The sequence below is a fragment of the Podarcis raffonei genome, chromosome 7, assembly GCF_027172205.1.
Source record: "Podarcis raffonei isolate rPodRaf1 chromosome 7, rPodRaf1.pri, whole genome shotgun sequence".
NCBI classification, from domain to species: Eukaryota; Metazoa; Chordata; class Lepidosauria; order Squamata; family Lacertidae; genus Podarcis; species Podarcis raffonei.
The window spans coordinates 29,781,314-29,916,429 of NC_070608.1; the positions used below are offsets into that span (position 1 = coordinate 29,781,314).

The window sequence follows — 135,116 nt, forward strand, 5'->3', positions numbered from 1 at the left end:
GGAAAAGAAAAAAGAAAGGGAGGGAGGGAGGGAATCAAATTGGCTCCAAGCCAAAGGCCAGGCGGAACAACTCTGTCTTACAGGCCCTGCGGAAAGAAATCAGATCCTGCAGGGCCCTGGTCTCATGAGGCAGAGCGTTCCACCTGGCCGGAGCCAGAGTTGAAAAGGCCCTGGCTCTGGTTGAAGCCAATCTAACTTCCTTAGGGCCTGGGACTACAAGGGTGTTGTTATTTATGGACCTTGAGGCTCTCCGTGAGGCATACCAGGAGAGGCGGTCCCATAGGTATGAGGGTCCTAGGCCGTGAAGGGCTTTAAAGGTCAAAAGCAGCACCTTAAATCTGACCCTGTACTCCACCGGGAGCCAGTGCAGCTTGAAAAGCACTGGGTGAATATGCTCCCATGGCAGAGACCCCGTGAGGAGCCTCGCTGCAGCATTCTGTACCCGCTGGAGTTTCTGGAGGTAGAGGTTGCTAGCCAGCAATATAATGTATTTCCTCTAGTAGGCTAACAAAGTTCATAATAATTTTATCCTCCTTAGCCTCTAGTCACTGTGACCACCAGTGTTCCTTCAAACATTGCATCCTAATCCTTGCTGAGATCTTTTCTTTGCCAGCTTGGAGATACATTAGATTAGAAAAAATATTGATAAATGTAAGAGCAATCATAGCCTATGCATTTGGGAGAGGCTCTAATGTAAGGCTAGGCTCATTATTCAGGCTGATCCTTAATAACATTTAATGGCTTGTGTTTCATGGGCTCTGATAGTGCACAACAATGCTTGCTGTATAAAAAAGTCCTCAAATTTCTCCTTGTAAGTTTAGAGCCTTACTACCACACAATTATTTATGCAAACTGGATCCTTTAAAGTATTTTATTTGCCATGCACACCAAAAATAGAATATTCTTCCAAAAAAATGTACAGCTTGCCAATATTTTTTTTCTTTCACAGGCTTATTCACTGGCAGGTGGCTAATTAGTACTAATTATTTCTCTATAGCATTTTCTGTTTTAATGTTTTGTAAGCTGCTTAGGCATGATGAGATGAGAAAGGATATACATTTTGAAATAAGCATATTAAGACATGCAAAGTGCTTTTCGGTCTTTTTAGTGCTGTTGCCTTCACAGCAAACTCATGTGGCAGATCACTTATATTATTCCCATACTGCAAATAGGGAGGGGAAGATTGAGAGTGCATGACTTGCTGAAGATCACACAGTGGCCTTTTGAGCAGTAAGCCGTGCTCAGAAATAAACCGTGACGTACTGTTAATGAGCAGTGTGTATGCTGCTCAATTGCTCCTGCTCTGCTAGGACCAGCCCTACCATTAGGCAAAGTGAGGTGACTGCACTACCGACCCAAAATGTCTCCTGAAGAAACGTAAGAAGAGCCTCCTGGACCAGGTCGATGGCCCATTTAGTCCAGCACTCTGCTCTCACAGTAGACAACAAGAAGCCTATAGGAAGCCTACAGTCAGGATCTGAGCACAATAGCACTCTCCCCTCCTATGTTTCCCATCAGCTGGTATTCAGAAGCATACAGCCTCTGACAGCATATAGCCACCAAACACAGCAGCCGCTGATCACCTGATCCATAAATTTGTCTAAACCTCTGTTAAAGCCATCCAACATGGTGGCCATCACTGCCTCTAGTGGCAGCAGGTCTACTGTATGAAGACGTGCTGTCTTTTGTCTGTCCTGTCTGCCACAATGCCAGATTTATCATCACGTGCAGAGCAGTCTTGGTGGCTTGTTCCTCCCAGACAACCACAAACAGTTAAAGCCAAGAACAAACCTTGCTGGCTTGCTCTTGTAGTTTGTTGAAGAGAGGAAGAAAGCATGAGCACCAGCTGACAGGTAACACTCGCCGTTCGTTTCTCCTGGAGGCAGGGCAGGGCAGTGGATCAATGTGCACCAATAGTGGGAAGTGACTGTTTATTTCTGACTGTGATTTATCTTTATGCACAAGCCAGGCCGAGGAGAGCAACGGCCGCACATTATGCAACAGACACATCTGCTGTCTTCCCAACAGTGGAGAAGTGTTTCTTGCAGCAAACACATAAAGTGTGACAAAGGGCATATGCATATGTAATATTAAGCACTCGTGTGTATGGAACTAAAGGTAAAGGTAAAGGTACCCCTGACCGTTGGGTCCAGTCGCAGACGACTCTGGGGTTGTGGCACTCATCTCACTCTATAGGCCAAGGGAGCCAGCATACAGCTTCTGGGTCATGTGGCCAGCATGACTAAGCCGCTTCTGGCAAACCAGAGCGCCACACGGAAACGCCGTTCACCTTCTGCCGGGGCGGTACCTATTTATCTACTTGCACTAGCGTGCTTTCGAACTGCTAGGTTGGCAGAAGCTGGGACCGAATAATGGGAGCCTACCCTGTCGCAGGGATTCGAACTGCCGACCTGCTGATCAACAAGCACTAGGCTCTGTCGTTTAGACCACAGCGCCACCCGCATCCCTGTGTATGGAACTAGGGACATGTTTATTTCTTTCATTCAAAGCCTGTGTTTCTTCGACAGAACTGAAGGGGGAATACATGGAGTGGCCAATTTGCCACCCTCAAGGCACTGAACAGACCCAGAACCTTCACAAGGGTGTGGTGTCACATGGCTAGAACCACACAGTTGCCATCTGAACATATTGCTGTGGAGCTGCCCTAAGGTTAGAGTCTACATAGTATTTGAACCCAGTGTGTTTCCACTGAGCCTGCTGAACATCACGGGCAATGCTTTATTCCACTGGATGACATTGGTCCTGGTTAGAAGTGTGTGACTACTACCCCTTTTAGGACATGGTCAGATAACATGCTGGGGTAACATGGAATTTCTGCCTAGTCACTAAAGAAGAATGTATCCTAAGTAGAGTGAGGTTTTGACAGACGTGCTGAAGTCACAAACCTTAACATCATGCCTGCCCTTGAGGCAAACTGATGCAGCTGCCTCGGGTGGCAGAATCCCATGGGCAACTCTCCTGCAGGCGCACTGTTTGCCCCTCCTCCTCCTCCTCCTCCTCCTCCTCCTCCTCCTCCTCCTCCTCCTCCTTCTTCTTCTTCTTCTTCTGCTGCTGCTGCTGCTGCTGCTGGAGGAAAAGCAGTGGTGGTGGCAGCTTCTGGTGATACCTTGTGAAAATGCAACAAGATCTCACAAGATCTTGCCGGAAAGATCACTTCACTTCAAAAAGTGAAGATCCAGACACAAAAGTTGTTGAGCTTTTCTTTCTCCCCCCCCCCCCCCAGTGATAGGCAAAACTAGTTTTTATTTATTTGAAGGGAAAGGTTGGCTAGGTGTTATACTTTTTAAAAAAACACAAATTAAAATTGTGTTTTCATAATTTGTTTTCATAGAGCTTTGCAAATCCATATAGACATTCTCAGTTTTAAAAGACTACCACTATCTTCTTCGCTTGGGATTCCAGCAGAAAGCCTTGACACTATTCCCCCTCCCCTTTAAAAGTCTTATTTTAATTCTTTCATTTCTGTGTTTCCAAAAAAGGAAATACATTCAATATGACTAATGAAAGTAAAAATCAGACAGCTTTGGGGTTGACTTGAGACTAAGTTATGATTAGAATTGCTGTTGGCATCCGTCTGTCTCAGGAGAGTGCACCTTCAGGGGTGAAGTCAAGCCATTGGGGAGTTACAGCACCTGCTGTGGCTGTAGAGACTGAAAATGCTGGGACAGGTGAAGGAGCATGGTTGTGCTGATGCAGATGTACCATGGCATTTCTTCTTTCTGAGCTTCTCCAGGTGGTCATTCCTCTGCTGATCATTGCTGAGGATACATAACCTGGCTGAGTAAACCCAGTAAATTTCAGTGGATTAACTAAGCATGACTAAGGCTGGACCTAACCTTTAAAATTCATTAGTAATGGCATCAAAACAATAAAACCCACAGTCAGACTGTTTTTAAGCAATCCAATCACCATATTTAGTGTCCCTGTTCCTTAGATACATTTAAATACTTTATTTCTATGAAAGAAGGTCATTATGTCATTGTGAACTTTGAAGCCGAGTGTGTATATGTAAGCTGAGCTGTGAAAATATGTAGACATACAGACCAGTAACATGCAATCCACTGAACTGGGTCGTTTTGGGGACAGGAACAGAGAGGGCAAGGTAATCCGGCTACATCCCCCTCATCTGTCTTGTCAAGCACTTAGACAAAAAGCCTTTTGTTACATGAAGGGATGGAGCCTTCAATTTAATCTGTAGGAAAGAATAGGTTGCAATGCCTTTCCCCACCTGTTGGGTTTTAAACAGCCATCCCATCTTGATGCCTTCCAGATGCAATTGTGCTACAGCTTCCATCATCCCTGACTATTGACCATGCTGGCTGAAGCTAAAGGGAGCTAGTCCACAATATCTCGAGGGCACCATAAAGCTGTTTTAAATAGTTGGGTGCAAATCCCTTTAGAACTATACCTAGTCTGTGATTAGACAGCACAGCAGGTGACTAGGAGCATTGGTAAGGTTGCTCCAGCATTTTTTTTACTGCTTGACGGATCAGATGTTTGTGAGCAGGCTGTCTGGTTTTAATGGATTACTATCATTCTCTGATAATAATAAAAAACCCCACTCTTACCCTGTCTGTAAGCAGGGTTGTGTCTTTCCATTGTTTGATAAGAACCAGCTCTTTAGGCTCAGCAAATGAGAGACCCAGGAGTGGGGTTGATGGCAGAATTACTGCTTTCTCCCCTTTTTAATGCTTTCTTTCTTTCTTTCTTTCTTGTCTTTCTCAGCAGAAAGCTACATCTGAACATTAATGGCCACAATCAGTTTGGGTTCATTTCACTTGGCAGGTGGGCCATTAATTGAAATATGAAATAGGAATTCTGAAGATCTATTTTTAATCTGCCCCTCAGGCAGACTTTGATGGGTTTCCAAGTATTCTGGCTAGACTGCTATAATGGACTCGCATCACAGCCATTTTCCTCTGTTCAAAGGCACACACAAACAAACACAAAAACCACACACACAAACAGACACAAAAACAAAACAGGCACACAACTTGTCAGCAATTCAGCATTCTCTACACAAGGTAATTCTGTGGTTTATTTTTAATTTGCCTTAAATGACAGCAGAAAATGTATAACTATAGATAGGATTAGTTTATTAGCCTATGCAACATCTCTGAAAAAAGGGTGTTGTCAAAAGAAGGAAACATTTGGAGGGATAAAGGAAAGGAACAAATGAAATCCTTCAGACAAAGTGGGGTGCCAGTGGTGGCTCCATAGAAAAATATTGAGGGAATTGAAGGCAAATGGGAAAAGAAACGTAGAGCTCATCCTCTCAGAATCTCTTATTTTAAAGCTTCTCAAATATTATCTCAATACGTCACAATAATATTCATATCCTTATATTCATTCCTTAGAAGTAACACTGATATCAGTAAGATTTTTATTCAGGTGAGTTTGTTATAGGATTATATCCTTGCAGCATGATCTTGTGTGGGTCTATGCAGAAGGAAGCTGCACCAAGTTGAATGGACTTATTCCTAAGTGTGTACAGAATTGTATCTTTCACTTAAATCCTAATTCAAGTTTCTAGGTTTTTCTGAGTAGTTTTATAAAATTTATTATGTTCTCACTGTACAGTGATACCTTGGGTTACATACACTTCAGGTTACATACGCTTCAGGTTACATACTCTGCTAACCCAGAAATAATGCTTCAGGTTAAGAACAGAAATCGGGCTCTGGTGGTGCAGCAGCAACAGGAGGCCCCATTAGCTAAAGTGGTGCATCAGGTTAAGAACAGTTTCAGGTTAAGAACGGACCTCCGGAATGAATTAAGTACTTAACCCGAGGTACCACTGTACTGCTAAAGATTGAGCCACTCACTCAGAAACACTGACCCTGAGTGGAGTAGTTTGGAACCCATTTTCCCCCAATTTTCTGGTTTATCTCTGTAATAGTTTAACCCAAATTTACAGTGGGAGAGAAGTGAAACTGGTGTTGTTTGAGAGTGATGTCATGTGGACCATGCAAGTTAAATAAGAAGGCAAACAGATACAATCACACACAAAAACTCCAGTCTGGACAAGCCTTCAGATAATTCAGCCTGCAGGTTAGGGCAGACTTTTACAGCTTGCATGCCCCATGCCACCACAAGGCAAGTGTGTTGGTCCACCAAACTTTAATAAAACTAATGTTTTTGCTTCCCTTCTGACAGTTTTAAAAACAAGGTGTTACCCAGAAACTGGTAGATCACAGGAGATAGTTGGTAGGCTGCTTTCAACTTAGAGGATCTGAATAGTTTATTACAGTATTTATTTTTAAAATTTATACCCTGCTTTTCCTCTCCAACAAAGGAGTTGGTCAAAGTGGCTTACAAACAGAAATAATCTAACCATTAAAGCACTAAATACAGCAGCAAAACACAAATAGTAGCACCTACATTCAATTCTTTATGAAATTGCTGGCAATATGAAATAAAGAGGAAGATGATCTAGTCTCTTGGGGAAGTGATATGAGGTGCCACCACCGAGAGGACCCTCTTGCCCATTGTCATCAAACCTTGCCTCAGAAGGTGCATATATATATATATATATATATATATATATATATATATATATATATATATATATAGTTATTAAGTTTTATAATTAGGAACAGTAAAGAATAATACAAACAATAATTTAAAATAAATGATATTAGTAAATAAGCACAGACAGTACATTCTGTATAGTTAGCATAAGAAGGAGTCACATCAAATCTGTAAAGAATTAAAAGACACTGCTAACACAAATACCCTTTATTCATTTTGCAGGGGAAGTGAGCTGTTCAGTCAACAGACAGAAGCTTATGGAGCTCCGTGAGTTTCTCCTTATTCTATTAACCACAACATTATAAAGGCTGTGGGAGGCAATCATTACCATATTCATAAGCAATAAAGTTGTCCTAGACTGACAGAAATTTGTCTTTACTCTTTTGACTTCCAGAAGATCTCAATTTATACGTTACTTTTTGTAGTGAGGCTGCTTCCCATACCTTTATATACCAGTAAAAAATAGTTGTCCCAACAGCTGATGTTTAATGAAAAGATGGGCTCTCATAACTTCAGGTAACTCGGTCCCAAGCTGCTTAGGGTATTCCATTCAATAGTGAGGCTTCTCTGAAACTTAACTTTGATGCTAGAAGCTCTCAAGATAAATCTTGACAGTTGAAGGGCTTGGCCTCAAGGCAGGCCAGTTTTCAAATGGAAATACTAAATTTAGCAATCCATAAGCACTTGGCATTAAAGAAGACAAAGAGCCAACAGTGATTGGTTCATTTAGATTGCCAGTCTTGCCTGGCAGAATTTATTTTGCACATATCAGCCATAATGCACTTTGTCATTGATTTGAGAAATGAATTGCCCTGCATGAAGCTATCCAGTTTTTCTGAGGTTCTTTTTCTTTTTTTAAGGCTGCAAGAAAGCTATACGGTATAAGATATATTTGCCAGTGGCAATTTCATTCTGGTACAATGAAGCAGGTGCCTCCTAACAACTTGTACATCTATGCCAAGGCCCATTGAATTCACCAATCACTTGTATGGATAAGCTTTAATAAAAATGGCCAAGAGTTTTCCCCTATTTCTCTAGCTCTAATCTTGCAGCAGTAGCATTATGGCATCAGCTGTCCAGACATAATAGATTAGGTGGGAACCTTGCTAGAGAAAGCAAAGGCCATTGACCTTTGAAAATATTTGTTGATTTTGGAAATAGCAAGATGCTCATGCTGGTCACTTTTAAAGGAGTATCTGAGCACTTATGTGTTAAAGACCAACCTTTAAAGCAGATGTGGGAGAACCTTTGACCTTCCAGTTGTTGCAGAACTACAACTCCATCAGCCCTGGCAAGCATGGCCCATGGCCAGAGATGATGAGATTTATAGTTCAGCAACATCCAAAATGCCAAAGGATTTCCACACCTGCTTTAAAGAGTTTTTAAAAATAATAGAACTCCATGGTTTTGGTGATGATGGAAAACTGCATCCAGATACAACAACGTCATCATGGATATTATTAATAAATAATCAATTACCAATCATGCAGCCACATTTAGTCACAGTGTATAAACCTCAGTAAGATAAAGTAGTTGCAGACTTTATGTTGGATGGAAGGTTTTTTATTCTGGAAGGAATCTAACATTGTGCAAGTTGACTTTTGCTTGCACAATGGGGCTCCACCTTCCTCTCCCTCCCAAAAAATGCACCCCCAAAATCTGTTTAAAGGGGTCCCTCAAGCCTCTGGAGATTTTAAGGGCATGTGTGTGTAGGTGGGTGCCCTGTGTTTTATTAACTGAATTCCATTCTGTACATGCACAGAGTGCCTTGTTCTAAGTACGCTTATACAATTCTGTCCTTAGCAAGCTGCAGAAAAGGGATGTCTCTTCCCCAATGCTTCCTGTCAGGAGTTCTGTTAGGGACCATGAGCCCTTGGTCTTTTGTCCTAAGCCCCAGATCTCCTATTCCTTTATCTCTTTTTTATTTTTAAAAAAATGCATAGGAAACCATTCCATCCTGTATCACTTCACTAAGCCACAAAGGTTTAAAAATCTTAAGGCCTATGAACACACTTAAATAAGACCTTAAGACATTTAAGCCATAAGCTGAAAAAACACTCATGGTTTGGTCTTTCAGTAAACTCCTTAATTGTGATCATGGGACTTTTGACAGATAGAATTCTATTGCTCTGCTAGACCCATACTTTGATAGAAAATTTCATAACCCTTCACCACATACCAGTTTCCAGCTCTGTGATTAACCCTTCTTCTGCAGAGGAACATTGGACATCTCCTTGTGTGTAAACAAAAATGTGATCAAAATGTGCACCCTTGCTCCCCAGATTAGAGCCCTTCATGCAAAGGGATGTGAAAATCTTTTGGTTCCTCACAGAACTGATTTACCATTAGCTGTAAACCACAGGACAGATCTTGGCTACAGCCCATGGCTATCCTGGAGAGAGCTAAACCACAAAACCAGGTATGAATGACAGGCTAAACCAAACTATGGCTTAGATCAGCTCAACAGCAGAACAACTAGGGAGGGGGGAAAGTGGCTGCAACTTCCTCTCCAGGAGCCTACATGTTGATGCTAAGCAATGGATTTGGCTTAGCGTGATGTGCAAACCAGGCCACAACTCTGAAAAGAATCCTTAATCTGATGTCCCAGTCCTTGATATGTTTCACAACAACCACAGAAGAACAGCTAAAACAGAAGACTGCTCTGGAATAAGCCTCTGCAGCATAGACAGACGCACACGTGCTACTTCATTGTTGTGCTAGCAAGTCGTTTGGGAATTAACCACAAATTGAGAATAGCTGGGCTGCTAGAATATTCATAAGAACATTGAACAGCTTTTATGCAAGATGGGCCATATGGTAGGCTTCTGCACCTTCTACAGATATAAACACACACTTCCAACCTCATAAGCAAGCACGTGTTGTCGGTCGCTTTCCAGCAAAAGAACCTCAGAGAACTGCACAAATCTGTCCCTGCACTGTGTCATTTGGTAGCTTGTAGGTGGGAGTCAACTAAGGGTAGACCCACTCAGGGTAGACCCACTGAATTTAATGAATATGACTAAGGTCCATTCATTTCATTGTGTCTACTCTGAATGGAACTTAGTTGACTACCACCCTTGCCATTGTGCTATCTTCTAGATGTCGGTGTAGTCTAATACCCATTAGAGTATGTTGGAGATGGTAGCTGTCATCCTGCAACATCTGGGAGACACAATGGTGGTGACCCTTGATGGATGGTGTAAAAACAACAACACACACACACACACCTCCAAGTAGTGTTTATTTTAGCCCTAAGTTGTCCACGGAACTAAGAACTGGGAAGCAAAGATTTCTCCTTCCCTCATAGGGAGGCTTTTTGTTTTTGTTTATTTTGGCAAGGGTGAGGTGCTGGCCAAGTGCTTGCAAAGCCTTACATAGCACAATAGTATGTGAGCTAATGCCATACAAGGGAACTTTGCCACTTCAGGCATGTTTCTGGCGCACTGATTGTCACAGAGAGCCTTGAGCATCTGATGAGTGCAAGAAGCACATGCCCAATGGAACACACCAGCATGCAAATTTAATTTATCTTATCCACTGTATGCATATTATAATATTTATTTATTGCATCCATATACCACCTTTTTCCTCCAAGTTCAAGGTGGTGTACATGGTTCTCTCCCTCCTCAAGTTATCCGCACAACAACCCTGTGAGGTAGTTTAGGCTTAGAGGCAGTGACTAGCCCAAGGTCACCCAGTGAACTTCATGGCTGAGCGGGGATTTGAACCCTGGTCTCCCAAGTCAGAGACATCACCTTGCCAACAAAGGCCCGTATAGTTAAAGCTATGGTTTTCCCAGTAGTGATGTATGGAAGTGAGAGCTGGACCATAAAGAAGGCTGATCGCTGGAGAATTGATGCTTTTGAATTATGGTGCTGGAGGAGACTCTTGAGAGTCCCATGGACTGCAAGAAGATCAAACCTATCCATTCTTAAGGAAATCAGCCCTGAGTGCTCACTGGAAGGACAGATCCTGAAGCTGAGACTCCAATACTTTGGCCACCTCACGAGAAGAGAAGACTCCCTGGAAAAGACCCTGATGTTGGGAAAGATGGAGGGCACAAGGAGAAGGGGGCGACAGAGGACGAGATGGTTGGACAGTGTTCTCGAAGCTACCAGCATGAGTTTGACCAAACTGCGGGAGGCAGTGGAAGACAGAAGTGCCTGGTGTGCTCTGGGCCATAGGCTCACAAAGAGTCGGTCATGACTAAATGACTAAACAACAACAACTCCCAAGTCCTAGTCCAACCACTATGCCATACTGCCGGGAGATTGCTTATAAGCAATAATGATATAATTCAATGGTATGAAGTGAGTCAGGGTAAGCAGAGAGGACAGGCTGATCCCATATTTGCAGTTTAGTCTAACATTGCTATCCTTTGTTCACTGGAGCATCCAGACTACTCCATTGCCAATGAATTGCATTCCACAGCTTCTCCTCCCATGATTCAACCAATAGATCTGCCATTATTTATTTCAAAGAACCTCAAGAGCTTTTTATTTGTGCTGGCATTTGGTAGTTGTGTTGATCAAAAATGCAGGGCATTAGCAGCTATGTCTAACTTCTCTCTATGCCCGCAGAGAAGATATATTTTGCTTGCTTCTTAGTGCCCTGAGCCATTGACATCTAGAAACTTAAAAATAAATAAATACATACATTACACATTTTCTTGTCTGTTCAGATGTGACAAGGAAGTGGCATGTGGGACACCACCAACATCCTGTGTCTAAAAAAAAAAAAAAAGCACTGAGAAGCCAATAAGAAGCAACATAATTACACTAGAAGTGATAAAGATTTTCCTAACTTACAACATTGTTTGAAACGTGCATTTAAAACAGGACCTATCTTCTCCTTTAGGGTATTTCAATGATTGCTCCTTTCAGATTTGCCACATTAACTTTTCAGCATCATATAAGCCTGATAGGGTACATCTTTGTTTCCTTATTTCTTTTCTATTATTCGGTATCATTTATCACCCTGATAAAAACTTGTAACGGCTGTTTCTCTCCTGCTTTTCTTTGCGTTATAAAAGCCCTAGGGCTAATTAAGGCACTGATCCTGAAACAAAGCTCTTTAAACTTTATTGCCAGGAACAGTCAGATTGAATTGGCAGTATAATGAAGTGTGCATATACCTATTTACAAGGTCAGGTTGCTACCAAAACTTTCTATTCTTTGTTATATAATAACGCATTAATCTGGAGGGGGAAAGTATACCCCCAAGAGATAGATACAAAAAACCCTGCTCTTATTGCCCACCCCCATCCATCCCACCTCTCGCTGGGACTACCAGCTGCCATAGCACTGATATATCTTATGAATCTGATATCCTTTGGCCTTAAGGTGGAAGGCAAAGAATGGATTGTGATGGGTAGCTATCATCATTTCTGCTGGGGACGGGCCGTGGCTCAGTGGTAGAGCATCTGTTTTGCATGCAGAAGGTGCCAGGTTCAATCCCTGGCATCTCCAGGTAGGCTTGGGAGAGAATCCTGCCTGAAACCCTATAGAGCCATTCAGTGTAGACAATACTAAGCTAGATAGGCCAATGATCTCACTTGGTATAAGGCAGCTTCCTATGTTCCTGTGATTCACTGCCTTTGCTCCCCCCCCCCCCGGCCATGCAGGGCTCCCTTCTTACTCGGGAAGCAGCAGTGAGGAATGTGTGGGGCTGATTCCCAGACACCCAAGGGAAATGACAGCGGATATTCCCCCACAATGACACTATCTCAGGCAGCACAATCAACTCTCTGTCTTTAATTCTAAGTTAAAGGGCCAGGGGGTCTGAAGGCTGAAGATTAACCCAGAGAGCTGAGCCTACAACCTGTCATAGCCTCTCTCTCATGCATGAGCTGCCTCAGTACAGTGGTACCTTGGGTTACAAACACCTCAGGTTACAAACACTTCGGGTTACAGACTCTGCTAACCCGGAAGTAGTACCTCGGGTTAAGAACTTTACCTCAGGATGAGAACAGAAATCACGTGCTGGCGGAGCGGCAGCAGCGGGAGGCCCCATAAGCTAAAGTGGTACCTCAGATTAAGAATAGTTTCAGGTTAAGAACGGACCTCCGGAACGAATTAAGTTTGTAAACAGAGGTGCCACTGTATTGTGTAGTTTCTTCTCAGGCTTTCATCTAGGAGCAATGGGGAAACCCCCAAGGGAGTGGAATGACCAGTGTCCTGGAAGGCAAGGCACAGCAAGTGCTGCTCTGGGATGCTTTTCAGAGGAGACATGATGGTGTCAGCTGCTGAAGCATTGGGGTGATGATTGATCAGCCCTCCTTGATCTGGCAGATGAGGGAGGTGAAAATGAAGCTGAGAGCAGGAGTGGGGAACCTTTGGTCCTCCAGATGTTGCTAAACTACAACTCCCACCCATCCCAGCAAGCCTGGGCAATGGCCCAGGATAATGGGTGTTGTAGTTTAGCAAAACCTGGAGGCCAAAGCTTCCACACCCTGAGCACAGAGGAAACTGGAGAATGAGTAAGAAAAGCAAGCAGAGGCTGCATATGTCTTTTCTTTTAAGGCGTTCCTACTTTACGCTGTTTAAACGATAACACTTGCATTTGTTTTGTTTGCATTTGGTTGTTTGCATTTCTAATTAAAAAAATGAACTTGCATTTCATCTGGCTGAATATCTTTTGTTAAATCTCAGTATGTTTTGCAAGTTGAACCTATGCAGTCAATTCAAAAGTGAATTTATTTTGCTTGCTTGCTTCCAGGAAACTATATGCATAAGATTGCAGTCATGATGATCTTAATAAGTTGGGCATTATGCCACATGCTGCTGCTGTTGATGATATAATAATGGATCAACACAGACGTCTGCATTTTTGGATTCTCTTTGGGGGTATGACTGTGGGAGCTGTCACGATGAGTCCTGCACTTCAACATTTACTGTTACACCACTGGGAGTGACAAATTGCAGGCTGAGCTAAAGCTAGTTGGAGAAAAGCTTTGTGCATTTAAGTGAGTCCCAGTGCGGCCGCTGGTGTAGTTGCAGTGTCAGGCAAAAAAGTCATTAGATCTGCAACCCTATGGCTACTTAACAGAGGGAAGTGATCCACATTGAACTAAACCAGGCTTACTTCTGATGCTTGCAATGTATAGACTTGCAATGCTGGAGAGCATAGTGATGCAATTGCTTTAAGAAAACACATGTGGAAATTCAATAACCATTTTAATTGTGCATATGTGCATGCAGGATTAATTTTAGGGTACAGGATGGATGGATGGCTTCTTTAATTCCGTATAGTTGCTTGCATTTTATTGGAAATGTATTTAAAAATTGGAATGTAATAAACTTGAAACAAATTCTACCAAAGTGCATGTACTTTAGATAACTCATTATTTTTATTGAGGCAGAATTCCAAACATTTGACAGTTGGCTTGTGAAACAGGGCAGTTTTGCATTCAGTGTTGGGGGCTCATTTTCTCCCTGGTGGTGCTCTCTGCCATGCACAGAAGTGCCTAAGGGAAAGAAAATATCCAGTTCTATTTTTAGCCACACACCTTGGAATACCTTGCCAACAAAAAGCAGCCCAGTAGCATTTTCAAATCGTAGCCTCAGTTAAGCTAGAAAATAACAGGTCTCTTTCATTTTGCCGCCTGGCTTTTCTTCTGAATTAGAGCCAAAAGAGGTTTAACACAGAAATCCTTAGCATGATTACTCAGAATTACTAAGCCCCTCCGAGTTGTATGGCTGCTGATCCAACTGTCCATCCAGCTTTATTAAAATGTTACTTATTAAAGGCTATTAATTACACATTATTTATATGATTCATTTTGCAGGTCTGGGAATCACTCTCACATCTGCCTACAGATTGTATCTGTGCATAACTCTCTCACACCCTTGTGAATTCACTTTTGAGAAAGGCTCATGGCAAGTTCTTAAATCCACATCTGCTGTTTGATGGCTGCAAGATCAAGTAGCAAATATGCAGTGTAACATGGCTGGCGTAGTCCCATGGTACTATACTGGAGACCGAGAAGAAAAATGTACTAGAAGAAAGGGAAATCCGCTAGTGGCAGAGGCACATTTTTTTGCACATCAGTCTTCTGAACTCTGCTACTCTGAGCTGATGATTTTCTTATTTTCCAGCCTCACCTATCAATGATCAACAGGGACACCACCATGTTCCTCCTGTAGCTAGTTCTGAAACTCTGTAGTAATTACTCTGGGAGGATGCACCTTCTGCTTCCCATCATGGCAAGGGGATAGAGCAACATGGCCCCAAGCTATAGGCTATGGGAGGAACAACTGCTGTAATGCTTGCTTTCTTCTACTCTCCCTACTCGTTTTTAACATAGGTGCAACCCTTCCAAAATGGTAGGTGCTTTGTGATGACAATACGAATAAATGCGTCAGGAGGTTTGTCCATAACTATGAGAAAGCTTGCTGGGGACAGAGTTTGAACTTTTTCTTTTCACAGCGAGTTAAACCATCTCCCAGTTGGGGAACAGGGCCTCTCCACCGCTTGAGGAATGACAGGCAGTGTCTTTTCCATTTAGGTTGTTGTTGTTGTTTAGTCGTTTAGTCATGTCCAACTCTTTGTGACCCTATGGACCAGAGCACACCAGGCACTCCTGTCTTCCACTGCCCCCCGCAGTTTGGTCAAACTCATGCTGGTAGCTTCGAGAACACTGTCCAACCATCTCGTCCTCTGTCATCCCCTTCTCCTTGTGCCCTCGATTTTTCCCAATATCAGGGTCTTTTCCATCTCGTCCTCTGTCGTCCCCTTCTTCTTGTGCCCTCCATCTTTCCCAGCATCAGGGTCTTTTCCAGGGAGTCTTCTCTTCTCATGAGGTGGCCAAAGTATTGGAGCCTCAGCTTCAGGATCTGTCCTTCTAGCGAGCATTCAGGGCTGATTTCCTTAAGAATGGATAGGTTTGATCTTCTTGCAGTCCATGGGACTCTCAAGCGTCTCCTCCAGCACCATAATTCAAAAGCAATTTAGGTAGACTGCATTTAGGGAGACTGCAGTAATCCATATGTTCTCTCGAGGCACGGTGCAATCTAGATCTCCATTGACTTCACGTCACTCGGGGACGCAGCACTGCCCGGTTGGGCTCGCCCCCGCTCCATTTAATCACCTAAATGTACAGTATAAAGAGAATAATGCCTAAAAGCACGTGACCCTGGATTATCCCCAGGTCACCACGACGCCCCCGACGTCTCGCCCCACTGACCCACTAAATGCCGCCGCCGCTCTCGTCTGCCAGGCTGAGGACCTGGCAATCCCTTCGGTGTGCGTCCGTGTGTGTGCGTGTACCTGCCTCGCTCTCGTCAGACGAGCTCTATTTGCCCACCGCCCTCCCACAGCAACAGCAGCACGTCTCTGGAAAGCGTCGGGCATTGTGAACGTTGACCCGACTGAAAGTTGAGGAGAGGGTCAGCGCTCCTCCTCCTCCGCGCACGTCTGAACGCGGCGACTCGCGTTATCGAAGGCGACACGGTGCAGCGTGAGGGGGCCGGTGAGTGGAGAGGGAGAGGAAAGCAGGCAGGACACCAGCGAGAAAAAGAGAGAGAGCAGGGGCCGGCTAAGCTGCGGGCCGGGGAATCACACAGAATCCTCTGGGGGGGGGGGCAGAAAGGTGCCTGCAGCCTCGGCTGGAATGCCTCCTCCCTCGCCATTTGGCCGCCGCCAGCAGCGCCTGTGGTGTTGAGCCTCGCCGAGCTGGGCTCATGCGCATTGCCGGCGATGCTCGCGCGCTGCCCTCTCTGGCGCCACTTCTGCTCCTCCTCTCGCTGCTGCTGTTGCTGTTTCTCTCTCTCTCTCTCTCCTCCTCGCCTGTGTGAGGGACTCCCTGAACTAGAAGCTGCTCGCTCTGGGGCTGCCTCTTTCTCCCTCTGCGCCTCCCTTGCCACCGGGAAGCCTTTTTTGTGTTTGTTCTTTGCGACGTATTGCTTCCCCCCCCCTTCCTCCATTGCGCTTTCCCACGCGCACCACCTCCCTGTCTGCGCTCCCCATTCTTCTCTTCTCTTCTAAGCCAAGCTGAGGAGAAGGAAAGTGGGGCGCTGTGGGCTCGACGCTGCTGCCAGGACCGGCTCGTTTGGACTCGGCGCCTCAGCCGGCTGCCTTTCGGAGCGTGGGGTCCTCGCTCAGCCTTAGAGCTGCAGTGCGCGAAGCCGCCGGCGGGGGCGCGGCACCTGGAAGGATCAGAAAAAACTCCCCAGCTCCAAAGAGAGGGAAGACTCTGCCGCCACTGCCCGGGGGACCTGCCTCTCTGGTAAGTGGAGAAAAAAAGCGTCGCAGCCTTGACTGTGTGATGCGGGAGAAACTGCAACGCTGAACTCTTCGTGAAAAGCCGAAAGTGTAGGGGAGAGAGGAGGTGGTGCTGGTGCCTAGCTGCGGATAGCCAGCAGTGGGGACAATGCACTCTGCAGATGCTCAGAGGCACTGCTTTTTTCCCTTACGATGGTTTGGCAGACGTGACTCTGTCGGTGAATATAGGGACCCAGGAATGGATCTCTGCTGAAATTAAAGCCCTAAAACAGGTGGAAGGGGAGATAATGTCAACTTTCAAGGGTGGGCTGAGCTCCTAAATGGAGGGTGGAAGGGATAAAGAGCAGTACTCTGAGAGGCAGGAGGAGAGCACAAATAGCCTGGGAATAACAGACTGATAAAAGATCCACAGTGCACTTCATTCCTAAGGAATCTCACGGATTTGCCATTTCTGCTGCGTGATAATGTTTCTAAACCAGTGTTTAGGGGACTGCAGCTTTTAGGCTGTGATTCAAAGAGCAGGTGCAGCCTTATCCTAGTTATACTTTTTGAGAAGCATCTCCCACGATATTAAGTGGCATTTGCGGTCCCAAGTCAGCCTGCCTAGGGCTGCAGCAGCATTACTTGGACTGAAGAAAGTTCCATGGAAATAACTGCGACAGCTTGCAAGTTAGAAGTGTTTTAGGATTGTGGTGCTGGGTAATCGACATCAGCTAGCGTTTGTGGTAGCAGCAGGCTATGTGTGACTATGTGTAGTGGTTTTATGTTCCATCTCAGCTCGCTGGGTGGTCTAGGGAAAATCTCAGTTTAAATTAAAGTGAAGGAAGGGATAAATGAGATAAGAATTGTAAACATACTTGTGGCTGAGAGGCACTTTGGAATGTGGAATAATAATATTGCAGTGAGCAGGGCAGCTGTAGTCAAGGGGAGAGAAACAGGCTGCAAAGCTATTTTCATTTACCAGGAATTCAACTCAGGGAGGCTTACTTTTGAGTAGGCATGTACAGGATTCCACTGGATGAGAGGCATGCATGGCACAATATCTACAGAAACTAGCTGACCAACCTCAGATCGCTTGGTCTCATAGTCTCTGTTTTTGTTTAGGTGCCAAAAATTAGCATCAAAATTCTAAAATCAGATTGCATCCTTTAAGCTTTCCAAGTTTGCATTCTTACTTGGAAGTAGCAACATGAGAGGTCTAGCAGTAGTGGTTATGCACTGGGGTGTCAGCTGTTTGATAGCAGTTTTTGTCTGTGATCTCATGCAATGCAATCAGCTTCAATGGAACTATCTCTGAGTAGTTTGTCAGTTGCGATACAAGCAGCTGGGGTCTGTAGTGACATTTAAACTGGGAAGTTGGGATGGGGCGGAGACTTCATTAGTAAGGACGAAAATCCATACTGAAGCGAGAAAAGGAGCATGTGATGATAATAAGTGGGTGTACATAGCCAGCCTGTGCAATTTACTCTAGCACTGTGGGATTATTCACTTCCAGATTATCTGATCATAGATCATGTGGCACCTAATGGATTGCTGCCAAGTCTGAATAACCAGTTGCAAAGGAGCTCTCCTTGTTCGGGTGTTTTCTATACCAGTCTCTTCCATTTTACATTTTTGTTAACTAATCCCAAGTGTGCTCAGGATTTTGGGGTGGTGGAGAAATTTGATTCAGTTTGCATTCAAAGGCAAATTTGCCCAATTTCTAAAACAATATGCAAACTGAAACACAACAAGCCTTCCAAATTTGTGTCATTTGTGTTGTGGGCTGGCCGAGTTCGAATGATGCGGAATGGGGTGCAGAGTTTGCTGAGGACCCAGGGGAAGGCTCCAGCAGGGACCAGAGATCTGCTGGAATTGGAGCAACTTGATAGTGAGGATTTTTTTTTGGGGGGGGGAGAGTCCCTTCAACTTGGTCTCTCACCTTACCTGACTCCATGATGAGAGCCATGAACCCCACCTCCTTCTCCTTCTCCATCCCCATCTTCCTCTTCACAGCCTTCAGCATTTTGGTGCCTGTTGTGCCACCTGCCCTGGTGCTGTCAGATGCTCACCCATTTCTCAGGGGGCAGAGACACCAAGAGGTACCAGAGAAGGAGAGAACAGATGGTTCCACCTACTAGGCATAGTGAGAAATTGTAGTAAGACTTGCTGCACTAAGTTGAGCCTGCCCCATTTCTCTATATGGGATATCAAGGGTGTGTTTCAGTGCTGGATCAACATCTGAAACTCTGGGAGTTAGATATTTGTTGTTGAAATCAATTATGTGTGTTGCCTGAAGTGCCGTAAGCTAGTGATTTGCATATGTACTGCAGCAGTCTGAACATTACACAGAATCCTCCTTTGAGCCTTCATTCTTCAGCAAGGACAATTTGTACTTCTTTAAATTTTGCAGTGCATCTCTCCAGCCATATACACAAAAATGTGTATACTACAGTGTGCAAATAAATGCATTGTGAATTTGAGGGGTGGGGATAGGCTGTATGTCTGTCCAGTTTCTGGATCCAGCAGGGGTTCAAATTGCCAAGTAAGCTTATTGGTAATGGCCCAAGTATGGGTCATTAAGGTAACAAAGGAAGTGGCTCTGTGCCAAAGGACAAATGGGGGGACTCTAGTCCCTCAAACGTCTGTTAGTTAGAATGAAAGAACTGAGTTGTGTGTGTGAACTAGAAGCTGCAGGCTGGGCAGCTGAGAGACAGAGGCATGCCATGCCTGGTTTCTGCTTGAATCCAAGGTTGTGACTATGGGAGAAGTCTCTGCTGTCCCTCATTCTGAGGTAACCAAACCCTAGGTAAGTGCCTGGAACCTCTGGAATCTCACACCACTTGGAGATTGGGGCAGCATGCAACAATATATTAATGAAAAAAAATTTTAATGCATTATGTTAGGGAAAAATGTATATACAAATATAGTAAAAAAAAAGTTGCAAAAATGCAGAGAAATTTTCATTAAAAGTTTTTTTTTTAAAGCTAATGAGGAAATCTGGAGAACTGGACCTTAAGACTGGAAAAACGAGAATCTGAGAGAAACAGAAATTGACCTGTTTTCTCCCTCCCTAACTAGGATTTCCATTTCCTACTCAATCCAAATTAGTGTGCACACTTGGAATTTGACACAGATTAAAGCATCACATTGTGGCTTGCACTTCTAACCATGGTTGTGTGTGTTGTATGCACTGAGCCAGTGAGTTGATGGAAAGATACATTTGCCATGTATTGACCATCATCTGTTTGTATCTAACCAGCACATACAGTTGCTGCTAGGAAGCATTTCCACTTTCCCTCTCAGCTGCAATCCCTCACATGTTTCTTTCCAAGGTTAAGTTCCATGAGGCGCAGAGGATTGCCACTGGAAGAATGTTGCTCCTCTCTGTGTGCACACGAGTAGAACCACTTCCCCTTCTGATGTGGAGGCATATGTGTGCATGTGGAGGCCTCCATGGTAAATAATCCCACTGTTATTTGAGGGGCAAACCCTTAGCAACTCATGCAACAGAAAAGCTTTTCAGCTGCACAGCACTAATAGACCTAATTATCTATACACACAGCCAGTGATTTATAAGTGGTTGAACTGTAATGCTTTGAATAGTAGGGCTCTTTGACCTTTCATTCTGATCTGTCACCCAGGGATCTGGCTATAAGCACAGTAATATATCATCAGTGATGCTGAATACTTGAACTGATTAAATATGTAACACCGAGCAACTGCACAACAAAAGCAGGAAAACACTTGTTTCTTGTTATATATATATATTTAATTTAAAAAATACATTTTGTAGTTAATGCCATAGCATCATTTTGATCTGCTTGGGGTTTCTCTCTGTGTGTTTTTTTTCCATCTTACAGAATATTATTTGCTGTTTCCGCTTGATAATGGTGAAAGTCTTATGAGTACACCTTAATAACCTTGTATCACATTGGGATTCTGCCAATGCAAAGTGTTCTCAGGATAACAGCCCTGGGACCAAGCAAACATAGTGGTGAAGTAGTGGTATAATACTGTCACGAAACTGTACCTCTAAGGATGCACGAGGGCTCCTTTCATGTGTACCTCCTGCGGCCTAGTCTTTTGCAGCGACTTATGTGGTCAAGCAATTCAAAACATCACACTCAAAATACTGGCTTCATAGCATTGCAAGCAACTGTTCTTAGGATCAAGACAGTGTTCCCCTTTACTGTACAGTGGTACCTCTGGTTACGAACTTAATTCGTTCCAGAGGTCCGTTCTCAACTCGAAACTGTTCTTAACCTGAGGCGCGCTTTTGCTAATGGGGCCTCCCACTGTGCCCGTGCCTCTGGCACGCAATCCCAGGGCACAGTTCGCAACCAGGAGCATCTACTTCTGGGTTAGCGGAGCTCGTAAGCATTCGCAAGGAGGACGGTTCGTAACCAGAGGTATTACTGTACTCAGCCGTAGACATGCTGCATTTTTGTTGTTGCCATAGTGTTCTAGCAATACCTTTTAAAGCTTCTCTTGCCTAGGCAAGGATATATTTTGGAGAATGTCCAATGTCTTTAACAACTCTCCATTTTATTTATTAGTGTTTGTCATTACGATTAATATGTGTATTACAAAAAGCGGTCCCAGAAGATTTTTATTCTAGTGGTCTATAACCATACATACTTAGTTCTAGTCAGTAGTAAAATAGAACTAAAAATGGAGGAAAGAAAACATTTTCCATGTGAAGCCAATTATTCCTATGGTTTACAAGTCCACGCACTTCAGGAAAACACAATGTTAAACTGATAAAAGTCTTGGTTACTTTCAGCTCTGTAAGCAGAATTGGCTACACCTGAAGTTCTAGAATTTAAACACCTGAATCCTAAATGTTCCCTTCAGAACATTGCTGTGCAACCAGCTGTCAACAGATCTTGCAAAGAATGTGAGCCAAAGTAAGTCACAAGAACTGCTTGCATGACTAAAAAGCTAGAAAGATCTTTTTAATCCAAAAAATGCACATAAATGGTTTTCTCTAATTCCTTTTGTTAAAAAAAATCATATAATGAAAAATTAATCTGCAGCCTAGTTCTTAATGCATCTCAAAACCCAGTGCTCTGCATAAATCTAATTGCAAGGCGTTTTAATGACAATGTGGGGGCAGGGACAGGGTTAGTTCCTTCATCAGTTTCCCAAGGACTCCATTAAGTAACCTAAGCTCCACATTTAACCAGCCATTAAAATGATTTTAATTTGGTAGACGGCACCATCTGGAGTCTGCCTTTTAAAGGGAAAACAATTCATAATGTAAGGAGAAAATATTAAGAGAGTTGTGATTTTGTTTTGCTCAAACAAGAGGCTTCCACTGAAATCTCTTTATTGGCCGTGGGTGGTATTCAGGTGCTGTTTGTTCCCAGGAAATCACACCATTCACACATCAGAATGTTAAGAAAACCTGGACACTAGAACGATTGGAAAATTGCAAGGGGAAATTTTATTTCTTGAATTTTTCAGTTAGAAGTGGCAGACAACAGTTTCTTTAGGCCACATTTAAAAGAAGCCAGCGTATCATTTTGCTCATTTCAGGGGATGTTGGTTCAAAATAGGTGAATTTAGGACAATAGCTGATGATCAGTAGTCACGTTTCCTTGAAGCCTGCAGAGCTATCATTGCAGGCATTTTTTCTGAGTGTTCTTTTTACTTGGCAACATGTTTATAATATTTGGTGTATGCTTTATTTTAGTCAATAACAAAATAAAAGTTTGGAGAAGAGAGAGGAAAATATTTTCCATGTGAAGCCACAGAAATCTGTTTGTTTATGAGTCCATGCACTTCAGGACAACATGATAATAAACTGAGATAACTCTTGGTCACTTGTATCCCCCGTAAGCTTACATTAACTGAAAGTCATTGCCACAAGTGTTTCTTTTTAAATACATTGTTTAGAATTGAAATTCCTTCATTGACATATAGGAGTGCAGCCTGTAGAAAATGTGTTTGGTCTGTTGAGTAGCTTTTGGATGATAAATTAGTAAAATAAGTGCACACAATGCAAATTCTCAGTCAAGTTTTGTTTCTTGAGGATCTGAAAACAGGCACAAATAAAAAAGAGACTGCTGGATCAGGCCAATGAGCTATCTAGTCCAGCATCCTGTTCTCATAGCAGCCAACCAGATGCCTGTGGGAAACTTGCATTTTAAGCATAAGCAAATGTTACTGTCACGGTCCAGAGATTTCTCAGTATGGCTTCCTATACTTATCACCCTCAGAAGTCTGTGAATATGCAACAGGGCTAGGGAATATTTTTCACTCAGCAACCCAGACCTTCATCTCCCATCAACTCTGCAGGCCTGCTTTGATGGGTAGGCAGGGGTACACACTGGTCAATCATCTGATATTATGATGATGTCAGGTGATCGACACCTGTCAAAGCTAGTTGTGGGTGCTTGGGAAGTATTGCACAAGAGGCTTTGCTAGCCCTGTGCTTGGCACTTGGGAAGTGCTTTGAAGATAAAATCATTCATCTCTCTGCAGACCTTGATGTTTTGAGTGCAAATCCCACTTATAGGTGATGCAGACTGGTGGCAAGCTGGGCCAGAATGTTTCTGACCGTATGCCCTCTGGACCATAGCTGTCAACTGTTCCCTTTTTTAAAGGGAAATTCCCTTATTCCGAATAGGATTCCTCGCAAGAAAAAGGAAAAGTTGACAGCTATGTTCTGGACCCTTGCCCTTCTGGGCTGATTAAAGCTATCAGAGGTGGGGTTGGTGATTGACCAGACTGGTGGCCACTTCAGGTGAAAATCCATGAAGGCTAGAGGTTCAGGGTAAATATGGGTGTAATTATTGCTTTATTGTAAGAGCTTCCCTCCCTCTTGCCAACCGTGCAGAAGATGCTGCTTTAAAAGTTGCCCGGGATTTATATTGTTGTAACAGAATGATGCAGGAAAGCACATTGTTTGCCTTTCAGGCTATGTGTATATACTGGGAGAAAATCTGTTTGTTTTATTTTAAGCTTTCTCCACTTCTTCATTCTGTGTATTGCAGGGCCTGTGTGTTCTTCAAGAGTCTCAAGTCTCAGACCTTACTTGTAGTCAGCTCCACTGATTAATTGGGATGCAAATTTTAATCTGTGATTAAAACTTCAGTCAATTAATTAAACTGACTGAAGTTTGGAGGCCTGGTGATCTGTACTACAAGGCAGTTCGTGCAAACTCCTTGTTCCAAGTATAGATATTTTACAAACCACTCTTTCTATTCTTAACTCTAGGAATTGGTGCCTCAGATCAGGAGTGAATGGGGGTTACAAACTGATACTTAATCCAGACAAAATGGAGGTCCATACAAGAATGCTGTCGAGCTAGGTGAGGTAGTACATCTCCAAAAAAGCAGAAGAATACTCATTGATTCATCATGTTCCCCGAATGCTTAGATAGCTGTCGTGGTTAGGAGTGCATTTTATCAACTTTAGCTGATATGCCAGCTGCAGCCTTTGGAGAAGGCAGACTTTGCTTGAGCAAAGCATCCATGCTTTAGTTATATCCATGCTTGATCACTATAATGCACTCTATGTGGGTCTGCTTTCGAAGATGGCATGGAAGCTTCTGTTGGTCCCAAAGATAGCTGTTATACTTTTGTCTGGTGCTTGCAGGTCAGAGAATATAACTCCAATTTTATATCCAGTCATACATCAGCTCCACTATTTGCTTCCAGGCCCAGTTCAAAATGCTGATTTAAAGCCCTAAACAGTTTAGGAGGGCGTTACTTTTGAGACCTCTTTCTCCTATATAAATGTGAAGGACGAGCCCTTTATTTCTGGCAGCGGTGTGACACTGGAATGGTCTCCCAAATGAAATTTGCCAGGTTGCCTCTTTATGTGTCGTTCACCAGAAAGTAGCACACTTTTAATGAACTTTTATTCTTACTAGTTTTTTCTTACCCTTACTGCTGGAAGGATGTGTGTGTGTGTGTGTGTGTTTTAGTTGTATTATGTTCTTTGTTTTTAGAAGCTGGCTGCTGTACTTGCATTTTTATTGATGTTGCTGTATGCCAATCTGGGCATCTTTTTGATAGATGGGTGAGATATAACAAATTAATTTTATTTACTTCTTAATTTATTTTAAAAAATTAGAAGAATTTCATGCATAAAGGTTTTGCAAAAAAAACACCCCACACATCATAAAAATCTTTTACCATTACTGTAACAATTCTCGATGCCAAATTTGTTTTATTATAAAATAACTAGCAGCAGATGATTCTATCTTCTGATCAACTATCCTGAGTATTAACTAAGGAAGCTTCTTACGAAAGCTTGTTAAAAGTCTGTATGTGTCAGTAATTCCAATTATGCACACATTAGCCAGTTTAGAAATGGAGAAAGCACTTACAGCTCTATTCAGAATGTGAGCTTCTAAATTATGTATGGTCTATTATTTTTTCCCCCAAGGAAAAACTCAGGTTGCCTTGGGTGCTTTGCCTTGCCAGATAAGGGCTAGAAAAGACTTGGATCCCGATAACTTTGTGATACAGATAAGAATTTTTAGTGTCGGTGGCATTGTCAAATCCTATATAGGCTTTCCTGACAGCCTGAGACTGTATATAAAATGACACTTGTGTATGGTGATCCTTCAGCCTTTCATGTTTCTCTTTTGTGTAGATAAGCTTTCAAATCTCCATCCTCAGTGTCAGCCAATGATAGCTTTAAATATAATCTGACTTCCTGGAATAAAGATACAAACATGATTTAAAAACCCATTTGTTTGTGACAAAGGGAATACAGATATTTGTAACAAAATGCATAGACCGCAGCCTGCCATCCATTTAGTTTAAGTGCTTACTTGTAAGCGCCTTGGGTACCATTAATTTCAGTGGGACTATTTGGGCATAAATGCTTGTAGATGATGATGATGGCACTATAATGGTAATGGGAACATGTCACACTTCACAGTCAGTCAAGGCTTATAGTTGGACCATCGTAGTATGGGCAGTGGTTGCAGAACCTTCTTCCCTGACACCTATGATCCCCTAGCAAGTGGATTGTGGTGCATGTGTGTATGTCTGCAAAAGGCTGGAACTGGAGGGGAGGAGGAAACATGTATGTGTAAAAAAGGGGGTGTGAGTTAATGAGTTTAACCCCAAATGCAGCAGCATTTGAAAAGAACTCTAAGCTGGTAACTGGAATTGCCTCTAAAGTAAAATGTGCATTTAATAGAAATCTTTGGGAACACAGAAGAAAATAGAGACAACACCATAGGCTGTTTTTATGGGATACCCTTTATTTGATCTTGTTACATTTATATGACACCAATTCCATTGGCTCCCAGTTTGTTTCTGGAACCAGTTCTGATTCTCACCTTTTAAAGCTCTAAAAGATTTGCAATTTGGATACCTCCAGAACCACCTCCCGTCACATGAACCTGTACCCTCTTGTTATGGTCCTTGGGGATGGTCTTGCTCCATGTGCCTCCACTGTGTGAAGTGAGGAGCATAGAGACACATTGCCAGACCCTTTCATTGGTGGTGCTTGGACTACAGCATTCTCTGTCCCATGAGGTCTCACAGACTACTTCTCTAAACACATTTAAAGCATCAAAGAAGACATTGTTTAGAAAAGCTTTCTGAATTGAGTTATCTACAGGTTTAATGTCTGTTAACTTGGCTGCTTGTATTTATTACTATACTGCTGTCCTGCTGATTTGTTTTATGGTTTGCTGGTTTTTATTGCTTTAGAATCTTATTGATAGCTGCTGTAATCTAGCATCCCTATAGGATGTGAAGTATGGGGTATATAACCTTTTAAATAAAACTTTTTGCAAAACAACAAAGCATTCCCATTCTTTGATAAAAGAGAAATTTAGTACTTGGACAGATTCTCACATGCTTGCATCCAATATATATTCCACAGTTCATACATTTAGCAAGAAATGCTACTGTACTGAATGTGGATCTGCCTCTTTCTCTTCTGAGCCATATCTACTAGATGATCCATTTAGGACACGAATAACCCCTGAGTTATAACAGCGGCATTGGTTGCTAGTTTGCTTCTGTGCCCAGTTCAAGGTGCTCATGTTAGCGTTTACAGCTTTAGATAACCTAAGACTGTCTCCTTCTTTATGGACCCTCTAGGACAGAGGAGGCCTTCTTGATAGTTTCACTGCTCCTAGAAACTTGAGAGCTAACAGCTCAGGACAGAACATTCTTTGTGGCAGCCCCTAAACTATGAACATCTCTCCCCACAGAGAGAGAGAGAAGATGCATCTAGCATCTTCATCATGTAGTCTTCCTTGTATGCGGAAGGCACACTTCTTTACCTTGACCTTTGATATCAATGATATATAGTTATAATTTGGGGCCCACTTTATACTTTTGACCATAATCTGTTTTAACTGATTTTAATGCTGTAAAATCATTGTAAGCCACCTTGGCAAGGCATCTGTCTTATTCTCACCAACCTTCCTGAGAACTTCAGTTACAACATCAGCACAGAAGTGGGGGAAATAATTCAACTGAATTGGTGAAATCTTGTGAGGGATCCCAGAAGTGAATTTCCTTAAGAAACCCGCATCCCATACCATTTAGTGCTTTAAAGGCTAAAACCTGCCCAGAACTGAACCCAGAAAACCTATTGAAGCTTGCACAAAACTGGCATAATATGATCTGTCATATGTCATGGTTGCAGACAGCAGTCTGGTGGTTGCTGCAGTCTGACTTGAGTGATAGAGAGTGGTGGAAAAAATGGGAATTGCTCTTCTGGATATTTCATGATGGTATTTATAAAATATTCATGACTTTTGATTTGAGGCATGTTTCCTTCCTTCCCTATCTTGTGGAACTGAAGAGCGTGAGTTACCTTAAATTACCCATATGACTTGTCTCATGAGTCGCTGTGCAAATTCCTGTTTCTCTCCTTTGGTTTGGACCTTGCTGATAAATGTGATTGTTTGCAGAGACTTATTTTTGCAGACGCATATGTTCGAGCTGGGGGAAATAAATGTTATATCTTCTGGAAATGTTCCAGAGCAGGCATTCTGTCACGCTATTGATTATGGCACAGTTTTGTGGCATCTTCAAGAGTAGGACAGTTTTCTGCTTGCAATTGGTTCCAAATCTGGAAAGCCGTCTTATACAGTACCTACTTGGGATAATGAATAAATCCCCTATCATCTACATAAGCCTTCAAGACCAACAGATTTATTGTAACATAAACTTGTGTAGATCAGAGTTCAAGTGGACAAAAGCATGTGTAGAAATACCTATCTGTTGATCTTGGAGATGCTGCAATACTATGTTCTTTTTGTTTGTCTTTGTTTTCCTGTTGCAAGAGACTAATATAACTACCTCTCTGGAATGAACAGCTGTGGTATTTTCACCCTTTTAAACCCATTCTGTCCTTTAAAACTGCCACTAAAATGAACACTTCAGAAATCTTGACTTTAGGGTACACACTGTTCACCCACTATCTGTATTATAAATAATCATGTGAGAGCAAAGCAGCAGATGTTGATTAGAAAAGGCTATTTTCCACTAGCCCTCCTCTTCAAGATGACGATACCTAAGGAAAATTACTGTGATGAAATCCCATGTGTGTGCAGATTGGATTATTCCCTTTCTCTAAATGAAAATTTTAAAGAATGACAGAAATCTGTCCTAGGAATGAAATATCAGGCTGACAATCTAATCTAGGAACAAAATATCTTCATAGCTCCTAGAATAGTCGGAACTTTTGTATTTTCTCCCAAAGTGCTGGAAAGGTTACAGTGATTTTTCATTCTGTTATTTAAATAGGTATCACAGAAACTTTATCTTAGCATTCAGCATAGTGTTTTCAAGTGCAGTTTTTGTAAGATTTACATAGTTCTGTAAGTACTCAAGTGAGGGCTCCTCCTCCTCCTCCTCCTCCTCCACCTCCTCCTCCTCCTCCTCCTCTCTTCTCTCTCTCTCTCCTCATCTGTACTATACAGTGGTACCTCGGGTTACATACGCTTAAGGTTACAGACTCTGCTAACCCAGAAATAGTGCTTCAGGTTAAGAACTTTGCTTCAGGATGAGAACAGAAATCAGGCTCCGGCGGCGCAGCAGCAGCGGGAGGCCCCATTAGCTAAAGTGGTGCTTCAGGTTAAGAACAGTTTCAGGTTAAGTATGGACCTCCGGAATGAATTAAGTACTTAACCTGAGGTACCACTGTACATTTTTCTCTCTGTGTGCACATATGTAACTTAAACACTTTCACATTTAAGCATAATTTCCTCCCTCTCTTTAACCCTACCTTTGTTAGGTGAAATCCTAATTATAATTGTCAATGCTAACTTTTTTGGCCTTTCATGGTGATAGTATATTTACAGCAAACATAAGAGCAACACAAGTTTGTGCGACAGAACAACATTCAGTGGCAAAATGGCTGCTCTCAGTGCATGCCAAAAAATTCCACTGTGTCCTGGAATCCTGGAATCCTTATGTGTTCTATGTGATGGTGACAGTGTTTTGATGAGACACATCTTATACTGGTGATAAAATGCAAACATTCCTGGATTCCCGCCCCCCCCCCAACGATTGCTAAGTCAGCTATTTTAATGACTACTTTCTAGGTCTCAGAAAGACAGAAATTATAGAGTAGCTTTGTCTCTGTAAGAGTCTGTTCTAGTGATGCAAGTCAGATAAGCTGCATTGAGAAACATTTATAAAGCTATCGCTGCTCCTTTATAACAGATAATAATTCAAGCTAGCTTTACCTCAGCACAGCTGAGACAGCTATAGATAGCTTAGGAATGAAATGTTATCAATAATAGATGGTGTATTTTATGTTCCCTGACACATGGTAGTTGGGGTGCTCCATGTATCATTCCTGGATGAAATGTAAATATTCACTTACTGTCCAACTTCATTCCTTTTGCTGTTGCTGCATTCTTTTGCCATATTTGTCCATTTGCTTTTGCTAAGCTTTATGTAGCTGGGGATATAGTTCATTTTATTCTTGTGATGCCTTAAAGAAATTGCCTGTGAGCTAAGCAACTTGATTTTACTAAAGCAACTTTGTTTTGCTACTCTTTCTGGTTGATGATGCATTAATCTGTTACATTGTGGTGTTTTTCTTTCTTTCTTTCCTTTCTTAACATTCTAGCAACTGTTTTTATTATTTCTATACTATGAGAAACTAGAGCAATGGTATATTGCGTCCATCCCTGCTGATTACATGGGGTAGCTTATCTGTTAAATCCAAAACTGGTCTAATGGGAATATTGTGTGTTGCCACATTTCATTTTCAGAGAATTTTAATGCGGATTCTGTTTCACAATGCCAAACAGCTTTCCCTCATCCATTAGTTTGAGAAGGTATGGGGGAGGAATGGGGACTCTGTCAGGAGGATTAAAAAATAGTAACAACTACCAGTCTGAGGGTTGCAATATCTCCTAAATGTTGTGTCTTCTTGAGTTCATTCAGTTGATAAATATGAGGGGCATCATTCTTCCATTGTGCTCATTTGTAGTGCAGGTGTCTAGGGATCAGAGTTACATGTAGCTGACCCCCTAGCATATTATTTTAACAGAAAGTGGCTTTTGTAGCTGTGATTAGTAGTGGAGGAAGGGCAAATAAGAACAAACTGGCTGGTGCTGATGGGAAAACATTTGGAAGGCCCTACTTTGGTGAAAGCTGATATATAATGAAGTAATGGCACTTCTAAGGGATGCGGGTGATGTGGTGGTTTAAATCACTGTGCCACTTGGACTTGCTGAACTGAAGGTCGCGGTTCGAGGCCCCGCGACAGGGTGAGCTCCCGTTGTTCGGTCCCAGCTCCTGCCAACCTAGCAGTTCGAAAGCATGCAGTGCAAGTAGATAAATAGGTACCGGTCCGGCGGGAAGGTAAACGGCGTTTCCTGTGCTGCTCTGGCTTTGCCAGAAGTGGCTTAGTCATGCTGGCCACATGACCCAGAAAAACTGTCTGCAGAAGCACACAAACGCCTGCTCCCTCGGCCTGTAAAGTAAGATGAGCGCCGCAACCCCAGAGTCATTCACGACTGGACTTAACTGTCAGGGGCCCCTTTACCTAATGGCACTTCTACTGATGTGACAGTCAAAGTTCTAGGGTGTAGTTTCCCTGTAGCTGCCCAATGGATGTGGGATACTGTGAAAATATTTAATGATGTACTGTTCTTAATTCTGTCTGTAAGCTGGTGTATGGAAAGGAAAGGAAAGGAAAGGAAGTTATTTCTGACTCCAAGCAAGTTTTCCAAAAGAGAGTGGTGTACTTTCTGCGTTCAAATCATTCACGTATGATTTTCCTTAAAGGGGAGGTTTAAGAAAATCCTGTCATTTTCATGGAGGAATTGTTTTTCTCGAGCCAAAATATTGTAGAGCAAGGACACGTGAGTCCTACTGAAACAACACAAGTGATCTTTCATGTATGTCAGAAACTGCTTGTTAAGTTAAAAATTTGCAGTTATTTTTTTTTAGCTCTTTGAAATGTACTGGAACGACTTGTCTCCAATGCCTTGCCTTTTATATTTGCTGGAGGGAAAAGCACAAAATGGCAGTTTAATACGCATCTAAGATATGTGTTTGAACTACATCTAAGCAACAAACAGTAGAAGGGGAATGTTCATGGTGCTCCCATCTGGCTCAGGAGTTTTTATATTAGTTCTGTGTGATCTGTTTTGCAACAGATGGAGAGTCACACTAGGAGGAGTTATGAGACGCCTCTGAATGTAAAAGGCCTGAAATAATTACAGTGAGCTATTGCTCAAACACCTATTCCTTTCAGAATGGCAGGTGATGATGTTGATATGTGTGATACAGCTGACTTCCCCAGCTCTAATCAAAACACACATGCCAGGTTTTCTTTGCTGTTTAGATGTGATCCACCTTCCCCTGCCCCCAATATGATGATACAAAGGGGCAAAAGCAATCTGTGCTTCCTTAACAAAATAGCATAGCGTTTGTGTCACCTCCCCCCCAATATATGCACTTATGTGGTCTCACTCCATGCGAATAATTGTTACTAAGTATGGTTTTTTCAGCTATAAACAGAGAACTGATCTGTATATACAATATCACATGGTAAGGAAATATAAGGTAATCAGTTGCGGTGTTGGCAGTATTGCTCTATTTAAAATGCAATTCCTAGACCATAGAAACTAGATGTTGGAATAAAAGATTGATGCATGTCCTGTTGAGATGCTATTGTTTAGAAGGATTTACTGCTTCTGTACTTAAGTTATTTAAAATAATGGGGGGGAGTGTGTGGAAGAGATCCTGAAGGAAATGTTGATAGGAAAAGCATCTCAGTGAGTGATTAAAAAACATGGTTCTTTAAACCAGTGGTAATCTCAGAATAAAAGAGAGAATTGTTAAAATACAATATACACATGTAAGATGAGTCTAGCTGAAGAGCTGCTGTGCTTTCAAAGCTCACCGAAAGAGCAGAACCTGTATTTTCAAAGCCTCATCTTGATCAGATGCAGACTCCTTGGCTCCTGGAGAACTTGAATGCTTACCCACTATTGTGTTATATCTTGGTTAACCTAATAAAGGTATTGCCTTGATTTGGATTTTGGAAAAAAAAATGACTTGCTGTTTCTCCCCTTCTTCTTTCCCACTCCCACTTTCCCCATTTCTACTAATTTACGTGCCAAGGTTTGTAAGAACCTCCCACTCTCTTGCCAGGAAGAAACATTTTTCAATATTATAGATCACTTTCAACATCAGAGCAACTTACAGGGGACTGCTCTGTGATTATTTATATAATTGCTTTTTTACTTTCTCTGGAGGTCAACCTGGGGGTCTGTTATATAGATATTTACAATTTATGGAGGCTCCTATTCTGAGCAATTAAATGCAGCAACAAAATTACATGTGGCTTTATTGAACTTATCTTATGATTTAATATTCCTTCATGTGCTGTGTTAACTTACACTAAAAAAAGAAAGAAAGAAAACACTACTAAAGCTTAACATCAGCTTTTGAACACCACCACCAAGCCTTTTCACAAACACTTTAATCCTAAACATTTTGGCTGTAGTGCAGTGAAAATAATATATGTGCTTGCAAGCAATTGGACATAACACACACACCATAAATCAGGTCAAAAAGTCTGACCAGTTATAATCAAAAACGGTATGCAGTGCAGTACGGTACTGAGCAAAACGTTTTGGTGGAATAGCTCTACTGCCATGCAAAGTTGTTCCATAGTTGTCTTGATCTTCACAAGTATTACATGGTGTCCCATTGGAAACAATAGAACACATTTCCACAAAAAAGCTTAAATTGAAAGAATCAAGCAAGTATTAACATGGGTGAGAGGGAATTTCAGACTATAATTTCTTGTACATTTGCTCTGACACTCCTCTCCTTCCAATGTTCTGGACGGTGTCAGGTTAGCCACCCTTGGTATAAGAGTTAGAGGTGACCAGGGTAAGGATATGTGGATGTGGTAAGGATATGAGCTTGTAGGGCAGCGGCTTGTAGGGCAGCGGCTGAAGAAGGAACAAAAAGGGTTTTCTTGTGTGAGTTTCTTGTGGCTGATTAGCTGCTTTCTCTGTGCAAAGGTCAGAGGGGGCAGGGCTTCTGTTGAGGTAGGGGATTAGCTGTGGGAGGAGCTTGTCAGAGCTTGTAGGGGATTAGCTGTGGGAGGAGCTTGTCAGAGCTTGTAGGGCAGCGGCTGAAGAAGGAACAAAAAGGGTTTTCTTGTGTGAGTTTCTTGTGGCTGATTAGCTGCTTTCTCTGTGCAAAGGTCAGAGGGGGCAGGGCTTCTGTTGAGGTAGGGGATTAGCTGTGGGAGGAGCTTGTCAGAGCTTGTAGGGCAGCGGCGCGTGCCTAGCGGCGCGCGCAGTTTGATCCATCTTTTAGATTTAGGGGAGCTAGTCTCAAACGTTTGTTGGGGGAGATATAGGTTTATTTGGGGGGATTTATTTGTCCTGTCTTCACACTTTTTATGATGGAGGACCGCTGTAGTCACCCCCAACGACACCTTCTCAAGATGGAGGGTGAGGGAACAGCTGCAGTCGCCTGTGGTTCCTGCGCAATGTTTGCCATCTTGCCAAAGGTTGCAGGCAGCTTTACCTGCAGCAATTGCATGTTGATTGCCCTCTTAAAAGACAAAGTCCAGCAACTGGAGGAACGTGTAGCTACGCTCCAAAGAATTAGAGAGCTGGAGCTCTTCTTGGAAGCAACAGAGCACACCGTCTCCACCAAGGAGGAGACAGGGGACTCCCCTGAGAAGGAGGCTAGTTCACCAACACAGGAGCCAGATATATGGAGAAACGTGACTCAAAGAAGTAGGAGGCCCAGGGTTCGCTCTGATTGTTTAGAAATACGCAATCGCTTTGAGGTCCTTTCCCCTAGCATGGAAGACGAAGAGCAGACTCCATTTGAGGATCTCTCCCTCATTACAGTCGATCAGGTATATGAAGACGAGCAGCAAAGGCAGTCTTCAGGGAATGTGCAGGCGACCTTGGAACGGACAGCTCACGGAAGAACCCCGACCAGACCTAAGAGGAGGCGTGTAGTGGTGATAGGGGATTCCCTACTGAGGGGAACAGAAGCAGTGATCTGTGGGCCTGACAAGATGTCTCGGGAAGTGTGCTGTCTCCCCGGGGCTAAGATCCAAGATGTAACTGAACGACTGCAAGGAATCATAAAACCCACTGACAAATACCCCTTCCTCTTGGTTCATGTGGGAACCAATGACACTGCAAGCAATAGCCTCCAGAAGATCAAAAGAGATTACGAGGCTCTGGGCAGGAAATTGAAGCAATTAAATGCACAAATTGTCATCTCATCTGTCCTCCCAGTTGAACGACGTGGCCCAGGGAGAGAGGGAAAAATAGTGGAAGTGAACAACTGGCTTCGCAAATGGTGTAAACAGGAACGGTTTGGATTCTTAGATCACGGAATGCAGTTTCTTGAAGATGGACTTCTGGCAAGCGATGGGCTGCACCTCACAACGGTTGGTAGGAATGTTTTTGCAAAAAATCTCAGAAACCTCATCAGGAGGGCTTTAAACTGACTAATGTGGGGGAGGGAGACAGTGCTCCTGAAGGTAGGAGTCTATCAATTGATGAAGATGATCATCCAAATGTCATAGACCGAATGGAGCAAACAGCACGCAGACCTAGCGGTGGGAGGAAAAAATCCTTAAATAAGAGACACGGGGGAATGATTAATGGACTTCAATGTCTGTACACTAATGCGCAAAGTATGGGAAATAAACAAGATGAGCTTGAGCTCTTGGTACAGCAAACTAAATATGACATAATAGGCATCACTGAAACCTGGTGGGATAAGTCCCACGATTGGAATGTAATAATGGAGGGATACAATCTATTTCAGAGAAACAGACCAGACAAGAAAGGAGGAGGAGTGGCGTTATATGTCAGGGATGTGTATACCTGTGAAGAGATCCAAGATTTAGAACCTCAAAGCCAAAGTGAGAGCATTTGGGTCAAAATTAAGGGAGAGAAGAATAACAGTGACCTCATTGTGGGAGTTTACTATAGATCCCCAAGCCAAACGGAGGACATAGATGATGCCTTCCTGGAACAGATGGCCAAGCATGCAAAAGGAAGGGAGATAGTAGTAATGGGGGACTTCAATTACCCGGATATTTGTTGGATGTCAAACTCAGCCAAGAGCATAAGGTCAAACAGATTCCTCACTGGCCTTGCAGACAACTTCATTGTCCAGAAAGTGGGAGAAGCTACAAGAGGAACAGCCATTTTAGATCTGGTCCTAACCAATGTTGATGACCTGGTTAGTGGGGTAGAAGTGGAAGGATCATTAGGCGCGAGTGATCATGCTCTTCTGAAGTTTACTATACAGCGGAAAGGAGCAGCCAAGCATACTAGGACTCAATTTCTCGACTTTAAGAAAGCCGACTTCATAAAACTTAGGGAAGTGCTGGGTGAGATCCCATGGACAGTAATACTAAAAGGAAAGGGAGTTCATGATGGCTGGGAGTTTGTTAAGAGGGAGATAGTAAAAGCACAACTTCAGGCAATACCAATGAGACGGAAACATGGAAGGTGCCTAAAGAAGCCAGGGTGGCTATCTAAAGAACTTTTAACTGAGTTAAGATTAAAAAAGGATGTGTACAAAAAATGGAAAAGGGGGGAAACCACCAAAGAGGAATTCAAACAAATAGCCAGCACGTGTAGACACAAAGTCAGAAAAGCTAAAGCACAGAATGAACTCAGGCTTGCTAGAGAGGTTAAAAGCAACAAAAAAGGCTTTTATGGGTATGTTCGTAGCAAAAGGAAGAACAAAGAAACAGTGGGGCCACTCAGAGGAGAAGATGGTGAAATGCAAACAGGGGACACAGAAAGGGCTGAACTCCTCAATGCCTTCTTTGCCTCAGTCTTCTCCGATAAAGAAAACAATGCCCGACCTGAAGAATTTGGAGCAAATGATTCAGCAGAGGAAACACAGCCCAGAATAACTAAGGAGATAGTACAAGAATACTTGGCTAGTCTAGATGTATTCAAGTCTCCAGGGCCAGATGAACTGCATCCAAGAGTATTAAAAGAACTGGCAGATGTGATTTCAGAACCACTGGCAGTCATCTTTGAGAATTCCTGGAGAACAGGCGAAGTCCCGGCAGACTGGAGGAGGGCAAATGTTGTCCCTATTTTCAAAAAGGGGAAAAGAGAGGACCCAAATAATTACCGCCCAGTCAGTCTGACATCAATACCAGGGAAGATTCTGGAGCAGATCATTAAGCAAACAGTCTGTGAGCACCTGGAAAGGAATGCTGTGATCACCAATAGTCAGCATGGATTTCTGAAAAATAAGTCATGTCAGACTAACCTGATCTCGTTTTTTGACAGAATTACAAGCCTGGTAGATGAAGGGAACGCAGTGGATGTAGCCTACCTTGATTTCAGCAAGGCATTTGACAAGGTGCCCCATGATATTCTTGTAAAGAAGCTGGTAAAATGCGGTCTTGACTATGCTACCACTCAGTGGATTTGTAACTGGCTGACTGACCGAACCCAAAGGGTGCTCATCAATGGTTCCTCTTCATCCTGGAGAAGAGTGACTAGTGGGGTGCCACAGGGTTCTGTCTTGGGCCCGGTCTTATTCAACATCTTTATCAACGACTTGGATGATGGACTCAAGGGCATCCTGATCAAATTTGCAGATGACACCAAACTGGGAGGGGTGGCTAACACCCCAGAGGACAGGATCACACTTCAAAACGACCTTGACAGATTAGAGAACTGGGCCAAAACAAACAAGATGAATTTTAACAGGGAGAAATGTAAAGTATTGCACTTGGGCAAAAAAAATGAGAGGCACAAATACAAGATGGGTGACACCTGGCTTGAGAGCACTACATGTGAAAAGGATCTAGGAGTCTTGGTTGACCACAAACTTGACATGAGCCAACAGTGTGACGCGGCAGCTAAAAAAGCCAATGCAATTCTGGGCTGCATCAATAGGAGTATAGCATCTAGATCAAGGGAAGTAATAGTGCCACTGTATTCTGCTCTGGTCAGACCTCACCTGGAGTACTGTGTCCAGTTCTGGGCACCACAGTTCAAGAAGGACATTGACAAACTGGAACGTGTCCAGAGGAGGGCAACCAAAATGGTCAAAGGCCTGGAAACGATGCCTTATGAGGAACGGCTAAGGGAGCTGGGCATGTTTAGCCTGGAGAAGAGGAGGTTAAGGGGTGATATGATAGCCATGTTCAAATATATAAAAGGATGTCACATAGAGGAGGGAGAAAGGTTGTTTTCTGCTGCTCCAGAGAAGCGGACACGGAGCAATGGATCCAAACTACAAGAAAGAAGATTCCACCTAAACATTAGGAAGAACTTCCTGACAGTAAGAGCTGTTCGGCAGTGGAATTTGCTGCCAAGGAGTGTGGTGGAGTCTCCTTCTTTGGAGGTCTTTAAGCAGAGGCTTGACAACCATATGTCAGGAGTGCTCTGATGGTGTTTCCTGCTTGGCAGGGGGTTGGACTCGATGGCCCTTGTGGTCTCTTCCAACTCTATGATTCTATGATTCTATGATTCTATGATTCTATGAGGTCATTTCCTTACTACTCTGTATTCCTCAGTACTTTCACTATTTGTATCACATTTAAACAATTAACGTGTATAGCTAGCAAACATTGGTCCTAGGGGTATCAATATTCTGCATTTGCATTTTAATCATGTTACCCCCCTTCCTCTGGGGAGAAATATAGAAAGGTGTTGACCTCTACATTAGTACATCATTTACCCATGGAGGAGACCACGACCTACGCTTTTCTCTGGGTTTTGATCTGAGGCTCAAGTAAAGCTCTTGGTTTGCTAATTGAAAAAAAATGAAATTAGCGCATGGTTTTGTTATCAGAAACTAAAAAGCATTGTTGATGAAAGGAGCTTTTTTGTCTCCCACAAGGAGCTTAGCAGAAATCGCATTACAACCAAGAAGAAATGAATGCCTCTTATTTTCTGTTGAGATTTTGGGCAGGATTTCAGTGAAATGTGCTGAGTGTAAGAATGGCAAAGATCATTTCGTTTTGTGATATAGATATTGGGTTCTGACTTTGGAGCTGGTTGAAAACAGCCACCTTTATCAAAGTGACACATAGCTGTAGAGAAATTGCCTTGTACTTCACATCTTTCAATAAACGTGAAGGAGGAGTAAATAGCAAGGCCGGAAGGAAGTTGTTATGGGGCACAGCGGCAACAGCATCTGTCTGGAAGTGGTGAAAATAAGAAATGACCAGATTCTGAATAGGTGTGTGCACTTATTCAAAATATATGAAATGGCTGAAAATCAAAGTTGTTGGTACTTGGGTCTCTTATATACAGTGAGCACAGCATGACAGCCTCCCCTCCACACACGAAAGGTCAATGTGCATTGATTTTATTTTTACAGGTTTTGCCTTTAAGGTGGTGGCTGGGACTTAATAAAGAGGTTCTGAAGTTGGTTGAGAGAAGACAACAGGGATTGTTCTGTGCCTGTCCCTAAGATGTCGGGATGCCACATAGGTGAGGAATGATAGGGCATTGGAGGCAGGTTGGATTATGGACGTAGGCAGCTGCTGTCTTCTCCACCCACATCTTGATTATACATGCCAGGTTAGCTTCCACATCCTCAGTTAAATAATCAGTAAGAGATATGTTATTCTGCATTAACCTGGAATTCAAAAGCGGCACCCAGGGACTGGTAGGGCAGCCACCAAACCTGAGAGTGGGAGAAACTTTGAAACATGGCATATAGACATTAACCATCTGAGCCAGGGTCTCTTTCCTGGACTACTTTCTATCAATACTCCCCTATTCATGACCACACTAATTCAGACCCACCAGCTTTCCCCATTTGATCCCATATACCAGGCCTTCGGCTCTCCAGATGTTTTGGACTACAATTCCCATCATCCCTGACCATGGGATGTTAGCTAGGGATCATGGGAGTTGTAGGCAAAACATCTGTAGGGCTGCAGGTTGGGGATGCCTGCCATATACTCAATCAGAGCAGGGCATAACCTACCAAAGACTGTCTCCAGATATTCCATGCCCCCTTAATAAAACACAAATCCAGGCAAACCTCAAAACATCCAATCCCAGCAAAAATGTTGGAAGGGTGGCCTTTGAGTCAGCTTCCTGAAGTGGCTCCCCTTTGGTGCTGCCACTTTGGAGGCAGTACCTTCTGGACTGGGTCCAGCAGATCAGGATCCACCCCCTGGAAATAGGGTCCAGCCAGTCCCAGTTGTTAATCGGTCTGGGGGCAGGCTCTGGCTAATAACGTCAACATCTAAGTTCTGGACATGATGGAAAAGTTTGTCCCATTGTAATCATTCAGTTTTCTTTGTTTAGAAACAAGTCTCACGTGTTATCATATCAGTTGCCTGATCTTGCCAAGTAGATCTAAGCAATCATTGCCACATCAGCAGAACTGCTTCAGTAATGGAAAAAAATCTCCCCAATCTCTTACAGTCTGTTTGCTTGAGCTGCTGTAGCATGTCAGCGGCTGTTTTCTGCCTGCTTCTTGATAACACTTTTTTTCCAGGGTGTAAGGCTTTACATTAGAGGCGCTTGTCAGGGAGCTCTATGGCAGTACATATATTTTGGGATGGGAGTACTGTGACATGTTCTAGTTGTAATCATAGGACTGTTTCTGTGCTTTGTGTTTTACCTGTTCTTTGGAAAGATTGCACTTAGTGCAATCTTAGTGATCATGTTATATATCGTTCATTAGCCCCAGCCAGCATTGCTAACGGTCATGGATGATGGGAATTCTAGTCCAATATCTGTAGGGCCACTGTTCTCCACTCTTGCTCTAAAGAGTTGCTATGGTGTATGCATTAGAAAGAAAAGGTCTGCCACGTGTTCTCACAAGCACATCTCTCCCCCTCCCCCTTACCCATTACCATTGCCATATTCATTTACAATCTTGCTCCAGCTTTAGTTGCACACATGTGTGCTGCCTAGTTAAAGCCCCTCTCTTTATCCCTCTCTGCCAGAGTCGGTGCTTGTGCTGTTAGAATAGCCGTCGAGATTGGCAACAAGAGATGCATCTGGAAGGCTGTTCCAGGTGCTGCATCATTAACGCAACACCTGTATATGCACCATGTGGAAGGAAGGGAGAAAGATAATTGGGTAATTCATTTCCTAAGATGATGTTTGCAAGCATAATATAGTGGCATCCAGAGAGCCATCTTGCTGCTGGTGAATAATTTTAGAAACGCTGAAGTACATGTAAGTTTAAATATATATATTTTAAAAATATGAATCTGATACCCTTCACTTTCTGCCATCTCAGGTGGGCTTGTTTCACCTTATTGAAGGGACAGACCTTTCACTGAAAAATTACACCATTTTAGCATTAGCTGGCAGATTTAGTTTTCATCCGAGCCATATGCAGTGACAATCAGCTTATTACATTGATGTTCACTGAAACAAATCCAAGAGTCAAGAGAATTTACTATCCATTTACTATCACTTACTTTGTGCTAAGTATTAGAAATCTATCCACCAGTTATTCACAGACTACTCTGCAATCAGTGTACCTATTCACTTTGAAAATAATAATTATTCTAGCAGATAGTGCAGCCCCAGCAGCAGGCTTTTAAAGCATCCCTTTTAAAGTGTTGGGTTTTTTTCCTTGTTTTGTCATTAAAATTGGTCTATAAATTTTAGACAGACTTCAGCTGAATGAAAGTCTATCATATGCCAGACACACATTGATTTCCCCCATTAGATCAATGCTTTCCAGGGCACCATATTATTTATTCATAAGACAGAAAAGATGCCTGAGAGGCTTTTACAGAGGTGTAAATCTGTAATCCAGATAACATTGTAGAAGGTTTATTCCAGAACCCCAAGAAATCTGTGCAGGCAAACCTCCCTACCTGCTTCACTCTAAACATACACTCCTTTCTGCAATCATTCATTCATTTGGAGAAAGAACCAGCTATTATTAAAGCTTGAATTGTAACATTTTTAGCTCGTTTTTCTTATTGGTATTCAGGTGAAGCAAGAGTTTTCCATCCTCCTCTCAGTTTCTGAGACAGCTCCTCTTTTATTTCTAATAGGATAATCGTGTTCATGACCCCCTTGAGGGGGGAAATTGTTTTCTGCAAATCAAATTTTTAAACTTTCTCCGTCATCGTTCAGTCAGCCTAAACACATTTTCAGTATGCATGCTTTGTACTTCCCTTGACCGTAAGAATATTTCATTTCACGCTAATGTCTGTGCATATATCCACACTATTAGCACAATGACTACTGAGTGTACACCGTGTAAGCAGAAGTGTTTTTGAGTACTTGGTCATTCTGCAGGATGCATCAACATATGCAGAATATATTGTTAACCATCTTGAGTAGTTTCTTCAGAGTGCTATCATGGTGCCTGTTTTTACAAAATACCCACATATAGGTTTGCATGATTGTTACCCATCCATGTGCAATTAGATATACTAGTATCTGTGCTCTGATTAGTACATGTCTGAGGTCTCCTTTGAATGTTATCGCAGCGGCATGAGAGTTAGCAGAGTCCAGATACGCTGCTCCAGACATACCTTCACAGTCTCCACTGATGCTGGTTGATCTGTATAGCTAAGCCCTTGATAAAAGTCAGGACCTTAATTTTTCAGTCAACGAAACATGTTTCCGCTCACAAAATGTACTTTCAGCTTGTCATGTGTTATGCGGTAAAAGCAGCAGTTTGGTAGAAAATCTGTGGTAAAATAAAAAATTAGTAATAGCAAAAGGAATTTATTTAGAGATCATTTAATTTATAGCCAGTTACAGCATTAAGTGTATTTGCTTGCTGAGAATTAAGTATAATTCTTATTAACACGTGTATTTTCTGAACTGCTAAGCTGTACTTATCTGCGGCACTCATTTATTCGTTTAATACTCTGTGCTCTACTAATTGATGGAAACTGATGATTTCTGCATCCTTCCTCAAACGTATTCTCACTGATCACCCTGTGACTGCTATAAAGTATACAAATGCAGCTCTTTCAGCAGCAATTTTTCCTTACAAATAGAATCTTTCATGTGGAGAATGTGGAAATCTCTTTCCATTAGCACTTGAAAAATTGCCTTAATCCAAGTTTAGTTCAGACATTTGCCTACTTAAAACTTATATTCTAACCATTATCTCCTCTCTTCCTGATTACAGTAATTTTCTCTGCTCTATCCCCACTTAGAAATTTGAATACTGCTTTCTTGACTGTAGCAAGATAGTGACAGCCTTATTTCCTCTATAGTACTTGGTAACAAGAACACATCTTGCGCTGACATCTCCACTGCCCCCACTGATAGGTACATTTGCAATTGCAAAAGAAGGGGCTGCCTCTATCCTATGAATAAATCAGATTGTTTGGCAGCAGACCCACACATCATAGTTTACCTGTGTTGCCTCTACCCCAGACACACATTAGTTATGTTTATCTTATTATATTACTAATTACTGAGCTGAGCCTGGGTAAGCTGGGAGGATAATGTATAGGACTTGATTTTTGAAACTGGGAACCATTTCGCATCCCCCCTCCCCACAGTATGGTAGGAGGTGCTACTTAGACCCTCCTGCCTTTTCGTCTGTTTCCCAATATGCTTTCTCGCACATGGATGCAAAGATAAGGCATATCTTTTTGCCCTGGGGGTGGGAAATTAGCATTTGACACTGTATCTCCTCTCTACTTTCAAACAGGAATGCTAGAGGTGGGAGTTGGGAACAAGGTGTAAATAGCATTGTTCTCATCTTCCATTTTAACTTATTAGCTTCCCATGGCTACATCTCCCTGAACGCATGATCGCTGGAACTGGGGTGGCATCAACCATGTCCCTCCTTCCTCAAAACTCTTATAAAACGCAGTATGCAAACTACAGTGGTACCTTGGTTGTCGAACTTAATCCATTCCGTTCGACTTCCGGCATGGTTCGAAAACCAAGCACAGCTTCAAATTATCCTCAGGAGCTTGCTGCACTCAATCGGAAGCTGCGGAAGCTGCTTTGGATGTTTGGCTTCCAAAAAACATTCGCAAACTGGAACACTCACTTCTGGGTTTGCGGCGTTCGGGAGCCAAAACATCTAAGTACCAAGGCGTTCAACAACCAAGGTACGACTGTACATTGAATGGTCACACATTTTATTTGTCTTGCATTGTCACGCAGAAATCTTATATATGGCTTTGGATATACATGGGAAAATGTTAGGCTTCAGGGCAGGATACAGAGAAGAAGAAACAAAACTCGTATTCTAGCATGGTTGATAACGACTTTATCTATATTAGTCTTTTCTATTTCAAGCTTAATTTATTGTAAATACATGCTTGAAGAGTTATTAAAGAATAATTAGTTCATGAAAATGAACCACCGAGATAACAGTGCCCTGGGATTTGAAATTAAACACAGAAAGATGCCTTCATGCATTTCATTAAATAGATCTCTTCCTTTGGACAACACAGAGAAGAGGAGGAGAAGAGGATCATTAAGATATCTTGTGGATGTAAATGTTTCATGTGTGCATGCATAAAATGAGTGAAAACTTGTGTTATGCAGTAGGATTTTAGCGCAGCGTGCTTGTTGCATAGTTACTCCTGACAGAATGCATGGGTGATGACATTAGCATCACATTATTCATTTGAATGAGCAGGGAGCCCCAGCTCTTCAAATTATCCAACATTTCGATAACAATATTAGACTTCAGACTTGAAGATGCCACATCTCCTTAAGTAAGTGGTAACCAGTAGAAAATAGAATTAATATTCTAAAAGATTGGTGCAGAATATTTTCATATATTTGAGGTAGTTGGGGCTTTACAATGCTGGATCAAACATTCCACAAGGGGAGTAATGCAATCCGTGTTGATCTATTTGTACATCCTAGCCCCCTACCGTACTAAATTTGCTCTTAAAACAGCTGAATTTGAGGATCACAAGGCAATTTACAATATAAAAACACAAATATACATCCCATAACAACAAACAAAAGAACAACCCCCCTGCAACTAAGGATACGTAATGAAGGCATTAGGTGGGCCTCCCTGGGGAAAGCATTCCACAAATGGGGAGCCACAACAGAAAAGGCCTCTTGTCATGTTGCAACCCTCTGGAGCTCTTGTGGACGGGGGGACGGACAAAGAAGGGTATCAGATGATGTTTGCAGAGCTTGGATTAGTTCATATGGAGAGAGGTGAGTTAACAATGGCAACAACTGCAGTGATTGGATCCAGACATAGTCATGTTTAGAACAGACTAAGCATGACGAAGTCAGGATCCAAGCCAATGCTGTAAGCTGCCCGTTTGGTTCAAACAGCAGAATGGTGTGTGATACCTTGTTTGTAAATAGTATTAACTGATATAATCAGAGGGGTTCTAAAATTTTTAATCATAGCCTATCCATCACCCTGGATATTTTAAACACTATCTAAACTGTATTACTCTTGTTGACATTTGTTAAAAAATATTATTTAAAAAATGTAAACTGAAGCATAGTAACTCTTCAAGAATTTACTTATTTATGTTTGTCCAGTGTCATTGCAATGGTAACAGCACACTTTCACCCCTTATTTAAAACCATATAGGCATGATTACTTTCCACCACTGTTAGCTAGGCTGAAAACGTCTTCCTTATTTCTGTCTAATGGAATTTATCTGCACAGCTTTACATTTGATTGTTCGGAGAGCAGCCTTTGGAAAGTGCTATTCCAATGCTGTCACTACATGCATTTGTGAGTGTAAGTCTTTGATTATGGCTTAGAATTCCTGATGTGCCAACGATATCTGAAAGATATATAAATGACTACATATGTGGATACTACCTGTAGTAGAACAATTGATTGTTTATCTGTTGTAATGTAGTTATTTTCCAAGCGGGACGCGGGTGGCGCTGTGGTTTAAACCACTGTGCCACTTGGACTTGCAATCGGAAGGTCGGCGGTTCGAGGCCCCATGACGGGGTGATCTCCCTTTATTCGGTCCCAGCTCCTGCCAACCTAGCAGTTCGAAAGCACATCAGAGTGCAGGTAGATAAGTAGGTTCTGCTCTGGCGGGAAAGTAAACGGCGTTTCCGTGCACTGCTCTGGCTTCACCGGAAGCGGCTTAGTCGTGCTGGCCACATGACCCGGAAAAACTCTCTGTGGACAAACGCTGGCTCCCTTGGCCTGTAAAGTGAGATGAGCACTGCAACCCCAGAGTCGCTCGTGACTGGACTTAACTGTCGTGGTCCCTTTACCTTTACTAGTTATTTCCCACTTCAGCATATGTGGGTAGTATGGTACAGTAACAGTTATGACTTCATTTTAATTACATTGTTCATCTTATTACTATAAACTGTTCTTTGCAATGCAGTGGAAATGTCCACACATGTACTTTCTTTTCTTTTCTTCTTTTGAAAATGGGAAATTGCAAATACAGTCGTACCTTGGAAGTCGAATGGAATCTGTTCTGGAAGTCTGTTTGACTTCCAAAACATTAGGAAACCAATGCGTGACTTCTGATTGGCTGCATGAAGCTCCTGCAGCCAATCGGAAGCCCCGTCGGATGTTTGGCTTCCAAAAATAGTTTGCAAACCGGAACACTCACTTCTGGGTTTGCAGCGTTCGGGAGCCAAAACGTTTGAGAACTAAGCTGTTCGAAAACCAAGCTATGACTGTACTGTACAAGTTTTGGCTCTCTTGGAATTCAGTACATTTACAGTCCCACTGAACTACATTCCAAAGGGACATCCTGTAGATTTCACACCTTAAAAAAGAGAGCTTGCTCAGTTTACCTTTTGATTGTAGGCGGGTGCTGGAATGATTCTTTTCCAGCTGACCCTGGCATCAGGAAAAGAAATCTCTGAAAATACAACACAAACCCATGCAAAATAAAGAGAAGGAAATGAAAGCATACCCCCTTCTGTTCCTCCAAATATAATTGGAAGTATATAAGCTAATTAAATTTCCACCTTAATCCTATACATCACCCTTAATGTGATGATATATCCATTTCTTAAAGGCATTTTATTTAATTGTTCTATTTTTCATGGCCTATTTCTGTGTCTCTGTGGACTACTGTTAGTATGAATTCTAGTAGGACCTGGAGAATTAGTTAGCTTTGTGGCAGCTGGCACAATAGGATTTTTGATCAAATAATGAAATGCAGTTGATGGGTGGTCTCCTGGTTTTAAAGCATTTGTGATTCAATGCAACTCTTCCTTATTTACCTAAGAAAATGCACATAAATCACACAAAGATGAAAATGCTTAATGGAAGTGCAATGAAAATGAGGTGTAAGCCTAGAAAATTGCCATAGAAATAAAGAAAAAGCACTTCAAAATTATTGCATTCATATTCCTAATTTGCTACACTTTGCAGAAAATGACCTCTGATTTCTAGATGTGTTAATGATTGATTGTTGCAGATGCTGTCTATATTTTTGTACATTGTAGCTGCTGGGTTTTTTTTTAAAAAAATCATTATTAACTCTCTTCCGTTGTCACTAGCAACTGGAATTCCATTCCTGTTATATAATAATCTCTGTGCCCGCAACTGTACCTTGACAGTGGTGCTAAAACAAGATTAGATTAGAAATTAACTTGAAACACTCCTGCGGTCATAATTGTTTATAATTCTGAAGAATAACATTTCACTGTTTGAAATCCAATTGTGTAAGATGGTAATGATTTTCTGCATATGCAGCATCTTACTGACAGCTTCATTTTTGAAGCTTGGTTGCTTATTTTCTCAATATTTTCTAGTGTGGAAGTGGTGTGAGCAAGTAATTGTTGTGTACTTTGTAAATTCTTATTTTTATCTTTTAAGACACATTCTTATTCCTAACACCATTACAGAATAAGAAAGGAAGGTAGCAAGGATGTTGATTATATTCACCATAAAGCTATTAGATACTTCTGGTATTGACTATCTCTGGTTAGTATGTACCATTATGTCAAAGAGTCTTTCAGTGCCCATTAGTGAAAGCCAAGACAGCAATTCCCATTTTTTTGAAACAGCGGGAAGATTTCAGTGGCATATTCTTCTGACTGTTCCATTAGTTGAAGCATTCCCCTTGCTAAATGGAACAGTCCCACTCCCTTTGCTCCCCCCTGTGTACAGTTTCAAGGTTTCTCCTGACTCTCTGGAGCAGGTTTGGGGGAGGTATGTGGGGAGGAGACGGGAGAAAACCCTGTTGTGCTAATAGGATCCCTTGAGATGGCTTCTGCAAACACCAGGTTAGTTGAATCTGAGTCACTGGGTGGAATTCTACAAAGTTTTATTGAGAGCAGACCCATTGAAATTAATGAACATGATTACGTTACATCCATTAATTTCAGTGGGTCTATTGTGAGTAAAACATTGTTGGCTACCACCCAATATACTGGATTCAGTTTCTCCTAAGCTTATCCAGGGTTTCTTCTTTAATAAGAAAATCAGTAATGGCAGGAAAGGTCCCTTGCTTTATAATGCTCAGCCTCAAATGTGTGTTATTTAGAGATCCACAAATATCAGCTTAGCATACTAGCCACTCTCCTGTCCCATGTCTTCTAATGCACAGTGACTCTGGGTAGTGGCAATAGTCCAGGGAAGTGGTTGGATGACAAGGGACCCAAAGGTGTGCTAAAGGAGGAAAAAGAGATTACAGAGAAGCTGGAGAAATTCCTTGCATCTGTCTTCACAGCAGATGATATAAGGCAGATCCTAGTGCCTGAACTAACTTTGTCAGGAAAGGAGTCTGGGGAACTGAGACAGATAATGGTGACAATATTTTCACTATTTCTTACCTCAAAAGTGCTGTGTAAGTGAGGGAGAACATGAATATTTCCCCTTGGCATGCTAAAAATTGAAATTGTAGGTGCCTGGTGATCGAATGCAGGGACAGAAAACTTGCGGCCCTCCAGATTTTGCTGGACTCGCAGTTCTCACCAGCTCCATCCAATGTGAATAATGGTCAGGGATGATGGGAGTTGTAGCCCAACAACATCTGGAGGGCCATAAGTTCTACATCCCTGAAGTAGTGTCTGTGCACATGAGGAGAGATTGTGTGGTCTAAAAGCAAAGATGCTGATGTAGAAAACATTCCCTGAAAGGTGGAGGGTTTTGAAAACCACGTTAATGTATTACCACATTGTGGCCTGATTTAAAAACCTTCTTGAGGCATCTAGTGAAGAGTAACAGCTAAGCTAGATGGGCAACGTTTTCTCATTCAGCAGCAACAACAAAAAGTCTGTCAAGGCCTGAGGGCCACCTTCCCATGAGACTGGCTCTCATCTCCCCAATTAAGATATGCTTCAGATGACCTGCTCCAAGTTACATCAGTCAGGGAGGTCAAGACAGCCTCAGAAAGGATCATGGCCTCTCTGGTAATCAGCCCAGAATTGTTAAATGGCTTTATGAAGGATGTTCACTTTTGCGGGTGTCCTTGAGCACTGCCTGAAAGACTTAATTCCATCAGTTCCCAAATGCCTTCTTGGATAAAGTCCTATTGATGATGCTGGCTTGGGATGTTGTTGTTTTTTGTTATCGAAGTAAGTGTTAGCCTTGTTGCGGTTTTCATTATAGTTGTGAGCTGCTATGAGTGTAAGATGAAGCAGATATAAATGTTTTAAACAAGTAGTCAAGTAAGATAAGCTTGCTTTTTCTCTAATTTTTCTCTAATTTTGTAGATTCAAAGTCCACTCTCAACACCCATGTCCACAACATTATAAAGTCATTGTTTAGATAGAGATAGACAGAATGACAGATGATACAATAGATACAGAAACAATTTTATTCATAAGATTTCTTGCCTGCCCTTCCACCATAAGGTCTCAGGATGGGTTACAACAATATGCAATTTTAAAAAAGATAAACCCATTACAAGTATCAAGCAAGTAAATTGTTCCAAATGAAACAGAACAGTATAAAATTCAGTATTTACTTTTTTACATTTAGTACCCCCATTTGAGTTACCTGTTTTTTATTCCTTTTTATGAATAACTACATTTTTTGGAGAGGCAGCTGTTGTTCCTTATATAAAATGTGGGAAAGGAATCAGAACAGAGCAGAGCTTCTGCCAGCCTCATCAACATCTCAAAATTCCACCTAGGCAGCCTTCATGCATGCACCCCTTTGTGTGTCTAATGTCTTCTTGCTTCCTCCAATTTCATCTATCCTCCCAGCCTTGGTCTCAACTCCATGGAAGGGTGGTGGAAGTGGAGAAAATGAACCAGAGCCCAGGGCAGCTATGAGTGACATCCTTTGATCTACAAAGGAAACTAAATACACGGGGATACATTCAAACAGGCTGTGCAGAATGGAGTTCTTTTACTCCTTAGAAATAGCAGACTGGATTGTTTCAAAATAACTTAACCTTAAAAATGTAGCAATTTGCCAACAATTTGTGGTTTTAATATAGCTGGTTTAGAAAACAGATTTGTGTGTTTATCCTGAAATTCTCAGCTGTGCTGTACATTTAACGGGGAAGTTTTGCTGTTGTGAACTCTTGCGATCTTTGAGCAAGAATGAAAACAATCAGTTTGTGCCTTATGTGCTTTATCTGTGGGAGCTATGCAATTAAATGTGGTGAGAAGGTTGTAGTATAGGGTATGCACTGACATTCTGCTAACCCTTCAGGAGATACCCAACCATGAGAATGAGTTAATAAAGATATATCTTGGAACTACAAGTTTGTTTTCTGTCTTTGTGCTGTATCTATATACCCAGCATATATTAAGCAGGAAGATTTCAGGGACACTGAATAAATTGCACTATAGGGGAAGAATTTATTTGACAGGGTGATTGATTTAGGCTTGCAAAACTATTTTTAAATTATTAAAACATATGTTGGCTGCTTCACAACTGGGAGGCCCTCTTGCAGATGTACAAACTTCCAAGCTTGAACATTTTTCTAAAGCTTTCTGTAAAATGTTCCCATTTAGATCAGCTTTTAGCTGCTCTTGTTAAAACCGATGTGGTAATTTTACTTTTTGAATGCCCTTTATTTTATCCCATTGGGGCTCTTGGTTGTTTGTTTTAAACATTGTTATTCATCAGCTATCCAGAAGTTCTCAAGATGAGAGAGGCTAAAAATCTTAACATCAATTACATCATGAGTGCCAGGAGAAACAGCTGCTGTTATAATTCATAATAATTTCAAAACACACAACTGTTTCTCCAGAGCTCTTCCAATTCCATCAATAAAATCATTTTTCATCATTTCTCTGTAGTACTATTTTATTAGTGTGCATCTTAAATTTCTATAGTCTGTTAAAGAAAGTATATTGATGGCTACAACTTTAAATACTGAAAAGCTTTGAGGTATATTTACTTAAATTCCAGGTTCCCCCCCAAAAAAGGTTCACAATGTTGACTCTATTGGTGATACAGTTGCCAGGTCAGAAACTTCTCAGACCTTGATTTCAGGGCTGAAATCTGATACCTAGGGGCAGGCTCCTGAGAGCAAAGCACATTAAGCATTAACCACAGTCACTGAGGGCATGCCATTCAAATAAAAAACAAGGACAACATATGAATGAATATGGTACTGGTTGTAAATTAAGGAGGACACCTTAGGAAAAGGGTTTGTTACTATGCTCATTGTGAACTGCTCTTGTGAACAGCCAGGGTTAATGCTGCAATCACCAGTTAGTACTATATACATTTAATTTCCTTCTGACCTCGTTATCTACACTCCCCTCTCCAACACGTATGCTATTATACAATGTGTTACTCTTTATGGTGCCACAAGGCATCCTTCCTTGTTCAGAACACCCCACATACCCATATCTAATAGTGCATAGGAACACATAACATACATCACCACCCATATAGGTCTACCTGTCTGGCATATAAGGCAATTTGGCAGAAGTGGGGAGCAATCTGGCACGAGTGGGGCCACTAGCACAAAACAGATTCACTTTCCCAGCCTTTGTTTTTAACACACACACACACACACACACACACACACACACACACACACACTTTATTCCCCAAGTTCTTTGTTTAAGACACAGGATGTGATGGGATTTCTAGTCCACCAAGGATCCTCTTTTCACACCAAGAACAGGCCTTTTCAAACTTCTGTATTACACTCAAACATAACACTTATGCCCCAAGCTCTGTGTTTAATTCATGGGGCAGGGAGAGCGGAAGCCAAAAAATACTACTGGGCTAGCAGAGGCCCCTGTTGTGAATCAACATAGCTCTTGCCTCCAATTCAGGTTTTAGTTTGGAGAGTTTACTCCATAGCCATCACTCCATAGCCATCACTCCATAGCCATCACTCCATTCCTTTCCATATCCAGAGTGATTTCTTATGCCCGTTCCTAGGATTACCAGTTGGTTCCCCCACTTTTAGGGGAGAGCAGAGGGGGGACTGCTCTAAAAGTAGAAGGAAATAACACACCTGAAATGGGATTGGGAACGTCTCAATCTAGCATTTATTTTCTTCTGTCTCAGAAGCAGCCCTGCCACACTCCACCCACTTTCCCACTCCACTTCAAATGAAAATAATAAAACACCTCCTTTAGACTCTCCAGTCTCCATTCCTGTCTCTCAGCACTCCAGTCTCCTTCAATCCATTTTCCTCCTTGTCTCCTCAAGAAGATCAAAAGGCCATCCAGGACTTGGGTCCTCCTTCACATGTTCTGCTTGTTTCTGCAGCCCTACACCTTGTGCCAGGGGTGCATGCATACTCCTTGGGTTGCCATATTTCTAGAAGTAAAATTCAGGATACGGAAATTGTTGAGCTTTTTTTTTAGGCAATCAGCTTCAAATTCCAGGACATTTTGCCGACTTTCCAAACCCCGTCATAGTCCCATCCTCCTCCTTTTGAGCCCAGCCCAGTTCTTTTACTTACTCTGCGTTCCCTCCCACCACTCAGTCTTGGAGACAGAGGTTAATGGGGAGAGGAGAAGAGGGCAGATTATGCTGAAAGTCTATACAATAATTTGCAGTGATGGAGGTTAATTGGTAGATAGATGAAGGGAATAGAGAAGGGCAGGCCCTGCCTGAGTGTCTATGCAATAATTTACACCCGGCTCCTGCTGAGCTGAAGCTTGCAAGCTGCATACACAATATTCTTAATAAAAAATAGAAACACGTAAGGGTGCTTTCTCCTACCTGGAGACTCAAGCCCTCCACCTGCCACCTGGAGGGAATAGGCAAACTTGGGAACATGGTGGAAACATGAAAGCAAATTATATGAGTAATTCGTATTCTGATTCGAATCCAGTTCCTTTTTGTGCCTATCCATGGGTGTTTAATATGAAAAAGTCAAGGCTCTTTAAAAACATTGCTTGGTTCAGATAAGTCTGCAGGCTTGCATTTTGTAATATTTGCTATCTGCATCTTCTCAGATTTTATAAGGTAATTTCTGTTTGCTTATAAGGGTAATTTGACTTTTATTTCTGTTCAAGTAAGTGTGGTAGATTACATATGCATTTCTTCCACTTAATTGTTTTTCATTTGTTTATTTTAAAGAGGTGCTTTCATTTGGTAGTAGTGACCACCAAGTCCATTAAGGCTAGTTTTATGGTTCCATTATCTAACTCTAGATTGATTGTATAGCATGACTGTTAGCCACAAAACTGCTAGGAATTAAAGGTTGTTGTGCTAGTGCAGATAAACTTCAATAATCAAAATGAGCTCATTAGTGAGCTTTCTTTTCTTTTCTTTTTTAAAGCAGCTAATAGCAATTCCAACAGAAGTTGTGCATTCTTCCAAATTATTAATCTTGTTAAACCACTCTTGATGGCTATTTTTAGATCCTTTAAATCTCTTGGGGAAAGTGCAATATGGTTTGACATGGAATGTAACATTGCCACAGAGCAATTAAGCAAGCTGAAAGGCAATTAGAAACTGTGGTTTGTGGAAAGTTATTGAAGCCTTAATGAAAAATAAGTATAAAATGCTAATGGTAGGAAAAAAATACTCTAATCAGAAATCTGTTTGGACCTCAACTGAAAACGCTAAGATAAGAGATTTTATAGGTGAACTCCATTGATTTTAATGGGACTACTCTGAATAAAAAATGTAATAAGAATATTACTTGTTTGGATATTTGCCCTAAAACATTTTGGAGATTAATTAATAGTAGATGTGCAATGAACATGAATCTTGTCAAAACATGTATTGACAAATATATGGGAAGATTGTCACTGTCAATCCCCCAAATAGCTAGGATAGTAAAGAAATACTGATCTTAATTCTGCAGTTTATGGTTAATACTGTCCATAATCTAGCCCAGGGGTCGGCAAGGTTTACCGGCAATGGGCCAGATCACTCCCACGGAGATCGTCCGTCAGCCAGACTGGCGCAGCGTGATGCCGGAAATTGTATCTGTGCATGTCTGCGGCACCGGAAATCGCTTCTTTGCAAGCCCAGATGCTGAAAATCGCACCTGCGCAGAAGCGATTTTCGGCGTCTGGACATGCACAGGTGCGATTTCTGGTATCTGTGCATGTGCAGACACAAGTTCCAGCACCGCTTGGCGACTCCCCGCACCGCACTGTGCTGGTTTAGCGCAGCATGTGGGGGACTCACCAAGCAGGCAGCTCAGTTCATGGGCGGCTCATGGGCCCGCATCCAGCCCATGGGCCACACCTTGCCGACCCCTGATCTAGCCCCAGGAGAAGATGGGATCTAAATTGAATTATTCAAAAACAACATTCAATGACTGGTTCCTGCGAACTGGTTTCTGTGAATTATTCTGGATGCATACCAGATATTGTTCTTCATTTCAAGAAAGGTAAAAGAAACAGTCCAGCAACCATAATCCATAAATGGCTGAAATGAGATCTTTGCTAAGGTTTATGCCAAGCATAGGAGCCATTTCCTAAGCGTCAAAGTCGCTTCTCCCCGCCCCCTAAAATATTTGAGGGGGCTGGGCCTGTACTGTGTACCCTTAAGTAACCCCAGAAAAAAGCACTGCTACAAATAGTTGAGGCTGAATTATATCTGCAGATCCTTTTGTGACGGTGAAATTTGGTGGTTTCTGACACCATATTTAGGAATTGCACTGATTGCCGCGTGCTTGAAGGTACAATGTAATTTCAGCAACCAAGTTTAGAGAAACTGTTTGCTCAAGATCTGCTCACATGGGGGCAATACCTGTAATTGCCACACATAAATCAGTACTTTAAAAGTAGAACTGAAAAGTCTTGCCCAAGACCAATTTATTAGAATTTCATCACAGCTAAATATCAGTATAACTAGGGATCACTCCTATTTGCTCTTGCACACTTGGGAGGAAAATAAATTAAAGGTTCACAAACAGAAGTACAAAAACAACTTCCTAGAGTGGAAAAGGGTAGCAGAGTAATTGAGGAGAGTGGCTGAGGGCAAGGATAAAATGATGCAGCACAAACACTATATTCTGTTGAGAACTGCCCTCTGGCATAGATGGGAAGGTGAAGATGCCCTATGAAAAATTAAGATGAAAAGGATTGTGTGGACAGTTGTGTTCATATGAGGCAGGGGAGGGGGGATAATAAACAGCATAAAGCGCCCACCCAGAAGCATCCTAAATTAGTTCACAATCTCCTTCATCAGAATAAGTCCAAATGCAGACCTCAAGGTTTGGAGATCCAGCCTATTTTCCCCCTCCACCCCATCCTGCTTTACAGAACATTTCACTTGATACAGAGCTCTTGATAACTTGAAACACTATTTTGTGACATTTTGGTTGGACCTGAATGTTTTTTGTTCTTAAAGTAATTCAAGAATGAAGCAGTCTGTGAAAGTGGATTACCTCCGTAGAGAACCAAAGGATAATTGTGAAGCTGAAGGCTTTACACATGTATAGCTCATTGAAAGTCCACTCCACAGTCACTGAAATGTAAACACAGGCACCAAAGAGTAATAGATACTTAATCCATAGCAATGTTTGTATTTCTAATGAGGTGTGACATATTTCTTGATACTGGAGGGTGGGAGGCAAATTGTATTTACATGAGGATGTCTTTAATGGACCCATGATGTCTCTTTTTTAGAAAAAGAAAAAAGAAAAGCAGTTTCTGAAGGGAAAGGGAATAACTCTTCTCCTGTAAAACATTGCCACAAGCAGCTTCTCCCCATGGAAGGTTCAAAATTTGCATTTTGAATCCTGTATGGTGGGGGACTGAGGGATATTTTGAGAAGAAAAACACCCAAAATAACCCCCCTCCTCATTGCTTTAAAAATAGTGTTGGGATGTGTTTCTGTGCTTCTGAATATAATACAGTGGTACCTCTAGTTATGAATTTAATTCGTTCTGGAGGTCCGTTCTTAACCTGAAACTGTTCTTAAATAGAGGCGTGCTTTCGCTAATGGGGCCTCTTGCTGCCGCTGCACAGCTGTCACACGATTTCCGTTCTCATCCTGGGGCAAAGTTCTCAACTCGAAGTAACTCTTCCAGGTTAGCAGAGTTTGTAACCTGAAGCATTTGTAACTCGAGGTACCACTGTATGCAGTTAATTGTGCTGAATTCTACAGTAATTTGAGCATGTTTTCTGTCCCCTCGTTACTCCCCTACAAGATCAATGTTGCACTAGAAGAGTTAGGTCTAATTTGTTTGTGTTGTCTGCAATGCAACATTATTGGGTGCTAAGGAGAACTTGCAGAGCCATGAGGAATCAACTTGGTCAGAAATAATACTTTAGCCCAGTGGTTCCCAATTGATGGTCCGTGGACCCCAGGGGGTCCACATAACCCATCCAGGGGGTCTGTGCCACCACTCACGTAACAAAAACTACCATATATCTATCAAAATTTTCAAAAGTAGAGAGTCCATGGCTTGGCTTTTGAAAAATGGGGGGTTTTGCAGTACTTAGCTGTAAAGGGAATTGGGGGTTGCTCGTGCGTAAGGGGGCTGCTGCTCTAGGCAACGTTGTCTGGCTAAACCTTTCCCTGGCTGGACAGCCCTTTCTCCGTGGCTGTGTCAGTCACTGGCAGAATCTGTCAGTGGGCGTTTCCTGAACTTCTTCCAACATAAAAGCTCTTTGACGCCAAGTCTCCGCCTAGCCTCCCTGCGCGGAAATCTTCTGTGCAGAGTGGGCGTGGCCAGCGGAGGTCCTGGGCTCTCCCCGCTGTGGAAGAGTCTTGGAGCCATCTCTCCGAAGTCCTTCCCTGCTCCCCTTTCTTCCTGGTGTCACGCCGATTTCCTTCCCCAAAGGAAGTGTTCTCTCTCTCCCTGCTGGTCCCTTCTCCTGCATCATTGGGGAGCCTTACCTCCACTCTTGGCTCCGATGGCAGTTCCCTGACATTAGCTAATTGGGAACCACTGCTTTAGCCTTCTGCAAAGGCAGAAGGTAGTTTCACAACCGAAAGATGTGTAACAGAACACATGTATTAGATAAATGTGTGCATTAAAATGCATATGAAAATAGCATTCAACCGCATTTTGTTAGGAGAAATTGCTTCCTAAGATGTGCATATTAGGCAGGATTGCTTGCAAGCATGTGTGCGCACTATTTTTTAAAAAATAAACAGATGGAGAAATGTGACGAACTGATTTTAAGAGTGGAAGAATGAGAAACTGAGGGGAACCAAAACTGATTTGTCCATCCCTAGCTGTGAGGTAGGTTATGCCAGGAGATAGTGATTGGGTCCAGGGCCATCCGGTGAGTTTTATGGCAGCGAGACTTTGAATACAAGGCTGAAGAGTTATCTACAGAGCAGATTTTGGGGGCAAAGTGGAAGAAGAGAGAATGGGGAAGCTATATTGCACAGCTAAAAGTCATTGCTCTAATGTAACTATTTAGTTGGATACCACCCTAAAGTTCCCACTAGTTCCCACTTAACTATAGAGGGAACTAAGTGAACAGTTTGCCTAACCTTGCACCAATAAAAGTTAGTCCACTGAAATATATTTCTTTACCCATTTTGTAATTCATAATGCAGCAGCAGCAGCAGCTACACCTAAGCATTTGTTTTGAATTATGTAACTTGCTGTGAACTTCCTTTGCCAAAAATGAGAAGAAAGTCTTAAGAGCTTGCTTAGATATCACTTTTCACTAATTTAGCCACATTTATTCAGAACATCAAAAAGGAAACGATAAAGTTCTTTTCCTTTATTCATAAAGGCCAGGAAAACATTTTTCAGACATACTAATGTTTGATGGAGAGTGATGCTTATCCTTTTAAATTCAACTCATACTAAGAAGCAGCTAAATAAAAAGCTCAGTTCTCATTTTTTGGCAACTTTTTAATGGATTGTTAAATAAATGCTTCTTTTTTATTGCAGAAAATAATGGAATTTTTGCCCTTTCACATCAGAAGTTGAAAGAAGCTCTTGGATTGTGACACAGAGGCCATTCTTTATGATTAGGGCATAAGATACTAATACATTTTCTTCTTTTTAATGAGTTTGCGTTTATAACAGTTGCTTCAGGCCACAGTAATTTCAAACTCTTAATGGCCTTCAAAGGAGACTTGAATACTTACTTTCATATCGCTAAAGGCCTGTGTAAGCTGTCCAATATATTGATTTCAAAATAATCTAAGAGAATAAGGTTTGTAAGATAAAAGTCTGTTCTTTCACAACTTCAAGCAATGTCTACATCAATGTTTTATACAGAGACTAATTAGGAAAACAACACCATATAATCATAGCCAAGGCTGTTTTTTAGAGGTCAGTAGTTTGAGGGGGAAATATAATATGTAACCAGAAGCCATAAAACATATATCTTTTTATAAAAATATTTCAAAATTATTTAGTGTACTTAAACATATCCCACCTAGCCATTGTAGTGACTGTCCACTGATGGAAGGGAATTCTGATGGAATGAAATAGGGAGGGGGACAGTTTTCAGTTATCCTATTTTGTATCTGATCCAGAGGATTAGGGGACGCCACCCCAAGAGCTGATTCAAATATGGGAGATGTTGTGCAGAGGGTGCAGAAGAGAGTCATCAAAAGTTGCATTGCTCTGCGTTCTATTGATCGATTCTTTTTCATCAGCAGACAGTCACCACTGGATTATCACTCATTAATTTAGAATGCTGCATGTTCTGACCTCAGCAAACCACTTAGCGTTTTCCTAAGAAGAGAGTCCAGCCCATCGGTAGGCAAACTAGGGCCTGGGGGCTGGATCCGGCCCAATCGCCTTCTAAATCCGGCCCGCGGATAGTCCAGGAATCAGCGTGTTTTTACATGAGTAGAATGTGTGCTTTTATTTAAAATGCATCTCTGGGTTATTTGTGGGGCATAGGAATTCGTTAATTCCCCCCCCCAAAAAAAAATATAGTCCGGCCCCCCAGAAGGTCTGAGGGACAGTGGACCGGCCCCCTGCTGAAAAAGTTTGCAGACCCCAGCCACACATGATGTGTCCCCTAGAAGCTAGTAAACTAGAGTGTATATAATGTGACACGACCTACCCTGCAATCATATAGCTCCTTTAGATTCCCACTTTCTCAAGTCCACCATTCTGCCAAAGCAGCCAGGTCATGTAGCACTTGCCACTTCTGAATCACAGGGACTGAATCTCTGAGACCTCCTTTTGAATTCTGCTGCCTTGACAGGAAAGGCCAGGGAGTCTGCTTTGTAAATAACACCTTGATTGCCCCATCTTTTTGCTCCCAAATGGTGTTAACAAATGCTCTCCTGCTTATGATTTGCCAGTTAACCTGTCAATCAAAGCAACCTGGCTGAAAAGACCATAAATGTCAAGTGTGATTCCTATAGCCCTTGGTCCCCAGAACTGATAATCTAACACAGGCAAAGGCAACCTTTGGCCCTCCAGATGTTTTGGCCTACAATTCCCATGCTCCCTAGCTAACGACCAGTGGTCAGGGATGATGGGAATTGTAGTCCAAAACATCTGGAGGGCCGAAGGTTGCCGATGCCTGATCTAACAGTTGATCTCCAACAGTCTTGCATTGGTTAGCTAACTCTTTAAAAGGTGCACACACATTAAAGTACCATTCTGCTTTTTTTATGTCTCTTGGTCCTGGAATACTTGGTTTTTCAGATTTAGTTTTAACTCGAAATACTAGGGAATACCTTCAGCAACAGGAAAGGGCCTTTGCTGAAACTCTGGAGAGCTGCTGCCAGAGTTTGGGGCAGATAGACCAGTGGTCCAAACCATTATAAAGTGACTTTTTATCTCTGTAATTAATTTATTTAGACCATATGTTCACAAGCCAATCAATAAAAGTCCTCTGGGCAGTTCACACAGTTCAAACAATTAAAACATTAAAATACATAATTGGAACATTTACATTAATCAATCCATTTCCTGCCTAAGGACCAGAACAAGGAGCATTGAAACCACAGCATAAATAATGTATTTTAAGGGCAAACATTCTAAAAGGTCTAAGACTTTGCAAAGTCCTCACCAGGTGTGGAAAAGTTCTGGAATGTCTCACTGGGGAGGGCATTCTACCCTTCTTGTTAATAACCACACACCTGGTGGCAATACCAAGGGGTGGGAATCAGGGAGGGCACAGAAAGAGCAAAATACAGTGGTAGCTCGGGTTACAGACACTTCAGGTTACAGACGCTTCAGGTTACAGACTCCGCTAACCCAGAAATAGTATCTCAGGTTAAGAACTTTGCTTCAGGATGAGAACAGAAATTGCGCGGTGGTGGCGTGGCAGCAGCGGGAGGCCCCATTAGCTAGTGGTACCTCAGGTTAAGAACAGTTTCAGGTTAGGACCTCCAGAACGAATTAAGTTCTTAACCCGAGGTACCACTGGCGTGCTCTGGTCCATGGGGTCACGAAGAGTCGGACACGACTAAACGACTAAACAACAACAACAACACTGTATATTTATAGGTTGGTGAGAAAGAAAAGTAGCCTATGTTAATGGCAAGAGTTCAGAAATAGGAGGGGGCAAGGGGGTGCTTCCCCCCCCCCCAGCACCCACCTCACCTCTCTAGGCAGAAGAGCCTGGAGAAGGTCCTTCAGTCACGATCTCAAGGTTTGAGCAGGTATATAAAGCCAATAGATAATCTGTGTAAGGCAGCTAGATGATTTCACAGTTCAGAAGCAATTTGGTGGATTCAGCCCCTGAGGCAATAAGGGTTAAGAGAAGCATTGCTTACAGCTCTGTATCAAACTGCATTATGAGGGAGCATAATATTCAACTCGGATAGCTTTGGATATAATTCCTGTTCCTGAAGCCTTTCAGCTCTGTGTTCTTATGAGCTGGCACCAAGGAACGTGGGGGAGGGGGGAAATCAAAGCATGATTAAGCTGTGTATTTTGCTTAGAAATAACTGTGTTTTTTTTCCTTTTGTGAATTTACTTCCAGGCCTGTGTGTGCCTATTGTTAAGACCTGAGTCCTAATAACGGCAATATGGCAACTTTTGTTTTAAATGGAGAGGGAAATGCCACTGACAAAAGGCAAATCCTATAGGCATTGGGTTTTGTGTTTGTTTGTTTGCTCATCAATAACACTGTGTTAAAGAGCAAACTATGAGAAATGAAAACAAATACCGGTACATTATTGATACTGTCGTGGAAATGCTTCTTGGGCAACAGCAGTTACCAAAGCAGTATTACGGAAAGCACTAAAATTAAAATCTAATGAAGTCTCAGCTCAAACTTTAAAACATCCTATGACATGCTCTGTTGGGGTGGTAGCCGACTAACTCGTAATCATTGAAATCAATGGGCTTTATGATTGTGTTCAACTGACTGTTACTTAGGTCTGTTAATTTCAGTGAGCGAACCCTCAGAACAGCACACAAAGGAAGGGGGATCATTTCATCTGGCATAGCACAACTTTGAATTCCACCCAAAGGGTCTACTTTGAGTAAAAGTTAGTTGACTTACTATATGTATATTTGTAAGTAGTCTTGTGCTGACACTTAAATGCTTTTAGATTTATGCTAGTAAGAGATGGCCCTGTATAGTTATGACAACAGAGGTGTAGCTTTGCTAATGGTTTAGAAAAGCAGTATCAGCATTTTGGCCTTTCCCTAATGGAGGGCAAAACTGTGGCTCAGCTGAATCAGTTTAAAAGCCATTTTTCAAAAACCAGGGGTTTTTGCTAATGCATTCTCTCCCTTTTTTGATAGTTGGCAGAGGGGATTTATGCTGTTTTAATTCAGTGGTGCTTCAAACAGAGGAGATATGATCAGCTGATATGCATGGGTCATATTAACACTTCATTTACTGGGAACGTTGAATGAAAAAACGGGATCAGCTCTTGGAGAGGAAATGCTGGTGAGACGCAGCTGGAATATATATATAAATAAGAGGGTGAAGGGAGGAGGAAGTTGGATACAGAGCTGTAAATGGATGGGGGACCCAAGCAGTGAAGGGTGCTCATTCATGGGAGACGTTTATGAGGTCATAAATTATGTCTTGGGCTATTACTGAGTATGTTTGTTTGATGGTCCTAATATAGTGGTGGTGTTTGGAAGCTCTTGTATTGATTTAGTTTAGCCCATTAAAAAAAAAAGGCCTTTTATTTCCTGGCTTCTTCTCCACAGCTTCAGAATTAGTATGGCTTGAAAAGCACACAAAATAACTAGGAAGAGGCATGCATGGGCTCTGGTGCTTCCCATCTGCCACTGCTTTCCCCCCTCTACCCCAGTTCTTATTTTGCTCTGCCTGGCCCTTTTACTCTCTCTACATTTTCTCCTACAACTTCTACCATTTGCCATTGTAAGAGGAGGAGGAGGAGGAAGAATGAGTGTCCTGTACATGAGAGGTCTATTCTTCTCCCCCACAGCCTTGCTTGTAACCAACAGCTTGCAAATTCAGGTCTCTTGTAATAGTAAGGGTGCCAAAGAAAAACAAGTGGCCTTTTTAGCTCCTTAGGTTGACTGAGTCTTGCTGAAAAGAAACTTGACTGAACCAGCATGTTGCAGAATTCTATATTTGGAGTTCTATATTTTTAATCACTTAGGTTCTAATCCAATTTACTACCCCTATTTGCATGGAAAATGGGTGGTGGTGGTTTTCTTCTTAAATGTGGTACCTGAAATTGTCCTAACAGTTTAAAGTTGAGGGGGTTGTTTACCATGGCAGCTAGTAGTATTTTTATTTTATTTTATTCAAATACATGCATTAGTGAAAACAACATACACAAATGCATTATATAAAAAAATATTTTAAAATTGTCCAGTAGCACCTTAGAGACCAACTAAGTTTGTTCCTGCTATAAGCATGCACACGAAAAGCTTATACCAAGAACAAACTTAGTTGGTCTCTAAGGTGCTACTGGACAATTTTTTTATATGTTTCGACTGCGTCAGACCAACACGGCTACCTACCTGAGTCTAGAACAAATGCATTATATTAGAGGAAATTGCTTTGCAAAAATGACTATATTAAGCAAAATTGCCTACTAAAAATGTGTCTATTAGGAGAAATTCCCACCAAAATGCTGATGAATAAAATATATTTGCAATGAAGTAAGTAGACGCCAGAGCATTGCATATCATACTGCAAAGGTTCTGAAGATGTCTAGGTTTCTGTTGTTCCTGAAGACTGAAAATTCACTTTAGGTGTAAGTGCAGAATTGAATGCATTCCTTTTAATAGTGCTTGATGTCACAGCAAATCCTTCACCACAAATAATTATGAAACTTGATATATATTTAGGAACATTTCATAATATTCAGTATTTTATATTCATCTGCTTAATTGTTTGACTAGGAAGAAAGGATGAAGATGAAATGACTTTAACAAGGACCCATAGATTCTTTCGAGACTTTCCATTTCAAGAGCCAGAAATATTTTGCATAATTCATCTTATTTCCCTCCCCCCACATTGTTTCTAGTCAATTGCTTTCCCGATATTAATTTACACTCTTTGCATTGAATACATGTAATAGCAGTTTTGCTGCCTGAGTTCCCACAATACCAGCAAATGATCTTATTTCAGGGGTAGCTAAGTTCTTTTCACCCTCATCATAGAACTATCATTGATTTATCAGAAGCAGCTGCATGCCCCTTGGGAAAGTTCACAGCTGTCTGCAGCTGCTGCGGTAAATTTCTCTCATAAGGATCCAATGCGAGAAAGGAAAGAAACTTCAGGAAATAATGTTAACTCTGTGTTTTGTGCATGGCTGTAGTGATGAAAAGCATTACAGGCAACTGATTAAAATATTGGTCTCCTTCCCTCTCCCTCCCCCCGCCACTGCAATCTTCACTTTATTCATTACAGTAATATATTCCAACAAATGATCAAACTGCACCATACATGGAAATGAATACTGTATTAGTATTTATCCCTGAATAAGTGATATTTCTCTTCAGTCATAGTTTTAATTAAAGAGCAGAGGCAATTTGTGTTGAGCGTCCCAAATGATAAATAAAACCTCATTGTTTCAGTAAACAATCCAATTGCAAGATTAAGCATTCCTCATTTGTCCATATTTTATAGCAGGTCCTGTCTCTCAGCTCATACTGTTTACATATGTAACAAAGTCATACCAAGTTGTTGTTTTTTCAAAACTTAGATACATTTATTTTTTACCTACAGTGGTACCTGGGGTTAAGTACTTAATTCGTTCTGGAGGTCTGTTCTTAACCTGAAACTGTTCTTAACCTGAAGCACCACTTTAGCTAATTGGGCCTCCTCCTGCCACTGTGCTACCGGAGCACGATTTCTGTTCTCATCCTGAAGCAAAGTTCTTAACCCCAGGTAATATTTCTGGGTTAGCGGAGTCTGTAACCTGAAGCGTATGTAACCTGAAGCGTATGTAACCCGAGGTACCATTGTATAGCTTTGCTAGCCGCTAGCTGCATATAAGTCGTTCCACCCAAGTTGCTACATTATTTTACTAGTGCAACAGCCTGTCTGACCTCCATGGCCAAAAGTATTCCGCTTAATTCTCTTGCGTATCATAGGTGCTTTTCCCACTACCGTCCTGACCAAGAGAGAGGGGCTGGATCCCAGCACTAGGAGCAAATGTAACTGGAGCTTAATCCAAGATATCAGGAAGTTAGGAATGCTGATAGAAGTGGACCAAGAATAGTTCACAGCCTAAAATCAAAGAGCTGCTCATTATAGCTAACAAATGAAGATGTTAATTCAGGTGAGACTGGAGATTTCCCTCTTCAGCCCTTCCTTAAAATAGATAACAGGTTGATCCAAATGGGGATTGGTGCTCCTCATGCATGCATTTTTTTTCCAGTGCCTACATAACTTGCCAGCTCGTATTCCCCCCACCCAACTGAATCTGTAAGTACCTTTTGTGCGAGGGGGAATCTGGTATTATTATATATTCTTTTTTACCTGTTTCCATTGTCCCATTTATCATATCTCAATAACCCCCCATCTGTAGACCTCCAAGATGTTATCGAACTCCCAACTCCTATCAGCCCAGCCAGCATGACCAATGGTCCAGAAAACCTCTCCTCCTCCCAGAGGGGAGGTATTGTGAGTGGGAGCCATTCCCGCATTGGCAGGGGGGCATGTTCAGCCCCCTGCATCATCACCCTGCTGCCGCGCTGCCCTCCGGCTGGCCAGCCAATAGGGTTGGCCCGGGGGCGGGGCTTAGCCACATTCAAGCGGCTGCGGCAGCCACCGCGTCTCATTTGGAGGACGTCGGATCACCCGTCCACCCGCCCTCTAGGATAGGTTTATGCTCTTGACATTGCTATGGACTTTGGTTGGTTGCCCTGGTTGCCCAGGGGGCCTGGTAGTTTTTATCCATTTGGCAAATTGGCACCAGCCTCTTGGTTTTTTGCCTACCTCGTAGCAAATTGTCACAACTTTTCTGGTTTTGATGGTTAGGCATTGGAATTTGTGTTGTGTGCTGGTGGATGGGGTGTGGCCATCATCTACCCCGCCCCATGTTGGGTATTCCATTAAAGGAATCTGGCAGTTGTGGATCCTGTCCGATGCCCTGCTGGTGGCTAGGGCCATGGCACGACCCCTGGTGACATCAGGGGAAGCTTCCAGTTGTATTTGCATCAACAAGCTCCTCCCACTGGTTGTTAACCTTCATACGACCCCCTGCTGCGCGGTCGGGTACATGTACAGTGGTACCTCAGGTTAAGAACTTAATTCGTTCTGGAGGTCTGTTCTTAACCGGAAACTGTTCTTAACCTGAAGCACCACTTTAGCTAATGGGGCCTCCTGCTGCCGCTGCTCCGCCGCTGCACGATTTCTGTTCTTATCCTGAAGCAAAGTTCTTAACCTGAAGCACTATTTCTGGGTTAGCGGAGTGTGTAACCTGAAGTGTATGTAACCTGAAGCATATGTAACCCGAGGTACCACTGTGTAAGTTGTGTGATCCAATGCCTAAGCCAATACCACTCACATGCTGTAATCAATAAAAGTTGTGGCCTTTTCAGCCCATTAACCTAAATATTTGTGTCCTTATTCACCCACTACGCGGGTGCGGGTCCTCGACTTACAATAGAGGGAGTTGTGAGACAACAACATCTGGAGAGCCATAGGTTCCGCATCCCTAGTCTAATGCTGAATATTTCATTAATCAGTTCCGAAACAGATGTCAACACCTTTGAAGTTCAAGAGCTAAGGTTTTCTACAGCAAGCATATTTTGAAATTCAGCAGTTTCCAGACATTAATGGAACACAGGCCACTTTGAAAAGGTGGACAAAAAACAGTGCTGCTGTTTCACAAAAAGAACACCAGATTGGTGATTTTTTTTTAAAAAAGCTCTTTTTCCTAATTACTTTGCCTAGTGTTGTCACTGGAATGGCAACAAGATGTCAGTCTTTCCTCTTTGTATTTTTATAGGGGAAATCTTAAGATTAATTATCTGTTAATGTGCAGTCATATTGCATGGTTTCCCTTTCTGGTGGATGGGCATAATTTTAGTTTCATGAATATTTAATTTCCAAAGTCCTCCATTATGCTGACATCCAGTGACTTGGCATATTATTTGACATGCTTTTTAATCAGATTTGGCATGTCAGAAAAGTGTTTTTATTACGATTCCCTTGTGTTTTGAGAGCTTAGCAATTTCATTTAGCTAAATGAAATATTCTGCATAATTCAAACTATATCTAGGGATTTCTTATTACTCTGTCATGACAACATGGTAAAATGATTGGTTTTTGTCATTTTCCTAGCCATATTACTTTAAATGCATGTGAAAGTCACAAGTATGGAGGTGGGGGGAAGGCATGATTGGAAATCTAATTAAGAAATGAAAATAACAGCATGAAAGACCACTAAGCCTGTCAGTTATTTCATCTTCTTAAATGAGGCACAGAATAGTACTCATGAAATGGTATGACAGGCAGTTCAAGATGTCCAACAACTGAAATACTTACTAGAAATGTGCATATTTATTCTACTTTTCATTGCATTTCCCCCCATATGTAGACATTAACAAGTGGTGTGGGGTGAATACAGCTAGAGGAGCAATAGTCAGTGGTGCATCTAAGGCTCTGTTGCATTGCCACCTTTGGCTTCTATGGGAGGGAGGACATAAAATAAATTTAATAAATAATATGCAATTTATTTGTCCCTTTCATAAAAAAGGAAAACAAATGTTTAAAAGTCTATTTTCAATAAGTATGCACTTGGAATTTTTTATTCAGTGGCCTGCTAGGCTCCAGTTTTGAACCCTTCCTTCAAATGCCTATCCAGAATATGCACAAGCAATAGGATTTCATGTATGCTTCAGGTGGGCAGTGGGTGCCATAGGTGGGAATCCTCAATTTATCTTGGAGGAACTTGTGAGGGGTAATACTGAAATGAGTGTGGAGGACACACAATATTGCTATTAGGTTAATCAGACCTTGCTATCAATGAAACATCAAGTGTATTGTAAGATTTCCAATATTTTGCTGGCTATCATCACTGCAAGTCAAAACTTAACAATGGCTATCATTCTGTTGAGACTTTCATCAGCTACAAATTGCTCCATGCAAATCACAAGAGGGATGCATATCAAAGCAAAATAAAGGCCTAGGATTGAGGATATAATACTCTAATTTGGTTTCTGGGTTGACACTTTTTTGGTTGAGCTCCATGTATTCTTGTGTCCACATCGCAACACCTCTATATTCAACCAAAATATCTGGAAAAAAAATATTTGGGTTGAAAAGGCTGAGAGTCAACTTGGGTAAGACTTTTATTGCCACCTGGGCCTCCATGAACATTCCAGTAGTCATACCTCAGAAGTCGAATGCCTTGCGAGTTGAACGCTTTGGCTCCTGAATGCCGCAAACCCAGAAGTGAGTGTTCCGGTTTGTAAACGTTCTTTGGAACCCGAATGTCCGACGCAGGTTCTGCTTGGCTACAGGAGCTTCCTGCAGACAATCGGAAGCCACGCCTTGGTTTCCAAATGTTTTGGAAGTCGAACAGACTTCTGGAACGCATTCCGTTCTATTTCCGAGGTACGACTGTAATTGTTCCTAAACAGCATACTTCTTAGGCAGGGTAGCCCCCTACTAGATACAGGCAAAATCTCCAGTTCTCAGAACTAGGAGCTACTCGTCAGCAGTGTGTTTGTCTTAGGAGAATTCAGCTCCACTTTATTGTTCCTCATCTGGGCCACTTCTATGTCCATATGGATATATTCAATAATGCTTAGTTGAATTAAAGGTTATTCTGGGTCTGAACTCATGGTAGTTCACTGTACCTACGTGAAGTAAGATTTCATTTTGATAGGTAATCTTTCATTTTTATGTTATTAACTGCAATAAGATGGATCCAAAACAGCTGGTGTTCTGCAGTCTCCAAGACCACGTCAGCTGCTCTGGCACATTAAACCTTGAGCTACATTTGAGAATAAAGTGCTGCACTACCTTGATGCAGTTTGACCTTAAAAAAAGGAAAACTAGCTCTGCTTTGCCTCAAGCAATAAATGTTTTTAAAAACCTCCATAAGATTTATGTGTTATTTCCCTTTTGCCATTTATTGGATCGTACAAGTAGCATTACATGTACTGAATGTACATACGGTGCTGGCCTTGTAGCATTACTTGGTTTTATTCATTTTTAGAATAAATATTGAAGCAGGCTTTTAAAGGAGTAAAAAGACCCACAATCTTCTATCAGTCAGGCAGCACAGGCCATTTCCTCTAGGCCACAGCTCTTCATTTTTATATAGTTAATACGTTGTTATAATGAGTAGGAACATGACAAAATTTCATCATGGACATTGTCAGCCTCAATCTGTTCAAAACTCATTTGGGGAAAATAAAAGGGCCTCCATTTAGCTTGTGAGTGAGTTGCCATTTAATAAGTGTGCCAAACATAATTACTGCATTGGGACGCGTCATCTGGGAATTGTATTGACTGTGTCGTTGTGTCAGACTTGTGCAGTTGTGGGGATCCTGCAAAATTAATGTATATGGCACTCTCAACTCATCTGTTTCATATTAAGGGTGCATTCAGTTGTCTGAAGTTACACTTGGAAGAACTTTGGCTGATTTCCTGTGACCCTTGCTGGATACAGCCAATGGTCCACCTGATACAACATTCTGTCTATACAAGTGGCTAGCCAAATGCCCCTGGGAAACTCTCAAGTAGGGCATGATGGCGAATAGCCATCATCTATTTATCCGTAGCATCTGGTGACTCTCAATCAGCCTCTGGCAGTCTTTGAAGGAAAATGTAGGAGGATGTCCAGATATGGTCAAGTAGCCGCCACTGCATGGGTTTAATCAAATACATGTGCTACCAGACAGCATAAAGTCAGAATGGGCTATGTACAGAAAGGTTTGGTTTTTAAAAAACATTCCTTTCATTGGAAGACACACTGGTATCTTTCCAGCACTGTCTGGAAGGATATTTAATTTAATAGTGTACTATATGGTGAAATGTTATTGATAGCAGAGAAACTGCATAGCCTTTAAACCACAAGTTTATATCATTTTAATATTTAATATCATTTAGGTGCTCTAATGCATGAAAGATCATTGCACCAATATGATCACTGCACAGCAGGCATTCAGTGTCCGCAGAATCATTTTGCATTTTCTTGAAATTAGTCTCCTTGCTTTGAAGGAGCAAAGTGAGCCCCCCGTCACCCAAAGATTTATTCATCCGCTATCATCACACAAATCCCACTTCAGACTCTTGCTCTATCATTCATAATACAAGTTCTCCATTCCCGAAGCCTGGTCTCTGTTCAAAGACCAAATCTGTTTCAAAACAGAGAGTAGCTGGAAGATTTATCCACACTCAGCTGACAATCTGTGAGATTTTCTTCTTGCTCTTTTCTTTTGCTCTTGATGGCTTGAAGCAGACTTTCCATACCCAGAAAATGGATGTTCCAGATGTTTGCTTTCACATCCAGTCACTTAGAAAGTATAAAACCAGTTGATGCATTCCATTGTTAAATCTATGCTATTGAATAATAATTAAAAAATCATATTCTTTTGCTGTCATTTTAATAATGATGACTGGCACTGAGGAAGGGGACACACTAAAATATACTAGCGATTTCCTGTCATCCGTTCTCACCCTAGTTAGATTGCTTTGAAAGGAGGAGGAGGGAAAAGTCCAGAGCTGTACATGAGAGGAGTGTCTTTGTGATACTATTCATTCTCTGTTCTGACAGAGAAGGCATTGTTTGCTCACTGTAATAGGCTTGGCAGCCAAATAAGGTAGGGATCTGTGCTGCGCATACAGATTCAGAAAGTAGCAGAGCGGGCAAGAATCTGAAAATTCCAAGAACCAGATCACTGGGAAGGACTTCATAGCATGCTGTGCATATAGCGTGTTTGGTATTGCCTTTGCATGACAATCTGTACGGTTCTGAATGAAGAAGCATGTAAGAATAAAGGTAATTTTTTAAAAATTGTTTTGCTTTTATAGTGATTAATTAAAACTGCTAATAAGCCATCACCTTAACACAGAAATTTAAACATTGAACATCTGCAGCCTTATTTTGACTCTGAGGATCATTTAAGTTCAGCGCTGGTGCCTCCCCACTGTGCTTATGTCGACTGGATTAACAATTAATGAGGGAACTTGTGTGAAGAAGAAAAGGCCATTTAGGCTGCTTTAGCTGTTGCATTCTAGCCAGCAGCTAATGTTTATATGCAGTGTGGTTTGGGGATCTTGCTAATAGGAATGCATTTCTGCAAAGCCACAAGATGAGGTTAAATAGCTTTGCACACTTATATAGTTCCTTGCCTCTTGGTCACTTCCTGTAGCAAAAGCTGCTGTGAACAATATTGTGACGCTAATATTATTTCCACATCATACAACAAAATGGAAACAAGCATGCATTATTAAATATTATTAAGCAATATTTATTAAAGCATTATGAGTAATGGATTGCAAACTGTGTCAAAGCTGACATTTAAGTAGTAATTCGTGTGTTTGCCCTGGTCACCTCAGCAATTATTCCTTCATAACATCAATCTCCTCTATTTTGTCTCATTTCTTTTTTCTTTTCTTTTTTAAAAAGGAAAATCACGAATGTTTCACACATGCACAAACAGGCACACATTTGAGTGCTTATCAGTCTTCTGGCTGTTTTAATTGCTGCTGTGCTCTGAAAAATATTCAGGGTTCAACAGCCATCATTAGTGAACTATAAACAAGAGGGTTTTTTTCTGAGAAGTAGTCTAAAAATATCTAATCTTTTGAGGAGGGAGCTGAGTGGCTTTGCTTGTTTAACTTCTCCCAAGTTGTGGTTTGGGGGGGTGGGGCTGAAAATGGAACGTTTTAGAAACCATGCTCACAATTTACCTAAAGGGAAGCAGAAACTGGAGTGATACATAGCATCAAAGTAGCATCCAGGCTTTTATTCCAGAGAACCCTGCTCATGCTTCCTTTGGATCTGCTCACAAGTTCTGATCTTGTGGGGCTTTGCTACTTTGTACTCCTGAGGTGTCTTAATCCCCAGGGAGCAACTGCTCTAAGAAACAAAACACACGGTGTTGTGTATGTGACTCTGGAAACATGCTGCATGACAACAGCAGCTCTTGCCTATCTCATTTAAAAACTGCTATCTGATTAAGAGCAGCAGCAAGCTGTCCAGCTGCATTTCAACTGTCATTGTTGGTGAACAAGTAAAAGATGTTTCCTGGCCTAAATCAATCGGTTCAAATCTGTGTTATGGGCTGCTTAGAGATTACTTTGTGCCAGAAGACACTTAAAGCCTATTTACATGGTACCTTTGTAGTATTACATGAGATGTGCGTTGTTGTTTTTTAAATTCACCTAAATGCAAAAGCCTCCTGTTCTCACAGTGGCCAACCAGATGCCATGGGGAAGCCTGCAAGCTGGAGATGAGTTGCAGCAGTATTTCCCCAGCAACTGGTGTTCAGAGGCATAACAGTGGAGGCAGAACATAGCCATCATGGCTAATAGCCATGGATAGCCTTGGCCTCCATGAATTTGTCCGATCCTCTAAAAACCAACCAAGTTAGCAGCCATCACTGCCTTCTGTGGGAGCAAGCTTCTTTTATCTGTCCCAAATCTGCCAACATTCAGTTTCAATTGGATGTACACTAGTTCTAGTCTTACAAAAGAGGGAAGAAAATGTTTGCACCATTTTATTGTTTCACTTCTTAACTTGCCGTTTCTCTAAACTAAGAAGTCCCGAATTCTGTGAGGTTTCCTCACAGGACAGTTGATCCGTTCCCTTTATTATTTTCATTGCCCTTTTCTGAGCGTTTTCCAACTTGTTTGAGGTGACCAGAACTATACACAATATTCCAAATGTGGTTGCACCATAGATTTGTATACAATGGTGTTCTGATACCGGCAGTTTTATTTTCAATTCCTTTCCTACTGATCTCTAGGAACATGCCTTTTTCACAGCTGGGTCTACATCTTCATCGAGCTATCCAGTACAACCCCAAGGTCTTTTTCCAGGTCAGTCACCACCAATTCACACCCCATGGATATATATGTGAAAGTAAAAAAAAATGTTTCAGCATGCATCACTTTTTTAGAAGGCTAAGTTAGAGGCATTAAACCCACTGGCTTTATCCCATTCCCACCTGTGAATTCCAGAGCAGCAAATTCTAAATTGTATTAATTTCAGTCCCCTGTTAGCTCTCAAAACAGGGGAGGGGTATTATGGGGCATATACACAGTGGGACACATATGGCTTCTAAGCTATCTGAATTGTGTCTAATACAGCACCTTCATTTTGAATTAAAGCAAGAGCTTGTTGCCTTTTGAGAGCTGGTGAAGGTGAAATAGGAACCTCACCAAGACTTAATTGCCTTTGCATTCATATGGGGAGAGAAGTGATCAAAATATACTAATGTAAGTTGAGAGTAGCTGTGCACATGCCCTAGATATATGTTCAGCTAGTCAGCTTCTAGTAAACTCACTAAGCGCACATCTGATTATCTGAGATTACAAAACCACTTCCTTCTTGTATCTTTCTCTCTATGTTTACTTGAAATGTAATAAGAGTCTCACTGACTCAGTCAACTTCCCTGTGCTTAAGAAGATTTAAAAATGTGAGTTGTTAAGATGCTACGTGTGTTTCATGTAAGCTCTTGTACCCTAAGGGTGAGGTGTCCTGGAAATACCCCGAATGCCTGATTAAACATTCCCATAGATATGCTGCTTTATTTATTAAAACACATGGGCCGCAATTCGGCATACAGCTGTTTCCGCAGAAGCTCCACTGAAATTAATGTAACTTCTACAAGGGCAACTGTAGGAGGGATTGCAAGCCTTATGACCTACAGGATGTATTTTAGCTGTTAACAGTTGAACTACGCATGTTCTGATATCCAAAATCATTGGAAGAATTGGGCATGCAAATTGTGATGTAAAAGCAGAAATATATTATATGCAGCAGAAGTGGAATTCTAAAACCCTTCTTTGCTACTCAATACTAAAGTGGCGGGAGGAGCAATCAACTGCGGGGGGAGTCAGCAGGACATTTAGGGGATAAAAGACCATTGGGGGCAGTGATGTAATCACCCAGGATGGATGCCTAATTTGATCTTGCCCCTTAACCCATATAATTCTCCCACAACCACTCATTTTTATGTCTGCATTTGAACTCCGCCCCCTAACACTGAGTGGGATATGACCCAGAGCCCTCGTGGATTAAGAAAAGCTATCATTTAATAAATATTTTGACACCAGACAGTAACTTCAAACACTGGTGACAGCCATGAAGGGCCCACAATTTAGTTCTTAAACCATTTGGGCAAAAAATATGTTTGTTGGGCTGTTGCTGCACTAGCTTCTTCAAATTCCAATGAACTCTCAAATGGCATTACTTTCCATTTTTAGTGGAGAAGGACTTGAATTAACTCATAGGGATCTGCTTCTGTTTCTACTTACAGCTGTAAGATTGACTATTGCCAAGTTTTGGGAAGCCCCAACTTCTAATATGTTTGGAAACTGGTATCAAAAAATTGGTTCTTGGCACTAATGGGACAGTTGATTGCAGAAAATATATAATGCTCAAACAGACAATTTTAATGAGGTTTGGTATAGTTTTATTTTATAGAGAGCTACAAGGAACACAATTACCAATCTCCCTCCACACATGGATTTTTATGGCAGGGCACTGAGATACGATATTCTTCAGAACTGGTATTCTCATGTCAAATACAGAGTCTTGAAAAACAGACCTTTCCTCAGTTGCGTATTTCCCTTGTTGTTGCATTTGTTTTGTTACATATAAATATCAATAAAATACATATAATAAAAAGGCTATCAGGAACCTGGGTCAAGGTTAAGCTTGCTTCCTCCCACCTATGGTTCAGCTCTGCAAATGACTTCCAAATAGGTAAAGGTAAAGGACCCCTGACATTTAATCCAGTTGTGAACAACTCTGGGGTTGTGGCACTCATCTCGCTTTACTGGCCGAGGGAGCTGACATTTGTCCGCAGACAGTTTTTCCGGGTCATGTCGCCAGCATGACTAAGCCACTTCTGGCAAAACCAGAGCAGCACACAGAAACACTGTTTACCTTCCGGCCGGAGTGGTATCTATTTATCTACTTGCACTTTTGACATGCTTTTGAACTGCTAGGTTGGCAGGAGCTGGGACCGAACAATGGGAGCTCACCCCGTCATGGGGATTCAAACTGCTGACCTTCCAATCGGCAAGCCCAAGGCTCAGTGGTTTATACCACAGCGCAACCCGCATCCCATGACTTCCAAAAACCACACTACTACTTGCAAAGTAACATGTAGCTACAAAAAGTAACATGTAGCTTCTGCTTTGAAGTTACCAGGCTGCCTTTCTCATCACAAGGTCTGCTTAATTTTACCCTGCTTTCACATCTTCTTTGTATTTAAGGTACAACTGAGGTGGAAAGCGTGAAACCCTCTTGATCCTATTTCATTCATAAAATTGTTCCAACACATTGCTTCAATTTGGTCAATCAAATGCATATATACTTTTCTTTACTACTTTTTGGTAAATGGCATAGTTCGGTTTTAAAATGTGTTATGTTAAATCTAATTGCTAGATGCTGGATCTGCCACTTTCATATATGTTACATTAAATATAGAGTTTGATGAATTGTGCTTTCTGAGGTTATAAAATAGAGGGCATTTCCTTGTAAAAGTAGTGGTTTACGCTGATATATCAGGTGCAAAATGCGTGTCTCTGGCATTCTTTATGCTAGGAAGCACATGTTATTTGCCCATCGTCCATGTTCCCTTTTTAAAAATGCATGCATCTTTCTGCTTCCTCACTGAAACTGCATGACATCAGCTAATGGGTAAAGAAGAAAGCCTCTTTCACTATTTAAGTTTGCAATTAAATTATGGTGTGCAAAACAGTAGCTCCTAATTCCACATCATAGAATCATAGAATTGGAGGGGACCCTGAGGGTCATCTAGTACAACCCTCTGCAATGCAGGAATTCTGCTCCAACCACCAACTTTCTGGTTAACACCCAGCACAGGTATATAATATCTGTTCTGTTACTTTTCTTGAATGCTCACATGAAATGATGTTGTACTACAACTAGTATTGCCCATTAAATATTTCCTAATGAGTAATTAACTGATGCAGACTCTACACTCAAGATGCATCAATGACCACTCCTTTAGCTTTACAAAAGCGTAGATAAAGACTCAGCTAAATAAACGGAGTGGGATCTCTGGGTCAGCCTTGTAAATGTCTGTGAACAGTATTACCTGCAAAAGTGTTTCTTAGCCTCCTGAGGGCTGGCAGTGGAGCACAGCTGGCCATACAATGAAGTAGAGTGAGGGGAGCTATAATGCAACAGGTCCTTCTCCCTTTAAGCCAGCGGTTCTCAACCTGTGGGTCCCCAGATGTTGTTGGACTACAACTCCCATCATCCCTGAGCTCTGGCCTTGCTAGCTAGGGGTGATGGGAGTTGTAATTCAACAACATCTGGGGACCCACAGCTTGAGAAAGGCTGCTCTAAACTAACCCTCGAGTGCAATGGAAATCTCTCTTCCATTACCTGTGTCAAGGTAAGATTCAGATGGCAGTCTGGACACTTTTGTTCAGGGAGCTATCTTGTACTTCACCTCAGACAGCAAAATGTCTTGGGCCGACCATGCTGTAGAAAGACAAAGAGCTCTTTCCTCCCTGAAGCACCCTGCTGCATTTCTGTTCTGGATGTGGAGGAAGGTACTTATCTCCCCTGGGAACCAGCTTGTTTTCTGGTCAGGTATATCCATCTGTCTTCTGCAATCCCACTCATATGGAATTCCATGCACTCACCTGCATGCAGTCCCTTTTTGTCTATGGGTACCAGGCAAACGGTTACATCCAAAGCTGCTCTGTGTGCAAAAACAATGCAATTTTGATTTATAGAGAAGGACAAATCTGTCTGTTCCAGTTTCTCGATTTCCCATACACTTTCCACAGTTGCCACATCCTCTTGAAAATTCTTTTTGTACACATTTCTCATAATATACACATTTGGATGCAGTTTTGCATTTTGAAAGCAATTGACCCGTGCACCTGCCATTTGCATAGAATGTCACTTCTATGCATTTTCTCCCTAAACATTTCCATACAGTAGCATTGTCTATTGCTATTGTGACATCACTCTATTTTGGCAAGTAGCTATTAAAAAGAAAAGAAAAATAACTAAAGACCACAGGTGATGTTTTTGTGTTTCATCAACTGCTACATATGGCTGTGATCCAAAGGACTCCTTGCATAGGACTAACGTTCTTTTGTCCATTGATAGGCTCTGCTGATCTTTCCTTCTGGCTGCAGTGTATCATCCTGTATCAAATGCTGCTTGGGAAGGTTCCCTAACCTTCAAAGAGTTCTATTTTGGAAATGTCCCAGTCGGTGTGTTTGGATCCCATCAGTTTCTCACTAGCTTCTCTTTCTTCCACTTTGATGGATCTTTAAATTCTCAGCAGTGTTAATTGATTCTCCAGTTTTTCTGTCCTTTCATTTCCAAATAGATTGCTCCATCTTATTATTACAGTCTTGAAAGCAGGCGAACCCAAAACAAATAGCTTCCTGAAAATACTCTTTTGCTGTTCCTTTGACCTTGTTCTCTAATGCTGGTATATTTCGGCGCTCGGCGAACTGCAAGGCAACAGCATTAAATAACTTTTTTAGCTGCACTCATCATTCTTTTCCCCACTGTCCTCCAGCCAGTTGGCATGCTAGAATCTCTTCATTTGCAGAAAGAAGCATGGTTCAGATAGTGTAGTTTTCCTCCAAGTCCCCTGTTACCTGATCACCCACTTTGGCAGATTGTAAAGAACACTAAATATACTGTGGAATGTCTGCATTTCCCTTTTCCAACTTTCCTACTTAACTCCATTCGGAGTCATGAGAACTGCTAAGTCAATTCTTCTATACCACTTTTAAAGCAATTAACTTACAAAATGTTAGGGCTAAAATACACTCCCCAAAGACTCCAGGGGTTGCAAAGCTTTCATTTCTTTATTTAAACCATGCTTGCTCTGCCTAATTTTCAGTGTCATATCAGTGTAGCTCGAAGTGTTCACAGAGGATAATAAAATGTAAGAGAACATTCATTGCACCAGAATCAACATCTTGATTCCTCAGTTTGCTGGGCTCACAAATGAATGCTTAGAACTGGCCGCACCCTGACAGCTGCATTAGGACTGTGTGACAAATAAATATGCACGGTCTGTGATGCCATTGATACAAGTGGATATGCTACTGTGCATTTTTAGGATTAAATTATGTGACAATTTTTGAATTGTCAAAGCCAATGGGGATTTCTAAGTTGATTTTCTATTCACTATTACAATATGTACAAACACCTGAAACTTCTGCAGTAGTAGTTCTAGGCTGGGTGACTTCAAGTGCTCTAAATAAGAAAGCAAAGAAGGGGTTCAAAAACTTTGGGTTGTTTATTTCAGTGTCTGGTTAGTGAGAACACTCTTGGCTAAGACCCTCTGTCTCCCTACAAGGGCCTAAGATGACCCACACATCATGCTCATTATTATTAATCAATTTGTATAGACAACTATGCCATAACCGAAATAAATTTTTTAAAATGTCCAGTAGCACCTTAGAGACCAACTAAGTTTGTTCTGGGTATAAGCTTTCGTGTGCATGCACACTTCTTCAGAGCCGCATGAAATGGAAGTCCATCAACCTCACAATTTTTTAATTTATTTTGATTGTGTCAGACCAACACGGCTACCTACCTGAATCTATGCCATAACCATCACACTTACCCTGGGCTGAAAATCTAGGTAATCCAAAGGAATAACATATGACCCGAAACGTGTGTGTGTGTGTGTGTGATTGACTTGATTTGTATTCTGAAATTCATTGCCTTTGTATACTAGGTAGGCAGGCACTCTTTGTGTTTAGTTTTAGATGGCAGCTTAAAGCACTTCTGTTTACACAAGCTTACCCAAATTAATGTGGCTCTGATCATTGCCTTTTATGTGCACTGCTTTGAGAACGTTTTTCTTGATTTAGTAGTATAGAAATTGAAGTACAAAACAAATATGTTCAGATTAGTATTGATAGAATTGCAAGACTTGTGTCCCCTGCCCCCCCCCCATTACTAACAATTAGATTAAATATTTCACTATTCAGGTAATCTGCAAGAGACAGTGTGGGATAGTTGACAGTGTTGGACTTGGATCAGGGAAATCCAAGTTCAGATCAGTGGTCAGCCATATAATTTGCTGAGTGATCTTACATCAATTCCATCCTAGCTTCCCTCACATATTTGTTATAAAGATAAGATTGATGAGAGATAACAGACATGCCACTCTGAGCAACTTTGAAGATAAAAATTAAATAAATACATATTCCAAGATTATGTTAAGAACAAGAACTTTAAGGTGTTTACTATTAATCTCCTTGTTCCGAAGAAATTAAACTTACAAAGAAAGCCTATGAATGTTTCCTTGAAAGTCCCACTGTGTTCAGTGAGGCATAGTCTCTAGTAAATGTGCTTAGAGTTTTATTCATAGGGTGTTCTGGTTTTGCTGTGTTTGTGATTCCATTATACTTTAATGGAATTGCACCTCAGTTGTTGAAATTTATCCAGAGGTTACTGGAATATCTCTATCATCTGGTTAGAATTTCATTACAAAAGAGCAGGAATGGACAAACCTGTCAATTTCCCACTCTTAAGTTCAATTGTCCACAGCAGTTTGTAATTAAAAAAAAAATCATTATGAAATTTCTCCTAATTCTCTTGTATGTAGTTTTGCCTAATATACCTATTTTTGCAAAGCCATTTTTACACTTTGCCCTAGAATATACATTTTTATACACAATGTTATACCCATTGCTTGGAAACAGAACTGTACTGCAAAAGTCAAAGAGATACAAATTTCAAAGGATGGGTGTGTTTTCGTCCACCTATTGCTTTGGAAAATATTGAATAGGTAGGTCCATCTTTAAATGAAAACTTAATTGAAAATCTTCCCCATATATAAGTGGTAGTAAAGAAAATGGCATCGGGATATATCCTCCCCCCCCCCCCGGTTAATATATAAATAGAGCAATTTCATTTCTGCCATGCTTCTCAAATTTATTGCCAAGTACATATAACTTGGCTGAAATAACTAAGGGAAATCAGAATGGAGATCTTGCTCTTATTACCCAAGAGAGACACTGCCGTCTGCCTGGGTTTTGATAGCTGTAGTTGTTTGTATTCACTTAATCAAAAACAAGAAATTCCCAGGGAAAAGAAATACCAGGTTTTGTCATTCTCCTTGTAGGAGAAGGGAAGAGTTAAAATTGGTGAACATGGGACAAAAGAAAGATTAGTCTTCTTTGATAAATGTCAGGTTTTTCATACTTACAGCCAGTTTTAAAATGAATGATTTTATTTATTATATTTCTATGCCTTTTTTCATTCACACAAATTGCAAAGTGGATTACAAACAATAAATAACAATAACATAATAGAACATCACAAACACAACATACCGTATTTTTTGCACCATAACACTCACTTTTTTCCTCCTAGAAAGTAAGGGGAAATGTCTGTGCGTGTTATGGAGGGAATGCCTACGGGTAGCATGCCTACGGATTTTCCTCCTCTAAAAACTACGTACGTGTTATGGTCGGGTGCGTGTTATAGAGCGAAAAATACAGTAAATTGTATAGAATAATTAACAAATTATCAGGAAACAATTAAAGTCTACAAAACACTATTAACAAAACAAATAAGCTAAACAGCACAATTACAATTCACAAAGTCATAATTTATAAAGCAATACAGTGGTACCTCGGGTTAAGTACTTAATTCGTTCTGGAGGTCTGTACTTAACCTGAAACTGTTCTTAACCTGAAGCACCACTTTAGCTAATGGGGCCTCCTGCTGCCGCCGCACCGCCGGAGCACAATTTCTGTTCTTATCCTGAAGCAAAGTTCTTAACCCAAGGTACTAATTCTGGGTTAGCAGAGCCTGTAACCTGAAGCGTATGTAACCTGAAGCATATGTAACCCAAGGTACCACTGTATTAACAACATTAAAAAAATAACAACAAAAAAATAAACTAAGCACTGTTGAATTCATGTGCACATTCTCCCCATCCCCATGTCTTATGATCTTCTTTTAAATGAACATGATTGCTATCGCGGGGGGCGGGGGGAGAGCTACATTGAAGTAAAAGGATTGCTTAATGTATGATAATTCTGTGCCCTGGTTTACTCCCAAGTCTTATATACCCCAGGGGATAGTAATGTAAAGCAAAGATGGGGAAAAGGGAAACTTTTGAAACAATCCTTCCTCTATTTTACACAATGGAAAGTTTTAAAGGAAGTTTCAGAGAGATCTGATTCTAAAATAACATAAAATTGCACAATTGATGACACAATCTGTAAATTTAGCAGCTTTGAAATTCTATTAGTACATCATATAGGAAATACTGGGATAGATGGAGCAAGGCAGCCTGTGTAGTCAAAATGGTGCCATCCATGCACAAGAGAGGTATTAGCAGGCATGCTAGAGGAGAGTCCCAAGGTTTTCAGGAGTAACAAGCAATTCTAGGGTAGGAAAGCCCTCAGGTGAGGGGCAATACCCAAACCAGCCCAATGTGTACTAAGCATGCTCAGTGGGTATGGAATGACTTGGTGGGGCAGGGGGCAGGGACAGAAAAACAGAGATATAGGAGGAATGAGTTGGAGTATTCTGGAAGAAGGTACGGCTGGCTGGCTGGAACTTGAACAGGAACACTTAGCAGTGAGCACTTCATTATGGATCCCAGGGGTATTATATTAATCTTTAGAAAGGTTGCCAGGAAATATCACTGCAAAACAAATGTGATCCTTCCTTTCCTCTGAGAAACATGATTAGCTTCATGAAAACCCGTTTTGTCCAGTGTAATTCAGGTACAAATTTCAGCTGATAAATTTGGCCAAATTGGAAAGACGGTAAATTTTGTGATGCAAATAAGTGATCCAGAGGATAAATTCAGGTACATGTTGGAGTGTCCATGAACTCAGCTGAACTTGCACCATTTATTTGCTTATTGTTTTTTTTTACCCATGGAACAGCTGCTCCCTTATGTGCTGCATGAGCTGCTTTGGAATCTCTCTTGTGCTTCAAAGGTGACTTACAATCTAACATGACGCACTGCTGACTTGCAAGGGCCATAGCATCTGCTTTGCATGCAGAATGCCCCAAGTTCAATTCCTGGGCTGAAAAGGACTCTTTTCATGAACCCTGGCAAATCACTACCTGTGCTGGTCCCGTGGGCTAACCGAGAGGCGAGGTCCGAGTCCAGTCCGAGGCCGAAGGTGCAGTATGGAGGCAGTCTGTAAAAGTTGAAGCTGGATGCAGGGCAGGTAGTTGGGTGAGGTCAGGAGCTCCAGCAGGACAGGGTTCAGGCAGGAACTGTCAACCAACGAAGTTGCTCCCGTAACTTGGGACTGGGGCTGGCTGGCTTTTATCTGCCCCGAGTCACAGGGCAGCCCCGATCCTCAGGTGACTCGCCTCTCCTGGCCTGGAGGCGAGCACTCCTCCTGCGGGAACTTAGTTCCCTCCGCCTCTCTGCCCTGAGCCTCTGCAGCTCAGGAGAGGTTACCGGACCCAGAGGCAACCTCAGCTTCCTCTGCCGGGGCTGAGAGTGGAGCACCTGCAGGCAATGGTTCCTCCACCCCTTCAGGAGCCGGACAGACTCAGCTGGTGCCTGCACCTGAGGATTTGGCACAGGTGACGACCCTTCAGGCTCATGCCCCAGCCCCGGCTCAGCTGGTTCTGGAGGCGGGGAATCCTGTGCAGGCTGGGATTCTTCAGGTTCAGCATCTGAATCCAAATCCCAGGCCATCACACTACTAGTTAGTGCACACAGTACACAGACTAATCTTCTGACTTGGCATAAGACAGGTTCTCGTGTTTCTATGATTTGATGAAAGGAAACACAGCAGTGTAGCTAGCCGCTCGGGTGCCAGGTGCAGCGTGCATGTCCTGCAGCCGGGGTGGGGTGAGCTACCCATGGGCACAGGGCGCGCTGCGTGGAGCCTCCCCCTCAGCTGTAGGGCAGCTGAGGGAGAGGTGGAGAGCAGACGCAAGTCCCAGACTGCCGTTTTAGGCAGTGCGGAGCCTGCAGGCGCCCAAGCCACCACATCACTCCCAGGAGAAACGCGTGGTTCAGGCACGCTGCAGGTCACACACTAAGTGCTGGCCTCTGCAGTGTGGTGCCCAGTGCCAGCCGCATTTTGTTACATTTGTTGCCTGAACGAAAAGGTTTCGTGAGCCCATTTTTTAAAAAAACCTCATATTTTGGTCATTTTGTCAGCCCCCTCAGGGATGACACACAGGGTAGACCGCACCCCCCACTCCCCCTTCCTCCGCCACTGAGGAAACTTACCAATTTATTCACAGGGTCTTCTTTTCGTTTTGAAAGGCTTCAAACTTTGCAGTAAATAAATTACCGTATTTTTTGCACCATAACACTCACTTTTTTCCTCCTGGAAAGTAAGGGGAAATGTCTGTGTGTGTTATGGAGGAAATGCCTATGGGTGGCATGCCTACGGATTTTCCTCCTCTAAAAACTATGGGCGTGTTATGGTCGGGTGTGTGTTATAGAGCGAAAAATACGGTTGTACTTTACAGTCTCCTGTTCAAGAAAGAGATGCTGCTCAGTAGTGATGCAGGGAAGGTCCGGTCCCCCCCATCTTTTGACTACTCTTTCTTGTTTTGTTTCAGTCCAGAAACAATTGCGCATGCTTAAACTCTATTATGATCGCTGTGACTTAAGTGTATTGGATGGACTGTACTGTGTGTTTAAGAAGATTAATGGAAGATATTCCGTTCAGAAATTACGATAGAGGGTTTGGGGTTTTAAAAAAAATGCAACTGAAAGCAGGAAGGGTGGAGGAGGGTAGAAGTAGTAGCAAAATAACCACAAACAGATGTGAAGCCGCCACCCTGCATATTTTGCACACGGTTAAATGATGTGTGTTACGAGTCACATTGTGAGCTACTTGACAATAAGCAGACAGTCTTTATTATTTATTTTGTGTGTGTGCAGATATAGTTAATTACAAAGTCAGGGAATAGAACAGTTGGGGAGCTTTAAAAATAAACAAATAAATAAATAAAGCCACAAACTGAGACTCTAAAAGGATAATCCTCTTATTCCTGTGAGTTGCTTTTATTATACGTTACAGTGGAATAATAAAAATGGGATGGCAATCTCTCTAGATATTTGCTCTTGGAAGACTTAAAAACACTGTTGGTATTTTTATAGAGGCCTTTGACAGTGTTGTTCGGATTACTAACCACACATAAGTATTTTAAAGGCAGGAATCAAGTGTGCATTTTATATTTATTTTGTCCACTGTTAGGAGTACTGCTAGACTTCATTTAAATTCATAATCCATTTTATGCATGTCTGAGGCTCAAGACATGGTAATGGGAGGTCTAGACAGGGATTTAACAATATTTTGAATAACTGGCAGCATAGTTATAAGTGAAGAGATCTCTCTTTCTAAAATATCCATACTTCAAAGGCATTCTTCAATACACAGATCACAATAATGGTGAGATTTACAACCACAGAAGTATGGTTGTTATCTGTGAGGTTATTTAGGGATACGCAGAAACCTCTAGCTAAAGCAGCTGCCAGTGCCTCAGGCTTTGAAGTTAGTGCTTTGGGTTTGCTCATCCTGAAAAAGCAGCATTTGGAAGGCTGCTAGCTATCTCGTGCAAGTATACAGGGATGAGGTTTCTTAGGGTGAATGTTATCCGACAGAAACTTTACTGCAGGTCTTCTAGTGCCTTAGGAGTGCCTCAGTTCTAAGCCCCTAATCTTGAAGTAAGGGACTCCTGAATGAAGGCCTTTGACTAACCATATGTTTTTGCTTATGGAAGTGGATCAGTGGAGAGTGTTTGTTTCAGAGCTCCAGTGATGGAATTCAAACCCCGTAACAGCTATGACTGCAAGGCAGGTTCGCTTCCCCTTTTCACCCACTCCACAAATTGATTTATTCATATGACTGTGGATAGTAAAGCACTTTGCATGCAGGAGTTCTATTACAGTTCTATTAAAGTCAGACCATTGGGCCATCTAGTCATAGCTGTCAATGTTTCCCTTTTTAAAAGGGAAATTCCCTTATTCTGAATAGGATTCCTCGCAAGAAAAGGGAAAAATTGACAGCTATGCATCTAGCTGAGAATTGTCTACATTGACTGGCAGTGGCTCTCCAGGGTTTTTTGGGTAGGCATTTTCCCAGCCCTTCCTTGAGATCACTTCCTGGGGATCTTGCAAGGCAAATACTCTACCGCTGAGCCGTGACCCTTTCCAATATAATGGATCCATGTTTGTAAGCTTGGGTGTTCACTTTCGCCTTCAGAATGGTTTTACGGCTCTTGGTGGGAAAGGTACTCTCAAAGGTCAAGTGGTGGAGAGTCCAATAGCCTGATTTGGTCCATCTACAAGTTTTTCATCTAAGAAGCTCCACCAAGTGCTTCTTCCCCATGGGAACTCCTGAGGAGAAAAGCACAGCAAATTGCATGATGACTTAAGTGTTCACGAGCCATTAAGCCAGTCCTTGTACCTGATTACAACTTCCCCAGTTGACAAGCTGCTGCTGTGTATTACGTTCTGCTAAACAAAAAGGTTGCTTGGCAACCAGGTTGCTCTAATCTTAGTGCAAGTTACTTGAGTATGCTGCAGTCTTTGGCCAGTTTTGCAGCACTTGTAAAACCGCAAGCATTGGGGTGAAACATATATAGTAGGGTATATAACCAGTCCGAGTTGATGGGGCTGTCAGTGGCCTGTTGTGTCTCATCATTGCACAATGAGATCAGAACCTGAGCAGAATCACCAATTCTAACCACTAGAAAACCCCTTAGAGCTTTCAGGAATCCATCGGATTCCATTTGTTTCCAGGACCACCTGAATTCCCCACCACCATCTGCAGAGGTGAGTTGTTGTTGTGAGTCCAAAGCTCACCAGAAACTGGTATGTCATAGAACTGAATCAAAGAACTATACAGTTGGAGGCATCCCAAGGCTCATCTAGTCCAACAGTCTGCAATGCAGGAATCTCAGCTAAAGAATCCCTGACAGAGGACCATCTGACCTCTGTTTAAAAACCTCCAAGGTAGCGAACTGGATTGTACAACTCTTCCATCCCCCCCCCCATCAGAACACCCATCTCTGCTATTGGAACAAAGATGACAGCCTGGGTATGGCTTGCTGAATGTGGTGGACCAATAACCACTCGAGTTAGCCCCATGGAAACCACGATTTCCCAAGCCAGCTGTTCAGAGAGGCTCAGCATGAACATGGAAATCACCCAAGGCTATTTTCCTGGGTGACCTTCCTGGGGTGCAAGCCTGGGCAGTATGTATGGAAGTCCTAGGCTGCCTGCCCCAGACAACAAGACCTCCTCTCACCCTTGCTGAAGTGGTCCAAAGGAAAACAGAGCAATACATTTGACACCAGCTGTCTTAGGGACTCCACTCCGGATTTGTGTAGGGTTTCCTCCTTAGCCTATTCTTCTCCAGAAGATATCTCACAAGGCAGCAGAGGTTTAGGATCAGAAACTTAGCAGGAATCTAAGAACACTGGATGTTTCCTGACACTGAATCAAGCCACTGGTTCACCTAGCTTAACATTGTCTACATTGACTGGTAATGGCACTCCAGGGTTTCAGGCGGGATTCTTTCCCAGCCCTACCTAGAGGTGCCTGGGACTGAACCTGGGACCTTCTGCATGCAAAGCAGCTGTTCTACCGCTGAGCTGCATCCCTTCCCCTTAGGAAAGCCTGCCTTAGCATTATTCCTGGCAGAGTCTTCCTGACTGGGTTTCCACACATTCTGTAGCACCTACAAATAATAGCAATCATTTATTATTTATATCTGGGTTGCCCCAGCCACTCTGGGCGGCTTCCAGCATAATATAAAAACACAACAAGACATCAAACATTTAAAACTTCCCTATACAGGGTGCCTTCAGATGTCTTCTAAGTGTCTTATAGTAGTTTATCTGTTTTACATCTGACTGGAGGGTGTTCCACAGTGCAGGCTCCACTACCGAGAAGACCCTCACTGCCTGGTTCCCTGTAACTTCACTTCTCGCAGGAAACCTCCAGAAGGCCCTCAGAGGTGGACCTCAGTGTCCAGGCTCAACAATGGGGTTGAATACGCTTCTTCAGGTATACAGGGTCGATGCCGTTTAGGGCTTTAAAGGACAGCACTGACACTTTGAATTGTGCTCAGAAATGTACTGGGAGCCAGTGTAGATCCTTTAGGACTGGTGTCATATGGTTCCAGGGGTCACTCACAGCCAGCAGTCTAGCAACCGCATTCTAGATTAGTTGTAGTTTCTGAGTCACCTTAAAAGGTATCCCTATGAAGAACACATTACAGTAGTCCAAAGATGGGTGCAGCGATGTAGCAAGAGTTAGATGAGCATCTGAGGCAGATTTGACTCTGACAAGAAGTCAGCATGATTCTTCCTGAGTAATAGACGTTTGGCAAAGGGTTTCTCAGAAAGCAGATTTCTTGTCACTCAGTATTTGGAACAGGAACATTGTGTGGCTGCCAAGTTCTTCCCAGCTTTCTTCAGCAGACTGAAATGGACTAGGAGTGACAAATTCAGGTTGACCTCACCACGATGTAATGTGAAGCAGTCTACCTCAGGTGGCAAATTCTAAGCAATGTGTGTGTGTTTTTTTCTTTATATGGGATGTATGTGGGTGTAATTTGTAAAAAGAATTCCAGTCTAGAGCAGAGGAGTGTAATTTATATATATTTTTTGCTTGAGGTGTTAAAAAATAGAAAAGAAAACCCTTCAGGACCCACCTCTAATCCCAGTTTCATGTGTGCAACTAGTGTTGTCTCTGTTTCAACCTCATTCAGATCCAAAAAAAGATGCAGTCTTTTATTCTCCCAGCAAAATCATGGTGAACCTTAATTAGTCAGTATTTATACAGCACCATGTAAATATAAAATGCTTTTGACATCTCAATTATTATAATTACCATGTGAAATTTGTTTGAAGCTCAGATTTGGAAAAGAGCAAAGCTTTCAAACTGCATTTTCCTTGAAATGACTTGTGCGTTCAGAGCTTATCTCTTTTCTCCCTTGAAAATAGAAAATGTTAAGTTTCTGCCACCCTGCCCCGGAAAGGTCAAATCCAACTGTTTGGAGGAGTTCCTCCCCCACTCCCAAAAAAATCTTGAGTTCTGTGGGTGTGTTTAGTCACAGTGGGTAAATCTGCAAGCGAAGCAGGACACACAGACTCTGAGATCGATTCTGCCTGTTCAGCAGATGGCTTGACACAATATGCTGCACTGCACGCCTGCTGAGTCCTAAAGGCAAATGTGCCATAAGTAACCTTGCCATAAGCCTGTTAATGCAAAGGCAATTTTCTATTTTAAACTCTGTAAAGCTCCCCCTTTGTTTGCCGCCTGTCTGTTTACAGAAGCTGCTGTACAAGAGCATAGCAGATTGTTTGCTCTAATAATACAACTAAGCCCTAAGGTCAAACTGCACTTCTATTTATCCCACACAAAATAGTGATACTTGTTGCTTATCACATGACGAGTGTGCTGAGTTGTACTGAAAATGTCTGAAAGCAGCACATAAGCGCTCAGGCAAATGGGGGGGGGGGGAGACTACCGCCTGCCTTTTATTACAGGATGGGTTTGTGTGCCACTTAATGGCACAAGAGGCTTCTAAGTTGGTTAACAAAATTAAAAAGTCAGTTACACAAAGATTAAAACAGAAACATCCATAATTAAAACACTGCGAACAAGTCATGTCTCCAGGCACCTGCAGAAGCAACTAGTGATTCGGTCCTGAGCATCTTTGCCATACAGTTCAGGTTGCTGGACTGCTTTAGATAGCTAAAGTCACTACAGTGGAGCCAGCTTGCCATCCAATTAAAATACTTCAAGAGAAGCAAATGTACCATAAAGGTACCTTGCAAGTACCATAAAGTAAAATGGCCTTGAAACTAATCACAGCAGACAGAAGGGTATTTTAACTGTCAAGATGATGTTTGAAGTGTCGCTTGCAAAATGACAAGTAGTGTTCTAGCTATATAGTGTCAGTGTAGATTCCAAGCCTTGCATGCACATTATTTAATAAAGATGAGCCAAATTTCTGTAAGTTTCTAAGCTGGAGTAAACAGTAGCAGAAGTGCCGATTTGTGGAAGTTGCCTCCTAAACCTCTCCAACCTCTCCAACTTGTTAGTTTCTCCAGCAATTTACATCGGGGCTTGTGAGGTATCAGTCATTTAAAATGTTAGAAAATATTACTGGTCTTAAGCTTTCACACTGTGCCTTGTTTCGTTTAAAATTCAACTAGGTCTTTCTCCCTCATTCAACAGCCTCACGGCGTGACCAATAAAGTAGCTAGGCAGTATAACGAAGCAGAAGAAAAGAAAACAAAAGTCCCTTGGACCAGTTTCTGTCAGTAAGGGGGTCAAGCAAGGTTGCATCCTGGCCCCAGCTCTATTCAACATCTACATCAACGATATGGTTAACTGTTTGTCATCTCCGGACTTCCACGCCCCCAAACTGGCTGACAAAGCAATATCAGTGCTTTTGTACGCTGACGATGCGATACTCCTATCCCGAACAAGAATAGGCTTAAATAGGCTCATAGGTGAATTCTCAGCATACTGTAGGAGAGAGCAACTTGCAATAAACTATCAGAAAACCAAAACTATGGTTTTTGCAAGGAAACACAGACAGTATAGCTGGAGGATGGATAACCAGACAATTGAACAAGTCAAAGCCTTCAAATATCTGGGTATCGTTTTCCAGTCGACTGGGTCCTGGGATGTCCATCAAAAATGTGCCAAAGAAAAAGCAGCTCAAAGTATCAAGATGCTGTCCCGCTTCTTCTACACGAAGGGGGGCAGATACATCCCAGCAGCCCTTGAAGTTTATCAAGCAAAACCTCTGGCGCAGTTACTGTATGGGGCCCAAATCTGGACGGGGAACCACTGCTCCAGTCTTGAGTCTGTTCAGTCTAAATTTCTAAGGCAGATTCTCGGTGTCCCCCCCTGTGTTCCCAACGCAGCATTAAGACTCGAGGCCTGCCTTCCATCTGTGGAAACTCGGACTTGGCAGAGAACATTCAACTATTGGCTTCGTCTTAATCTGAATCCACCTGGTCTACTGCCTTTAGTAATGCAAGACTCTCACAAAAGCAAGTGGTTCAAAACCGTGCATCAAAAACTCCTTACATGCGGTCTGCACTCACAGTCCCTATTATCAATGGGCCTCATCAAAGCAAAGAGTCTAATAGGCCAGCGCCTGAAAGACATCGAACGACAAAACAACCTGACCATCTTAAAGAAACTGTGCCCATGGTATACCTACTTTCCCCCTTCTCATTTTGACTCTCCAGCTTCATACTTGTCTAAACTAACCATCCCGAAATACAGACGTGCCTTTACATTGGCTAGATGGGATGTTCTTCCCTCTGCTGTACTCGAAGGTCGTTACCAAAAGACTCCATTTGAAAAACGACTCTGCCCATGTGGAGATGGTAACACGGAAACAGTGTCTCACGTCCTTCTTTCTTGCCCCCTCTACAAAGACCTAAGGAATGAGATTATTACTCCACTCATTCTCTCCAACCCCGGCCGTTCATCAGACATTACACTGTATTTTCTATTATCTGATACGGAAAGTCAGATAACAGAGAAGGTCGCGAGGTACATCGAGAGAGCCGCGAAATTGAGGGCCACCATCTGAGTGACAGACTTGTTCATCCGACGGACCATCTTTTGCCTGTTCCTTTCCTCCTTTTATCTCTATTTTTACTTTTAACTCTTGTACAGCTGTGGCCTGTTGGCTTTGCTAATAAAGTTTTGTTGTTGTTTCTGTAAGTTTCCTGTTGCATCTCAGACTTTGGGCAGGATCTTCTGCTAGCAGGTTATGTGAGTTGTGATACACTTGAGAGAGTGTCCTCTAACTTTTGTCAAAATATTGGGTACTAGGCAGTCGAAAAAGATCTGTATAATGCAAGCTGTGCACTCCCTGAGCTAGTCTAAAAGGACCAAGCTTGGTAGAGCTTCTCAACCATACTGAGAAAAGGTTAACATAAGAAGGTAAGACCATAATAAGAACAGCCTGCTGAATCAGGCCAATGGCTCATCTCATCCAGCATTCTGTTTTCACAGTAGCCAATCAGACACACTTGGGAAGTCCGCAAGCAGGACATGAGCTAAGCAGCACTCTGCTCACCTATGATTCAACAACTGGTATAGTGGAGGTAGAACACAGCCACTATGCCTAGTAATTCAAGTAGTTCTTTATACATTCTGTGTAAACCAGCATCTTCCTTTTTCCTCCCTCAAGTTTTGTGGGGATATCTCTTAAATGTTTGATTGCAAAATTCCAGACCCTTCTCATCTTGGGCCATGTGAGTCTGACTGTGAGCTAGCATATGATATATTACTTGGTGATGTGCATACTTATCAGGAGACCTTATCCAAACAGAAGTCTTAAGTGCAGTTCCATGTAAGATTCGATCAGCTTCTAAGAAAGTATGACAGGATATGTGTGTGGCTGCTATTTTGGGTTTATCAGATTTGGAAACTCACTTGCCATGCAAAATGTTATGAAAAGTCTCTCCATGTCCCCTCTTCATAATTATTAAGAAAAGTTACCCCGTTATGTTTGGAAGGAGTGATGCTTTAGCTGTGAAGATTTCCAATATTATATTAGTAGCAGATTATTAGTAGTAGATTATTAGTAGCAGATTACAATTATATTTATCCTGCCAGATTAAAGGGAAAGGAAACCTACTAATTTAAAATGAGTCTCCGAGGGCCATGGGATAGCTCTCATTGCTTCAGTGCCTTGGGCAGAATATGTGATTTTATATTTCTGCTTGTGCAGGAGGAAGGAACATAGTGCAAATTTAAACAGTTTAACACAAATTCAGTTTGTGTTTTATTTATTATAAATGGGTGTTCCAGAAGAAAAACAAGTCATAATGTACCTGTGACATGCATATGCTAGCGGAAAGCAATGTGTTTCAAAATGCATCTGGAAGAATACCTGAAGTGATTGTAAACTGCTGCTTTCAGTTGTGCTGAGTTCATAAGAATTGAAATCTTCAGTTGTTTGTTTTTCTAAGTATTGGAATACTTAAACCCAGCCATTCTGGCCAACTATCAGGGATGAATGAAGCTGTAGTCCAGCAACATATGGAGGGATTAAATGCAATTTCTTAGTCTTTTGTTTCTTTAAATTCCATCTGTTTGTAATTCAGATGTTGTTGTTCAACATCTTTATAAACGGCTTTGATGAAGGAATTGAGGGGATGCTCATCACATTTGCAGAAGACACCAAAGTGGGAGGGATAGCTAATGCCACTAAAGACAGAATCGGGATTCAAGAGGACCTTAACAGATTGGAGAATTCTGCCCAAACTAACAAAATGAGTTTGAATAGGGACAAATATAAGGTTCTACACTTAGGCAGGAAGAACTAGATGCACAAATATAAGATGGAGGACACCTGATATACTAGTAGTACATGTGAAAACGATCTAGGGGTCTTAGTGGACCATAAGCTTAACATGAGTCAACAGTGTGATGCAGCAGCAAAAAAAGCTAATGCTATTCTAGGCTGCATCAACAGAAGTATAGTCTCCAGATCAGTACAGTGGTACCTTGGGTTAAGAACTTAATCTGTTCCGGAGGTCCGTTCTTAACCTGAAATTGTTCTTAACCTATAGCACCACTTTAGCTAATGGGGCCTCCTGCTGCCGCCGCGCACCTGCTGCGCGATTTCTGTTCTCATCCTGAAGCAAAGTTCTTAACCCAAGGTACCATTTCTGGGTTAGCGGAGTCTGTAACCTGAAGCGTCTGTAACCCGAGGTACCACTGTAATAGTAATAGTACTACTCTGTTCTGCTTTGGCCAGACCACACCTGGAATACTATGTCCAATTCTGGGCACCATAACTTAAGAAGCATGTTGACAAGATGGAATGTGTGCAGAGGAGGGCAACTAAGGTGATAAAGGGTCTGGAAGCCAAACCTTATGAAGAGCAGTTGAAGGAGCAGGGTATGTTTAGCCTAGAAAAGAGGAGTCTGAGAGGAGATATGATATCCATCTTCAAATATCTCAAGGGCTGTCACATGAAAGAGTGAACAAGCTGGAGGGGAGGACTTGAACCAATGGCTTCAAGTTACAAGAAAGGAGATTCTGACTAAACATCAGGAAGAACTTTCCGACAGTAAGAACTGTTCAACAGTGGATCAGACTCCTTCTAGAGGTTGTGGACTCTCCTTCCTTGGAGGTTTTTAAGCAGTGGTTGCATGGCCATCTGTCATAGGTGCTTTAGCTGCGATCCCTGCATTGGGGCTGGACTAAATGATCCTCAGGGTCCCTTCCAACTCTACAATTCTATTATTATTCTAAGACGCCTGGTGTGGTGAGTGTTTCAGTTGTTCTGCTCATATACAGACACTTTCCCCAAAAGTATTCTAACAGCTTAAGGAAGCTACAGGTATTACTCAGTTTCCTCTAGGAAACTGCCCAAGACTATGCTGTGTCTACTGGCATGAGATGTCCCAAGGGGGAAATGGGGAAATTGGTCAGAGAAACAGATGCAATCTTGAGAATGGATGGCATCTGTAGTCAAGATGAAGTGAAAAATATTGTCAAGGACAGCAAGGGCTGGAGCACTGACACATTAAAAGCCTTTTCAACTGCTTTAATTAGCAAGGTAAAATTATGTACAGTCAAAGTGCTTCTGCAAACAACGTTTTTAAAATTGAATTAGCTCTGCCTCTCTTGGAACTGTCAGCTGTCACAAATTTATGGTGTCACAACTGAAAAACGCATTTCATGAAGAGAGCTTTAATTTCTGGGCTTTTTATTGCTTCTCCACACATACATCAAGCTAAAAAGCTATCAGCGTGTATTTTCCCTGCCTAAGTGGCACTGGCCTTACACCGTGTGTCAAAAAATAAGTAAATGTGAGGGTGAAAAAAATGCTTCCAAATTCATTCTGCTTTTATGACTGGTTTGATTGCCGGACTCCAGAATACAGTTTACCTTCTTGCTAGGAAATCAATCCTCAGCTGTTTCTTTTCTTTTTCTTGTTTGAAACCATTTTAATTGAAATTTTGCCATATACCGCTTGCAGATACATTTTGGAATTACATCACTCCAATAAAAACAAACTAAAAAACCAAATATAGTATGTCAAAAGTCATTGCACGCAAATTCACAAAGTACATGACATATGCAATGTTAAAATTATTGTTATATGTTAAAAATTATATGGGTTTTTTTCTCTCTCTCTCTCTTTGACAGGCAGATGCCAAAGCTCACATATTCCAAGCTCGGATCACCCTTTTCTAATCCTGGTGGAGGTCTAAACAATTGAATTCTTTAAGTGTAAGTGATCATGGCTGTATATTATATCCAGGAAACCATTGAGAATTTGGAACTAGGGGAGGCAGGGATTGCATCAGTAAGCTCTTAATGCATAAGCACTGTAATTACATTCCTGAAACTCATGTGTGTGTGTGTGTGTGTGTGTGTGTGTGTGAGAGAGAGAGAGAGAGAGAGAGAGAGAGAATGATATACCATAATTAGGCAATAATGTATGCTGTGGTCATTTATTAGGTAAGGCTGCATTCCCTAAGTACCACAGTATAGACATTAATTAAGTAGTTAGTGAAGCCCATAGGAAACAACGCATCACCTTATTACTATTCATGAACACTTCCGTGATGCCTCTGCTATCAATTTTTAGGTTCCCTTGGCATGCAAGATAGGTGCTGTGCAATTTGAACTACTGTTCCATTTAATTTCCATCTGAAGCGTGGCTAACTCAGGCTGCAATCCAAGTTCGCCTTATGCCAGACTGTGGGGGGTTTCAATTGTGTGGGCACATCCCTCCACTCGCTTTGCAGCCTCCTCTTGGCTGCTGTCAGAGTAACACTTGCATCCCTCTGCTGGGATGTAGACCCCACCCTTCCACCCACCAAATGGGACATACCTGCCAGCAGAGCCTGATGAAAGTTCCCAAATTAGGTTGCTCCAAGGGTGGGGCTGAGCTGGCCAATGGTCTTCTGTATCCTGAGGTGCTCTCGCAGCCATCATCAGGCCTGAGTGGGGCTCAATTGTTTATTTCCTTATTTAAACTGCAGGTGTCCCAGGGATTGGGCCCAGTCTGTCTACCTCCAACTTTTTGCAACCACCTTTGTGGGTGGGCGGGCTGCAAATGGGGTGGTAGCTCTGCTGCTTCAGAGAGCCTCAGTTGGGGCAGCAAGCAGTTTGGATTTTTTCTGTCTACAGCTTTGCAGGTCAATAGTTTTGAAGTCATGATGAGCTCAGGATGAAACATAAGGTCTAGTTTTCAGAGCACAGGAGACCTTGCGTGGACCCATGGCCTTTCTTTTCTGTGTTGAAATATGGTCAAATAGGTTTCTTTTTATTTGGCAAAAAGCCGTAGACACCTTCATCAGAAAACTCTCTTTAAGCAATGTATGTAATAAAATGCAGGTTACAATCTGCACAACTTTATATATACAGTGGTACCTCAAGTTAAGTACTTAATTCGTTCTGGAGGTCGGTTCTTAACCTGAAACTGTTCTTAACCTGAAGCACCACTTTAGCTAATGGGGCCCCGCGCTGCCACCACAGCGCAATTTCTGTTCTCATCCTGAAGCAAAGTTCTTAACCCGAGGTACTATTTCTGGGTTAGCGGAGTCTGTAACCTGAAGTGTATGTAACCTGAAGCGTATGTAACCTGAGGCACCACTGTATTCTGTCTGGGTAGGGTGGCTGAAATCTCTCCCAGAACATCTCAACTACTTAGGGACCCTGCATTTCCTAGGGTCTTTCCTCAGAGTGGGGGACTGTCGGTTTGGAGACCCAGGACTTGAGACACTTCTGTATGGGGGGGCAGAAGCAAATGAGGGGGAGGTCAGTACACAGAGGCAGGGTTTGGAGAAAAAGCAGTGGCAATTCTGTTTCGGGCAACAATAAATCTTGCACTATCCCTGGTGGGTCTGTCAGGCAATGCAACAGTCGAAGGATATTTGAGGGGCAAAGGTTGGGATTTTCAGTTGAGCTATAAGGAGATAGTGGTAAAATGGGTGGCATTTGAAGTGCTCTCTCAGGACTAATGGAATCTGATGAGGACATTTTGTACTTCCAGTGCAGAAGTGTATGCCTGGCAGTCATGAGACTGGATTTCCAGTGTAGACAAGAAAGCGGCTGCCCTGAAGGAGAAGCAGAGGGATATGGAGGGGAAGTCCTAAAAAGAGAGATCTTGGGGTGCAACAAGGACCAGAAGTCCTGCCTAATGGCACCCAGAGAAGCAAGAGGAAAGGGAGGAGAATGGGGAAGAAATCAAACAATTCTCCAAAAGCAAAATGTCTCAGAGCATGAGAAGGGACTGATTGACACTGTCAAAGGTGGAACAAAGTTCATCCGTGACAAATGGACACAGGAAAGAGCTCTGAGCTTAGCTGCCAGAAATCTTCAAGAGGGGAGGGCAAATCCAATGGAATGATAAGAATATGTACCAGGTTGCAGAGGTCAAAGGGATAATTTAGGAATTTGAGGCAACAAGAGGAAATTCCTTGTCTGAAACAGATTGTTGGATGATAAAATAACTAAAGAGGCTAAATAAGAAAAGGGCACCATTTGTTCTTATTTAAATGACTATTAATGATCAGCTTTATTTTTCCTGGAGACCCAAATACATATTCAAAAAGAAATAAAAAGCAAATCTCTGATTGTGTGTTCCTTGAAAAAGATAAAAATGAAAGGATGGTAACCTACCAGCATGTTTGCATTTGAAAAGTATATGTCTGTGTGCATATGTGTTCACATACCCATATTCAATGTAATTGGCTATGCATACGCGCCTCATTTACCTTGGTATCAAGCAAGGGGGTGTTGAAAAAGAAGGAATTTATAGCATCTTTGTAGCTACAGTTCACACATGTTCACTGAACATTGTAAATTGGATTAGAAATAACGGCAACACCCTAATAAACAGAAAAGGTGTTAAAACTGAGCTTTGACAGCTTGAGCGCATCTGCATCTCTGATTATCTCATGCATGCTTTTTGCAATAATCTTTTGGACTGACTGATCCTCTTTTAGCACATCTCTTATGCTTATCTGTGGCTTGATGGTGGAGTCCTTCCTTTGTATGGATTTTCCTGACACATATTAAAAAAACATTATCCTTTTGCAGTACAGTTTTTTCATATTTTGACAGGGCAGAAACAGTGGTGTGTTGGGTTGAAGCAAGGCTTTCCTTCAGTGTGAGAGCAAGCTTCTCTCAAGATCAGATAATCACAATGACACTAGCTTTGAAAGATGTAAGTGTGGAATGCTTATGACTTCGCAGCTTCCACTGGAGTCAAGTATTATTGTTAAGTTAGTCCAAAATAATAAGAAGCAAAACAGCCAGCAAAATTCCATTCCTTAAGATAAATTCACATTCTAATGTGGACCTTTTGACAAGCTCTAAACACTCCTTCTGGGGGAAAAACATTCTCTTTCCCTTGTAGGGTATCAGGAATGGACTAAAATCAGATACCCAAGACTCACACAGCCACCATCTAGATCTCTCTGTAAGCTTGTATATTTATTTATTTATTTACTTGCATGTGAAAAGTGCAAGCTAAATAGTGTTCGATGTATTAAATGCCTTTTTGTTATATTTAGGATTTTTATCATAGCTCTAATACTTTGCTGTGGCAATTAATATGCAAGCAATCTCTATATTTTTATGTGTTTGAGGAGGGGGTGCTGGCCTTCTTCATTCCCTGCATCCAGGAAGTGTTAAAAGCTAATCAAGCTTTCTAATTCCAAGAAATAGCCTTGGTGAGGTGATGGGGATTAAAGAACTCGGTGCCAGACGGAGCCCCTCTTCCTCAACAGATAAAGCCAGAGTAGAGAGTGGGGAACTGATGCAACTTAGAAGTACAGTCGTACCTCGGAAGTCGAACAGAATCCATTTTGTAAGTCTGTTTGACTTCTAAAATGTTCGACTTCCAAAGTGCAGCTTCTGACTGGATTCAGGAAGCTCCTGCAGCCAATCGGAAGCCGTGGAAGCCCTGTCAGACGTTCGGCTTCCAAAAGAACGTTCAGAAACCGGAACACTCACTCCCGGTTTTTGATTGTTCGGGAGCAGGAACTTTTGACTCCTAAGGCATTTGGGAGCCGATGTATGACTGTAAAACACTACAGAGCAATGTTCGATTTCTATTTGAATCCAAGGCTACAGCTATGAGAGAAACAAGACCCTTTTGATGGGCTAATGCTGCGAGGGCCTCCATTGTAGGCTCAGGATATATATATGTGTAAATAAGCCATATATCATGAAGATACCACAATCTCTGCTATGCCTCATTCCAAAAGGAATCCTGGGTAAGTGCCGGGAACCCCTGGAATCTTGCACTGCTCGTAGACTGGGGTGGCATGCAACAATATGCATTTGTGAGCAGACTGGATAGCATTAAAAGTTGTCAATACATTCCTGTAGGGTAGTTACTGGTAGTAAAATGAAATTTTAGAGAAGTAGTAAAGTACTGGTAGTAAAATGAAATTTTAGAGAAGAAGTAAGCATCAGTGTTAAAAACTGCAGATCCAGAATCTGCAAATTAACCATCTTATCATAATCCGTCCACTTATATGGCAAATGCCGGGGGGGGGGAAATAAAGCATCAGATATGGACAATAATCCACTAAAATGTAGGTAATATTGGTTTTATAAAACAATACCAAACACCCCATCTGTTGGGATACTGCCAGGGAGATAAAGTCCATCTGAGCCCCCAAGCTCGGTGCCGGACGATCCATCAACCTCCCGTAGTCAGGCAATATCAGCAATTCAGCGACACTAAGCCTCAGGCTTAGTGCACACTATAACAGCAGAATTCACACAGCAAGAAGTTGCACAAGCATGAGAGCATGAACAGCATATTTACAGGTTTTATTTGGCGTAGGTCAGAACATGAGAAAACATGACCGTCTGCTCTGACTGCTCAGGCAAAACAGCAGAAAACAAAACGAACTTACAACATAAACATCCTGTGAGACAGGAACTTACGCAGGCTGTTATACAAACATCCTGCTCCCTTTTAAGGTGGAACGGAAATATCCTAACATCCTCCCCCTTTCCGTGTAACCTGTAGTACCTGTGGTTCAACCCAATTGCAACCTTTGTGCGTAAACCTTCAGTTGTTCTCTGTTAACAACCTTAGACAACAGATCAGCAGGAATTTCATTTCCTGGCATGTAGGACACCTGAATGAGTCCTTTCTGAATACACTCTCTTGCACGATGTAGTTTAATCTGCAAGTACTTGGTCCTTTGCTTGCAACTCTCCGAGTTCAGCAAAGCCAAACAAGATCTATTGTCTTGATACACTTGTATAGGACATTTCACAGAAACCCCAATGTCCTTAAACAGTTGCATCAACCATTCACAATCCATGAGTGAAAATGACAGAGCATTGAGTTCTGCTTCACAGGAACTTAGGCTAACTGTCATCTGCTTTTTGCACAACCAGTCAAACAGGCAGTGGTTGTACATGTAGCATACTCCAGAAGTGCTTGTACCATCCGTGGTGTCACTTCCAAAACTTGCATCTGCAAAGATTTCAAGACCTCCAGTCTTCAGACTGGTGAACCTCAGCCTGTAGTGCATAGTCCCTTTCAAATACCGGGCTATGCGCTTCAGTGCTTTCCAATCCTGAACAGTAGGATTGTTAGCATGTCTGCTAAGCAGGTTAGTGCTTACAGCAATGTCAGGTCTCGAACATCTAGCAATGAAATTCAACTTGCCTAGAATGCATCTGTACAGCGTTGTGTCAGAAAACGCTTCAGCAGTACTATCTACCTGGTAACCTGTCACCATCGGTGTGTCTGCTGGGTTTGCATCAACCAAATTCAACCTGGTTAATACATCAGTAATTTTCTGTGTTTGGTGTACCAGAAAATTACCTGCTTGGTCCCTCTCCACCTGCAGAGAAAGATAGTTGGATACCTCACCAAGATCCTTCATGTCAAAGTGCTCCTTCAGCTGAGCTAGGGTGCTTTGGTAAAAAGCCTGATTCTTCCAAAACATCAGAAGATCATCAACAAAACATAAACAATACAGTTTGTTTTGCCCCTCCTCCTTGACAAACACACAAGGATCAGCTTTGCCCTGGTGAAAACCTAGAGAAAGCAACGTCTCAGTGAGTTTTGTGTTCCAACACCTGGCACTCTGCTTGAGACCATATAAGGATTTCCGCAGTTTACAGACCATTCCCTTCTGTATCTGCATTCCATCAGGTGGAAGCATGTACAGCTCCTCCCCCAAAATCCCGTACAAAAAAGCTGTATTAATGTCATGATGGGAAACATGCAGTTTCTCCTCCGCAGCGATCTTGAGCATCAGCCGAATGCTCTCATATTTGACCGTGGGTGAGTAGGTCTCGTGGTAATCCTGCCCTGGTACCTGTGAAAAACCTCTGGCAACCAATCTGGCTTTGTGTCTGACAACCTTGCCATTCTGGTCTGTCTTGGCCTTGAAGACCCATTTGCTGCCAACCAGTCTCATTCCTGGGACTACCGGTACCAGTTCCCAAGTCTGGTTCCTGTTTAAGGAATCAACTTCAGCCTTCATGGCATTAAGCCAAGGCTCAGCATCTTTAGAGGTTAACTCCTGAACCTCTTTGAAGCTTGAAGGTTCCCACACCTTCTCTGAGCTACTAAGAACAGCAGTTGCCATCTTAGCAAACTCATCAGCAAATCTCTTTGGAGGTTTGCCTTTGGTCGCCCTTTCAGACCTGCGAACTAGACGCAAGTCTTCTGGACTCATCTCCTCCTTCTTAGGAGAAAAGTGACCAATGGTGAACAGTGGTTCTTCCAGTTCATTGTCAGACTCATCAGATGGTCTGACTGAGGCCTTTGCGCTCTTGTAGTCTGCTGTGTCATCACTGTCACTGACAGCAGCAGCAGCGCCGCCCACTGAACTGGAATCCGAACTCTGATCATCATCATCATCATCATCATCATCATCATCATCATCATCCTCAGTTTCCTCAGCTTTCTCAGCATGATCTGCTTTCTTCACATCACCTTCATCCTCCTCTGGGTAACTCTGGAAAATTCCCACATTTCCCCCCCACTTAGGATTGTACTCAACACTCCTTGTGAATTTTATGGATTTAGAGTTAGTCATCCATACCCTGTATGCACCTTTTTCGTACCCCATGAACAAACCATGTGCCCCACGCTTCCCAAGCTTGTTGCTTTGTGGGGTGTGTACCCACATGTCAGAACCAAAGATTCTCAAGTGCTTGGTGTTAGGTTTCTTACCAAACATCTTCTCATAGGGAGTGCAGCCAATAGGTGATGACAGTCTCCTGTTAAAAGTATAAACAAAATTTGCCAAAGCCTCCCCCCAAAACTTCTCAGGGAGATTGGCATCATGCAACAAGGTTTTTATGCCTTGCAGCAACGTTTGATTTGCTCTCTCCGCAAGCCCATTCATCCATGGCGATCTAGGCGTTGACAAGTCATGCTGGATTCCCTTCTCAGTCAGGAAAGCTTCAAACTGCTGAGAAGTGAATTCCCCGCCTCGATCAGTAAACAGACAACCAATACGTTTACCGTGAGCATTCTCCAACCAAGCACAGAATGCCTTGAACTTAGGAAATGCTTGCGATTTCTGCTCGAGCATAAACACATGAATGTACCTGGAAAAAGAATCAATTAGAACCATGAAGTACCTTGCTCTTCCCAAAGAGGGCGCTAGAGGACCTACCAGGTCTGCGTGAACTAGCTGGTAGGGTTTGGAAGCCTGCCTGCTAGACTCCTTGCCTTTTGGAGCAACCTTCACCTTGTTCTCTGCACAAGATACACATTTCATGTGAAATTTGCAAGGTTTGATGTCCAAACCTTCAACCAACTCAGGCATCTTGGCTAGCGCTTGCCAAGAGAGGTGACAAAATCTGCGATGTGCATCATGAATGCATCCTGCATGAAGAACCTTGTTAGTTTGTGCAACACAACAAGAATCAGCATTAGACATAACAGCATTGTCATCATAAGTTAGACAGAACAAACCATCCATCAACTTTGCATGCAAAATGTCCTCTTTGCCTTTTCTGATGACACAGACAGTCCTCTTGAAGGAAACCTCAAAACCACGCCCAGTCAGCTGTGGTACACTAAGCAAATTGCCCGCAGCTCCTGGAACAAAAAGTACATCTTTGATGGTCGTATTCAGACTTGCAAGTTTCACAGTTCCAACTCCTGTAGCTTGCAAAGTCCTTCCATCAGCCAGCTGGACCTCTCCATCTTGAGGTGTGAAGGAGATAAACAGATGGCGGTCTTTGGTGAGATGGCTCGTGGCCGCAGAGTCAATAACAAACCTGGCCTTCCCCTTCGAAGCAGATTTGCTGGCAAACAAAACCTTGTTTTCCACCAGCGTGGGCTTTTGCAGCTTGCCTTTAGCCTTTGGTGAAGCTGTGCCAGCAAACATAGCCGTGTTTTCCACTGGCGTGGGCTTTTGCAACTTGCCCCCCTGCTCCTGGCCATCAGACGTGCCTTTAGCCTTTGGTGGAGCTGTGCCAGCAAACATAGCCTTGTTTTCCACTGGCATGGGCTTTTGCAACTTGCCCCCCCCCCCGCTCCTGGCCACCTGCAAGCATCTTGCTCTGTTTACATCTGGTCTTCCGGCCTCTGCAAAGGCTCTGACCTTGGTTCTCACGAGAAACTGAGCTCTCAGCTGCCGACTCCTTGGCTCCCCCTGGAGGCTGGAATGCTGCCTGGGATGACGTTATAGTCTGCTCCCCCTGCAGCTTGCAACCGGTGCCCTCAGCATCCCTGCATTCACTAGCATTCTGGGAAACAGCCAGGACCTCCGATGCATTCAAACACTGGGCTGGGATTATTGGCTGGTGGGCCTTTTTCAAAGCATCCCACATGTCACGTGCCGTGAGATTTCCAGCAAGCGTCTTTATTTCCTCCAGAGAGACGGATAAGACTATAATATCCACGGCCTTCAAATTCTGGCCCTGCCATTTCTCTGTCCGAGGAACTGGAGTGGCTTGAGATACAGTATGCCAGACTCCAAACTGACGCAGCAAACTCTCACACCATTTTGCCCAGGTCTGATAGTTGTGCCGATTTAACTTAGGGCACTCATTGGCCTCTGAAGCTTGGAAAAACTCCATTCCAGCTTTTTACGTGAGCCGTGAGCCTTTATTGCCTTCTAAGACTTCTTATCTCGGCAGCTCATAAATCACGATGCCTCTGGCTCGGCTCCCAGGCCAATTAGCTTTGCCGGACATCAAAGGCTCTTCCGCGGCAAACAGAAAAGCCTCTGCTTTCGCTTTTCCAACATACCTTTCAGCAGTCTGTCGCTGTCTTACTCTTCTGCAAGTGCCGTGAATCTGGGCCCGAAACCTGTTGTTGGGATACTGCCAGGGAGATAAAGTCCATCTGAGCCCCCAAGCTCGGTGCCGGACGATCCATCAACCTCCCGTAGTCAGGCAATATCAGCAATTCAGCGACACTAAGCCTCAGGCTTAGTGCACACTATAACAGCAGAATTCACACAGCAAGAAGTTGCACAAGCATGAGAGCATGAACAGCATATTTACAGGTTTTATTTGGCGTAGGTCAGAACATGAGAAAACATGACCGTCTGCTCTGACTGCTCAGGCAAAACAGCAGAAAACGAAACGAACTTACAACATAAACATCCTGTGAGACAGGAACTTACGCAGGCTGTTATACAAACATCCTGCTCCCTTTTAAGGTGGAACGGAAATATCCTAACACCATCCTGTGTAGAAGTGCTGGACTGGGACTCCACTGTAAGTCAACTAGGTTAAGCTAAGCTCTGCCATTTTCACACATAGATTTTCTCGCGTTAACAGCATTTACGTGTGCACAAGTTGCATTCGAGACATAAATACGTGCTTGTTAATATCACATGCATAACTCTGTGCAAAAGGCCACAATTAAATTGCACTAAAATATCTGTGAAATGTTAATCAGAGGTGCAAAAAGTGGCTTGTGTTACAATGCATTGGGAGTCTACAAAAATGTGATTGCTTTTGAGCACTCAAAGGGAACAGTGGTTGAATGCTGCCACCTTGTGCCCAAGAGTTGAACAAGCACATCTACAGGCAATAACTGCTCCAACGTCACAACAGAATTGTTCTTTAACAGAATTGCTCAAACTTCTAGTTTTAAAATTTAACAAGCTTGTGAACTATTAAAAACTTTTGTTACCTTGAGAGTAGAAAATTCTGTATGCTTGAGCTCAGAATAATTACTTAGGAGTGAAGCTCACTCTAAATCAAACATCCCTGTCTCTTCATGAATTTCAGATCAGTTAATTTCAAATAGGCAGAGCTTGGTGCAAATTAATATTTATGCCACAAGGCTTTTTTTTTCAATAGCAAAGATGGAGAATTTTCAGTTCCCTTGGTTATTTAGAACTTCTGAGCCATCTTTGCCCCCCCCCCCCGAATGGACATCTGCAAGGCGAGAGCCTGCTTCCAAAGGAGCAGACCTGCTTGTTGAGGTGTAGGGTCATAAGGTTACTCTCTGCCATATGAAGAATGTAAAGGTAAAGGGACCCCTGACCGTTAGGTCCAGTCGTGGCCGACTCTGGGGTTGCAGCACTCATCTCGCTTTATTGGCCGAGGGAGCCGGCGTAAGGGTCATGTGGCCAGCATGACTAAGCTGCTTCTGGCGAATCAGAGCAGTGCACGGAAACGCTGTTTACCTTCCCGCTGGAGCAGTACCTATTTATCTACTTGCACTTTGTGCTTTCGAACTGCTAGGTTGGCAGGAGATGAAGAATGTAAGAGCCTGCAAAAGGCCCATCCAGTTCAGCAACGTGTTCTTAGAGTAGCCAACCAAATGCCTCTATAAGAGGCCTGAAAGCAGGAAATGAGCACTATAGCACTTTCTCCACTTGTGATTCCCAGCACCTGGAATACAGAGACATGCTGTTTCCGACAGTGAAGGTACAATGTAGCCATTGTGGCCGGTAGCTTTTATCCTCCATTAATTTGTCTCTTTGGAAGTTATCCATGTTATTGCTTAGTGCACGGGTGTCGGGGCTCAGGTAACCACAAGACCTTGGGATCGAAACAGCAGCACATTCTTACTGCTACTTTAACTGCATAGAATCCCTTCACGCATGTGGCAAATGAAGGCAAATCCAGGCGATACATAGTGATTTTGGACAAACGAATCACTTGTGTAGTATTGTAAACTTGTGTAGTAGTCTCAGTTACTTTTGTCATATTCCTAAAAGCTTTGAGTGAGATCATATTGTGCCAGCACTCTTGAACTTTAACTGACCTGAAACAGGTATTGTATTTTTTAAAAACAGAACAGAACATTTGTTTCACTACCGTTGTATGAAAATGCTACCAAGCTTTTCAGGATCACCACAGATGCCCCTGGCTAACATGCAGCTATTTCAAATGGGTATATCTCATTTTTCCATGGTGTGGTTCAGCACCCAACCTGAATATTTGCTTTTAACGCTCCTTTGCTGGATAAATACAGTACTACAGCACAATTTGGCTTTTTAAAATGAGTATTTCTGAGTTTGACTATCAAACTGGGACATCTGGACCTTTAAAAATTGGCTGTTGCATAGACAATAAATACAAATTAGTAGACAAATAGGTGTGTCAATTCATCTTCATTGATGTTATACTTACAACTTTTCCCTTTCTTGCTTTTATCCAGAGTTGTTAAAATATATTTATTTCCAGTTCTAGGGTTTAGCCAACTGAATGCACTGAAATTAATGGGTCTAAGTTGGTCATACCCGTTAATTTCAATGGGCCTCCTATAAGTAGAACTATTGTTTGATTCAAGCCCCATAATCCTATTGGTTTCCCTCTTTTTGATTAAAGTCAGACTATGGGGGGGGGATCCAGACTGTAGTTGCAGTCCTCTACAACATACCTAGAAATAAGTCCCACTGAAATTACGGGGGCTTGCTTTTGAGTAGATATGCATAGGATTGCACTGTTAAGTTAGCTGCAATAGGGTCCCACTGAAATCCACATGAAAAACTAGGTGTGGTGACTTGGTTCCTACTGGGGCTTAAGTGTAGTCTGGATTCATTGCTATGAAATACCATCATTTTCCTCTCTAAACTTGTTCACATGCAGACATTCTCCCTTGCTAGGGGTAGTATAGTAGGCTAAAAGATGTAGCTACTAATCAGGAAGTGACTAGTATTGCTTATTGACTCTGCCATGAACTCATCAGATGCTATGTTGTGATACAGCATCATTCCAGGCACATTGGTGAGGAGAAATAGTGGTCAAGATAGCTGCCAGTCCAATCCAACAGCAACGCACCTGTGCAACCTCAAACAAACTCTCCCATTTTTCCATTAGATTCATAATGGTGCCTCCCATTACCTCATGACGGTTAACGTAGCTGAAATGTTAGTAGTTCTGAAAATGTAAAAAAGCAGGATTAAAATTGTAACTTCCGTCACGCCATATATTTAAAATACATGATTTCCCCCCTAGGAAATGTAACTTGATAAGGATGCTGGGAACTGTAGCTCTGTGAGGGATAAACAACAGTTTACATGATTCTTTGGGGAAAGTAACGTGCTATAAATGTGCAGTTTGAACACACCCAGCCTTTAAACCGGACTTCTTTGTAATGTCTCTCCCCCCTTTTTTGCTCCACAGAAAGAAGAACTCTTATCAGCGCAAATGCCAACGTCTTGTGAGGACTAGTTGCCCTCCATCCAAAAGCGCCCCCCTTCTGTATCATGGGGCCTGGTGATAGCTTCTTAAGTACAGGGCTGCTTCACATCATCATATGGGGAAGCCTGGCAGCCATGGCAATGCTCCTGGTCTTCAGTTTTCTGCTCTTCCTATGCTCTAGCTGTGATAGGTAAGGTCTTGCTCAGGATACAATGTTAGGGTGCAGTAAAGGCACGAACAGGAACTGTGTTGTTGGACCCCTTAGACAGTGACAGCATCAGTGTGTGTGTGTGTGTGTGTGTGTGTGTGTGTGTGTGTGTAAAATCAATAGTGTGTGACCTCCACAAAATCAGGACCAGCAGAACATAGCTAACTTCCCATGGTAAGTATAAGATTGTCAGGGGTGGCTGTCTAATGTTGTGTTATGCCACAAACCCCATTGCAGCCATTTTGTGTTCTGCCATCCTCCTTCTGCCCCCAATAGCAGCTGTTTTGTGATTGGCTGTTTCAGCACACACTCAGAATTCAAAATGTGCCACTCCCCCAAAGGATGGACACCCTCAGCTTGGGCATCAGGCAGCAACCACACCAAATAAAGATTGTGGTTATAATTTCATAAGACACAAGTGTTTGTGTTTAATATTGGATGCTGGGGGTCTAAAATGAGTGTCTTAAAATCAAGGAATGATTATGTTTTCATGAACAAATCCAAGAGACAAAGTTCAGTTTTGCTGTACGTTTGAATTGGAACCAGAATTAATATCAATCAATTTTGCCTGTTAATGAGACCAGCATATAGTTCATCATGCATATTAATTATGGCTGCCCACTTTGCATTGCTGATTATTCAAACAACATGCTATGTTCAACTAGAAATATCCATTAAAATAAATAGCTTTGCCCTTTCCCTTGTTGTTTACATAAAATAGCAAGGGGGTGGGAAGACTCTGAAGCTGCTGTTGAATTGGAACTGACTAAAATAACCCCGAAGAATGCTTACCAAAGTTTGTGACTGATAACTCCTGCCCTCATTTGCATGCTCTATCCCTGAAGTCTCTAAGAGACTTCCAAGAGGATGAAAACGAAAGACATTCTTGTAAGAATCGGTCTGCTGGGTATTTCTAACAAGCTATGCAAATTCTAATGCCAGACATTATCTGGCAATCATACTTTAATAATTTAGCATGTTGTTAGGCTGGATTTGGTGCCAGGATATTTGTGGAGCAGGTACTTGCTGAGAAGTGCAATTAAACTAAATCCCTTCCTTCCTAGAAAAGTTACACTGATGCTATTGATATAATAATGGGTGACATTAAAAGCAGATGCTTTGTCAGAAAAGCTTCGGGGAACAAATTAGTTACTGCGTACATGAATCATATTGTGTATTGCACGGGCAGCATCGTGGATTTTAAATGGCATAATTAGTCTGCTTTCAGCGAAATAAATTTTTAGAAGTGCAGCTACAGTTGAGGTGGGATTTGCCGCTGAGTTCAGAAGGGTGGTGAAATGTAAATATCTTGCTTCTGAAACTCTCATGGAAGGGAACTTTGTGCCCTGTATGTTTGCAGCAACTTCCTTTGGTATTTATATACATGTCCGGTTGATTTCAGGAAGGTGTTAGTTGGATTGGGACCAGCAAGTAGTCATCACCAACACTATTGTTTGAACTGCTATTTTATTTTAACAATGCACCTAAATCTTTGTTTACATTAAAGGGAGAAGAGACCCAAACACCAGAATGGGGACCATGAGAATCTGATGAATGTGGTAAAAATGAATCCGTCACTTATTATTGAAAGCGCTTTTTCTGTAGTTCATAACATATAAGAGGAAGACTGGCATAGGATACTATTAGCTATAATAACAGTGAACCTTAAGACTAATAATCTATTCATTTGCTGATCATTGTTTGAACAAACAATAGTTTAGTGTTACTGCATATGTGAACCTAATTTACCATATTGGCCTGAATATAAGCCACATTTTTTTTATAAATTCGGGCCGTGAAAAGTTAAAGTGCGGCTCCCCTCCCCACCCCACCCCCACCCCAGGAAGCAGGCCAGGAGCGCAGGGAAGCAGTGCGTCGCTCGCCCGCTGCTCCCAGCCACCAGAAAGAAGGAGAAAGGGGAGGAGGCCACTGGCAAAGTGGTGTGGCTCCCCCCCTCAGAAAGCAGCCCGGGTGTGTGGGGCAATGGCACACAGCCTGCCCTCTGCTCCCAAGTCTCTCCCGGCGCCGGCTTGGGGAGGTAGTGCCGGGAATGCCATAGTATGGGAAGGCGGGCCGCATCCACAAATAAGCCTTGATTTTTAAAGGTGCAGCTTATTTGCAGTGTGGCTTATATTCGGGCCAATACGGTACTTACCTCAGAAGATTTCTAAACCTCTTGATCAAAGAAATAACCTAGCTGTGTATAAATAAAATTGTAAATAAAACACTGCTAAAATCCACAAACCAATTAAAAACAAATATACCTAAAACCACAACCATTACAAAGAAATGTAGGCAACTAAATTAGATGTCAGGATAGCCTTGCTGAAAGCAAGGCATTTTTCACAGGTGTCTAAAACAATATAGAAGGCATGAAAATTAGAACTTATTCCATAACAGTCTTCTTCTTCGGCAATCCTTCGTAGCCAAGTAAGATCGTCTTCCATAAACACAGTTTTAACAGTGACCCATAACAGTAATTGCTGAACAATAACTCTTCCCATAGCTGGTTCAAATGATATGCTAATCCATTCATTTTGCTTTGCAGCCTTCAGATAAGGAGGCATTTAGCCACTCTGTCACAAGTCTGGCTACAGATCCACTTGCCAGCAGTGAACAAAATGGAGGACTCAGTAATGGTGATGGTAAGAACTGACTTATCATTTATTTGATTTCACAGCACTCAAAACAGCAAACGGGCACCATGCTTAGTGAGAGATAATGTGGAGGTAACATAAAAGTTCTATCTGTGTTGTTCAGTCTGTTATTTAGGTTATCACTTGGTGCTTCCATTATCAATCAAGGAACATGAATATGTGAATTAGCCAAGAGAGATTAACAGATAGTTGAAATAAATAAATGAACCAACTATGCTTAAAAAGATAGGGATTTTGTTGGTAATTGTGTTGTGATTGGGTATGGGAAAACAATATTCAGGGAGACATCTACTTTTTTGCATAACCTGTATACATTTCATTGGCAATTGTAGTAATTTATCATATGCTTTTTAAATTAGTACCTCTAGGTCATATGTTTTAAGATAAGAAATGCCAGCGTACACAAGTGCTCTTACATTTCAGTCTCTGAAACATACTACTAAATTATAATTGCAGTGCTATCCTGAGGTAAAATTAACACATTTATATTCTTGGTAAACTAGATAGCTATAAAAATCCTTAATGATTCAGTTCAATCATTGTGAAGGTAATTGAAAAGTGAGTGAGTCTTCCTGCTTGGCTAAACATTTGAAATGAGTCTAACTTAAAAAAAATAAAATGCTGAAAGCTTTTATAAACTAGAAACACAAAATAAATACATTCATATTCTGTGTCTTCCACAGTCTGGTATATTGGACCGACCTCCCTCTAACTGTTAAATTTTAAAGATACATGATAGCTTGAAAGAAAGGAGGAACAGGTGTCAGACAGTGAAATCAGTGGCATGCACAAGGCCTGCCAAGAGTTTGCTTTTTGAGAAAGAGAACTGCACACTGGTAACTCTTTTTAGTTACTTGGTGTCTTCTCAGGTTCCACAACCATTGCTGGAAACTCAACACTTCCATGCCATTGAAGATCTCTTGTAGAAGGATATTCTCCCTCTGCACCAGTAATTAATCACATGAATGAGCTCCACAAATTGAAAGGGGCAGTGGAGCTGAGCAACTTGCCCCACCACTGAGCTCACACAGCACTCGACCCCTTATGTCTACAAGCTGAAATGGATGTCTACGTAGGCTTCCATGGGAGCTGTACAATCAAGAGTTTGGAAGCCTACATTTGTGGGTATCCCCAGCTTAGATAACTATTCTTGGTGCATATTCTCAGGATATTGGGGTAGGGAGCCAGAGAGCCTCACTGCTACTTTCAACATGTGACTCAACAAGTGATGTGATTATTTCTTCACATTGATTTGTATTCATTTCAAGGGCTGGTTCCTCAGCTCTCAAACACACGTGCTTCCCACCAAGGCAGTTCACAAAATAATACAAGGCAACTAAAAAAATAATAATACATTAACAACAAAGTTCAGGCCAAACAGCAAATAAAAACAGAAGTAGCAATTAAAACATTAAATATATGCCTAAGAGAATAAAATTACCTTGAGAAAACAAAATCACCCCTGATTTGAGGTTACATTTGCACTATACATTTAAAGTAGTATCATACCACTTTAAACAATCATGGCTTCCCTCAAATAATCTCGGGAACTGTAGTTTGTTAAGCGTGCTGAGAGTTGTTAGGAGACCCCTATTCCCCTCACAGAGCTACAGTTCCCAAACGTACAAGTGGTACACTTGTTAATTGCAGTAGCATGGCCAACTAGGTGATGGTAGTTGCATAGAAGTCACAATAACTTCGAATTCTGTAATATCTGAACACAAAAGGTTCCCTTATTTAGGTAATAAACCATTGTCTTCTGACAATTTTATGCACATTTCTTGCCAAGTGATGCTGTATCTAAATTGCAAAGTCTAAAGACGATTAAGATGTCTAGGAATGGGTGTTTCTTCAGCCTCGCCTCCTCTCTTTCCTGAGGGTTCTTTTTGACGAGAAAATCACCACCTTTAGTTAATCAAGACATTATCTAATACATGCTTCAAAGAGATCAAACTTTCTGTGCATAATCCCTATTAAAGGGGCTTACTTTGTTGTAGGTAGGAGTAAGAGAGGATCCTATATGGTTGTTGCTTTCATCTTTGCTTGACTTAAATACTAGACTTAATGATATCACAGGTTAAGCACCCGTGGAGGCAGGCCCATTAGGGCAAATGGGGCACCAGCCCACCAACTTTAGCCTGCTCTCAGCCAGTCCCCATCTGCCTCCCTTCTAATATATAGCCAGATCTTAGCTTTGCACTTTTGGAACTCAGCAGGGAGGAAGATGGAGGGCAGCTGGTGCAGAATTTGGCAGCCAGCTTGCACAAGACAGTTTGAGTATATTATACCAATCCTGGCTTGACTTGCACTGGCTGCCAATTAGTTTCCGGGCCCAATTCAAAGTGCTGGTTTTGTCCTATAAAGCCTTAAATGGCTCAGGACCGCAGTACCTCAAGGACCACCTCTCCCCAAATGAACCAACCCAGACCCTACTATCACCATCTGAGGCCCTTCTTCGTGTGCCTCCTCTATGAGAGGTTTAGAGGGTGGCAACATCATAACAGGCCTTTTCTGCAGTGGCTCCCTATTTGTGGAATGCTCTCCCCGGGGAGGTTCATCTAGTGCCTTCATTATACACTTTTTGGAGCCAGGCGAAAATGTTCCTCTTCAACCAGTCCTTGGGCTAATTAATATTCTACAGCCTTTTAAATGTGTTTGTGGGGGGTATTGTTTTGTTCTTTCTGTTGTAACTATTTATTTGTGCTTTTATCTTGTATTTTTATCTTGTGAACTGCCCTGAGATCTTTACATGAAAGGCAGTATATAAATCTAACAAACAACAACAGCTAGAATCAGTTGATTCCAGGTCCTTTTAGTCTCCTTCCCTTCCACCCTAGCAGCCCCAGTGAGCACCAGTCACTGCTGGTTAGCAGACATAATCCAGTGTATCTGAGGACCTTGGTGGATATTTTTTTTCCTGGAACAGGATATTCTTTTTTCAGGTGTGACCCTTCTGGTTTCTACAATGGATGTTATATTCTGCACTTACATTAAAGGCTCATGTTGCTCATATTATGTATATTCCCCCCTTCTTAGTTCTCTCAGAAGATAGCACAACTGCTTGCATCCAGCCTTATGAAGAAGTGCAAACCTCTGCTACTGACCTCCTGGATCAACAGGACAGTCAGGGAAGATCCTTAAAATGTCATCAAAGCAGGGAGCTACCCAGAATTCCTCCCAACAATGCCATAGAAACTATTCTGTCTACAAGAAATACAGAAAATGATCAGGGTCTAGGTATGGAGGGCCCCTACGAAGTGCTGAAAGACAGCTCCTCCCAAGAAAATATAGTTGAGGACTGTTTGTATGAGACTGTGAAGGAGATAAAGGAGCTGGCAGCAACAGCTAGCACAGAGAAAAGCTGCGACAGCAAGCCCAAAGCTGCTGTGATGGTTAACGGGAACCTCGATCATGTTGCCGAGCGTAAAGTTGAATCAGCTGAGTATGCCTCCGTGGACAGGAATAAAAAAAGCCGCCAGAGTGTTAATTCGGAGAGTCCTCTTAGCAACACTCCAGACCTGGAAGATGAAGCTCCGCCTCCAGTGCCTGCGAAACTCCTTGATGAGAATGAGAATGAGCAGGAGAAAGGAGCCAAGGAAGAGGAAGAGGTGGCAGAAGGGCCTAGTGAACCTGACAAGGTATAACTTACGTTGCTTAATCATTTGCAGAAGAGCATGCCACTGTATTGAGACTTGCTCCTGATGTCTATGTGTTTGTCATAGGACATGCTGCCCTATATTAATAAATAATGGAAATAAGGGTGAAATATGTTCATTAGTCATAGGAGTCATATGAGTTTTCAGGTGTTTCCTGCTGACCTTCTAATCAGTTCCCAGCAAACAGGAACATTCAATAAACTTCTGGCATTTACTGTAACTTTTGATTCAATATTGTGTTTGTGCACATGCATGGATGTTCATGCATGTACACAAGAGTGAAATAGTGCTGTAATGTGGGTGACTGTATGCATTTTGCGGTTATTTTGCTAGTATGAAAACAACCATTTGTAAATGTGTTTGCAGAAATGTAAATGGTTATTTTTCATCAGCGTCTGCTATATCCAATGCATTATTCTACACAAAAAGTAGAATAAAAACAACAACAATCCTGGCCTCCAAATCCCTGATCCAAGAAAGCCCTGGCTTCATTCTGATTTTGAGACAAACCAAAGGTTTTTCCCCACTTCCACCCAGAAAAGCCCAGCTGCATTTTATGACATCATTTCAAATTAAATAGATTTTTTTATTTTCCCATCTTCCAAATCTTCTCTCATGCCTATCAGCCTGTGTTCCTTTCAGATGTTGTTCATAAAACCACTTCCTTGAAACTGACTTCAGTGGGGCTTCCTGTAACCTCTGAATGGCAGTTACACAGCACTTTTGAAGCTGCACTCTCTGGGTGCCTGTCAGCTGACTGGCAGTGAAGGGGTGCATTCAAATGAGGTTACTTTCTTTGAACTTTGACAGCTATCAACCATCTGCTGTCAGGTGATTCCCAGATGAGTGCTCACACCCATCAGTCAAAGTTTGCCCACAGGGTTGGGGGAATTAATTTGGGCTCTGACCTACCAGCTCTTCCCCATCCCTGGAATATATATCCCATGAGGCTAAGATGTGGTAGGTAATCACTCTCTTTATGTAAAAATGCCCTTGGTTGTTGTTGTTTTTCCAAATTTGCCAGTTTTGAGTATTGTATGTTGCCTGACATACAGTACTGAAATTTAAATTATGTTGACCCATCCTCAAAGTTTTAACTGAACATTTATAATAGCTTTTAAGTGGCAACATATTTTTTAGGCCTATTTTGAACGGCTGGTTTTATTTTTATGCTGCACAAGGTAGAAATCCTAAAGAAAATTGTGGCAAATTATGGTGAGATAAATTAGTTGTTGCAGTAAACAACTAATTGTTTCTTCAGAGTATTTTATGTGTTGCCTTGTAGGCCTCAGTAACTGAACCGAACCAACTGATCTTTCTAAAACAAACAAAGACTATTAATTATCCAGTTATGGAATGTAGGTGTTGTATTGGTATGATGCATTGAAAAATCCAAAGGAAAATCTTCTGATTGGCCAATCAGCTTCATTCTAATTGTGTACATACATGGACTTCTGCTGACATAGTCATATTTCAGTAAAAGTTTTTTAAAAATCTAGTAGAACTGGACTGATAATGTTGCTGATCTTTCACCCCTCCTTATGCCACACAAGCTCATAACAAATGTTTTCCCGCATCTAAAACCTCTACTTACCTTAAGGCTGTTTATCTCTGAAACTGCAGTGTGGGTTTTAGCTAATGTTGAAATGCATGAGTATGAAAATGACCATTTATTATGTACTAATTCCTAGAGGCAGGGTGCCTATCACTGCTATCTGTTAATAAAGCTTATTTTCCTGTCTCTTTCAGAGGCTTAGTTCACTGTCCTACAAATCTCGAGAAGAAGACCCATCTCTTACAGAAGACGAGGTGAGTTTCTTTTTGCATGAAATTTAATAATTCTGCATAAGTGCTGCATAATTAAGAAGGTCTGAGAATGGTGGGCAAATCTATGCAGTAAAAGATGCCCCCCTCCAATGCAAAGGATTATTTTTGTTGGGCACATATGGAAATCTGAAAGCTGTAGCATTTTCCATGTTTTATAGTGAAGCAAGGCATTGTCTGTAAGAGGGATTCGCCTCTGGCAATTTAAGAAGCATCAGCCTGGTACAGAATCATAGAATTGGAAAGTTGGAAAGGACCCCAAGGGACATCTAATCCATCCCCCACCCCTGCAATGCAGGAATCACAACTACAGCATCCCTGACAGATGGCCATGCACCCCCTGTTTACAAACCTCCAATGAAAGAGTCTACCACTTTACCAGGAAACTGTGGTTTAATCTCTTGACTTCAAACCATGATATCAAAACTTGGAGGAAGCCCACAAACATGGTACTCATCCTTAATCCAACAAACCATGGTTTATTGGGCCATAAACGTTTATGACTGATTCAGCCTATATGTCACAGCATATTTCTCAGTGAATAATGAAGCCATAGTATGAACAATCAATTTGCTATTTTCATGTATTTAATTCTTCCGCTTTCCCACCCTCCTCTAGATTTCAGCAATGTACTCTTCTGTAAATAAACCAGGCCAGGCCACCAGAGCGCTGGAGTCTACATACACCTGCATTCCTGAAATTGTACCTCAGAAGTCACCATCTATTTGCAGTGGTCTTTATGCCAGTGTGAAGGACTTGGAAAATACCCCAAACCTTACCGCCATGCCTCAGTCAACAGACAGACTAAATGGGGAATTAGAGCCAGACTATGAAGCCATTCAGACTATAAACCGTGAGGAAGACAGAAATGTTTTGGTACTGAACAACAGCCAATCAATCCTCCCACAAGAGAATGACTATGAGAGTATTGGGGATTTGCAACAGACCAAGGACATCACTAGGCTTTAACTGTGTAAGATGCAAGACTCTGGGAACTGGTGATTGGCTGTATTTCAGAAGACCCAAGGTGGATTCACAGTCAACATTTTATCACTAACAAGCTTGACTGACAGCTTAGCATACAAAATTATCTCCACTGAAAACAAAAAAGTATTTCATGTCAAGTGAAATGAAAGCTCTGCCTGAAATGTTTGATAAGCTATTGTCTGCTTTACACATGGAAATCACCTTCTAGATGTAACCTCACTATGGGGGAAAAGCAAGGGATATTGCTCCTTCTGAAGAACAGAGAAAGGCAAAGGGGAAGAAAAGAGTTTTTTTTAAAAAACAACAACAACTAAAAACACAACCCTTAGAATGTTTTGCCAAGATATGTGATGCCACTTGACTGCTCTTGTAGGTACTGGTTACCACCATAAAGTATAGATATAATCAAAGCTGACGGTACTGGAAAGGCTTCCATGGAGAAAGCTAGCATTTGGTAAAAAGAGTTTAATGTTTGCCACTTGCCATATGTGTGTGTGTGTCCATGCCTGTGTTATATGCACACGCGCGAGCACACAAACACACACAAGGTTTTAATTTTCTTTAAAAGGGTATTTTGTCATCTATGGGGGGAAGTGGACAAGTTGTAAATTCTCTTAGGATATTTTCACACATGCACCATTTGTAGTGCTTGGCATGCATCGTATTGTTTCACTGTGTTTACATGCCAGCTTCCAAACAGCTAATTTGCAGCAACATGCTTAATGCAACCATGGAGACTTTTGTCATTGTAAGTCAACAAGGAAGCCTGACCTTAATCTTATGCTTCAGCTTTTGTCTTGCTCTGCAGAGGTGGGAAAATGCTAGGAGAGGGCAGGGAGATGGTATTTTGGGAAATCTGCACATCACGTTTTGAGGAACTATAGTTAAATATTGTTGAAGGTGGTTTGCACTTTTGTTTGCTGTACTGCAGATAGCATGTGGCCCTTTAGTTGGTGATGGACTGGAAAATCCCATCATCCCTAATCATTTTCCATGCTGGCTGGAGTCCAACAACATTGGGAAGTGGGGAGTGTCCCTGGACTATAGTATGGTACTGTCATTCACAAGTGATCTATTCCCACAATGATTGAATAAAACTTGTAGAATCCATTTCTTATCCCCGTAAAAGTGCACTATGATTTATTTGCATTTAGAACCTCCATTTTCTTAATAGAGATACAACTATAATGCTTTAAAGTTTAGGATTTAATACACGTACACATCCTACCTTTCACTCACAATCACTTTGCTTTTGAAACGTACTGCATTTCATTGTTTCCCCAAATAGGTGGCAACATTTGCATCAAGTGTGCATCCCACATAGAAAGGTACTAGATGCAATCTTAAGAAATATCATTTTTTAACAAATGAAAGGGGGTAAGTAAAACATTAGACATGGAGTTAATTAGTGAGCAGGTTCAGAGATGACTTCAGAGTATTCAGTATACTAAAGTTTAAAGCAAACTGTAAACACTAAGTTGTTTAATTAAGATGAATGTTAATGCACACAAGGAAAAATAATCCTTACAGATTCAAGATTACTCTCACTAATTATTCTCAGAATTACTCTGGACAACATTCACACTCGCTAAACCAATTTAAAGCGGAAGCCAACTTCTTTATATTCAGGCAAGACTGGAAAGTTTTGAAGTAGCAACCAGAGCACACGGCAAGAAGTATTATTTTTTTTAAACAGGCTGCTGAGAGTCATTTGTTTTTCACATGTGTTGCTGCTTATGTTTTTTTTCCCCTAGACCCATGTAGGAAAAATACCATGTGTGAAGTGTCTGTCCATGAGAAAACATGCTTTGTATAAACAAACAGAGGTCAACTTCCAAAATGTTGCATGTCTTGCTTGCTGATCCTCTTTCTACCACCCCCTCTCTATTACCTTACCACTACGCTTAACATACAGCATCCTCCCTAATGCTTTGTTCACTTGATTCATTCAGTTTGCAAAAGGAGTAGCTGCAAATGTATTGTTGCATTTATAATAATATTTGTGGTGCTATGCTGTAAAACGTGAAGGAGAGTCACACATCTCCAAACATTCAGACACGTGTGGTGGACTTGGTTTAGACAGCTGCAACTGGGTGAAATAGCCCTAAGTAATTAGTGTTTCCAGGCACTTGGAAAGATTTGCTTTTTTTTAAATGCATATCCATTATTTAGATTGTTTTGGACATCTGGTTCAAATTTCCAGAAGATGCCTTGTAGCTGACTTGCAGCCTTAGCCTTAGCACCCATTCAAGTTTTTCTGTAAGCACTAATGATAACATCAATTGCCATGTGACAGCTTAGCTGCATTAACCTGCTATCACAAGTTGTTGCCATATGAATTGGGTACCCATTCAAATAGAGGCCATTTCAATGCTTTATGCAGCAGCAGTAATTGTCCCCATGGAGTAAAGAGTTTTCATACTGCTATCATATTTCTGGTATCAGCTACAGTGGCATGCCATTAAGTGGACTTTCTCTGCTTTGGTAGTGATCTATGTGCTAAGCCAACACTACATGTCATCACTATTGACTAGATTACCTCTTATGTGGAGGCTGTTTCATGTGGCAGTCATAATATTTATACCAGCCTTTAAACAAAACTTGAAGTACAAGCACACAAGCCCTTAGGATGGTATTCAGTGAAGTTTTACTCAGAGGAGGCCCACTGAAATTAAGGAACATGACTTATCCACACTTACTTTTGCCCTATCCTTTCCAGGCACACTTTAAAGCTCTGCTTTTCATATAAGAATAGACCTGTAGAGTTGGAAGGGACCCTGAGGATCATCTAGTCCAACCCCCTGCAATGCAGGAATATGCAGCTGTCCCATACGGGGATCAAACCTGCAACCTTGGCGTTATCAGCACTGTGCTCTAACCAACTGCACTATCCAGGCTTGTTAACCAATTGAGCTATCCAGACTGAGCACTCGTTCCAGAGCTTTCCCTGTGGAAACCTGCTCTTTTAAGCTGTAGTGCCACAAACAGCAATTTGGGTTTTCTGTGGATTCCTGTTTGCTCTGATTCAGCATTAGAGAGCAGGTTTTCATAGGGAAAGCCCTGGGGGTGGGAGGAAACAGAGCACTCATGTGGAGCTTTAAAGCATGGACTGTGCCTGGAAATTGCAGAGGAAAGGTAAGTCCTAAATTAGGTCCCCTAATTTCTATGGGTTTACCCTGAGTAAAATTTATTTGAATACCAATGCCTGGTATTAGCATCACTCAACCAATTACTGTGGCATTCCAGATAGATATGCCTGTTTATCTATTTGGAATTTAGGAATCTTTGTGAATGATTAGAACAATATTTTCCTGGAAGCCCTAGTAAGGTATGTGCAAAAAAGCTGACAGTGAAGAAGATCCCTGCTGTGGGGATTGTAATACCAGGTTCCAGGATTCAAACTTCTCTTTTGTTAAGGCTAGCTCTTCTCTGGTGGCAAGTAGGTGTGTTTCAGCCACCGTGTTGCTCAGGACATAAAACACTGTGCCTTTAGAAATCCACCTCCTATGAAGTCTTCTGGTTTCCTGGACAGTTTCTCTTCATCAAAAGTATACAAGGTGCTTTCTCTTTCATTTTTCTAAGGTGCTTAATTAAATATCCTGAAAAGCTACTTCCTTGTATATGTTGCTGGAAGCTAATGTTTCTAGAAGGAACACTTTGTTTCTTCTAGAAATTTCTACTTTGCTTAAGCTTGGAATCCCATATGCTCAAGATGGACTCAACAGGCTGGAATGATTGACTTGAACCAATTGAGGCAGATTTTTTTGTGTTGAAAACTGACTACTGTATCTCTCTCCACCTGATGTTGAGTTGTATATTGCCAATGTGTCATTCTGTGTTTGTATTAATTGTGTGGAGTAATGTTTTGCTGTAAGAGAAAGATAGAACAAGCCAGCTAACTAACCTTTGAATAGGCAGGCACACACACACTTACTTACACTAGCTATATCTGTGCGAAAGTTTTTTCAAGGACTTAGATCTACTCAATTCCATTTGAAGCTCTGAATTGAGACCATGTTAGTTTTGCCAGCTGCATGCCAAAAGCCAGCTTTAGCAGTATATGTAGTACTTGCTGCATTTTCCATAATATATCAGGAATTTGCTCCTCTACAGAAACATTTCTGAAAGAGCTCTTTTTACTCACAATGTTAAAGTTGTATCTTCTAGCATGAATGGGCAAGACTTGACACCTGGGAGAACCACTGCAAGTGCCAGGCTAGATGAATGAACAGTTTGACTCTCATACCCGCCAACATTTCTTTGATGAAAATAGAGACATCCTATTCCATAATAATAATTTTATTATGTATACCCCACCCATTTGACTGGGTTGTCCCAGCTGCTCTGGGAAACTTCCAACATAGATGAAAACATAATAAAACTATACAGGGTTGCTTTCAGATGTCTTCTAAAGGTTGTATAGTTACTTACTCCTTGACTTGAGGGTTGCATAACTCGATACTATCCAACATTTCTTTGCTGAAATTAGGGACATCCTACCATACCCTCTAATATTTATCTGATAAAAATAGGGGTGTCCTATGGAAAATTGAGATTTTCCAGGGTCAAATCAGAAGCTGGGACAGCTTCTGTAAACTTGAGACTATCCCTGGAAAACAGGGACACTTGGAGGGTATAATTAACATATATATGTATAATTAACATATATAGTCTCATAAGAAGTACCACATTTATCTTAGCAAAAATATAGAAGGGTTAACTTGTTGCTACATACAAAGTTAATGTTAAGTTAATCACTCAATGACCTCATCATGTTAGCAGTCATCAAGAAGTCGTCTGTGTGTGTACACATTTCCTCCCCAGTATTCTATGAGTTTTTAATAATATCTTACAGAGAGATAGAATGGAAATAATTGTCTGTTCTTTGCTTTTGAAAGGTGCTATGCCACATAAGGTACAGTTTTAAAAAATTGTGTATGTATGTATTTTAAATTGTGTAATGCATCTACAGCCACAGGTGATGCTTTAGAGTTCGGTAACCAGTTTTATTGAGAATACCATATTTTTTGCTCTATAAGACGCACCAGACCACAAGACGCACCTAGTTTTTGGAGGAGGAAAACAAGAAAAAGAATATTCTGAATCTCAGAAGCTAGAACACCAAGAGGGATCGCTGCGTTCTGGCTTCTGGGATAGCTGCACAGCCTGCATTCACTCCATAAGACACACACACATTTCCCCTTACTTTTTAGGAGGGAAAAAGTGAGTCTTATAGAGCAAAAAATATGGTAATTTTCCAGCAATCTCCTGAACTGGTCAGTGAACTGTCTTCTCTACAATTCTTTGTGCATGTTGATACACACAAGGAGCTGCTGAATGAGCAGTCTACCCTTCGTTATGATGGATGGGCTAGAAATGCATGTCCAAAGGAATGCATGCACTATCAGCTTCCTCCATTCAAATGAATGGTGGACAATGGTTTACAACCCAAGAAGTGGTTTTACAGCTGAGCTTTCGGGATTGCAAACAATTGCCCACTTGCATCACTGACTGTAATGGGGTCTAAGTGCTAAATCGCAGCTGCTGTGAATAGAAATCACTAATCATTTTTACTACTGTAGCAATTTCTTATACAATAGGTAAGGCTTTTTTCACAGCCTGTCTGGTTATGGTTTTATAATCTATAGAGTTTTATACACTGAGCAAGCAGGCAGTAAAGTAGTTTCATTTTCAGAAATTATACACCACAAATTGCAGCTTGGAATAATTCTAGGTCTTGTTCTACTTTTAAAATAATTCATCATCATGACTAAGGTATGGTTATATCAGTGGATAAATGCAATGAAGTTCCCTTAAATATTTCTTGTAATTGTATGTACAGTCTGATGTAATTTAGCGATTCTGTTTTCCTAATATTGTTCATTTAGTATTCCTAGCCAATTTAACATTTGGCTGCTGAAAGCACAGTAGGCAATTATGTTTATTGACTGTAAATATGGACAAACTTCTGTATAACTGCATTGGAACATACAAGAAAGTGTGGCTTAAGAAATACAGTTCAGTGCTAGATATATATATAAAAAACTTTATTTATGTATTGCAGTACCCTCACCCTGTCGTATCAATGGATAAATCCCTTCATTTTCTTACTTTGTAAAAGGTCTTTGTGTGTTCCGATTTCAAAAGGCAGATCATAAGGCATATGGAGTGCTATTTTTCCAGAAAAAGAGGCGCCGGAACTCACCATGAATGTCTTGTTCTCTTATAACTGCAATAGCGCCTACCTGAGAGGTGCCAGAACTGAGTTCCAGTGAGTTCCAGCTGGAAAAAAAGCCCTAGGCATATGACTTGTGGATTGTTAGAGATCTATGTAAATAGTGTTTAAAGGGATAAAGGTTTTGTACAGAGATGAAACACATATCCAAAACCCCACTATGGAAACTATATTTAAAACCCACTTAATAGTGTGGAATAAAGTACAATAAAAATTGCTTAAGGGAATGCATGGATCTTTTTCTTGGTGTGCTAGGAGTTTTCACAATTCTTTTGACTCCTTTTTATATAACATGAATATGAGGATTCATAAATACATTTTCATGAGTGTGTTTATTTAAAAGTTTAATATTTCATCTACACTAATAAAAGCAAGAAGTGTTATGCTCTTAATCGAGAACGAAAGGTAAGCAGCGAAGTAACAAAGTTTGCTGATGCTGCTGAATTGTTCAGGGTAGTTATAGCAAAAAAAGGGATGTAAGGAGCTCCAAAAAGATCTCTCCGAACTGGGTGAATGGGGAGTAAAATGGAAGATGCAATTCAGTGTAGTATTAGAACTCTGGGTCATCCAATGAAACTGAATGTTGAAAAATTCAGGATAGCCAAAAAAAGAAAGTACCTCTTCGCATAGTGCATAGTTAAACTTTGGAATTCACTCCCGTAAGCCATAGTGACAGCCCCAAATTCATGGAGAATAACTATCAGTGACTGCTAATCACAATGTTTATGTTGTCCCTCCATTGTGCCTCTGAACACTAGTTTCTGGGATTCATTATTGCACTCAGGTCCTGCTTGCTTCCTACAGGCATCTTGTGACAACAGGATGCTGGACTAGATTGGCTTTTGGCCTAATTCAGCAGGGCTCTTATGTTCCTAAGCTCAGTTGATGGATGCAAGTATATCTGGGCTGCACTGCACTGTAATGCCTTGGGCATAAGTATTTTAGGAGGACATAAAGCTTGGACAATGCATCCCATTGGGACTTTTCCCCACCCACCCCCACTCCAATACCTACATGGCAGAGAGAAGATTGTGTGATCTTCTTTTGTAGGGAAGAACTTTCAGCCTACTTCTTATAATAAGGGGAAAGATAGGAGCTACCTGGGATGGTTGCTCAAGTTTATCATTTCATAGGCGTGGGGTGCTAGTTACCAGGAAGCACATACTATATTACATGCACTGCAATCCTATGCACTTTTCAACTTTGGCAAAAAAACCAAAAAATTAAAAAGCTCCACAACTTTTGTGTCACTTTTTGAAATAGGGCAACCCTAGCGTAGGATTACAGACTTAATGGGACAAAGCTATTTCCCCCCTCTTAAATGGCACCCAAGACACCCAGAGGAAAATTATTTCAGAACGGAAAGTAACAAAAAGTGAACTAAAACAAAGATGGTGCTTGATCATTAAAAATCAGCCTAGTAATCTGCCTAGCAAAATCAAACTTCACAGGCTGTAAAACCAGCTTCTTGGTCTTCTGCTGGCTAAAATCCAAATATGTCTGATGGTGGGCATCAGTAATAACAACAACAACAACTTCTTCTTATTATTATTATTATTATTATTATTATTATTATTATTTGTACCCCACCCATCTGGCTGGGTTTCCCCAGCCACTCTGGGTGGCTTCCAGCAGAATATTAAAATACAATGATTCATCAAATGTTAAAAGCTTCCCTAAACAGCCTTCAGATGTCATGGCACATAAACAGATACATTTTAAAATGTGTTGGGAGTGACTTCCCATTTTGTTAATTTTGTGTGGGATTTTAGACATGACTCCGTTTCTTATTACATTGGTACAAACTGAAGTCAGCGTAGCCCTTTCCCTATAACGTAGATTTTAAATGATTTCCAACACCAATCAACAATATTTGCTCTCAAAAGTCAATGCACATTATGGAAGTTTCAATGTCTATTTTACCAAAGTCTACCCAATCCTAAAATCAAGTGTTGTCTATCAATTATGTCTATAATACATGCCTGACTTGCTTACATATAATCACAACTGCGCCCATAAACAGCAAGTATATTGTGATTATAGGCACTGTTTCTCAGATGCATTCTTGTACAATCATGATTGAAATATTCATCGTTAAACATGGACACAACATTCCACAGTATTGTGTCTTTATATATATACATACTCCCATCATATCTGACCATTGGCCATGCTTGTTGGGGCTGTGGGAAGTTGGTTATACATCTCCATGATCTCCTTTATTCCAGCAGTTTCCCTTTCTATATAAAGTCCAATTCCACAGAAGAGACCGGGGGCTTACACAGTCACTGCCCATACCTGGTCTTCTGCTGGGTAACTGTTCTAAAGCTGAGACTTACTCCACTCCCATGTAGATCGCAACCAATGGAGCTGTCTGGGAACCAAAGAGGTGTTCCGTCTGGGTCTTTCGGCTTTGGCTTCCTGAAGCCCAAGGGGGAGGATGGGGAGAATTGGGGACCAAGAAAGGACTTGGGGTGGGGTCATTGCAGTGCTTAGGCAAAAATCCCCAAGATGGGGCTCTTCAAGCTGCCTCCAATTTCATGCATTTTTCACCATGTCTCCAGTGAAAGCAGGGTTCTGCATGGGCCCTAGGCCATCCTCCTCCAAAGAGCTTTCTCCAGAGTCTGAGCCAGCAACAACCCTGCCATCAAGAGCCCTGTATCATGCCCATTCATATTGTGCCAAAGTGCCTGCCATCTGTTTGGCTCTTCCAAATAAAAGTTTTATTGTACAGGCAGAGCTTTAAACTTTTATTCCCTTTTTTACGAATTCACTTGGCACTTGTGAAAAAGGGAACAGCAGCAAATTCTTTGAGCTTGCTCGGTGAAAGGAGCTGGGCAAGGGGCCCAGCCTCTTCCTCTGCATTAAGCAGTGTTTGTGTTTGAAGGTTCTGGAGATTTTTGAAGAGAACATCTCCTTCTGAATAAAACCTTGACACCTAAGGGTTGCTTCATATGTCACTTTTGATCCTCAGGAATACACTGTACAAAACGGGCATGGATTATTTGGATCCCCCCTATTCATTTATGGTACAGACGTCTATGTTGTTGTTGCTAGAACAAGGGTTGGGGAGTCGAACGGCTTTTTCTTATTTGGTGAGTGCAAGAAGTGGTTCTATACTGATCCAGGATAAAGTTCCACTCAGCAACCCCAACCCTTCCTTTGCCCCCACAACCCTTCTGCGCTTCCAGCCCAAACACACAGGACCTTCTCTTTCTCTCCTTTTGCTTCCCTTCACCAGATGACTAAAACTATCATTCACACATACAGGTACATGCCTCTCCCCCACCCACAACTTCCCTTAACTCCCTTATCCACACACCCTGTACCATCCTTGCATATAACCTCTCTTGCTTTCTGCCACTGCCACCTAACTCAGACTGACTCGTCATATTGCATGTGTTGCTGCTGCTGCCACAGCCAAGCAGAAGCAGTGTGGGGAGTAGGAGGGAAGCCAGAAGCTGCTGTGGCCAGTTTAGGGATCCACTGGTGCAGTTTCTGCCATGCCATTTGGCCTGTGCACCCTCCCTTCCTCCTCCTAGCCTCTTCTACAGTGGTGCTTCATTGTCATTACCTCCTCCTCCTAACGGTCATCATGCTGTAGTTTGCATAACTAGTACCATCTGTTGGTGGCCATACAAACTACACTGTGATGACAATCTTGTATCTTTATTATATGTATAGGTAAGCATGGCATCCGTGGAAGACATCTACATTTAGAACATCAAGTACAACAGTTCAGCAAAGTCACGACACCAGGACAAATAAATCAATATATTACGTCATATCTACTTGGAAAGGAAAACAAAAATGGAAATGGTCAAGTCTGATTTGCATTGGCGGCCATGGAACTCTGAATTCTTCTGTACATTAGACAGAGGAGACAACAACAGATAATTTGCATGTCTGTGTGCCCAACTTTAGCTTCAAACACTTGAGAAATGTTTCTGCATTATTAAGCAGATATCCTAGTTTCCCCTGGGGCTTTTAAAACAGAAGATTTTAATTATTGTATTTCATTTCTGGAAATAACAAGTGAGCTAACCTGTGTTTGTATTTTTTTTAATATTAATGCTACATCTTAAGAAGTTAGTTGCATGTTTTCTCCCAAAATAGAAAGCATTTTGTGACTCCTTTCTGTTTAAGCAGTTGTTTTAAATCTGATCAGACAAGCTTCCCCACCAGAGTCATCTCACAACCTCTCCACATGTCACACTTCAAGCAGGTCCATTATGGAAACCTACTAAAACAGTAATGTCTGTGCATCTGCCTCTAAATTACCAAAGCAGTAAGGTTTCCTCTGTGCAACTTTCAACAACTTTTATGAACTTTCACATTTATAAGCAAAGTACCTAGACCAAATCTGGTATTTTAATTCAGAGCCAGATCAAGGTATAGAGAATATTGTTCCTAACTAGAGATAGAAGGATCTGTCAATCTCTGTTCTCTCCATTTCTTTTCCCCCCAATCTAAAATCTATCTCTCCAAATTTCTGCAGCAATTTGCAATCACCTCATGAACATTTATCAGCATTTTAGTGCAGATTTCTCCTAATAAACTGGGGTTTTAATACATTCATTTTTATGCACACTTTCCCCTAATATATGCACTTATGTAAACACTGGTTGGTTGGAGAAGTGCATCACAAAGTTCAGATAAGTTTTTGGCACTACAAGTAGATTATTTGGGTGGCTTGCAATAGATTAGCTAGGGTTTCTGCCTCCTGGTTGTTTTAGTGCAGCAACAAAAAGACTTTTGCCATCACGAAGTGTGTGTGTGTGTGTGTGTGTGTGTGTGTGTGTGTGAAAGGGCCATGAGCTCAGTTGAGTTCTGGTCCTAAAAACAAATTCCTAGATTCAGCATGTGCTCAGAGGCACACTGTATCTACCAGACTGTGGTTGGCAAGTCTTGGGGTTCTACTAAAAAAACCAAGCAGGTCCGACAAGCTTGATGTCTGCACAACATTATTCTACCTGACAGACCAGAATATTCCAGGATATTAATGCTCCTGTGTCAAGACCTTGACTCTGGTCAGGAATTGCCTCAAAACAACCCACAGTAATAATCCCATTCACAGAAGTTTCCAAGCACCTCAAAAAACAGTGCTTTTCAGTGAAACAGCTGATATACTGAGCTGCCAATCATCAACTTCACTGTAATCAGCTGAGGGCAAACTGAGTTATGTATGAGTTTGAGCTATGTTTGAATTTCCCCCCAATTATAACAGTTTCACTATGGGGCGGGGGAGGAAGCATGGAAACTACACAGCAAAATTGCTACAGTGAGGAAAAACGATACAATGATTTGTACCATATAAAATCATTTCCCCATATGATGCAGAGAAATGTCTGATTATAGCCAATAGAAAGGGATAGGTGCCTAAATTCAAAATAGATATAAATGCCACCTACTGACATGCAGGATAATATTGTTACTAAGGTTGCATGCCACCCACAATCTCTGCCAAGCGGTAGCAAGATTCCAGGGGGTTCCAGGCATTTACCCAAGGTTGTGTTTCCATTGGGAATCAAGACATGGCAGAGACAGTCATATCCTTAAGAAATATGGTTTATGAAAACATATTTACAACCTGGGAGAAGATGGAGGGAGTGCAAAGTTCACAGCATTCGCATCTCCTTCACAGCAGCCCAGCATTGCATCCAGAGGTTTTCTAAGTGCCTCTGGCCTAGTTTGTCTCCAGCCAACCCTCATGGTGTCTGCCCTTCCACCCCCTGCATGGAGTTTTCCCCACTTCCTGGCTCCCAGAAACCCCCTTGCCAAGCAACTCCTCCTCTCCTGTCCTTGCCCCTCCTTTTCCCCACTATTCCAAGCCTAGTTTTTAAAAGGGGACAATTTTCCTGTAACGGTCATTTACTCTCACTAGATTCAACGTGCTGCCATCTGCCTTATTGCAGGGCAGATTCGAGGGTAAACCATACATGAAACTACTCTGCCCCTGCGGCTTGATGGAGGTAGAAACTGTCTCTCATGCCTTGTTACGCTGCTGTTTCTACAGGGATATACGCTTGGTATTTATTACCCCTGCTATGCAAAAATATCCAAATGAATCCGAACTTCAATGTCTAAAATCCCTGGTAGAGGACAAGGATCCTGAGATCCTTAAGGGTAGCCAAATTCTGTTTGATTGCCATAAAACTTAGGGAACAAGCTGTGCTATCATAATGATTAAGGCCTTAAATGATAATTTTAGGTTATATTTTAGTGACTAAGTTTTAGTTTATATACATTTTTAACAGTTGCTATATCTGTATTGTCCCTGTTATACCTAATTGAAAATTCAAATGTATCCCTATCGTGTTTTATGGCTTCCTTGATATTGTATGTGGGCTGGAAGTGGTCTGTGACCGAAATAATAATATTTTTTTTTTCCTGTAACCTACCGTCATCGGTCAGTGTAAACTTGGCAACCTCCATTGGCACAGACCCCAGGATTCTCGTGTGATGGGCCATCAACACTTTTTGTCATGCTATCCCAGATGAGACCCTCTCCTGGAAAGGGAGCTTAGCCTGTATTTCTCCAGTGGCCTAGCAATACTCCAAAAATCAGCTAAATTCAACCCCTTAAAATTCACTAGCTCTAGCAGCTACTGGCTGCCCTTGCACCCCCAAATTCTGTTACCCCAGATCTGCAACAATACTAAGAGTGGCACAGCCACTAAAATCCTAACACTGACCAAAACAGTACTACTACTTTTTTTTTAAGGTAGGGGGAGCCAAATAAAGAATGCTGCATGCATTGATTTCACAAATAACTTCCGAGTTGAGTGGAGCAGCTATACTTAATGAGTTGGCACTGCTCAAATCAACTAATCTCCATGACCAGGCTGAGATTAAAAGGCAACCAGAGAGCTGCTGTCTGTGAATCACAATAAAGAATTTGCTGTATTCAAAAAGTTACAGCTATGTGGATGAATGCCAGTGAGCTACCAGTGTTCCAGAGTGAACAGATGCCAACTGGAAAACCTAGTGTCTTCACCGCAGAATAAAATGGCAAAATCCCTGTAGAAAGCGCATCTCTTAAACCAATCAAAGTGATGGGTTTTGTGCTAACTGACCTAAATTAGAACTTATGATGCTCTCCCTCTCCCATTTAAATTTAAAGAATAAATTAGGAACCCATCCTCTCCCACAAAGTGGGCCTTAAGGTGGACAGACAAGCCATTCCCTGGCAAATCTCACAGAAATTCAAACAGGGATGTTTAACAACCCTGCCCCTATGCATACACAGAAGTATGTGCAAGAGAGATGGATTCTGTCATAGGTTTGCCAGCAGAATTAATATTAAAGTAAGAGTGACCCATCAGGTGACATTTATAAGAAATGAAATGCCTTATTTGTTGGAAAAGTTTGATGATTTTAAAGCAGAATACCATTCTAAGTTTCTGGAAGGCTGCAGGAGGCTCGATTCGAACCAGGTACTCTAAAGACGGAACATTTTGTTTCTTATGCCATAAAGGCAACTTGCAAACTGCTGGCTAAAGTTCTGCTGCATTGCCATTTTAAAAGGTTAGAGGATGGGGCTGTATTTAATTAAGTGATTAAGTGACATGTGGGATTAAATTATATAAGGAACCAATAGTGGCCCATTGCGACCTACAAAGCTGCTGACTGTGGCCTGTAGTCAGTTTATTGTGATAGGAAGGAACAATAGTGTATTGTGACAGGAACAAGGCTCAGACTTGCACACTTCCTTTCTCCCTATTTGTGGCTGATATCCAAAGTTTCTGCTTCATATCAGCTGCAGTTTAGTGTGTCATTCAAACCCCAAACCGTTAATCTTAACTATGGTTTGTTGAAATAAGCTGGCTTCATGAACTATGTTTTGAAGATGGCTTGTTTCCAATAAGCCAGGGTTAAAATTAACCACATATTGTCTGGTACAGTCTAAAAATAGCTACAATGCATCTGTTCTCTTTGCAGCCATGCCGCAAGAAAAGGCTAAGGGAGTACACAAGCTTGACATTGGCTGTGGCTACTTCCCACCACAGCAACCATGGTTTATGTCATGTCATGATGAACCATGATTATCATGGTGTCCAAACCAGCTCAGAGTTTACTTCAAGTATCGAATGCGCTGCTCACAAACTGCATGACTGTTTATTTTTTTCAGTATTGCCTTTCAACACAAATGTTCCCAAGCGGATTACATAAAACATGTATTTTAAATGCATATACAATTATAAAACAATTATAAAAAAATTCCCTTCCCAAATACCTAGTGGAATAAAAATATTTCCCATTGTGTCCACAACAAGACCAAGAAAGAATCAAATGGTATATAAATTTTATGAAATGAATAATAAACAAGCAATTGCCATAGCTCATAGCTTGTTTAGAAATTGTAGCTTCCAGTTTAGGAGCCTTTCATTCAGTGAGTGACAACTAGTTAAAACAAGAGACTAAAGGAAGCAAAAAGTAGCCAGATCACAGGAACAAAATTTCCTTGTTTTCATCTACCCTCAGTTACTATATAGCAAGCTGGAGTAAGGCTCATAGGGAGAAATAGCACCCACAAACATACTGTGGCAACACATCACAATTCTGAGAATTGCTTTCACTTCTCATTGAGTTATGTATGCACAGCAAGGCAGAAAAGCAGGTGTAATCTAGCAGGACTAAAAGTGGGGTACAGAAAAGTGGTCTAATAAAGTATTATTGCCAGGGATTAAGTACACATTGTTGCTTGGAATATATTTTTTAAAACCCTGTGGCAACAATTCCTAACACTGATTGGGAAATACAGTGGTACCTCGGGTTACATACGCTTCAGGTTACAGACTCCACTAACCCAGAAATAATGCTTCAGGTTAAGAACTTTGCTTCAGGATGAGAACAGATTTTGTGCTCCGGCGGCACGGTGGCTGCAGGAGACCCCATTAGCTAAAGTGGTGCTTCAGGTTAAGAACAGTTTCAGGTTAAGAACGGACCGCCGGAACGAATTAAGTACTTAACCCAAGGTACCACTGTAGTCTAAAAATAGCTGAACCAGAATGTATTACAGTGCACACTCAGGTTGTGAACGTGATCCATGCAGGAAGCACGTTTGCAACCTGCAGCATCCACAACCCTCAGCGCCGTGTCTGCGCACGCACGGGTTGCAATTCGGCACTTCTGCGCATGCGCCAAAACCCGGAAGTAACCCGTTCCGAGGTATGACTGTATGTTGCAACTCTGCAAACTTGCATCAAAGAGAACAATACCAGTCCAATTCACACACACAAAAAGGACAAATCGTATTGATTTCAGCCAGATAAATAAATAAATGAATAAGAACAGTCATGTGAATTGGCACCTACAATTCAATCCTGTGCAGGTGCTTACTAACAAACAGGTCTCAATGATTTCAACAGGACTCCCAAATAAGCCCATAGCCTTAGGTTGCAACCCTAAACACACTAGGGAGGAAGTCTCACCAACCTCAGTGGGATTTAAGCACACATGCACAGGACTGCATTTTTCATCACGAACAAGACCTTGTCTTCATCACCTTCATGGGGTTACAGAACTAGTTATAAGACTGTGCAACACTGAGGCTCATTATTTTTCATTTTTACCCTAACACATTTAATGACTGAGAATACAAACAAAACATACTAAGTTAATCCGAATGCTCTCTCTGAAAACCCAAAAGCTCCCCTGACAGCATTCAGGCTCTCTCCAAGCGTCTGCCTTCCTCTCCTCTGCGCACTGCCATTCAGGCTCATGTTTTTGTTATGGAACAAAAACCTCACTTCCAGCTGTGGCGCCAAAATCTAGTGCACACTGTAAAAGTAACTGACTGCTCAGATGTGTAGCTTAGTGGAGGCCTGGAGTAGTTCTACCAATGAGAGGCTGACTTTTTAACAGAGCCACACATGTTTACAGACTGCATTCTGCCGGTAGGAGGAACAGTCTGATGGAAAAGCCGTAATGGATTTTTCAGCAGAAGCTTAGATTAATTCAGTTCAAGGTATCGGCCCACAAGCCATTGAGTGAGCTAGCGTTTAACTGAAACAGAGATTCACTAGAACAGAAGTCTTGAAACCACATGAAATGCAACAGCTATGTCCCATTAAATTATGAAGCAGGACGAGTTGGGGGGCAGGAGATTCTAGACTCCTCCTAGCCCCTGAACCTTTTTGTAGACTAAGTAACAAACTACAAGGCCTACAAGAATTAAACTTTGTGACCTTGTATCACATCAGCTCTAGACATTGCCTAGTACACTGTGTTCTCTCACAACCACAGTATTATTTCTATTCTACTTCTAATACTTTCAAATGCAAAGTGTTTTACAATTCATACTTTGTGCATCCTTCTAACAATCCTATAAAGTGGGTGACTTTGAGTTCATCCGGCAGTTGGAACTCCTCAAGTCTATTTGTTTAGTTGATATGATACTTTTTAATCTCTCTGCAATCATTATCACACACTTTCCAGTGCATTTTCCTGTCCCTTTTCTTGCCACATATGCACAGGCGCGCGCACACACAAATCCAGAGTTGGACTGTTATGTTATTATGCAAGTGTACCAAATCCACTTTAATTGTGCAACCAGAATTTGCCTGAATTCCACCTGCCAAATGGCAACAGTCTGAAAGCAGTCTGATGTGGTAGACCATATTTCCAGGCACTGCTTCCCTTGAGGTGATTCTTTGGGAATAGGAGTGCATTTTGCAGCCCCTACTCTAATGGGAAGCTGCACCTGCAGGGATAGGCTGGCTGGCTCAAAAACATACTTTATCCATTCTGTCTATGTTGAAAGCGGTGCGCCACATCAAAGATGATCCACCCCATCCCTTCCCTTTTACAAATAGGCTGAAAAGTAGTGGGAGGTGACTGTGTGGCTAGTTAGATATTTTGACAATCATAATCATAATAATTCATTGTTTATAGTCTGCCCATCTGACTGGGTTGCTCCAGACACTCTGAGTGTCTCCCAGCCAAAAATAGTAAAAGTGCAATACATTACACACTAAAAACTTCCCTTTGGGATAACCAACCACAAAATCAGGAGAGCACCAACAGCAGGAGGGGTGGAGGGCTCCAGGTGCATGAAATAAGATTTATTCCAGACCCAACATGTTTAGGAATAAATCCTTCCTTGGGGGAACATTTTTTGGCAGCTGTGGTCTATATTACTTGCATTTGAGAAATGCTGCTAAAAATGAAGGATTTATTTTGTTCCAAAATAGATAAAGCTAAAATCTTGTTTCAAGCACCTGGAGCCCCTACGCTCTTTCTTCCAGGTAGAGATTAGACCTCAGCTTTACATCCAGTGCCATCTTAACCAACAATCCTCCAAGGTTGTCAGCAATATTGCTCATCTTGTAGATAATTTGTAAAACATGACAAATGACTAAAGATGTTATAGAGTTAAACTTGCTTGGTCTTGAAGGCATCTCAGAGTGACAAGCCTCTTAACAGGTGGAAGAGATTTTGTGCACAGTGCTAAAGGGAACAATCTTAAACTTATTTTGATTTGTAGGTCACCGATTCCCAAATGGCAAGTTCCTAAAACATTGTGAAAACAAGTTGCCTTGATGCTGCTACTGAGCTGATAAAGGTCTGAAGGCCCCAGTGATCTGAAAACAAAGGAGGCTTCTGTGTGGTTGTTTCCCAAGGTTTTGTTTTGGTGCTCTAGTGCTTGAGCAAAAGCAGGCAGGAAGAAGCCTTGAGTAAGAACAATATGGTTTGGATAACCATGCCAACGCTGTTCCTATTAAGTACAGAGATGGTGGCTCTGAGCCAGCAGAAATTTCCATCTGTGCTAAGAATGGGCACAGGGTTAGAAGGAACTAATGATGGGTGCCAGGTGAATTTTGTCCCTAAACATTGGCTTCTGAGTATCATGGACACCCTCTGCCAAAACTCAGAATTGCAAACTGAATGCTGTTCCATTTATCCGACTTTGGAAACTCAGGTCTGAACAGGGTGTGTGTTTTGTAGCGAATATATCTGCATGGCGTACAAATAAATAATTATTGTATTCATGCTACATTGTTTTCCTTCCTTTATCCATTCCACTTGGCACAAAAGGTAATTATGTAGCAGAGGAGATTATTCTGGTCTCTGTTCTGGGTTGTTGTCACACTAGACTGCATTCTCAACCATGCTTCTTCTGTGTGGAACACATGGTCTCTGAGATTTTAAAAAAATAGTTCTGAAAGGTTAATCTGAAAATTAGCTGCAACATGGTGGGCTTCTACCCTAATACCACACTGATATCAGTCTGAAGAGCAGGTTTGTCTGTTTTTTAAAAATATTGGTTATTTTTCATGTATTTCATTGCTCAGAACTTTTTATGGTGTGCTTAATACTTACTTATTGATTAGTGGACCTCAGGGCTCTGGGGCATAGACTGATTAACTGCTCTATCAATTAACACAAGGATCACCTTTAGCAACAACTAAGAGAAAGGGGCAGAGGGCCCTTCCCCCAGGAAAACCACCACTAAGGTGCAAGTTTGAGCAAATGCACAACAAAGCTTCAGAAAAAGGCAATGAAAAACCAGGTGCTGAAATAAGGACAAACAGCATTAATACCAAACAACATCCAGAGTAGCTAAGTTTCCCTAAACCCATTTATTTCAATGAGCTTAGGAGCAGCTCAGCTCCTAGGATTAGGCTGTTCAGATGCAATTCTACACAGACTTACTTCAGAATAATAATAATAATAATAATAATAATAATTTATTATTTGTACCCCGCCCATCTGGCTGGGTTTCCCCAGCCACTCTGGGCGGCTTCCATAGAAACCAAAAATACACTAAAATATCACAGATTAAAAACTTCCCTGAACAGGGCTGCCTTAAGATGTCTTCTGAATGTCAGGTAGTTATTTATCGCTTTGACATCTGATGGGAGGGCGTTCCACAGGGCAGGCGCCACTACCGAGAAGGCCCTCTGCCTGGTTCCCTGTAGCTTTGCTTCTCGCAATGAGGGAACCGCCAGAAGGCCCTCGGCGCTGGACCTCAGCATCCGGGCAGAACGATGGGGGTGGAGACGCTCCTTCAGGTATACTGGGCCGAGGCCGTTTAGGGCTTTAAAGGTCAACACCAGCACTTTGAATTGTGCTCGGAAACGTACTGGGAGCCAATGTAGGTCTTTCAAGACCGGTGTTATATGGTCTCGGTGGCCGCCCCCAGTCACCAGTCTAGCTGCCGCATTCTGGATTAGTTGTAGTTTCCGAGTCACCTTCAAAGGTAGCCCCACGTAGAGCGCATTGCAGTAGTCCAAGCGGGAGATAACCAGAGCATGCACCACTCTGGCGAGACAGTCCGCGGGCAGGTAGGGTCTCAGCCTGCGTACCAGGTGGAGTTGGTAGACAGCTGCCCTGGACACAGAAATGACCTGCGCCTCCATGGACAGCTGTGAGTCCAAAATGACTCCCAGGCTGCGCACCTGGTCCTTCAGGGGCACAATTACCCCATTCAGGACCAGGGAGTCCTCCACACCAGCCCGCCCCCTGTCCCCCAAAAACAGTACTTCTGTCTTGTCAGGATTCAACCTCAATCCATTAGCCGCCATCCATCCTCCAACTGCCTCCAGGCACTCACACAGGACCTTCACCGCCTTCACTGGTTCTGATTTGAAAGAGAGGTAGAGCTGGGTATCATCTGCATATTGATGGACACCCAGTCCAAACCCCCTGATGATCTCTCCCAGTGGCTTCATATAGATGTTAAAAAGCATGGGGGAGAGGACGGAACCCTGAGGCACCCCGCAAGTGAGGGCCCAGGGGTCTGAACACTCATCCCCCACCACCACTTTCTGAACACGGCCCAGGAGGAAGGAGCGAAACCACTGCATAACAGTGCCCCCAGCTCCCAGCCCCTCTAGACGGTCCAGAAGGATGTTATGGTCGATTGTATCAAAGGCCGCTGAGAGATCCAGCAGAACCAGGAAACAACTCTCACCTTTGTCCCTAGCTCGCCGGAGATCATCAACCAGCGCGACCAAGGCAGTTTCAGTCCCATGATGAGGCCTGAATCCTGATTGGAAGGGATCCAAATGGTCCGC

General features: G+C 41.9%; 1 protein-coding gene and 1 non-coding gene across 9 annotated transcripts; both read left to right on the forward strand.

Annotated features, from left to right (window-relative positions):
• Positions 1-11,951: 11,951 nt before the first annotated feature.
• On the forward strand, positions 11,952-12,020 carry TRNAA-UGC (transfer RNA alanine (anticodon UGC)). Its single transcript has one exon. It is a non-coding gene; the product is annotated as a tRNA-Ala (tRNA).
• A 3,870-nt stretch (positions 12,021-15,890) lies between these two features.
• Positions 15,891-115,970, forward strand: PAG1 (phosphoprotein membrane anchor with glycosphingolipid microdomains 1). 8 transcript variants are annotated; one of them, XM_053395766.1, is made up of 9 exons: positions 15,892-16,777; positions 71,728-71,800; positions 93,112-93,195; positions 105,511-105,718; positions 107,244-107,295; positions 108,285-108,381; positions 111,430-112,031; positions 113,799-113,858; positions 114,492-115,970. In XM_053395766.1, exons 4-9 carry the CDS (start codon positions 105,594-105,596, stop codon positions 114,840-114,842), a joined length of 1,287 nt encoding a protein of 428 aa, XP_053251741.1. In that variant the 5' UTR covers positions 15,892-16,777; positions 71,728-71,800; positions 93,112-93,195; positions 105,511-105,593; the 3' UTR covers positions 114,843-115,970. The 8 variants fall into 8 exon arrangements, with proteins under 8 accessions (XP_053251746.1, XP_053251748.1, XP_053251741.1 ...); XM_053395769.1 differs by having other exon boundaries at positions 93,116-93,195; XM_053395767.1 differs by lacking the exon at positions 15,892-16,777 and adding an exon at positions 69,521-69,755.
• Positions 115,971-135,116: the final 19,146 nt, after the last annotated feature.

What these genes read in the sequence shown, in the direction of transcription:
- PAG1 (XM_053395771.1), top strand. Translation starts at nt 105,594, where the DNA reads ATGGGGCCTGGTGATAGCTTCTTAAGTACAGGGCTGCTTCACATCATC. An exon ending in ATGAGAATCTGATGAATGTG is followed by an intron (nt 107,296 to 108,284) that starts GTAAAAATGAAT and finishes TTTGCTTTGCAG; the next exon opens with CCTTCAGATAAGGAGGCATT. An exon ending in GGCCTAGTGAACCTGACAAG is followed by an intron (nt 112,032 to 113,798) that starts GTATAACTTACG and finishes TGTCTCTTTCAG; the next exon opens with AGGCTTAGTTCACTGTCCTA.